This window comes from Myotis yumanensis, unplaced genomic scaffold (genome assembly GCF_028538775.1).
Source record: "Myotis yumanensis isolate MYYU_CA2020_CCGP unplaced genomic scaffold, mMyoYum1.0.hap1 SCAF_2, whole genome shotgun sequence".
Lineage (NCBI taxonomy): Eukaryota > Metazoa > Chordata > Mammalia > Chiroptera > Vespertilionidae > Myotis > Myotis yumanensis.
The window spans coordinates 14,299,480-14,440,719 of record NW_027223753.1 but is presented as its reverse complement, the minus strand read 5'-3'; the positions used below and the strand labels follow the sequence as shown (position 1 = coordinate 14,440,719).

The 141,240-nt window shown below is 49.8% G+C and overlaps 4 protein-coding genes and 1 pseudogene across 8 annotated transcripts in view; 4 read left to right on the top strand and 1 right to left on the bottom strand.

Annotated features, from left to right (window-relative positions):
- The first annotated feature begins 2,960 nt into the window (after positions 1-2,960).
- Positions 2,961-22,120, top strand: E2F2 (E2F transcription factor 2). Its single transcript, XM_070404338.1, has 7 exons — positions 2,961-3,774; positions 9,199-9,304; positions 11,290-11,509; positions 12,337-12,496; positions 13,960-14,073; positions 16,322-16,514; positions 18,721-22,120. The coding sequence occupies exons 1-7, from the start codon at positions 3,523-3,525 to the stop codon at positions 18,972-18,974; spliced, it is 1,299 nt and encodes a 432-aa protein (XP_070260439.1). The 5' UTR covers positions 2,961-3,522; the 3' UTR covers positions 18,975-22,120.
- Positions 22,121-34,111: 11,991 nt separating this feature from the next.
- ASAP3 (ArfGAP with SH3 domain, ankyrin repeat and PH domain 3) lies at positions 34,112-82,747 on the top strand. The gene is given in 27 exon segments (XM_070404330.1): positions 34,112-34,334; positions 58,926-58,998; positions 59,094-59,239; positions 61,540-61,614; positions 62,755-62,804; positions 69,632-69,790; positions 70,044-70,155; positions 70,372-70,457; positions 71,205-71,280; positions 71,457-71,543; positions 71,708-71,817; positions 73,145-73,214; positions 73,528-73,615; positions 74,667-74,715; positions 74,821-75,011; positions 75,098-75,231; positions 75,450-75,544; positions 75,769-75,946; positions 76,853-76,938; positions 77,139-77,254; positions 77,849-77,916; positions 78,007-78,114; positions 78,232-78,427; positions 79,266-79,476; positions 80,445-80,487; positions 80,489-80,536; positions 81,423-82,747. Coding segments are annotated over 27 exon segments (2,859 nt in total). The 5' UTR covers positions 34,112-34,205; the 3' UTR covers positions 81,498-82,747.
- A 3,611-nt stretch (positions 82,748-86,358) lies between these two features.
- Positions 86,359-128,704, top strand: TCEA3 (transcription elongation factor A3). Of its 2 annotated transcripts, XM_070404336.1 has the most exons (11): positions 86,359-86,543; positions 92,127-92,189; positions 92,923-93,028; positions 93,914-94,058; positions 99,848-99,913; positions 115,551-115,717; positions 115,888-115,949; positions 118,578-118,727; positions 123,557-123,703; positions 125,908-125,979; positions 128,342-128,703. In XM_070404336.1, exons 1-11 carry the CDS (start codon positions 86,475-86,477, stop codon positions 128,348-128,350), a joined length of 1,056 nt encoding a protein of 351 aa, XP_070260437.1. In that variant the 5' UTR covers positions 86,359-86,474; the 3' UTR covers positions 128,351-128,703. The 2 variants fall into 2 exon arrangements, with proteins under 2 accessions (XP_070260437.1, XP_070260438.1); XM_070404337.1 differs by lacking the exon at positions 92,127-92,189 and having other exon boundaries at positions 128,342-128,704.
- On the bottom strand, positions 104,115-106,466 carry LOC139002982 (ubiquitin carboxyl-terminal hydrolase 1 pseudogene; annotated as a pseudogene).
- A 5,442-nt stretch (positions 128,705-134,146) lies between the features above and the next one.
- The window catches only part of ZNF436 (zinc finger protein 436), a 10,065-nt gene continuing 2,971 nt past the window's right edge, over positions 134,147-141,240 (top strand). The window contains exons 1-4 of one of the 4 annotated variants that reach the window (XM_070404333.1): positions 134,147-134,516; positions 135,785-135,877; positions 136,813-136,939; positions 141,044-141,240. The exon at positions 141,044-141,240 is cut by the window's right edge and continues 2,971 nt beyond it. In XM_070404333.1, the coding sequence (XP_070260434.1) occupies positions 135,845-135,877; positions 136,813-136,939; positions 141,044-141,240 (357 nt within the window). In that variant the 5' untranslated portion in view covers positions 134,147-134,516; positions 135,785-135,844. Of the gene's footprint in view, positions 134,517-135,455; positions 135,878-136,812; positions 136,940-138,596; positions 138,704-141,043 lie in introns of those variants that run through there. The other 3 variants (XM_070404334.1, XM_070404332.1, XM_070404335.1) reach the window with 3 other exon arrangements.

Below are 141,240 nucleotides of genomic sequence, written 5' to 3'. Positions count from 1 at the left end.
CACCATGACCTGCCCAGTTAGAAATTTATGATCAGATCGCCCTGTGAGGTTACTCTCCATAGAACCCCCCTTTTTTTCATCCACAGGTATGAATGGAAAACTGCAAGTATTTTATTTTTTAAATATTTCTTTTACTTATTTTTTAATATATTTTTATTGATTTCAGAGAGGAAGAGAGAGGGACAGAGAGCTAGAAACATCAATGATGAGAATCATTGATTAGTTGCTTCCTGCACCCCCCCCCCCCCCCAAACACACACACACACGGGATCGAGCCTGCAACCCGGGCATGTGCCCTTGACCGGAATCGAACCCGGGACCCTTCCTTATGAACCAGGCTCTATGCCGAGAGCTTTCCATGCATCGCTTCATGTAGGCCGGCGCTCTATCCACTGAGCCAAACCAGCTAGGGCAAACTGCAAGAATTTTAGTTTGATTCCATGTGAGGGCCTCGTCTGGTTCATCTCACACAAACTTTAGCTAAAACGTAAGTACCCACTATGCATGCACCCCTCTGAGGATTTTATATCCAATACCTTATGGATCCTCACAGTAGATGAAAGTGTCACTTTTGCCATTCCCATTGCAAAGATGAGGAAGTTGAGGTTCAGAGAGGTCTGGCAGTCAGACCAAGAATATAATGCTAGGGGTGAGTAGGGCAGGAATTCAAGTTCAGGGAGACAGACTGCAGATCTGTGCCCCACACCTTGTGCAGGAACCAGTTCCCAGGCAGTGAAACTCTAAAGCCAGCCCCAGCGGGCCGAAACTCAACCGCAGAGAGCTGGCTCTCAGCCCCCTTGCTGGCTCCCTTCTTTGGTCTCAGCCCCACCCTGCCACCCCCATTTCCTTTCCTGGCCCTGGGGCTCTGCCTCTTCCCCAAACCTGCTCTGCTACAATTTCTTCCAGGTTCCCACATCTGTAAAATGGGAATAAAGAGAGTGCCTGTGTCAGAGGGGTGCTGTAAGGATCCGGGGAGATGCCCAAGAGCTGGAGGCCTGGCACACAGTAGGTTCTCATAAATATTAACCGCCACCAATTTATATTTTTTCTGTCTTTAAGATTTTTACCACCACCGTTTACATAGTGTCTCTGAAGGCCTGTGAATTAGGCCGAGAGCGAGAGCATTATCCACATTTGATGGTTGAGAAGTGAAGAAGCAGTTGGTCCAGGGTCACTCAGCCAGAAAGAGTGGGACTTGACTCTGGGCCTCCTGGCCATTCTTTGATGGGAAGATGAGTGAATCATATAGTCAATATTTATTACTCACCTTCTGCCTGCAAAATCAGGCCCTGGGAGCTAAGGGGCATTCAGGGAGCGTTCCCACCTATCCTTTGAGGTTGAAAGTGCAAGAGACTGGTAAAGGGGAGGCAGTCAAGGAAGGCTTCCTGGAGGAGTTGAGGTTTAAGCTGGGCCTTGAAGGACCAGCAGAATATGTAGACTGGAGTAAAGGGGTCTGTGTACTGGAGATGGCAGAGATGTAAACACAGCAGCCACTCCTTCGAGGTTCCTTATGAACCAGGCTCTATGCTGAGAGCTTTCCATGCATCGCTTCATGAAATCTCCCCAGAACCCGACAAAGTGGTTGATACTGGGAATGAGAAAAGCTCGGCTCAGAGAGTTTACAAAACTTGTCTAGGGTCACACAGCTAGTAACGTGATAGGGCCTGGGTTGAAACCCAAGGCTGTCTACTGCAAAGTTTGGGCTCTTCATCATCACACATTATTGCCACCTCGGCCTCACTCTCTGAGGATGAGGACGAGGTATTCAGGCGGGGACGGACTCTGAAGGGCTGTAACATGCCAGGCTCAGACATGCAAAAGTCACACAGCACCAGGCGGGGTCGGCAGCCCTGGAATTCAGCAGCAGCCATTCGATAGCCAGGGTCACTTCTCTGAGCCTCCGCATCTCTAAACTGGAGAGAAGAGGAACATAAATGTATTATCAACGGTGAAGGTTTTGAATGAGGGAGGGAGGCTCTTGTAACAAAAGGATTGTTTAGGAGAAACCTGGAGATATTCAAATATTTACTGAGTGTTGGGCTCTGGGAAGACAGCTGTGAACAAGACAGCTCTGCACTCTGGACCCCCACCCACCCCCACCCATGCCTACAAGGGGCAGGGCACAGCTTGGGAGAGTTGGGGAGGAACCTTTTACTGGAACAAACAAGGGCTCAGGAGCTGGCCTGTCCCGGATTAGACTGCTAGTTCTCAAATCAGCAAATCTCTCCAAGGTACCCCGCCTCTCAGACTATGTCTCCATCTTCACCAGGAAGATCCTCATTCCTCTTCCCAGGATTGCTGGGTTCAATAAAATAAAACAATACAGCCCTGGTCGGTGTGTTCAGTGGTTAGAGCACCGGCCTGCACATCAAGGGCCGTGGGTTCGATTCCAGTCAGGGGCACGTACCAGGGTTGCAGGGTGCAGGAGGCAACCACTAGGCAACCAGTCCACGCGTCTCTCTCCCCATGCCTCCCTCGCTCCCTTCCACTCTCCCTGAAAAGCAATGGAAAAAATACCCTTAGGTGAGGATTAACCAAAAAATAAATTAATAATAATAATAATAACAACAGCAAATACATGCAATTATCTAGCAGGCGCACAATGAATGTTACTATCCCCCTATTAAGAGGTATAACTGTTAGGCTCCGTCCCTCTCCTGCCAAGAAAGAGAACAGATTCCTGGCTTTCATTCTAGTGAGGAAAAGGATAGGCATGCATCCATGCTGGCTGAGCAGCCATGCCACCTAACGAACAGTCCTCCAGCCTGGGTCCTGTGCTGCCGCCTGGGCTCAGGTCAGGACGGTTCCCGCCCCACCCTCAGGGACCCGGGCGCTCCCCCGAGCGCTCCACACCCCGGCCCTCCTTCTTTCCCCCAGGACCGCCCTCCTGGTCTGCGCAGCGGGTGTGGCTGTCCCTTTAAGCAGCAAAACTCCTGCTGCAATCGCCGACCGGGGACCGGTCCTTTCCGGAGGGTGGAGCCTATATTTGTTGCAGCGACCAACGGAAGCGCGGCATTTTCCGCGGGAGATCCGAATTTCGCGGCACGCAGTTTGGCGCTAAAAAAAAAAAGAAGAAAAAAAAAGTGGCGGAGAAAGACGCGGGTGCTGCACAGCGAGGCGAGAGCGAGTCGGTGCCATCGGTCCCCTCCCCGTCCGAGCGCATCGCCTCTCCGCGGAGCCCGCGGGCGCGCCGGAGACCCCTCCCCGGAGCCCGCCGGACCCGGGCGCCGAGGCCCTCCGGGGCGTGGGGCCGTGCCGGGTCGCGGCCGCCCTCGGGGCGGGGCAGCCCCTGGCGCTGCGGCCGCCGCTATCTCCACCGCGGGGCGACCTCCGAGCCGGGATCTCCGAGCGCCGCTCCGCTGGGCCGCGGGCCAGGAGGGGAGGGTCCGGCCTTGCCCCGCCGGCGTCCATTGGCGGCCTCCCCGGGCCTCCGCTCCATGCCCCGGGCCGGGTGAGCCGCCGCAGGCTCCCGAGCGCGCCGGTGCCCGCGGGCGCGCCTGGGGAGGGGGCTCCGCTCTGGCCATGCTGCGAGGGCCCCGCGCCCCGGCCCCGGCCGCTGCGCTGCCCCTGAAGGGGCTGCCCACCTTGAGCCCCACCGAACTGTGGCCGCCTGGCCTCGGCAGCCCCCAGCTCTGCCCGGTCACCACCGCCTACTACACCTCGCTGTACCCGCAGACTGTGACCCCCGCTACGGTGCCCGGCACCTGCCTGGACGCCACCCCCCACGGACCTGAGGGCCAAGCTGTGCGATGCGTGCCGGCTGGCCGGCTGCCGGTAATTCTGGGGACCCCGTGCACCTCTTCCCCCTGTGCTTTCCGGGTGTGGGAAAGGAGGGAGGGAGGGGCGCCTGGGGCCCAGTGTGAGTGAAGCTGGTTGAGTCTGGGGAGGGAGAAGGGGAGCTTTCAGATTCCAGAACCATCCAGGACCCCCCTGGAGAAGAGCCCTTCGTTTTCAGGCGTGGGGTGAAATAACCTCATCCACCGGAATGGAGTGGAATGAGCACGACTGGGGGTGTGGAGACCCAACCCACCATCCCGAGTGCACCCTGTGACCTTGGGGAAGTCCAGGGAGCCAGCTGTGCGTCATTCATTCATTCTTCATTCATTGTTGGGCCCAGAAACCAGTACTGGGCACCTGCTGTTGGGTTGGCACAGAGCTAGGCCTGCGGATGCTGCAGGGACTTTAAAGTGTGTGTGTGTGTGGGGAGGTGGGGGGGCGGTGAGGGGTGGCGGTGGGGGTCTCTCAGGTCCAGTATGGCTTGGAGAGAATCCAAATTTCCCATCCAGCCAACTCCTTCCCCATTATCTACCCTGGGTGCTCCCCCAGGCCCTCTTTTCCCTCCCAGACAGCCAGTAGCAGGTGCAAGTTGGGGGCAGCTCCCTGTTCAGATTGACTATTCCCTCCTCAAGCCCCCAAGCCTGCTGCCAGGGAGGGCCCAAAGTGAGGTGGCATGAGGCACAGGATGTGTTTTGTGGGAGTGGAATTCCTGGATGGAGTCCATGAGAATCTAAACAACCATCCGGTGAGGGTGGAGTGGGAAAAGCCCAAGGGGAATGCGAGGGGGTGGTGGGTGGGGGGACTTGGAGAGCCTGGTTTCTGGTTTTAACTGCCACTAATTCACCGTGTGTCCTTGGACAAGTCCTAGCCCCAGCCTGGGCTTCAGTTTCATTTTCTGGAATATGTGTGTGTGCTAACTCATCTCAGGCCACTTCCAGCTCCAGGTCCTGGGTTTTGGAAGCAGGCCCCAGGGAGGGGGTGTTGTGGGTTGGCTTAGTTGTGAGTGGTGAATACGGTCAGGTACAGGGGTCAGGCCATGCCCTGGAGCAGCGGTTCTCAACCTGTGGGTCGCAACCCCTTTGGCGGTCGAACAACCCTTTCACAGGGGTCGCCTAAGACCATCCTGCATATCAGATATTTACATGACGATTCATAACAGTAGCAACATTACAGTTATGAAGTAGCAATGAAAATAATTTTATGGTTGGGTCACAACATGAGGAACTGTATTTAAAGGGCCAGAAGGTTGAGAACCACTGTCCTAGAGGCATCTGGTCAAACCTGTGCCAGTCAGCAGGCACAGACCCCTCGCCATTGCTGGATGCAGGCAGGGCCCCAGTTCTCTGCTACTGGAATCATGCTTTGCCCATTTTCAAGGCCTTCATCTTCCCAGAGTCCCTTCCTGCCTGCCATGTCCAACGAGGAGGAAGGAGAGCTATTTGCATTTTACAGGCGAAGCAGCCAAGGATAACTAGGGCTGGGTGTCTAGCTTGTGTTCAGCATTTTACAGCCTAAACCAGATTTGAACCCTGTGAAGTAGATGGCATTAGTAGCTCCCCGTCACAGGGGGAAATTGAGGCTCCTGTCCAAGGCCATCCGGGGATGTGTGTGACCCACGGGCAGGTGATCCTCCGCCTTCTCGGAAGACTGCTTTCCCCAGGAAGGGGCCTAGTGGCTGGCCCGGTCTCCTCTGGCCAGCTGCGTACAGGCACCCAGGCGGAGTTTCGGTAACAGCTGTGGTTTTGAACTGCTTCCCTCCCAGAGGAGCCTGAGTGCATCTGTTTGTACCTCCCTCCCAGAGGGGCTCCGTAATCACAGCCAGAAGGGCTCTCTTTCACTGAAAGCCTGCTGTGTGCCAGGCACTGCTCGTCACATTCGTTATCTTGGTCAAGATGCCTGGGATGAGGCCTCAACTGAGCGGAGACGCGAAGTCACCTGTCCAAGTGACAAGCCAGGAGGTGGGAGAGCCTCCTTGCATCCGACCACCCTAAAGGCTGACCAGGCCCAGCACCCCCTCTCCTGTCAGCTCTCAGATGCCTAGTGCCCACAGCCCTGTGGGCAGGCCTTGGCCCCCTGCTTACTCATTTTACCAGGGTGTGACCTGGAGCAGCTCCAAACCCAACCCTGGGTGTGGCCGCTTGCTTTGTGGCCAGGCTGCAAAGTGCAGGGTGAGCAGGATTTGTCAGTGAGCTGCTGTTTAAAGGGAACCTCAGGCACTGCCCAGAGATGGCAACCACGTTCAATGGCGGGATGAAGGCCAGAGCCCAGGACTCTGCGCTCACTGTCCAGTGCTTTTGTCTGTTGCGTCCCTACTCCAGCCAAGCACACTGCATCATCGCCTTTCAGCCCCGAGGGAACCTGGGAAGAGGGTGGGGTTCTGCACTGTTCTCCTTTCCCTTTAATTTCTCGATATTTTCCAAATTTCCTCTGAGAACCGTGAAAGAAAAGGAACATTTTAACGAACAACCCTAGAAGACGGGTCGGAGGAGGAAATAAATGTCGGCTCAGAGAGTCCCAAGCTGGGATCTGGAAGTGAGGCTCTCAAGCAAGGCCTTACACTTGCTCCTACCCGCAGCGTCTAACTTCGGGCTTGGGGCTGAGGAGAGGCCTGGCTCTCCTCCCTGTGTGACCTTGGGCAGGTTGCTTCTCCTCCGCTCCTCCTCGCCTTGCTGGTTGTGTCTAGCGGGCTCTGGCCTGAGAAAGGAGCCTGGTCCTCTGCCTTGGGATTGGCTGGGTGGCCTCTAACCTTAACTAGGCCTTTAAGAAACAGCCCAAAGGGCTGCCCACGAGGGTCCAGGTTGGAGCCAAGCTGGCCGCTGGGCGTGGTTCCAGACTTTTGCTCTTGGCATGTCCCTGTCTTTTCAGCTTACCTCTGAACTTTCCCCCTTCTGCTGCTCCTGGCGCTGTAGTGATAGCACCTCCCCTGCGTGAGCAAAGCACTCACTGAATCCTGAGCAGAGGTTGAGCAGCTTAGCTCCATTTTGCAGGTGGGACTCAAGAAGTCAACTGACTTGGCCAGCTAAGAAGCGGGGTGGGAGGGCTAGATGGGGACCCAGGTGCATCTGACTCCAAGGCTTGTGCTCAGCCTCTCCTTGGACCTCATCCTTCTGGGCTTGTCCTCTGCCACGTGTGTTCTGCAGGCTCAGGCCCACCCATGGCTGACCTTGCCCTGGACAATGCATAACGGTGACATGTCCTCGGGTGAGGGACACTTTGCTGCTTAGGGACTCTGAGAGTGCAGGATAAGGGTGAGAGAAGGGAGAGGACGTGTGTGTGTGTGTGTGTGTGTGTGTGTGTGTGTGTGTAAAAGTGATAGGCAGGCCTTGGCCCAAATTCCAGCAGATTCTGAGGGAATGTGTGTGGGATGGAGCGGAGGCAGCCTAGTGCATGGCTTTGGAATCAGACAGACCTGGGTTCAAGCTCTGGCTCTGCCCTTTGTCTGTGTGACTGTGGGCACATGGCTAACCTCTCTGAGTCTCCACTTCTCTTCCAAGAGAGATTGCCAATACTGATGTTGCAGGACTGGTGAGCACGTGATAGGCCAGCAAGGTACTCTGTTCAAGGTCCTCCCTCCTTCCCATCTGCAGGTAGAGGGGTTCTTCCTGGTATGTTCTGGGACTCAGCAGGGCTGGCCCCTGTCCAGTAGGGGGTAAGGGGGTGGGGGAGGGGGGGATTGTGGCTTGCCCTACCTCTGCCTCAGGGAGAACTCAGCCTGGCTTCCCTTCTCCCTGCCCTTGGCCTTCCTTTTGAGGAATGGATGAAGGATTCTGGGATCAATAACTTTTATCTGGATTGACAAAAGCCCTTGGAGCTCACCAAGTCTCAGTTACTTCAGCCGTAAGATGAGGATTAGTGGTGTTGGGAAGATTGAGTGAGGTGAGGAATGCGGGGGCACTAGAGGCAAGATGAGACCAGAGAAGGTCACCTTCCCTAGAATCTAGGATGTCACTAGCTGGGAGGTTAGAAAAGGAATATTCCGGAGAGACTTAAAGAGGAATGAGCAGGGAGGCATTTGGATTATGTCCAGGTCTGGGTAGGTGTGGAGGAGAGAAACCGAGGAGCGGTGCTCCTCAAACCAATCCAAGAAGACTTCCTGGAGCAGGTGGGGGCGGGAGGGGGGGCACCCCTGAGGGGAGCTTAGAGCTAGAACTGTCATCGCCTCCCACACCTGTCAGCCCAGCTGTGCTCAGCAGCGGTTAGAAGTCTCCACCCTGCCGAGCATGACCCCACCACTAAAGGTTAAAATAGGCCTCTCTGCTCCAACCAGGGTAAGGGTGACTGGGGGCGGGGAGAGGGAGAAAACGGGCTCAGCGACCCCCAGAAGTGTGTGTGGAGAGGCTGAGATTGGGTTTTGGAGAAGGCACTGCATTTCCCGAACATCCACTGTGCGCTGAGCCACAGGCTGAGCACTCTCTCTGCCCCATTTTACGAAGGAGGAAACAGGTCCTAGGTGTGGAGCATTTCTCCATGTCACACGGCTCCCCTGTGAAGGAGCTGGGAGATGCAAGCCCAGGTCTCTGACCCCCGTGTCCCAGTGCCCCAGTGCCCTAGCCCTGCCCCTGCCCAACCCTAACCAGGAGAGAGGCCCCTTCCGGGCCAGTTCAGCTTCTGGGCCTAATGGGGCCGGGTGGCAATGGGGTGTAGAGGAGCAGATGGGTCTGTGGTTTGATTTCCCCAGCAGGTGTTTCCCAAGCTTGGCAGGAACAGGGAGGGGGAGCAGGGGACCTCAGCTGCTTGCCCTTAAGACACAGGGGAAGGATTCATTGTCTGCCCCTCTCCACAAAGAAAGAATGGCAAATGGAGTCTATTCAGGACGCCCTGGGCCCTTGAGCTGGAACCCAAACACGGGGTGGGGGATGTTTGCACTGCTTCCCAATGCGGGCACCTCCCTGGGGTGTGGCACTGATCCAGGAAGTCCCCTGGGCCTGGGTGGATGCCCAGCCCCACCCTGATAAGGGCCAGCTGTGGGGCTGTGATGGGCACCCACTGTGGCTGCACCAGCTGCTTCTGCAGAGGGGGGGTGCTCTCCCCAGGCTGATGTGGTTTAGGCCCCACCCACTCCTTCCTGCATCATCCTCTGTGCGTGGGGGAAGGGGCAGATGTGGAAGTGACCTTGTGGCCTGTTATTAAGGAACTCTGAGCCCTTGGCCAGACTGGCTTTGGTAGGGTCTCAAGTGCCTTGGGCCTCGGAGGATGGGAGTGTTGTGTGCCTCTCAGAAAATAGGACGTCCTTCCCTTGAAAGGTCACTTTTAAGGTCATTGCTATTTCCTTCCCAAGTATAGTGATGTTTCAGCAGGATTGGTGGTAAACTGAGGCAGGAAGTGGCTGCTGGTGGCCTCAGTGCTTTGGCCCCCAGGTTGGGAAAAGACTGAGGAGGAATGATTCTCAAACTCTGCCTCTCCCTCCCATCTCTCTCCAAGGCCAAAAGGAAGCTGGACCTGGAGGGCGTCGGGAGGCCTGCGGTCCTGGAATTCCAGACTCCCAAGGGGAAGCTCATTAGAGTGGATGGCCTCCCCAGCCCGAAAAGTAAGTTGTGCTGATGGGGCATCTGGGGGCAGGCTCAGGAGACAGGGGTGGGGTGGGCAGGGGCAGAGGGCAGCAGCCCTGCCCAAATCATCAGGAGGAATATTTGTAGCACACTTCCTGGTGCAGACAACGGTTTCCTGTGTGTTCTCTCACTGGGTCCTGCCAGGTAGGTAGGATCCCCCCTCTTTTACTGATCAAACAACTTGAGACTCAGAGCTAGAGTGTCTTGCCCAAGGTCACACTGCTGGTACGTGGAGTCTGGACGCCCACCTCGTCTTGTCCTGCTTCTCTCACACTGTACACTGCTCTTGGGTTCTAAACATGACGACCAGCGATTTGTTTGGGAACTTACCATTTTTTGTTTGTATTTCATTCAATCTGACCTTTTCTCAAAGAGAGAATCCAGCTCAGGGAGGAGCAGGGTCTTCGTCCCACCTGCAGACAGAGCGCTAACTAAGGGGGGCTAAGGGGAGTGAAGCTCGGATTAACCCAACCCGGGCCACCTCAGGCTGAGATCCAGAGGAGAGGTTTCCCGCCTCGATATTTGCAGTCAGTGTTCTGGTTAGAGTTGGAGTTTCTGCACCTGTGGTAGAGAGAACACTAATTTGGGGGACAGAAACCTAATGAAGAAGGCATGTGACTGGGTGGGAAGCACGAGGGTCAGGAATTTGGGGGTCCTGGCAGGGCTGTGCCCTGACCTGACTGGCCGCTCCTCTTCTGTGAAACCTTTACAGTTGGCTCATCTGTAAAAGGAGGTACAGCTAGAGCAGGAATAGTAAGAAGGTTTCCTTCCCAATTGATTGGTAGACGTGCCCAGAGCTCTTTCTCAAAGGATCCTACGTGCACCGGTTGAAAAAGCAGCCTGTGTGCCAAACACTTGTCATCTATATGTTAAGGGATTCTAAAGTCTCCTTCTAGAGCAGCGGTTTTCAACCCGTGGGTCGAGACCCCTTTGGGGGTTGAACGACCCTTTCACAGGGGTCGCCTAAGACCATCGGAAAACACATATATTATTACATATTGTTTTTGTGATTAATCACTATGCTTTAATTATGTTCAATTTGTAACAATGAAAATACATCCTGCATATCAGATATTTACATGATGATTCATAACAGTAGCAAAATTACAGTTATGAAGTAGCAATGAAAATAATTTTATGGTTGGGGGTCACCACAACATGCGGAACTGTATTAAAGGGTCGCGGCATTAGGAAGGTTGAGAACCACTGTTCTAGAGGAATCTGAGACTCTCTAAAACTCCGTTTCCTGAACTAGTTTGGACATCCACTTGCTATATGACTTGCAAGTCACTTTATTGCAAAAGTTCTCTTGTGGTTTAAGATGTTGCAGCTGAGATGTGGTGTCTTGTGACATCAGCTTCATTAAGAAAGGGACCTTTTCATGAACCTGCCCCATTCGATATTGTAGGGCTGATTCCTCTCAGATAACCACTGGGCTGCACATAGAAAGAGAAGGCAAGCCTCTAAGAATGTTCTCAAGTCCGAGCTGGTCATTCCCTCCCTACCCTAATTCCAAATTCATGACGTAACTGGCAGGATAGAGTAATAGTGAAGAAGGAAGACTTGGAGCCAGGCTGCCTGGATTTATATCCCAGCTTTGCCACTTTCTAGCCGAGTGAGCTGAGCAAGTGACTTAACCTGTCTGTGCCTCAGTATTCTCATCTATAAAATGGGGATGGTTATACACCAAATTTATGGGGTGTTGTAAGGATTAAATTTGTTGTCTGTGGAAATTGCTTTGAACAGTGATCTACACACAGTAAGCATTTGGTGGTGGTGGTGGTGGTATAGCTGCCTAAGCTGGGGTGGAAAGGCCTCTGAACCAGGTATTAGGACACTTGGTTTCTAGCCTTGACACTGCCCTTACCTGTGAGACCTTGAGCAAATCCCTTTCCCTCTGGCCACTGGAGGGGGCACTCCAGGCAGGCCCTTCCTGAGCAATGACGGCCCCTTTCCTCCTTAGCACCCAAGTCCCCCGGGGAGAAGACTCGGTACGACACATCGCTGGGGCTGCTCACCAAGAAGTTCATTTACCTCCTGAGTGAGTCCAAGGATGGGGTCCTGGACTTGAACTGGGCTGCTGAGGTGCTGGATGTGCAGAAGCGGCGCATCTATGACATCACCAACGTGCTGGAGGGCATCCAGCTGATTCGCAAGAAGGCCAAGAACAACATCCAGTGGGTGTGAGTGCCTGGGCTGGGGCTGGGGGCACCAATGACTGCACGTGCTGGGGGCAGAGCCAGGAGCAACATCCAGTGGGTGTGAATGTCAGGGGTGGGGCTGAGAGCAGCATCCAATGGGCACAAGCGACAGGGGTGGACCAAGAGCAACATCCAATAGGCTTATACGTTGGGGGCGGAGCCAGTGTATCTAAGAGCAGAGTGGAAGAACAGGTATATATGCCGGAGCAATATTAGGAGTGCATGGCAGGCATAGGGTGGAGAATGCTTTCTAGGATGTGTAAAGGCCTCGGAGGACTGCATTCTCTTGAGTCAGGGATCCCAAGATTTCCCTCTTCTCGTTTAGGAAAGTCCCCAGGGACCTGAGAGTTAATAACCCAGACTCCTTCCAGCTCAGAGAGATGAGAACTCCAGGCTCCTCTCCTCACTGCTACAAGGTCTTGAAGAGCAGACCTGCAGCCCCTGGCATGAACCCTAAGAGAACCCAGGCAGGGGGGTCAGGACTGAGGTCATTCTAGCTCCCTGCCATATTCGGGAGGCTGGGGCAAGGGTGGATAGAGTTGAAAGCCCTCCACAAGTGAGGTAATGCCCTGACTTGTTACATTTCCCTAGCCCAACCCTCAAACGTCATGGTTCAATTCCTAGCAGCTCCCTGGGAGCTAGACAGCACTGCTGGTTTGCACAACCTGGAGCACCCTTGTAGACCATGAGAATGGCCTCATCCTGGGGATCTACACCATCTGTACATCTGCAGCTCTGCGCAGCAGTACTCAGGTTGGGGTTCCTGGTTGTGCACTTAGACTGACACTGGGGGGCTGCTCTGTTCCCAGAGGCAGGGGAGCACTTGAAGACCCCACCCGGCCTGGGAAGCAGCAGCAGCTGGGACAGGAGCTGAAGGAGCTGATGAGTATGGAGCAGGCCTTGGACCAGCTCATCCAGAGCTGCTCTCTGAACTTCAAGCACTTGACCGAGGACAAGGCCAACAAGAAATATCCTCTTTGGTTGGGAGAAGGTTGTCAGGGAGCTGGGCCTGTTGCAAGCTCTCATATCTATCCAGAGTTGATACAGTACCTCCCCTGGGGTCTGTCATATCTGCTTTTTCCTTTCTGGGTGGCTTTTCTTCTTGACTCTGTTGAAGTTATTTTCTCATAGTACAGGTAAGACAAGTACATTCTTTAATTCTGCAAAATGGAGGAAAGAAATAATAGCCACCATAACATTTGTTCTTTAAGCATACACAGATTGTGTATTACTTAAATACTAGAGGCCCGGTGCATGAAATTCATGCACTTGGGGGGGGCGGGTGTCCCTCAGCCTGGCCTGCACCCTTTCTCAGTCCGGGAGCCCTTGGGCGATGGAGAGCGGGCCTAAGCCATCAGTCGGACATCCTTATCGCTACCACGGAGGCTGGAGAGGCTCCCGCCACTGCCGTAGCGCTCGCCAGCCATGAGCCCGGCTTCTGGCTGAGCGGTGCTCCCCCTGTGGGAGCACTGACCACCAGGGAGCAGCTCCTGCGTTGAGCATCTGCCCCTGATGGTCAGTGCACGTCATAGCAACCGGTAGTTCCGACTGCCAGTAGATTTGCATATTAGCCTTTTATTATATAGGATAGTGTGTGACTGCTGTGCATAACACTTTATATCCTGCTTTTCTCCCCTTAGTATACTACCATAGACAGTTTTTGTGAGTTACAAATCCTTCCTAACTATGTGGTAGATACACATGAAATTGTTGATACTGAACCATTTTTTATCTACAAAAACAGCAATCTCATGTGGTTTAACCTCATATTTAAAATAGTTTGTTTGAGAATATCCTACTCAGATTACACTCTGGTTTGTTGATAAGGCCTAAAATCGACATGTAGATCTATTCTAGATTTCTGCTCCTATGAAGCAACAAAATGATGAATGCCTTTGTATATAGAACATTGTCCTATTTTTTTTTAAACTTATTTCCCTAGGTCAGATTCCTAGATTTAAAATGATGAGGTCACAGAGTATGGACTTTGCTAGGGCCTTTCATACATTCTCCCCAAATAGTTTCACCATCTAATTGGTTTTTGGATATGGCTTTGTATTTTTGGACAGATGCTAGGCATTGTGAAAATTTTAAATAAATAAGACATCTTCCTTACTGAAAATCAGCAAGACAGGATTATAAAAGGAAGAAAAGACATATCTTCCTGCCTTCTCTAGTTTGAGAGATGAAGCCTGTTATGTAAAACCTGATAAAAGGCAGCGTTAAAAAAAAATGATTTATATCCTCATTTGCTTTCTAAAGGGATCCAAGGTAACTTATGATATTAAAGAACAGGTTACAGTTTGGGGTTATTTCTGGGATTATATAAGAAGTGAGAAAAAAATGTTCAGAGGCTTAGGAGAAGTGGATTGGATCCCTGCCTGGCGGCCTGGGTGTGAATTTTGACTTTCTTGACTCTCCTGCCCCCTACACTGGCCTATGTGACTTACCAGGACATCCGTGCTATCGGCACCTTTAAGGAGCAGACCGTGATCGCTGTCAAGGCCCCTCCGCAGACAAGACTGGAAGTGCCCGACAGGAATGAGGTGAGAGGGGAAGTATTTGGTGGCGAGCAGGGTGAGGAGGGTGCCGGGAAGCTCTGCAGTCTCTGTCCCAGGCACTGCTCAGCCCCAAGCTACCCCAGTCCATGCCGGTACCCACGGCAGGATTGGTGGTCTCTGAACTGGGACAGAAATGACAGAAGCTGGAAAGGGCAACAGATTCTGGCCTGAGAAAAACCTCTGTTTCTGGTTTCTCTCTGCATCCCACCAGCCCCTGTGGTCCTGCACACAGGCACGTGTGCCCACACACAGCAGTGTTAGTGCTCACGGTAATCCTCTCATGCCAACCATGCTGTCTTGGATTAAAGACCAAAATCATTATTTTTTTTTTTAAATTGATTTTAGAGAGAGAGGAAGGGAAAGGGAGGGAGAGAGAAACATCAATGAGAGAGAGAGAAACAATAATCTGCTGCCTCCTGCATGCCCCCATGTGCCCTCACCAAAATCGAACCAGTGACCTCTCAGTGCACCGATGATGCTCAACCAACTGAGCCAGGGGCAGGACCAAAATTCTTGACACTCCCCAGGAGGCCCTCTCTGCTCTGACTCTGCCAACCTCCTCTCGCATGCTGCTCCTCTTCTCTGTCTTTGCTTCAGCCACCCACCTGCCTGCAGTTTCCCCACCACGCTAAGCTCGTCCCCAGTGCAGGACCTTCACACATGCTGTTCCCTCCAGCTGAGGTGCTCTTCCCTCTCTCTGCCTGGTTTACTGCTATTGATCCTACACGTCTCAACTGGAGCATCACTTCCACCAGGAAGCCTTCCCTGATCACCCCCAGACTTCATAACCAATATCTTGGTGTTTACATGACTATGTTCTGCTTCGTCCATTAGAGTATAAACTCCACAAAAGTACGTTCCTCTCATGTGGGTTATTTCTGAGCTATGTAAGGAGTGAGAAACGTCCAACTCAGAGCCTGATTAAGGCTCAAGAAGTAATTTGTTTAATGGAAGAACTTTAAGATAAATAAGGCCCCGCCCACTGTCTCAGCGGAGCTCAGAACCTAGAGGGGACAAGACCCAAGCAAGCAGGGATGCTGTGATTTATAGATGGAAGATGTGCTTTGAGGGCCGGGAGAAAGGAGAGTTGGAGGATGCACCCATCGGTGGTGACAGTTAAACTGGGTCCTAAAGAATGAATAGGATTTTTTTTTAAACATTAATATTTCAAGAAAAACTATTTTAAATATGTTACATGCAATAAACATTAATGAATATTTCAAGAAAAAAGATTTTGAAAGGATTTTGTTTTTAAACTGTCCTATTTACTTACTTACATGTAGTTGTACACAATATTGTGTTAGTTTCAGGTGTATGATATAATGACTCGACAGTGGTATACCTTACAATGTGATCACCACACTAGGTTTAGTAATCACCTGTCAAACTTATCTCAGTGTTATCGAGCAGGATGTTTGCCGGGTGGAGTAGGGGAAGGAGGGTACTGCAGGAATGGCGTGTGTGTAGTCAGCTGCTGCTTTGCTCCTGACCTGCCTGGAGAGCTGAGTGCCTGCAGGAATGGCGGGTGTGTAGTCAGCGGTGGCTTAGGCTGCCGGTATGTGGTGGACAAGAGGCAGGGGTGGGAAAGCCAAGTATCAGGACTCATGGTTACGGGGAACAGAAAGACAAGTCCAACGGGCTTCCGTGCGAGGGGAGAGGGGAAGTAAGTGACAGATCCAGGGGGAGTGTGGATTGCAGGCAAGGCTGGACCCAGGGGCTCACATTATGACTCCAAGTTCACCTCATGCTCCTCCTCTCACTGTGCCATTCTCTCTGCCGACTCAGTTCCCAGGTGGGCTCTCCCCTTGCAGCAGAGATCGTGTTCATGATACCAGATCAGCAAGCCCCGTGCGAAGGGAGCTTCCATTTCTGGGTCCTGGGCCTGATGCTGGGTGGACTGGCCTGAGTCACATGCCATCCTGCACAGTCACCGTCACTTTGCCTTTCTCATCCTGCATCCCAGGCTCGCCCACTGGAGCTGGGGCAGGGTGCTGCCTCCCGCTCCCTACGTGACGAGAGGGGAGGGAGAGTGATTTTCCAAAAAAAATCCAGGCTTTCTCCCTAAAAGGAGAGGCCTGGGGGCCAGGCAGGCAGAAGCAGCAGATGTTGACCACAGGCCTCCGGGCCCAGCTCAGGAGTTGAGCTTGCTCACATGTGTCCGTCCATATATGCTGACCCATGAGTAAGTGTGCAGCTGCCCAGAGCCATGACCTGGCTTCTCTTCCTCCTCCAGGAAAACCTGCAGATATATCTGAAGAGCACGCAGGGGCCCATCGAAGTCTACTTGTGCCCGGAGGAGATGCAGGAACCAGACAGCCCTGCCAAAGAGCCTGTCCCCTCCACGTCCACCCTCAGCCCCACTCCTGACTCTGCCCAGCCCTGCAGCAGCACCAACCCTGGGATCCTGGAACCCACGGCATCCCCAGGTAGGGCCCTCTGTCCAGAGGAACAGAGGGTGGGGAGTGCAGCTGGCCTCGCTTTCCTCTTCCACATCAACATTGGTTGGGTATCGACCTGCCACCCAGCGGCCGGGGTATAGTCCTCCCGCACGTGTGTGCATGCACTCTACACTCTAAAGCACGTGTGCTTTCCCTGTCTCATTGGCAGGCTGAGCCTGCTTCAGGGAAGAGGGGCTTGGGTTTGAATCCCAGCTCCTCCACTTACCAGCCATGTGACCTTGAACAAGTTATTTGACCTCTCTTTGCCTCAATCTCCTCATCTGTAAGTTGGGCTTAGTAATTAATAGTATCTACTTCATGGGTCATCATGAAAATTAAATGAGTTAATATATCTAAAGCACTTAGAACTGTGCCTAGCAATAAAAGATGGCTGTTATTATCATTGTTACTGCCACTGCCACTAGTACTGCTGCTTCTGTGACAGCTACTAACAGCAAAGGCCCCGGCACTCAATGAGCCCACGGTAAATGGAAACTGTAGGTTTTATGAGGAAGGCTCAACACGTTCTTGGGTGAGAATAGCTAAGGTTTATTGAACCACGACTGTACCAGATGCACCCATTCTTACATTATCCTCGCAGCAATTCTTGAGGTAGGTTTTATTATTCCCAGTTTAGAGACAATAAGCTGAGGCAGAGAGGAGTTGTGACTTGCCCCAGGTCTCCCAGCTGGGAGACAACAGAGCTGTGTCTTTGAACCTTAGCCTCCACATTCCTAGCCCAGTGCTGTCTCCACACAGCACAGAACAAATCAGGGCAGGGGATCCTGGCTCAGCCCTGGCTGGGATGTGGACAGAACAGCGAACAGCTGGCTACACTTGGCAGGAAGTAGTAGGAGGCAGCTGCCAGGGAGTAAAGAGGTAGGAGAGGCCCCTGCGGGCTTCCCAGGGAGGGTGGGAGTCCGGAAGGAGTAGAAATGGGAACCTGTGAAGGCCCCGCCATTAGAAGGGTTTTTCCCTTTACTGGGTTCTGGCATCGGGTCAGACTGGCAGGATTCTTCGAGGCCTTGTAGGCCAATGTTCCACTTTCTGTGTTCTTAGCAGCAGAATTTCCTTCAGTAGAACCCTGGTGTTTAAACAAATGCAGAGCTAGAACCGGTCTGATAGAAGAGGTGTGTTTGGGACGATCTACAGAACATAGATTGGATTCCATTTCTTTATTTAACTCAAGGATTGACAAACTATTGCCTGCAGGTCAAATGTAGCTTTTTTTACATGGTTTGTGAGTTAAGAATGGTTTTCCTATTGTTAGATAGTTGTAGGGGGAAAGAAAGTAACTGTGACAGAGACCGTAAGTGTCCTGCAAAGCCTAACATACTACCAGCCCTTTACAGAAGCTTGCTGACCCCTAATCTAACGCAACCCTTCATTTTACATACAAGTAAAACTGAAGCCCAGAGAGGGCCAGTGACTTCCCTAAGGTCACACAGCACGTTGGTGGTAGAACTTGGGCAATAGCCCAGACTCCCAGCTCTACTCTAGTGATCTCTGCTGAGTCCTGGCCTGGCCCCGGGACCAGGGCTTCTCCCTGCACCAGCCATCTGTCCCTCCGGGCACCTCCCAGTGCCTATCTGCAACTCCAGACCTGTGCCCCACCCTGTGCTCCCTCCTGCCTCGTCTGCCTTCTCACTCCACTGTCAACAAGTGCACAGCTGTCCAAAGTTAAAACTACTTTCACCTCAGTTGTCCTCTGAGACCTTGGGCAGAGGTGGGGGACCCTCCGACATAAGCAAGGGCAAGGTTTTCAGCTCAGTTGAACAGATTAACAGCCTGAGGCCCGAAAGGAGCAGTGGGTGGTGGGGCCCGCCCAGAAGCCAGCTCTGGGCCAGGGCCAGGGCCGTGGCTGTCCCTCTCCACATTGGCCACGTGCCCTCTCAGTGTTATCCCTGCTGAAGGAGCAGGAGGAACTTCCTGGACGGTGTACACCTGTGGAGTGTGTGCGAGGAGAGGGGATAGTGCGGAGAAGGAGGGCAGGTGCTGGAGCTGGTGCCGGGAAAGGGAGGGTGTGCTGGGAAAGGGAGGGTGTCCCGGGGCCACGAGGCGTGGGGCAGGGTGGGAGAGAAGAGAAGCGTACACAGTCATCCGGAGAACCGGAGGGCTGTTCTTGTGCTCTGAGGTCTGACCAGAGGCTTCTGGGCCCGAGGGCCAGTCATAACCCTTGTCTATTTGTCTCCAGCGCCATCGCTGACCTCCCAGCAGGTCCTGCTGCCGCCACCGTCCCTTGTCCCTCTGGAGGCCACGGACAGCATGCTGGAGCTGCCGCAGCCCCTTCTGCAGCAGACCGAGGACCAGTTCCTGACCGACAGCTCCCCTCTCATCAGCTTCTCTCCGCCCTTGGACCAAGATGACTACCTATGGGGCCTGGATGGGGGTGAGGGCATCAGCGACCTCTTCGACTCCTATGACTTTGGGGACCTGCTGATTAACTGAGTGACCCTGCCTGGCCCCCAGCCGCTCCGCCACTGTCTCTACCTCCTCACAGGCAGACTGACAGGCCCTCTGTCTGCGCGGGGACCTTGGACAAAGATGCTACCCTTAGGGCACGGGGGTCTCCTCTCCTTCCTGCCCCCCCCCCCCCCGCCCGCGTCCTGCCAGCCGAAGCTGCCGGGGTTTGTGGAGGGTACGGGTGAGGATCGTATCAGGGGTGGGGTCCTGTCCTTCCTAGTGGAAGCTGGGCCTGGGGAGGCCCGTTCAGTCTTCTGACCTCTGACCTCTAATGTGAAGGGGCCACAGATGAGGTGACCAGGTCCAGGGAAAAGCCCTGCCACTGCCTTCTGAGGGGTAATTCGGACCCTCAGTGTATCACAGAGCACTTACTGCCTTTGTATTTATTTCAGGTTGAGTTTTGTTTGTGTGTCTTCCCTGGGTTTTAGCAGGGACATCGTCTGGTTCCAGTAAGACCTCAGACAGGCCAGCACTGTCTGCTGTGCCCGGGCGCCTGGGCTCCCGGCAACGCAGGCCAGCTCCCTGGCCGCCCCGCTGCGTGGGGGCGGGGCCCCTGAGCACCTGTCCAGGCTTCTGGACATCACTGCACTTCGGCTCCTAATTCTAGATGGTTCCAGGGAGCCGTCCCAGCACAGGTGACATGAGCTCCAGTTCAGGAGCCTCCCTCCCTGTGGATTCCCTATTTCCCTGCCTTAGAATGTAAAAGTGACCCGCCAGGGAGACAGCAGGGTGCTCCTGAGGAAGAGGGACAGGATGTGGGGGCAGCGCAGTGGCTGCTGCAGGCCCCTCCTCGTTTTGGCCTCTCGCTGGGACCGGGAGGCAGAGGCCGCACATGGAGGAGAAGGGTGAGATGGAGACAGGGAACCGCCAGCACACACCCCTCTACTGCAGGTGTCCCTCTCCCTTCCCTGGAAGGATTTTGTTTTTTTGTTGTTTTTTTTCTTTGTTTGTTGAAGGGGTGATTCTTTAAGGATCCCCCTTCCCCCAGCTCTCACACAGACCCCCAGGGACAGAGGTGACCAGGGCTGGATGGCATGGTGGCTCCTTTTGTCACCGGAATGCAGAAGGGGTGGTAGAGGGGGGTCTTCGTTGCAACCAGACTTAGCAGCTAATGGGGAGATGGGCTTGTGTTACCTCTTCAGACCTGGGGTTCTGAGGTCTTTATCCCTCACCCTGTCGCCCTACCCCACCTGGGCTGAACCGAGGCTGTGCCTTCTGGAGGGAGGCAGCAGGGGCAGTGGTCTGAGGCCTATACCCCCCACCCTCAGGGAGCTAGGTTTACTTAAGGTCTCAAATGGGTAGCACTTTTTTTTCTTTTAAGTTTGTAGCATTAAGTTGGTTTAAAATATGAATTTGGCTTCCAGGGATGGCTCCTGACCTGGCCGATGGGCATCTGAAGTTTGGGAGGTGGGCTTCTCAGGGGCTGGGGTCCCAGGTGAGCTGATGCCCAGCTGGGGACAGTTGTGCCTTGTCATTTGTAGGTCAGAGGTGCCCAGTTCTAGAATTTTGTAGGATTTACAGAAATGCTTTTGGCCTCCCCGCCTCCACAGGTCCGCTGGGCTCTCATCAGAGGCCTGTTTTGAAGCCCAGTGTGGCAGGGCCACCTTGGCCCTCGCGGGAGAAGGGCGCGCTGCACGGGATCTGGTTTGGGGCATGTGGGGCTGGCGGTGGCGTTGCTGTTCTGCGTTCTATGCTGGGCTGCTGTTCAGCCACTCGCCATCTCTGAGGGCAGGGATGTTGGACTTCCCTGCCTTGGGCTCTGTCTAGAGCTTTCTCCTGGAATTAAACCAGAGAAAAGGAAGGAGAGGCCTGGAGGACCCGCCGGAAATGAGTTTAAGGGTGAAATCTGGCCAGAACTCAGGCTCATTCTCCAGATGCCCAGCCATGGGGTTGGACAGAGGGGCTGCCCCTTGGGTGCATGGCCTGTATTCTGAGCAGCTGCCCTGCCCTCTCCTATGTTGTCCCCTGCCTGGCCCAGCGGCTGGCCCATCAAGGCCAAGCCTCAGGCTCTGGGTAGGATACAGAACCAGAGCCTCTTTCTTACTAAAGACACTTGGAAACCTCCCAAGTTCATTCAAGTGCTTTCAGGACACATTTTGAGGAGTATTTCCTTGAGATGCCAGGTAAACTTTAAAACAAGGCCAGAAGAAAAACCAGGTTATTTCTTTTTTCTTTTTTTAAAATATATTTTATTGATTTTTTTTACAGAGGAAGGGAGAAGGATAGAGAGCTAGAAACATCGATGAGAGAGAAACATTGATCAGCCGCCTCCTGCACACTCCCCACTGGGGATGTGCCCTCAACCAAGGTACATGCCCTTGACCGGAATCGAACCTGGGACCCTTGAGTCCGCAGGCCGATGCTCTATCCACTGAGCCAAACCAGTCAGGGCCAAAACCAGGTTATTTCTAAGGTACGTTATTTCTGCTGGGAAGTTCCCCAGCCCCTAAGTCACCTGTGTCCCCAGGGTATCAAGGTCTCGGGGCTCCAGGGAACCCCATCGTATTAGATTGTTGAGTAGAGTCAGAGACTCTAAGAGATTTCTTCACACAGGGACATGCTCCGTGCCCCTTCTCGCTGGAAGTGTTAGCTAGACCAAAGTGGTTTCCCTTCCCCACTGCAATGCTGTCTGCCCCCCGCGGCTGAGGGGAGGAAGGGGGGCTGGTGAAGCTCTAACGTTGGCCCTAGGATGGTTTGGGCTTTATTTCCTCCCCACGTGTTCTCAGCATCAGTTCTGCACAGGGTTTAGAGTTTTTAGTGAGAGTTTGGATGTCCCCACGTCCGAGCATCGTGTGGCTTAGTGCATTTGAAGTGAAAGCCTTTTGGGGTTGTTTGCAAGTAGCTTTCTGGTTCTCGTCATTATGTCCCGAGGTCCCCACCTCATTGTGGGACCCTGTTCTCCCAGGGGGGCCCTCAGTCACCAGAAGCCCGGCCAGCCTGGGTGCGGGAAGAAGCCTTGTATGCGCCACATGCATCTCGAGGGTGAGCACACCCGAGGGGCCTGTTCTTGGTGCTGGGACCCTAGGGGCCACTTCCCTCCGGCCTGGTTTCGCCCTGGGCCCCACTTTGATGAGGACTGTGTAAACCTCTGTGAATTGTGATCATCGAGCATTAAACAGCAACTCCGGGCGCCTTGGCTCTGTTGTGCTTTCTGAAGGTCGTTACCCGTGTGGGTCGGGTCCTCCCAAGTCGGGCGCGGGGACTGTTCTGACCAAGTGGCTGATTTCTCTCCAGACACAGCCTCCCGTTCCCACACTGGCTTATTCCCATGCCTGAAACCTCAGCGTTAAGACCCTGAAAAGGTGGCAGCACCCAGATCTAAAAAGCGAGCGCCTGCCCTGCTCTGCCCCCACCACCTCTCGCCTGGGCCATTTCAATAGCGTCCTTAATACCCTCTCTGCTACCCACCCCCTATCGCATCCTCCCTAGCAGTGTTTTTGTTTTGTTTTTTGTTAATTCTCACCCGAGGACATTTGTTCCACTGCTTTTTAGACAGAGTGAAAGGGAAGGGGAGAGAGAGAGAGAGAAACAGCGATGTGAGAGAGACACACTGATTGGGTGCCTCCTGCACACACCCCAGTTGGGGTCAGGGATTCAGCCTACAGCCGAGGTCTGTACCCTTGACCAGAATCAAACCCAGGATCCTTGAGTCCGCGGGTCAATGCTCAATCCACTGAGCCAAACCCGCTAGGGCTAGCAGTGGTTTTTACTTTATTTTTCTTCTTATTATTTTTTAAACTTAAAAAAAAATACATTTCCATTGATTTCAGAGAGGAAGGGAGAGACAGAAACATCAATGATGATAGAGAATCACCAATTGGCTGCCTCCTGCATGCCCCCCACTGGGGATTGAGCCCACAACCCACACATGTGCCCCTGACTGGAATCCGGGGACCCTTCAGTCCACAGGCTGTCCTTCTATTCACTGAGCCGGACCGGCCAGGGCTAGCAGTGGTTTTTAAAGCGTGGTCCTCAGACCAGCGTCACCTGGGAACTTAGGCGAAATGCATATTCTCAGGCCCCATTCGAGACCTTCTGAAGAAGAAACTCGGAGTAGGACCCAGAACCTCATCTTAATAAGCCCCCCGGGTGATTCTGATGCAGCCAAAGTTAGAGTACCACGCCCTCTGGTACCCCAGAGAGATCTTTCCAAAACACAGTTCTAGTTGCACCTCTCCCCCACTTAATGGTGGCTCCTCTCTGCCCTGAGGACGAAACCTCCCCCTTGGCTTGGCGTGAGGGCCCATGTACAACCTTACCACTGGCTGACCCTATCTTTCCAGTCCCACTGCCACTCCTTCCCACCACTGGGCCAGACTGAGCATCTTTATTAGCACCTGAAAACAACCTGTTTTCTCTCTTCTGGCCTTTACACCTGCTGGCACTCCGCTTGGCGTGTGCTTCTCTCCATTTCAGCTGAACAGGCTCTTGGTTATTCTTCAAGGTCCCATTGAAGAATCTTTTGTAGTTTTCCTTGACACTCACGTGTAAACCTAAATACTTTGTATATGGAAGGTTACTTATGCTAAGCACTGGGGAGATAGAAGGGAATAAGGTTAGTCCTCATCCTCAGGATGCTCACAGTACACAGACAAAAATATAATTACAAAAATATAATTACAAATATAATTACAGTTGCAGTAATAAACATTATAGGAGTTGAAGAGTCATTAGGGAAGGCTTCCTGGAGGAGGTGATGTCCAAACTATGTTGTAACGGATAAACGGAGTAGCCTGGAGTTGGGCATATGGGGGATCAGAATCCTCCCAAGCAGAGCAATCAATAACTTCCATCCTGTGGTCCAGCAGACAAAGGTGAGTATCATAGAGCACTGCTCGCTGCCCCAACTCTGCCAATTTGGATCTCTTGCCCTAGAAAAGCCCACTGAGTCAAAGAGGTTGACACAGATCCTAAGGGCAGTGGGATGGGGGGGACAAGGTCTGGGGGTCCTGTTTGACCATAGGGATTGACTAATGAGAAGGGTCTGGAACTTGACACCAAGAAGTCAGTTTACATGGAAGGCATGAAGACAATCCCTTCCAGGTAAACAAAGCAAGGTCTAATTGGGGACATTAGCATAGACAAGGGAACATTAAAAATATGCCATTTATTAAGCCTTTTGGGTGGCTAGGCCCAGCACTGTGCTAAGTCCTTTACACATAATCTCATTTAATGTTCACTTAATGAAGTCAGGGCTGTTGCCACTTTATAGGTGAGGAAACACTATTTTAAATATGTTCCCAGGTAGCCCTCACGCTTTGCTGGTGGGAATGTAAAATGGTATAGCTATTTTGGAAAACAGTTTGGCAGTTCCTCAAAAAGATAAACATAAAACTCTCACAGGACCCAGTAATTCCATTCCTAGGTGTCTACTCAAGAGAAATGAGAACATGTCCATGCAAAGACAGGACTTGCACATGAGTGTTCATAGCAGCATTATTCATAATAGCCCTGAACTGGAAAGAGCTAAGTATCCATCAACTGGAGAACAGAGACAAATGCTGGATCCATGCAGTGGGACACTGTTCAGCCATGAAAGGACACACTATGGGTGCTCAAAAACGATATGCTAAGTGAAAGAAGCCAGTCCCCAAAGATAACATCCATTCCATCTGTATGAAGTCCAGAATAGGCAAATCTACGTATAGACAAAAAACAATAAATTAGTGGTTGCCTGAGATTAGAGGTAGCAGTGAGATGAACTATAAATGGGCATGAGGGCTCTTCTCCATAGAGATACAAAAATTTTTCAAAAAACAAAAAACACTAGCAAACCAAATCCAGCCACATAAATAAAAAGAATTAGACCCTAGGGCATTTATCCCAGGAATGTAGAGTTGGTTTAAAATCTGAAAACTAGTTAATGCAAAGAACCATATCAATAGAATAAAAGATGAACCACATGGTTGTCTCAATAGATGCAGAAAAAATATTTAACAAAAATCAACACTCCTTTGTGATAAAACAACAACAACCCTCAACATGATAAAGAGCACCTATGAAAATCCCACAGCTAGCATCATACTTAATTGTGAGATCCCAAATACTCCTACCCCGCCCCCCCCCCGCCCCAGATCAGAAACCAGACAAAGATGTCTACTTCCTCCATTCTGTTCAACATTGTGCTGGAGGTTCTACCCAGGGTGATTAGCAAGAAAATGTACTAAAAGGTATCAGGTGAGAAGGAATGAAAACTAGCTCTATTTGCAGATAACTTGATTTCATATATAGAAAATCCTAAGGAATCCATTAAAATATATAAAACTAATAAATGAGTTCAGTAAGGTTGTAGAATACAAGCTTAGCATACAAAAGTCAGTTGTATTTCTATAGTCTAGCAATAAATAATAAAAATAAAGTTAAGAAGATTTAATTTATAATCCTATATAATAAAAGGGTAATATGCAAATTGAACAACCAGTCGCTATGATGTGCACTGATCACCAGGGGGCAGACGCTCAATGCAGGAACTGCCCCCTGGTGGTCAGTGCACTCCCACAAGGGGAGCACTGCTCAGCCACAAGCCAGGCTGAAGGCTGGCGAGTGCAGCGGCCTGCCTCTGCAGGAGTGCTAAGGATCCTGTGGGGAGCTGGCCTAAGCTGTCAGTCGGACACCCCCCAAGGGCTCCGGGACTGCGAAAGGGCGCAGGCAAGGCTGAGGGACCCCCCACCCCCCCAGGAACCAAGAGATCACCAGTTCAATTCCCAGTCAGGGCACATGCCCAGGTTGCCCACTTGATCTCCAGTAGGGGTGTGCAGGAGGCAGCCGATCAATGATGTTTCTCTCTCATTGATGTTTCTATGTATCTCTCTTCTCTCTCTAAAAAGCAATAAAAACATTAAAATAAATAAAGAATACCTAAATACATAAAATGACATCCCATGTTCATGGATTGAAAGACTTAATAATATTAAGATGCCAATACTCCCCAAATTGATTTACAAATTTAATGCAGTCTTCATCAAAATTTTACTGGCTTCTTTGCAGAAAATTGACAAGCTGGTTCTAAAATTCATATGGAAATCTAAGAACCCAGAATAGCCAAAATAATCTCAAAAAAGAAAAAAACGTTGGAGGACTCAACACATCCGGATTTCAAAGCTTATTACAAAGCTACAGTAGTCAAGACAAAAAGAAGGACAGACATAGATCAAGGGATTAGAACTGAGTGTCCAGAAATAAGCCCTTACATTTACAGTCAATTTTTTTTTTTTTTACAAAGTTCCAAGACAATTCAAAGACAAATATTTTCAATAAATGGTCTGGAACAATTGGATATACATATGCAAAAGAATGAAGTTGGACCCCTAACACAACACAAAATGTGACTCAAAATGGATCAAAGACCTAAATATAAGTACGAAAACTTTAAAACTCTTAGAAAAAAGCATAGGCATAAATGTTCATGGCCTTGGATTAGGCAATGGTTTCTTAGACATGACACCAGGATATTGAAAGCCGGACCTGTCTCCAAAGCTTATCTTCATTAAGCTCGAGAAAAGACTTTAGACCACTTATCATATCCTCTACTTGAGATTGCCTCTGTGTGTGTGTGTGTGTGTGTTCTGTGTTGCTTCCAAGAGATCACTGATCACTAGGCAGGTTATTTTCCCAGCGTGGAGACCAGTGCCCTCTGGTGGCCACTTTGACAAATGCCGAAACTGAAGGAACAATTACCCTTCATTGAGACTGTTAAGGATCATTAAGGACCAGGTTTTATTTTCTTTAATCTGCCCCAAACCTTATTGAATAGATATTATTGTTCTCAGTGAGGCCCAGAGAGGTGAAGTTACTTTCCTAAGGTCACACAGCTGGAAGTGGCGGACAGGACCATGAATAGGTTGAGGCAGTAGGGTGAGGCCAGAGAGTTGCCTCACCTGTCTTATCCTAGTCCCCGCCCTGGTGATGGGACAGGACTGGAATTTGGCCAGCCAAACTCCAAGACTCCTGGTCTTCACCACCAGGTGGCCCAGCCTCCTAATCGGCATTAAGGGGATTCCATTCTGACCTTGGACACTGCCTTTGTGTGTACAATGCTAGATGCTGGGGAAACAAAGACACAGCCCTTTACCCATGAAAAGCATGACTTATGTCATGAAACTGTGAGTTGTGAGAGGACACCTTGCTCCAGGAGCAGCAAAGGAAGCATTGTGTGTGTGTGTGTGTGTGTGTGTGTGTGTGCTGTCCTAAGGGAACAGATCTTAGGGGAGTCTGGAGGCAGTGGCCCAGCCACAGGGAGTCTTCTTCCCCAGGCAGTGCATCCCCTGAGGCAAGCCAGCCGGCACCAGGCAAGCTCCTTGAAGGGGCTGGGGAAACATAGTTGGATAAATGACCATGAACTCAGGATATAGCTGATCTTCTGCCCATTGTGATGACACACATGACTGTTATTGTACTGTGTGGTCACGAGGGATAGAAGGAAAATGCTCACCAGTGTGAAGGTAATTAGCATTCCTTTCACCCAGACACACGGTTTGGCTATTTTAGCTCTTCTCATTTTGCCAGCATTTTACATCACGGCCCAAGTCGGTAATTTTCCCTAAAACCAATTCACAGGTTTTTGTGTTGTTTTTTTAAATATATTTTTATTGATTTCAGAGAGGAAGGGAGAGGGAGAGAGAGATAGAAACATCAATGATGAGAATCATTAATTGGCTGCCTCCTGCACACACCCCCTCCCCCACTGGGGTTCGAGTCTGCAACCCGGGCATGTGCCCTTGACCAGGAATCAAACCGTGACCTCCTGGTTCATAGGTTGACACCCAACCACTGAGCCACGCAGGCCGGGCACAATTCATAGGCTTTTACTGAGCACCCAGTAAAGTGTCCAAACAGAGGGGGAAGGAAATCATAGTGGTAGAGCACTGTGTCATTTATTCAGCACCGTCAAGGTGCACGGCGCTATCCTGAGCCTGTCACTCCTTACATCAGCCTAATGTGGGGGAGGGGGAGGAGTCCTTTTAGGGATGAGAAAGCAGCTCAGAGAGGGCAGGATGTATCCAAAGCCTGCGATGAGAGGCAGAGCCGGGAGAGCCCTAGGCTAGCCTCATGCCAACACCCCAACTTCTGTGCCTGTGGTCCTCAACGTGTGTTCCCTGACCAGCAGCATCAGGATCACCTGGGCACTTGTTAGAAATGCAGATTACCAGGTCCCACTGCAGATCTGAATCTGAAATTCTGGATGTTAGATGCAGCAGCCTGTGTTTTAACAAGCCCTCCAGGTGATTCTATGCAATTCTCAAGGGTGAGAACCATCCTGTATAATAAAAGGCTAATATGCAAATTATCCCCATGGGTGGGAGTTCAACAGATCAGGAGTTAGATGTGCACTGACCACCAGGGAGCAGCATGGATCATGGTGGGTGCCGGCGACGTAGTGCTGGCAGCTAACGGCATTGGAGGCACTGCCAGCCCTGATGGGCCTCAACAAGAGCAGGACCTCGGAGGGATGGTGGAGCAGGTGAACGGGCGGCACCAGGCAAAGGCGGGTGCAAGCGGGGCCCTGATCGCCCCACTGGTCCACAGACAGCGATAAGCGGCAGCGGCGGGAGGCAGGGCCGGTGAGTGGGTGGCACTAGGCCAAGGCAGGTGTGTGCAGGGGCCCCGATTGCCCCATCAGTCGCCCCACAAATGGCGACCAGTGGCGGCGGCGGCAAGGGGTGGGGCCGGCAAGCGGGCAGCACCAGGCCACGGAGGGTGCAAGCGGCGGCCCCCAATCACCCCACTGTTCACCCCACAGATCGGCCCTCATTACTGGCCAGGCCTAGGGAGCCTACCCATGCAGGAATTTCGTGCACCGGGCCTCTGGTAGACCTATGATCGTCCCTGTGCTTCAATTGCCCACAGTCAGATGGGGACCAACTCAAACCAGGACATACACAAATAAGTCCAGTCAAGACATTCTGTAATAGTGCCGGAGGAGGGAGAATCATTCTGAGGGTTCTGAAAGGTTTCATGGAAGAGATAACATCTGAACTTGGCCATGATGAATGGAAGGACTTTAAAGATCGTAAGTGGAAGAAAAAGCCTTTTAGGTAGAGCAGAGGCAAGGGGGCCAGAAAGTGCCTGCTCATAAAAGGCCTTACCTGCCAGGCTGATGGGTCTGGCCTTATCCTGGAGACAATGGGGAGCCATGGTAGGTTTTTGAGCATGGGTGTGCTCATAGCTCAGAGTCCAAGTATGTCACTGCCCAACAGTGTTTTCTTTATTTCTTTCTTTCTCTCTCTCTCTTTCTTCTTTTTAAAAATATTTTTTTATTGATTTCAGAGAGCAAGGGAGAGAAAGATAGAAACATCAACGAGAGAGAATCATTGATCCGCTGCCTCCTGCATGCCCCCTACTGGGGATCGAGCCCACAACCCCAGCATGTGCCCTTGACCAGAATCGAACATGGGACCCTTCAGTCCACAGGCCAACGCTCTATCCATTGAGCAAAACCAGCTAGGGCTCTTTTTTTTTTTTTTTCCTGCTGCAAAAAGGTTTATTGTTTCATTTGGTCCAATGCATGGGAGAGGGCTTCAGGGTGGTTAAAAGATTGGCCAGTAGTTTCGGGAAGAGGCTCAGGTAAAAGCCAGACACCAGGGGAAGCAGAGGGGCCCCCAAAGGCCTCTGGGCTCCAAAGGCTCCTAGCCGTGCTGGAGGTGAGCCTTTCGAAGAGACACTCGCCCAGCCCAGCCTGGGGGCCGGCAGCCTGAGGAGGTGAGTCAGGTGTCCCCCATCTTCTTGATGAGTTTCACCTCCTCACCCAGAAGTGGTTCTCCAGGAAGTCCCAGAGCTGAGGGCCTGCGCGGGTGGAACCAGGGCCGGCAGCTCCACCAGGGCCTGGTCAGGTGCCTCTCCAAGGCCAGGGCGGCTGCCATGGGCCCTGAGTTTTGCCCACTCGTCTTGGGAGGCCTCAGCGCGTCCTGGAGAGAAGGCGGCCGCCTCGCTGGTTTTCAACTTTGAGATGCTCAGCGCCCTCGTGCTTCTTCTCCGCCAACTCGGGGAAGAAGAAGCCCAGAGAGGTAGGTGCGGGAGGCCCGCAGAGGCAGGCTGGCCAGGCGGTTGGCCGAAGCCTCCACCTCGGTGGAGTAATTCTGACGGATTTGGGAGGTCACGGTTGTTCGGCAATAAGGAGTTAAGGTAGAAAAACCCCGGTGTGTTGGCTGGTCCCGGAGATGGTCCCTGTGTCTGTTCCGTCCAAACACTGTTGAAGCAAGAGACAGATCCGGGACTGCCGAGGGAACTGCCCAACAGTGTTTTCTTACCCCCTGTCGTAGGCAGAATAGTGTTCTAATCCCCAGAGCCTGTGAATATGTTATGTCATGTGACAAGGGAAATTAGGATTGCAGATGCAATTAAGGCTGCCAATCAGCTGATCCTGAGATGGGGAGGTCCTAGATTTCCAGATAAGCCCAGGGGAATCACAGGGGTCCTTCCTTATGAGTGAAAGAGGAAGAAGAGGCCGTGTCAGAGTCAGGGAGAGACTTCAAGATGCTATACTGCTAGCTTTGGAGATGGAGGAAGGGGCCAAGGGCCAGGAAGGCACACAGCTATTAGAAATGTAAAAGGCAAGGAAATGGATTCTTGGCTTTAAAGGAACACAACCCCACCAACACCTTGAATGTAGCCCAGTAAGACCCATGTCAGACTTCTGAACTCAGAGCTATAAGACACACCTCCAGAAAACTGTAAGTTTTTTTCCTTCAATAAAAGACAAATAATAACGCCAGTCACCATTTTCTGAGCGCTTTAATCCTCACAATAGCCCCATAAGACAGGCGTTATTATCTGCATTTTCCACATGGGGAAACTGAGGCTTTCCCAAGCTAATAAGGAGCACAGCCAGCATTGAGAGCCAGACCTGTCTCCAAAGCTTGTCTCCACTAGGCTGGAGAAAAGGCTTGAGACCACTCACCACATCCTCCACTGGAGGGCGCCTGGGTGGGCTTCAGCCAAAGGCGCTGGAGGTCTTTCCTGGCTGGAGCAGGGGCAGAGGGTTAGAGGAGCCTGGAGACCCTCCCCCTCTGAGGGAGTCAGTGAAGACAAACTTGAACTTTTCAGTGTTCCTCCCTGGCTTGGGTCTGCTTTCATAGACCAAGACAAACAGAAGCCCAGACACTGGGCACCGGTTCACAGCCAGATTGCCTGTGTTGTCTCCTGATTCCATCAATCACTTGCCAGTAACCTTGGGCAACTTCCTTATGGCTCCCTATCTTAGATTCCTATTCTGTAAAACGGGGATTATAATAGTACCGACCTTAGAGAGAATTCATGAGTTATTGTATGTAATGGGCTTAGAAGAGTGCCGACATAAAGTAACTCTGATAACGGTTATTGTTCTTCTTATTATTTCAAGTTGTGGAATTTTGCGGGTGTGATTAATTTAAAGATCTTTGAGATGGGGATTACCCTGGATTATCCAGGTGGACTCTAAATGTACTAACAAATGTGCTTAGAAGACCGAGGCCGAGGGCGATTTGACCACAGAAAAGAAGGCAGTGTGATGCCTTTGCAAGCCCAAGATGCCCTTGCAGATAGAGGAAGTCGGCCACAGGCCAAAGAATGCAAGGTATGCAGTTCTAGAAGCTGGAAAAGGTTAAGGAAACGGATGCTCCCCTAGAACCTCTGCAGGGAGTGTGGCCTGCTGATAACCTTGATTTCAGTCCTGTAAAATGTTTCAGACTTCTGGCCTCTAGAACCGTAAGAGAATAAATGGGTGTTGTTTTAAGCCACCAAATTTGCAGTAAATTGTTAAAGCAGCAATAGAAAACTAGCACAGAAAACATCAACATTAACGGTGAAAAGGAATCTGGTGGTGTTGGATGAAGCCTGGGCAGAGTGAGAAGAGCCAGGGCTCCAGCTGAGGGCTCCCAATGGCTCCGGCATTTCAGATACATGCAGAGGAAGCACACTCAGAAAAGGTCTCTGAGAAGGAGCCCTCAGAGAGGAGGGAGGACCACCAAGGAAAATGGTTGTCCCAGCCCTAGTCGATTTGGCTCAGTGGATAGGGTGTTGGCCTGCGAACTAAAGGCTCTCAGGTTCAATTCCAGTCAAGAGCACGTATCTCGCCACCAATCGATGGGAGACACGTGTTTCTCTCTGTCTCTCCCCTCCCTTCCACTTTCTCTAAAAATCCATGGGAAGCCCTGGCTGGTTTGGCTCACTGGATGGAGGGTCGGCCTGCGGACAGAAGGGTCCCAGGTTCGATTCTGGTCAAGGGCATGTACCTTGGTTGCAGGCACATCCCCAGTGGGGGGGAGGGGGGGGGTGTGCAGGAGGCAGCTGGTCGATACTTCTCTCTCATCGATGTTTCTAACTCTCTATCCTTCTCCCTTCCTCTCTGTAAAAAATCAATAAAAAATATTTTTAAAAAATAAAATAAAAATCCATGAGAAAATATCCTCGGTCAAGGGAAAGTGTGTTTCAAGAAGGAAGGAGTGGCTAACAGTGCCAGATGCTCCCAGAAATCAAGCAAGAGAAGTAAGTGCCTCTTGTGTTTTAAGAGGAGATCCTAGTTGCCCTCCTACTGGTATTTGGGGTTGAAAACAGACGGGAGCGGGTTGAAAGGTGCCTGAGGGGTGAAGCAGAGTTGTACTTCACAGCACATTTGTCCTGTCTCCACCAGACTGTACATATTTTTTTCAACTTTTAATTCTATTACCCAAGTAGTATATGTCCCTTATAGAAAAGTTAAGATACACAAATTAACCAAAAGAAAAAAAATTTACTCAAAATGTCCTCGGTGGTAATATTTTAGTGTATAACTTTCCAAGTTTTCTTTTTCTACACAAACTATATAATTCTCTCAATCACCTTATAGGATAACATACCCCATTAGGCCATTTTAAGAGGAAGAGATTCCGTCTTAGAGAAGCAAGCAATTTCCTCAGCTGCACACAGCTGGTCAGTAGCAGCACAGGATTGGAACTTAGATCTATCAGACCCCACACCTGGCTGGCTGGCTCAGTGAGCATTGACCTATGAACCAGGAGGTCACGGTTCAATTCCTGGTCAGGGCACATGCCCGCGTTGCCGGCTCCATCTCCAATAGGGGGCATGCAGGAGGCAGCGATCAATGATTCTCTCTCATCATTGATGTTTCTATCTCTCTCTCTCCCCTCCCTTCCTCTCTGAAATCAATTAAAAAATATTTACTAAAAAAAATAGATCTATCAGACTCCAAAGCCAATGTTCTTCACCTCTGTGCTTCCCTGATATTTACCTGGAGTCTTTTCCAGAAGGCTGAGCGTCCAGAATGAAATCAAAGTAGATCTGTATTCCGAACCCCATCGTTATCCACGGAAAGATTTAGGTGGTCTCCAAGAGGAAGAAGCTAGTGGGGAGGAGGGGGGGAGTGGCAGTCTTTAGCCTGGTAGGGCTGGTGAGCGGGGTCAAGGGGTAGAAAGGCACCGGACTAAACCCGGGAAGAAAGAAGGGCGCGGGTGAGCAGGCCAGGTAAAAAGGAGAGGGTTACTGAGCACCGATCGGGTTCACGCACGTGTTAGATTCTTGCTTCGAAACATCATAGACGAGTGGGCATCAGACTTCCCATTTTGCAGAGAAGGAAACAGGTTCCAAGAAGGGATGTAATTTTTCCCAAATCGCAGTTACACTGGGGGGCCTAGCCAAGCAGACCCGGGAGGCGGGGCATGCGGCTGGGGGGGTCCCTGGTGGAGCACGGAATGGGAGGCTGACAACTGGGTGCGGGGAGCAAGGGAGAGGTGGTGTGATTCCGGGTGGAGCGGGACTCGGAGGCAGGCAGGGCTTGGGGGGTGGTGAAGCTGAAGGGGCGAGGCCATGGGGGCTGGGAACGAAGGGAGGAAGGAGAACCAGGGAGCGGTAAGGAAGGGAGCGGAACCTGGAGGTCCGGGGGCGTTAGGAGCTTCAGGGAGGCCGGGGCGGGGCCGAGACAAGGGGCGGGGCTGTGGGGCAAGGGGCGGGGCAGCGAGCCCGGCGCTGGGAGGCCAGGGGGCGGAGCCTAGACGAGGACGGGGCGGGGCCGAGAGGAGGATGGGGTTGGGGACGGGGTGGGGACTCCGGGACCCGAGGTGACTGGACAGTGCGCTGCGAAGGCAGCCGGGGGCGGGGCGGGGCGGCGCGAGGAGTGGAGCGTGCGGAGGCCCTGACGGCGCCCTCGGAGGGCTGTGCGGCCAGCCCAGAGCTGTGAAGTGAGCGCGCCCCGCGCCCGCAGCCCCGGAGCGCCCGCAGCCCCTGAGCTCCCGCCCCGCACCCATCATGCCCGAGCAGCTCAGCGTCGCGGAGTTCCTGGCCGTCACAGTGGAGGACCTCAACTCCCCGGCTGGGGCCGCAGCCTTCGCCGCCAAGATGCCCCGGTGCCGGGGGGCGGCACTGGTGCGGGAGGAGGTGAGGGGGCCGAGGCGGGCGGGGTCCAGGGTCCCGGCAGGGTCTCGCCTTGATGTTCACCGGCGTGACGGCGTGACGGGAGCTGCACCGGCCCGTACCACTCCCCAAAACCTGCCCCCTCCCTAGGTCTGTGAGAACTGGGTGCATCTCAGACATCCGCGTCCTCACGTCGCGTCCTCACCGTCGAGGCCTTGGGGAGGGCCGGAGGGATGGTTTGTGGGTGGGCCTTGAGGTCACCTCGACGACAGGTCACAGGTCGGGGGTCATTCCCTCCGTGCTCTCGGTTACCTGCACCATCGCATGTGCTCGCTAGCCGCCTCACTGCATCTGTTTGGGTTTTCATCTTCGGAGCCCCACGGGTTTGGCCCCAAAGTCACTCCTCTTCTGGGAAGCAGGCCTGCCCGCCTCAGACAAGAACCTTTCCTGGCTGCAGGGAGGCCCCCTCCCCCTGGCTGCTGGCTCTGAGATTTGGCCGGTGTTTGTGGAATGAATGCAAATGAGAAGGCGCCGGGAGCCGGGGTTCACCTTGGCCAGGCTGTTGGCAAGTTTCTAGTCTCCTCCCCCTTCCCCTCTCCTCTTTGTCTTTCCCAGCAAGGCGTCCCGGGCCTTTTCTTTCCCCCTTGCAGGCTGCCCCACCCCATTCCCCTACTCTGTGGAGTTCATTCCTCTTCTGGGACCTGCTGCGCTTTCCCGGGCTTCCCCTGCAGGGAATGTTCTAGGGCAGACACCCTGCCGCTCTGGGCCAGTGCAGGATATGTTTTTGCAGCTCCCTTTCAGAGGGTGCCCTGAATTTGGGTGACATTTGGGACCTCAGCTGTTGCCGTCACCTTCCATCCTTCACCATAAGCACCTACTGTGTGGCTGACACAAAGCTCAGTAGCTTATAATGCTCTGGGTCAGTGTCTTGGGAAGTTTCTTTTCCTTCTCTCCTCTGGCAGGCTGAGCCCCCTTCTCAGAGCCTGTGTCTGTCACTTTGAAGTGGGGTGATAGAGGAGTGCGGAAAGAGCACCAACTGTGGGGGAGGCAGACTGTGTTCAAATTCTGGCTCTGCAGTGTGCCAGCTGTGTGAGCTTGGGCATGTGACCTGATTTGTTTGAGCCCCACTCTGGCATCTGTAAAATGGAGATAATAATATTTACCTACGGGGCTATGGTATTACGTGAGGCAATGTATGTAAGGCATGCGTCTTGATAAGTGGAATCATGACCAGGTTAACTGATGGACCTCTTTACTGAGTGACTAGGTCTCTTGTCCATGTCTTTCACAGAGCCCAGCCTAGTGCTTTGCACATATACTAAGGGTACAAGTTTTAATTAAAATAAGCAGCCAATCTTTGGCCTCCTTCCTTGGGCAGAACCAGTAGCTTAGAGTCCACCGACTATGACTACGACTTGTATTTTACTGGGAGGCTCACAGGGAAACAGCCACAGAGCCTCATCCTGAGGAGAGAGCTTCCTCAAGTTTGTCTTCATAGTCTCATATTTCATGACCTGGAAGAATTCAGTGCCTTTGGCACCCATAGGGCTGTCACAGTTCAGCCTCCTTTTTGGGTTGTTCATTAAAATGTTAAATCAGAGCAGGAGAAGGAACTGTACTGTGAAGCCTTCGCCAGGGACAGAAATGCCCATTTATGCCGGTGCATCTGGCCTTGCCTGGCTTGGTGTGTGTAAGCACTTGTGTGTGTCTGGAGGGGAGAGGGAGCCCTTAAATGGGTCTGGAGGCTGAAGCAGGCTCTGGTTAGGGTTCAGCTTTGCCCCAATTCAGACCCAACAAAACTCGGTCCCTTTTGCCTTTGAGACTTTGATTTGGTGCACGTGAGGTTTGTTTTTACAGGAGAAAGCCTGTGGCACCCAAGCGTTTCTCTGTCACTGCCCCAAATGTTAGAATCTGACCTTTGGATTGGACTTGCCAGAGGTTTCCTGTTTGGTTTTCCAGTTGTGTTTATATTTACACTAGAGGCCTGGTGCACAAAATTCGTGCACTTGGGGGGGGGGGGGCGGTCCCTCAGCCCGGCCTGCGCCCTCTTGCAGTCCGGGAGCCCTCGGGGGATGTCTGACTGCTGGCTTAGGCCTGCTCCCTGCTAAGCCGTCAGTCGAACACCCTTAGCGCTGCTGCGGAGGCGAGAGAGGCTCCCGCCACTGCCACTGCACTTGCCAGCCATGAACCCAGCTTCTGGCTGAGCAGCGCTCCCCCTGTGAGAGCACACTGACCACCAGGGTGCAGCTCCTGCGGTGAGCATCTGCCCCCTGGTGGTCAGTGCGTGTCATAGCGACCGGTCATTCCTCCGTTCGGTCAATTTGCATATTAGCCTTTTATTATATAGGATGTAGTTTGAAGCTAGCATTCCCGCTCTCCTTTTCTGGCATGACTAACCCACCCCCAGGCTTGAAGGGATGTGAATTTGTCTAAATCAAAATGCAACTGATTCTTTTTTTTTTTAATCCTTATTGATGAGAGAGAGAGAGAGAGAGAGAGAGAGAGAGAGAAACATCAATATGAGAGAGAGACATCAATCATTCGATACGCCTTGACAGGGTATCCAATCCAAAATCTGGGTATGTGCCCTGACTTTGGAATTGAACCCATCACCTTTCAGTGTATGGGACAATATTTCAACCAACTGAGCCACACCAGCCAGGGCACAACTGATTCTTAAGTCAAGTCTTCCACTCCCAGTTGGTTTCCTGGGAGTAACTAGGGACTCTGTCCTGGACTTGCAGACCTTTTGTACAGTCCTGCTGAGAAGGACCCTGGGCAGGTCACAGGAATCTAGAATATTAGCCCTGAGGGACCCTTTAAGATAGAGATCACCTAGGGAGGCTCTTATTGGAGATGGGGAAACTGATGTCCCCGAGAGCAAGAGAATTATCCAAGCTCCTTAGCTGAGTAAGGGAAGAATTGGCATGTCTATGCAAATTTCTAACCCCTGGTTCTATTCTCTTCTAAAGATCAACTGCCTGTCCTCCCTATGTAAACTCTCTGAATCGCAGTTATTTTCCCTTAAAATGGGTCTAATCATCCCTCCTTCTCTGGGTTGTTAAAGGTTTTTTTGTTTTTTTTAAAATTTATTTTATTGATTTTTTACAGAGAGGAAGGGAGAGAGACAGAGAGTTAGAAACATCGATGAGAGAGAAACATCGATCAGCTGCCTCCTGCACATCTCCTACTGGGGATGTGCCCACAACCCAGGTACACACCCCCGACTGGAATCGAACCCGGGACCTTTCAGTCCGCAGGCTGACGCTCTATCCACTGAGCCAAACCGGTTTCGGCAGGTTTTTGTCTTTTATTGTGAAACTCTGTACAAAAGTGAGGCAGACTTAAGACAGATCACCATTCTATCAACTACCTTTTCCTGTTCTGGGGCCCCTTTACATCCATCATCTCACTGATATTCACAATAACACAGGTGAAAGTGGGCCCAGGAAGGTTAGCCAGTTGCCTTGTGTCACATAGTGAGTCTGTCTGACTCTAAGGCCTGACCAATTCTCCATGCCATCTCTATGCTAGGCACCAAGGACATTAAGATACTGCTCTTGTTTGCTGGCTGGTTGGGAGAAGTAGCCTATCTTAGAGAGATAAGTAGGAACCCTAGGAATTTGTCCTGAGTGCCCAGAGAAAGGTACAGTCAGTGCCATAGAGGCTGTTAAAGTAGGGCAGGGAGAGAGCAGTGAGGACTGGTGCAATCAGGGAGAGCTTCCTGGAGGAGGTGACACTTCCAGATGGGTATTGAAGGATGGGAAAACTCCATTAAGTGAAGAAGATAAGAGTGAATTTTGAGATTGGCGGGAAGAGAGCATATTCAGGAACTAAGTAAGCCATTTTGACCAGTTCTGAGAATTCATGCTATATCATGCATCTCAAACTACTAGTGAACTTATATCTCCTAGTGCAGTGATGGCGAACCTATGACACGTGTGTCAGAGGTGACATGCGAACTCATTTTTTTGGTTGATTTTTCTTTGTTAAATGGCATTTAAATATATAAAATAAATATCAAAAATATAAGTCTTTGTTTTACTATGGTTGCAAATATTAAAAAATTTCTATATGTGACACGGCACCAGAGTTAAGTTAGGGTTTTTCAAAATGCTGACATGCCGAGCTCAAAAGGTTCGCCATCACTGTCCTAGTGGGTCTCAAATAAAGCAGTTCACCATAAATAGGAGAGCCTTTTAATGAAGTTTTAATTGCACAAAGGACATAATAATTTTTAATTTAAAAATTTAAAAACAGCCCTAATTGGTTTGGCTCAGTGGATAGAGTTTTGGCCCATGAACTGAAGGGTTCCGGGTTCAATTCCGGTCAAGGTCATGTACCTCGGTTGCAGGCTCGATCCCTGGCTCTTGTTGGGGCACATGCGGGAGGCAACCAATCGATGTGTCTCTCTCACATCAATGTTCTCTTTCTCTGTATCTCCCCCCGCCACCCCTTCCATTCTCTCTAAAAATCAATGAAAAAATATCTTTTGTTGAGGATTAACAAAATAATTTTTAAAAACATAACTGAAAAGTGTAAAGTCATCTCTGACCATGTCTCACAATCCCCATACTCTTCCCAGAGGTAATTGCATTGGAACTGTGCATGCTTTCCAATGTGTGTCCTCAGAGAAAATATATTATCAGGGAGAGGATGGTAGGGGGAATATTTGCCTAAATTGGTATCATGTCTTATAATTCACAGTTTTAAATTTTATTAGAGTCAAATTTATCTTTTCTTTTGTGACTTTTGCTTTTTTGTTGTTTTATTGATTTACTGATTGATTTTAGAGAGAGGAAGAGAGAAAGAAAAACATCGATTTGTTGTTCCCCTTATTTATGCATTCATTGGTTGATTTCTGCATGTGCCCTGGTTTTTGTATGAAATCTTGGTGTGTTGGGATGGTGCTCTAACCAATTGAGCTACATGGCCAGGGCCAACTTTTGCTATTTTGAATCTTGTTCAGAAAAGATTTCATTCTTAATTCCTAATATTCTTGTGAAGTTTACCTGCTTTGTCTATATTCATTTTACAAAAACAATAAAAATTATGTAATCTTGCCCTCGCTGGTTGGCTCAGAGGATAGAGTGTCAGCCTGCAGACTGAAAGGTCCCAGGTTCAATTCTGGTCAAGGGCACATGCCTGGGTTGTGGGCTCGGTCCAACATGCAGGAGGCAGCCAATCAATGGTTCCCTCTCATCACTGATGTTTCTATCTCTCCCTTCCTCTCTGAAATCAATAAAAAAAATATATTTTTTAAAAATTACATAATCCTAGAGATGATTTGTAAGAAACATAAACCCTCTCAAGCTTGTTTACATTGAAGATAAATTTGTTTTAAAGATTTGGAGGTGCCTCGTGGGACTGAAGAGCAGTCAGTAAAAATAGACTTCACCAGGGCCTCAGTCGTCAGGAACAAAGGCAGCTGCTTCATCATCCTCTCTGTCTCTTGCCTCTATTTCTTTCTTTTTCTTCAAAATATGTTTTTATTGATTTTTTTAGAGAGAGAGGAAGGGAAAGAGATAGACATAAACATTGATTGGCTGCCTCCTGCATCCCCCTCCCTTCCCCACTGGCCAGGGGATTGAGCCAGCAATCTGGGCATGTGCCCTGACTGGAAATCAAACCGGTGGCCTCTTGGTTCCTGGGTTGCTGCTCAACCACTGAGCTACACCTGCCGGGCTGCCTCTGTTTCTTTCTGCATATCTGAGCAGTGCTTTTGATCGCTTGTCATCACACGGGCCCCAAAGGGCATAACAATCTTCTGGGGAGGACAGGTAGCTTTAGCCCCCACATTCACGTGACCTCACTGGTCCAGCATCTAAAGGTAATCAAGCCAGTCTTGTGTGCCACATCCAAGTTCTTGGCAGAGAGGTTAATGGCCTGGCCTAGTTCTGGATTGGTTCCAGAAGCCGGGTCCCCACCCTGCTTTCATCAACAGAGGTCATGGAGACTTGGGCAGGGTAAACATGGCACAGAGTTCTACACTGGGAAGGGGTGCACTTCTCAGAGAAGAGGGGCAGGGCCTAGAAAGGCCCCCCCGCCCCCCATGTTCATGGCAATTCTGCTTCGTTTGGCACAACCTAGGATCAGGGAGAGGCACTGTGCTCATCCTGTTTTGTGCCCACCTGGTTGTCCAGGTGTAGATGAATCCCCACTTTGGAAAGCTCAAGTGTAAGGGAATTAAAAAGATAGATTGGAGATCTCAGGGGATACAGCACGACTTGGAGGGCCTTGAGTGTCAATAAAGCATTTGGGCTTTTTGTAGAGACCAGTGGATCCAGTCATGTTGGAATGGATGAAACCGGTCCTGCTGAGGGACACAGCAGCCAGCATAGTGCCTGGGGACTGTTCCCGGCCAGGCCCTGTATTAGTCACTGGGTAACACACAGCTCATTAAAGAGATGCAGTCTTTGCTGCATTGGGCTCACAGTGTTCTGGGAAAGACAAGCAGCAAACAGACAAATCAGTAATTGCACGTTGTGACCAGTGGCAGGAAGGCTCATCCTCCCGGTCAAGGCCTTCCTTTAGGTTTGGTCCTGTGTCCTCATCTGTTTGCATCCTAGCCTCTCTCCCCAGGCAATCTCACCCACACCCATAGCTTCAGTCCTCTCTCATCTTTATGTTATTTTTTAAAAAACAATGTTTTTATTGATTTCAGAGAGGAAGGGAGAGGAAGAGAGAGAGAAACATTAATGATGAGAGAGAATCATTGATCGGCTGCCTCCTCCACACCCCCTGTTGGGTGTGATGGTGGTCCCATAAGATTATCATGAAGCTGAAAAATTCCTATTGCCTACTGACATCATAGCTGTTCTGATGTTGTGACACAGTGCATTCGCAATTGCCTACAGTATTCAGTACAATAACATGCTGGATAGGCCTGTAGCCGAGAAGCAGAAGGGTAGACCATATAGCCTAGGTGTGTAGTAGGCTATACCACCTAGGTTTGTGTAAGTGCCCTCTATGGTGTTTGCACAATGACAGAATCATCTAACGACCCATTTCTCAGAATCTATATCCATTGTTAAGTGATACATGACTATAGTAACATCAAGATTTGTTAATGGAGTACATGTGGGAAGTGGTCAAGATGGTTCCCAAATTCCTAATGGGGGAGTGCCTAAGAAGGGGGAACCTGGGAGAGGGACAGGTTTCAGGGAAAGTCAAGAATTCTGTTTGTACATCTTATAAGTACCGCGCGCTAACTGATTGTGCCACTGGAGCTCCGGCCTGTTTGTACATCTTATAGGACTTTGAGACATCCAACTAGAAATGTCAAGAAGGCACTTGGATATATGAGTTTGGAGATCAAAGGAGTGGACCGGAGATACACATTTGAGAGTTGTCAGCATTGAGATACTGAGTTTCAAACTCTGTGTATGAATCACCTGGCACCATTCCCAGAGAGTCCAATTCAGTAGCTGTATCTTACTTGGGCTTCTTATTGCGAGTAACAGAAACCAACCTGAGCTGATTTAAACAGAAAAGGAGTTCATTCAAAGGGAATATTCAGCAGTTTGCAGAATTTCTGGGAAGCTGGAGACTGGGGTAAGGCATCAGGCAGGATCTCAGCCAAAATCACTCCACTGAGCCAGTTTGGCCAGGATGCTGCTACTACACACTAAATGTCACAGCTTGCACTGGCACCATCCCCTGGAGACGGGGCACCTTCACTGCTGTTGCCACCAGCATAAGAATGGGTCTTCCACTCTCTCTGGCTCCTAATTCAAAGTTTGTAGTGAGTGCCTCTTATTGGCCAAGCCTAGCTCATACACCTGTACCCTAGCTGCAAGAGAGGCTGGAAAAGCAAGCATTTGATCTTATTAGCTCTCCTAGGTGGCAAACTCAGCCAAGATTTGTGCAGGAAGTAATTTCCCATAGTGCCAAAAAAAAAAAAAAAGAAGAAGAAGAAGAAAAAGGGGGGTGGGGGGCGGCAAATGTCCTTGGCAGGTTTGCCAGCATGCAGGAGGGTGTCTGGGAATCTGCATTTTAACCAGAACCACAGGAGATGCTCAGGCAGGCAGTCCATGAGCCACATATGCATACATTGAATTAGCTGGTGTTTAAAGCCGTGGGAATGGATGAGATCACCCAGGGAGAGGAATGAAGAGGGCCCAGGCCCAAGCTCCGGGGAGCTCCAGTGTTGAGAGGTTAGGATGGGAAGAGGAGTTGATAAAGGAGACTGAGAAGGAGCTGCCAGTGAGGAAGGAGGGAAATCAAGCGAGTACAGTGCCTCAGAAGCCAGGAGAGGGATGTTGGGATGAGAGAGCTCCCTCACATGCTGCCTACGTGTCCAGAAATAAAATAAGGAAATGACAGACATGACCCCTGGCTTTGACAACAGGGAGGTCATCGATGACCTTAAGAACAGATTTAGCCCTGACCAGTTTGGCTCAGTGGATAGAGCATCGGCCTGCGGACCCATGGGTCCCAGGTTCGATTCCGGTCAAGGGCATGTACCTTGGTTGCGGGCACATCCCCGGTGGGGGGCGTGCAGGAGGCAGCTGATTGATGTTTCTCTCTCATGGATGTTTCTGACTCTCTATCCCTCTCCCTTCCTCTCTGTAAAGGATCAATAAAATATATTAAAAAAAAAAAAAAAGAACAGATTTAGTGCTGTTTTCCCTCCACACCGGCCTGGACTGATTTCAGGAAGGGGCAGATGAGAAGTTCCCCCCCCACATAGGGGAACAGAAACATGGATGGCAATCAGGGACCTGGGCCAAGGGGGTTCTCCAGGATGGACTTGGGACCCAGCTCTGCTGAGCCCAGCCTCTTCCCATACCAGGCTGGCTCTGCACAAGGGCAGAGAGTCTCCCTGGAGTTGTCAGCCTTGAGCTCAGTGTCCCAAAGTCATCCCCCCCCCTCCACCCCTGTCCTCAAATTTCTGTCTTCCGTGCTTAATTCCTTGTCTGGTGTTGAGGTGTTTCTGGCAACGAGATGACATAGGCAGGCTTGGGAACTTGAAGTCAGAGCAAAAGGAAAATGCTTTCCCCCAAAGGCAGACCTCAGAGATACTCAGGGTTCATTTCAGACCACTGCAATAAAGTGAGTTTGGCACTAAAGTGAGCTATAAAATTTTTGCTGGTCTTGGGTCTTGCCTTCAATTTGTAAAAAAAAAAAAGGCAACATCTGTAAAGCACAGTAAAGTGAAGCACGATAAAACATCTGCTTGTCTAGTCCTCAGACAGAGTTATTGTTGGAAGTTTCCTTTGAAGGGCAGTGAGGCCCACGGAGACACAGTGAGTTCCCTGAGACTCAAGGGCAGAACTCGGGGCTGTGTTTGTCCGGGGAGCATTGTGATTGGGCCTCACTGTGGAGGGTATGGGAGGCTGAGCTGGAAACAGCTGCCTTCAGTTCTCTAACTCAGCTGGTTTTTGACCTTGACTGCTTTTAAGAACTTCAGGCTCCACCCAGATCTACTGAATCAAAATCTCCCCCGGGTAAGGCCTGGACAAATAAGCAGTTCAAAAGTTCCCCAGGCAACGCTGAGGAGCAGAGTGAAAACTATTGTGAGCTATTGCTTGCCCACTCAAGGTTAGTAATCCATTGAAATCTATTTATTGAACCCCCTGTGTACAAAGGTGGGAAGGCAGGTTCTGAGGGCATGGATGATTGACATCTGGGAAGGATGTTAATCATCCATGAAAAGATGATCGACAACCCACAGCTTACAGGCTAGTGCAGCCGTGGGCAAACTACGGCCCGCGGGCCGGATCTGCCCGTTTGAAATGAATAAAACTAAAAAAAAAAAAAGACTGTACCCTTTTATGTAATGATGTTTACTTTGAATTTATATTAGTTCACACAAACACTCCATCCATGCTTTTGTTCCGGCCCTCCGGTCCAGTTTAAGAACCCATTGTGGCCCTCGAGTCAAAAAGTTTGCCCACCCCTGGGCTAGTGGCTGAGGTCTGTGGAGACAGTACAGAAATAGACAGACCTGGGTTTGAATTCTTACTGGTTGAATGGCCTCAAGCAAATGACTCAACTTTTCTGAATCTCAGTTTCCCCATCTGTAAATCAGGGGTGATATAGCTGAATCGTATGAGGTTGTTTGAGGGGGTTACAGATCAAGAACCTAGCATATACCTGGCATATAACAGATATTTAATAACTTTTTTAAATCCCCTTTTAGCCCTAACCGTTTTGGCTCAGTGGATAGAGCGTCGGCCTGCAGACTCAAGTGTCCCAGGTTCGATTCTGGTCAAGGGCATGTACCTTGGTTGCAGGCACATACCCAGTAGGGAGTGTGCAGAAGGCAGCTGATCGATGTTTTTAACTCTCTATCCCTCTCCCTTCCTCTGTGTAAAAAATCAATAATATATATATATATATATATATATATATATATATATATATATATATTTTTTAAACCCTTTTACTAAAAACACAAATACACCTGCACATGGATAGTTACAGAGATCAGGAGCCACACAAAGAAAAGGAGGAGATAATTGCAACAGGGATGTGGTAAATACGATGAGTGAGTGTTAAAGTTGTCTGTGCAGCCCTGGCACCAGAGGAAAAAGAGAAATCGTGTTTACCTTGAAGTGTCCAGGAATGAGTAGCTGAATCTAGGCAGGCTCTCTGCCCGAGCTCTCTCCCATCCATTCATTTCTTCATCAAACACTTGTTGAGAGTCTACCCAGTTCTAAGACTTGGCTGGACATCATAATCCCCTGGGTTGCTGTTAGGTAGACTTTCAAAAGTTGAGAAAAATTCACCATTTCAACTATTTTTTAAAAAAATTTTGTTGTTGTTGATTTCAGAGAGGAAGGGAGAGGGAGAGAGAGAGATAGAAGCATCAAAGATGAGAGAGAATCATTGATTGGCTGCCTCCTGCACACACCCTACTGGGGATTGAGCCTGCAATCCAGGCATGTGCCCTGACCGGGAATCAAACCTGTGACCTCCTGGTTTGTAGGTCAATGCTCAACCACTGAGCAACACTGCCCAAGCCATTTAAATTATTTTCAAGTGTTCAGTGGTCTTTATTCAGTGTTGTGCAATCCTTACCACTAATTCCAGAACATTTCCATCACTCCCAAAAGAAAACCTGTGTTCATTACCAGTTACTCCCCACTCCCACTCCCCCAGCCCTGGCAACTTTCTGTCTCTATGGATTTGCCTTATACTGGACATGTCATGTCAATGGAATCCTGCGATATGTGGCCTTTTAAAAATATATATATATTTTTATTGATTTGAGAGGAAGGGAGAGGGAGAGATAGAAACATCAATGATGAGAGAGAATCATTGATCGCTGCCTCCTGCACGCCCCCTACTGGAGATCGAGCCGGCAACGCAGGCATGTGCCCTGATCAGAAATCGAACTTGTGACCTTCTGGTTCATAGGTTGACGCTCAACCACTGAGCTACGCTGGCCGGGCAATATGTGGCCTTTTGTATCTGACTTCTTTCAGTTGGCATGATGTTTTCAGGGTTCTTCCATGTCATCTGGGTTGCTTTAAAAGCAATAAGAACAGGAATGGCAAACACCAGGCAGTGTTGTAAGCATTTCCCATAGATTGATTCATATCATCCCCATCAGGAAACAAAGACACAGAGAGATAAAATAACTTAGTAAACAGGGTTGCCAAATAACATACAGGATGCCCATGCAATATTTGGGGCATATTTATACTAAAAACTTACTCACTGATTATCTGAAATACAAATATAACTGCATGCCCTGTATTTATTTTTGCTAAATCTGACAACTCTACTGGCAGGATTTGGACTTGGGCAGCGCAAAGCACTTGGGAGTGCTTCACCTCACTGCTCTGGTGATGCCTGGCTGCTCCTCCCCCACCCCAGGGACTTTGACTTAACAGGTCTGAAGTGAGATTCTCGCATCCTCACTTTTTAAGTGCTCCAGGCAATTCCACTGGGCAGCCCAGGATGCTGTGAGTCAGGGCCCGGGGAATACAGAGATATCTGCTGGGCAGGGTAGCCACTATGCAGACCTTCCTGTATGCCTAGTACTGGGCTAGGTGCTTAAATGCCTGCTCACATGCCTTTAAGATAGGACTGAATGTTATTATCCCATTTGACAGAAGGGGAAGTGGGGGCTCAGATGAACTAAGTCCCTTTTTTTTTTTTTTTTTTTTTTAAATATATTTTATTGATTTTTTACAGAGAGAAAGGGAGAGAGATAGAGAGCTAGAAACATCGATGAGAGAGAAACATCGATCAGCTGCCTCCTGCACATCTCCCACTGGGGATGTGCCCGCAACCCAGGCACATGCCCTTGACCGGAATCGAACCCGGGACCCTTCAGTCCGCAGGCCGACGCTCCATCCACTGAGCCAAACCGGTTTCGGCTGAACTAAGTCCCTTGTGTCAGGTCACACGGCTAAGAGAACCAGGGTTTGGACCTCAGAACTGTGTGATGTAAAAGCTGGAGTCCTTCCCTCCTGCTGTCTTTTCTGTGTTTCCATGGGCCCTTGCTAATATCCACTCATTCGTTTACTCATGCATTCATTCCACAAACATTTATGGCTGCTCATGTGCCGGTCCCCATGGATGCTGTGGATGCAGAAGCAAATGAGCCGATCCCTGCCATTTTGGTGTTTTTAGAAGTCAGGCATGTGGAGTGAATAAGGGCCAGGAGTGCCCTGATAAAAATGGGCACAGGGTGGCATAAAGGCAGCAGGGTGAGTTCTGGAGGGGTCAGTTCTGTGTGGTAGGGATGGGGGTGACCTGTAAGCTGAGTCAGGAAGGATGGAGCGTGTACTAGGCAGAATGGGATAGGGCTCCCCAGGCCATGGGAGCAACATGAGTAAAGGCCTGGCAAACTGAGGAAATTCCAAAAAGTTGGACAGGCCTGGGCCTTAAGGGATTAGTGACGGATATCAAGTCCAAGTGGGGGGCAGGGAGGGACTCATCCAGGCCTACAAGGGGGCCCAGAGGATGGGAAGTCATGGGACCCTTTGCCACTCTGTCCAGGAGGGCAGGCGGGCTCTCCCCAGGGCTGGGTGGAATTCAGGGCTTGGGGCCAGGCTTGGGTCGGACCAGACTCTTCGGCGGTCTGTCTGAGGAGTTCTTGCTCTCTTAGCTCATCACTGCTGAGCCGTCTCCTGAGGAAAGTCCCAGCCAGGAAACTTGGGTTTGCAGAGGCCTCAGCATATGGTGAGGGTGAGGCTCCCTTCCTGCAACCCCTCTCCGTCCCCTCTTCCCACCACCCTGCAAGGGGCATCTGGTGGGGCTGAGCTGGCAAGACTGGACAGGTTCCCCGGCTGGGGAGAAGTCTGCGGGGGCCCCACCGAGGGGCACATGGGCAGTCTCGGGCTCCACAGTGCAGGAAGGAAAACAGCGAGAGGTGGAGGGATTCTGAAATAATAAATGTGAGAGCTGGCAGGAGCCTTCCACGTTCCCGCCCAACCCCTTAGTTCCAGAGGAGGAGTCGGGCAAGGGAGGGAAGGAGACTTAGCGAGGTCACACCAGAGGCGGGGGCTGGCCTGGGTCCTGGCTTCCAGGCCTTCCATTTGGGCAGGGCTGGTGGTCCTTCCACACGGGTGATGCCAAGGGCAGCTGGAGAGACCCCTGCTCTCTTCTGGCTCCTCCTGACCGGCCCAGCCTGGACTCAGGTGCTGGGTGTGAGGGCTTGTCCACATGAAAACCGCTTGGAGACTTTTACTCCTGAGGGTGGCTGAGGTTGGAGCAGCCTTGCAGGTATGATTAACCTTGACTCTGAGTCCCAGAGCCTTGACCCCGAAGGGTGTTTAGAGTTCATGTTCGTCAGCTCTAAGTTGTACAGATGGAGAAACTGAGGCACGGGAGAAAGAAACTTGCTCAGAGGGGCTAATGGCAGAGGCAGGCCTAAAATTTGGCACCCCTCTTCTCTCACAATGTTTCTGCATTGCCTCTCAAGATGCCCAACATCCACCATTAGACAAAATATGACCTGATTTCATCTTCACAGCTATCCTTACAGAGGTAACTGGGGCTCGGGGAGGGGGGGTGGGCCTCAGGGTTTGCTCTAGCGTGGCAGTGAGAGAGGGCTCCGGAGGCAGAGAGCCCTATGCTTCCGAGAGCTACCTCATGACCTTGAGCCAGAGGCGTAAGCTGCCCCAGCCTCGGTTTCCTCCTCTGTAAAAGGGGGAGGATAATGACTACCTCGCGGGGTTATGGGGAGGAATAAGCGAGGTGCCTGCCCCAAGGTGAGCACTGGGTACGTGGGCGGAGCTTGGATTCCTGTTTGTAAGTGGACTCACCCTGAGAGCTTGGAATCGAGTCCTTCCTGTTGGGTGATGTGCTTTGGGCTGGGCTGGGCTGGGCTGGGCTCTCATCGCCCTGTCATGCCTGGGAGACAAGGGCACCCCCTTTCTCCCACTTCGACAAGAGTCTGCAGCTGAGCCCCAGCGTTGATCTTTGTACCACAAGAATTGATCAGGTCACCCCTCTCGTTTAGAACCTGCAGGAGCTCCGGAGAACTGGGGGGTCAGAGTGAGGGGGTAGCACGTAGAGGTTTTGGTTAAAACCTTGGACTCCAAAGATTAACATCTTGGTTTTGAGTTTAGGTTCCACCACTTGCTGGTTGTGCGAGCCTGGGCACATGCCTCCACTTTCCTCGGCCTCAGTTTCCTCCTCCGTGAAGACTCCTGGGGTTGCTGACAGGGTTCCATGCAATACTATAAAGCGTGTCAAGTACTTAGAAAAAGCCTGGCACGTGGCGGTGATGACACAGAAGCATCTGTGCAGCTGTCTCTGTGAGCATGGCCTCCCAGCCGCACTGCTCGCCATTCCCCCACTGGCCCTGGCTGTTGCCCGAATGTGCTGAGCGCTCCCACCCAGGGACTGGGCAGGGGTGCCTCTCCTCTCAGAGTCATCTTCCCCGTCCTGCTTGGCTTTATCAGTGTCTCCTCAATCTTCAAGGCTCTGCAGCATCACTTCATCCCGGGGTGGGGTGGGCGCCCCTCGTCTGTGCCCCCACACAGGTTCTCTCTCCTGCTCCAGGTTCTCAAGGCCTCTTCAGCCCTTAGCAAGCATTTCCTTGCCTCCTTGTGAGCACCTTCAGGGCAGTGCCCTGACATCCCTCTCTCCCCAGCCCCTGCACATGGTGTGTGTGAACGAGCTCCTACTATGTGCCAGTGTGACTCCGTTAGAGACTTTACTCTCTGCCCTGCTGGGTGGAGAGGAGCCGGTTTGCTGAGTAGAGATGCTGGAGACTATTAAGGGAGTGGAGCTGAGCTGGGATTGCCCAGAGGTGGGATGCTTAGCAAATACTTCTCAGCCCCACCCTTTCCCCTCCTTGCTGGCCACCCAGGAAGGGCCCTGTGGGGCTCCCTGCATTTCTCTGGATCTGGTGATTGGGCCAGTAGGTGAGGAAAAGCAAACTTAGAGCATGACATGAATAGGACATTTCATGTTTGACTTGATTCTCAGTGGGAGGGGGCTGGAGCAGCAGCAACTGTCATTCCCATTTTGCAGGTGCAAATTTGCCTAGAAAGGCTGGGACTCACTCAGGGTCTCAGAGCTAGTAAGGAACTGGGTCTGGAATAGAACCCACGTCTCCTCACTCTACATCCTGCATCCTGTGCTCTTTCTAAGTGCCCTCTTTGTATTTAGGCCGCGGAGCTTATGGCCACCTTTAGCCAGCAGATCAGTCCTAACCCCTTCCCGTCTCCCCTTCCTGTCCCTTGCCCTCCATTGGTCACTGGTCCCCAGCCCTCAGGACGACTTCTCCAAAACCAACTCCCTCCCATCCCATCCTCTGTTGAAAGCCAGGCCCAGACAGCTGCCCATTGACAGGGGCCAGATCACTAAGGTGTCAAGAACCAGTTTCAGGTAATTTAGTGCAGTGGTTCCCAACTTAACCTCTTGCCTTCTTCTATTAAGTTAGCATTGGGAAAATTTCAAACATACACAAAGGTAGACTCACCCAGTTTCAATGACTAATAATTTGCCAATCTTATATTTTCATCTACTATCTCTAACTTTTTTCTGATGATGGAGAATTTAGAATATTTAGAACAGAATAATGAACCCCCACCCCCCGCCACTTACCTGTAACCCAATCCTGCCTTCTCCACATCCCCACCTGCTTCCCTCCCTCTCATCTTATTTTGAAGCAAATTCCAAACATCATATCATTTCATCCTTAAATATTTCAGTGTGAATCTGTAGGCAGTAAGGCCTTCTTTTTTGTTGTTTACATAACTACAATACCATTATTGCACCCCCAAATATTAACAATAATCCCTAAATCATCACTGACCCAGTTTTCAGATTTCCAGCCATGTCATCATTGTTGTAACTTCAAGTTTATTTTCTAGTCAGACCCATGTGTGTCCACTTGTTGATGTATTGTTAAGCCTCTTAAGAGTCCTGCTCCATCGTTTGTGCGCTTGTCTTTTGCGGTCCACGCGTTAAAGAAACTCGGGGGCTTGTCTTGTGGTTTCACGCGGTCCGTGCTTGCTGTTGCATCCCTGTGCAGTGTAACGCGTCTCCATCTCCTGCCTTCCCATAAGTTGGTAGTTGGATGTGGAAATGAGAAACCATGGGTTGGTTTTTTTGCATTCTGCGTATCATTTCATTAAATGTTCTAAGTCTTTTAGTTTGCTTATTACAGTATCATTTTAATTTTCACACTGAACATGTCCATATCACTTAATCTCCTTGTGGACATCAGAGTCAAAGATCAAAAGAGCCAGTGTTCTGCTGCCTCATGGGAGGACCCCTCTTCTTAAAAATTGATTTTAGAGAGAGAAGAGAGAGAGAGAGAGAAACATTGATTGGTTGTCTCCCGAACGCACCCCAACCCCGGAGATGGAACTTGCAACCTGGGCATGTGCCCTAACCGGGAATGGAACTGCAACCTCTCAGTTCCTGGGAGGATGCTCAACCAACTGAGCCACACTGGCCAGTGCAGGACTCCTTTTTAATGTCAAAGTTTCATTGACTTTCCCTCAACAGTTGTCCTAGGGCCCACAGACTGCTAATGAGCAAGGGAGTTACAGTCTAATCGTTTTAGTCCCAGGTCCAAGTGTTATAAGCACTTTACCTATGTGAATTCATTGAATTTCCCCACCTTCTGTCTGTGTGAGCTCAGGCCACTTTCTTTCCCTCTCTGGGCCTCATGAGTTACATCAGCCAGATGGGGAAAAAGCAATGACAACCTCATTGGGATGCTGTGAGTCTTAAAGAGTGGGTGTCAGACTGCTTTACAAACTGTAAAGTCCTGTACAAGATTCGGTATGTATTCCTTTTTAGTGTGTTTGCATATCCAGTGAGACCTGGGGCAAGAAACTCACCTGAGCCTTCGTTTTGCAGCCTGTAAAATGAGGAAGCAGTGTTAGATTATCTCTAATATTCTGTGACTTCATCTCTCAAGGAACAACATCATGGTCCAAAGCAAAGATAAAGGTTTCATCTCCTGTGCCAATTCTAGTGTAATAGGGAGAGCAGTCTTAGCAGAATGAGGAGCAAACCCCAGGGTCAGTGGGAAAAAGACTGTGATTGATTACTGATAGTTGTAATGGCCATGGGATGCCACAAATGTGGTGCCTATGTCTTATAATAGTCCAAAGGAGTGAATATCTAATGGTGGAATTTAATATGCAACTCCCAAGGCCTTAGCTTTAGCAGCTCTGCCCTCCTTGGTGGGTCGCCATAGTAACCACAGCTGGCTCTGCGAGATCACAGGCATGAAGAATGGGTCCTATTGATGAATCCTGATTGGGGAGCGGGGGGCATGCATGTGGCCTTTCCTAGCAGGACAGCTGGGCATGGCCATCGTGCTGCCATCTGTGGACTTTTGCCTGCAGAGAAGACAAACCAGAGAGTCAGAGCAGTGTGTGCACGCGTGTGCGTGTGTGTATATGTGTGAGAGTGTGTGTGCATGTACGTGTGTGTGTGTGTGCGTGTGTGCATGGTTTGGGTGGAGTGGGGCAGTGCCACCAGCTGGAATTCAGGCTTTGTCTAGGACCAGCCAGGCAAGGCTATCAGAAGGCCTCCAATTGGTTTTCCAAGTTCAGACATGTCCCTGAGGCTCTGTGTTTTGCCTGTCTTTGTCCAATGCCTGCCCAGCCTCTTGCGTGGAGCCATGGACGCTTAGCTTTGAGAGAAATCTAAGCATCCCAAATCCAGTGCCTGAATCATTCTCCAGCACCTGAAGTCCTCAAATACTTCAAGTGATGGGAAGCTTGCTCATTCCCAGGGATCATTTATTTTTTTCTTAGGAACTTCTTCCTCTGGTTGAGCTGAAATCTGTTTTTATCTCCCCAACTTCCACCTCACAGCCCTGGGAATCCTCCCCAGGGCCAACCTGTAACAGTGGTGGGGCCCCAGCTACAAATACTCCAAGGGCTATGCTACCAAAGAGAAAACAGATCTGTAGCTTTGCAGCTGGGCCCCACCACTGTTATCAACTTTACTTTCTTTGGATGGGTCTCTCTCCCTCTCTCTCTCTCTCTCTCTCCCTCTCCCCACCCGCCCTCTCTTTCCCCTTCCTCCCTCCCCTAAGTTTGAAAGGATGGTGAGAGAATATGGTAGAGGTGGTGGAGTTGGGGTTCTGGTTCAAAGCAGGTCTAGTCCCAGGATCAAAAAAGCCTTGTCCTCTAACCTTTGTGGGGCAGCTTGTTGGTATGGAAGGAACGTTGGCTGTTGATTGGCCAGGCCTCGATCTAAATTAGGCATCTGCCATTGTTCAGCATTCTGTGACCTGGACATACCTGGTCATGTTCCTTCCCTTGGTAGCTCTATCTCTAAAATTTGAATGATGATGCCTATCTCAAAGGGTGACTGGGAGAGTAACAAGTAACATTCCTGGCACAGAGCCAGCCTCTGGGTGTATAATATCTTGCACTCTGTGGCTGCCCAGTGGCAGAGGTTTCAAGGCCACCGCTCTGTACCTGCGGTTCCCACATCTTGCTGAGCAGGATTATCGGGGGGTGGTGGGGGTGGGGAGAGGTATCTTTAATTAGCTCAAGGAAAGTTAAGAAATTCCTAAACCAAATTGAGTTTAATTTTGAAATAGATAACATTACTAGCTACCAAATTATCCTATATAATAAAAGGGCAATATGCAAATCGACCGAATGGCGCAACTACCGGTCGCTATGACGCGCACTGACCACCAGGGGGTAGAGCCTCAGTGCAGAAGCTGCCCCCTGGTGGTCAGTGCACTCCCACAGGGGGAGTGCTGCTCAGCCACAAGCCAGGTTCATGGCTGACAAGTGCAGTGGCGGTGGTGGGAGCCTCTCCTGCCTCCGCTGCAGGAGGGTGGTAAGGAGCGAGGGGTTGAGGGGTTGAGGGGTCCCGGACTGCGAGAGGGATTTCCGCCTGCCGGACACAGGCTGGGCTGAGGGACACCCTCTCCACTCCCCCCAGTGCAAGGATGTGGTGCACCGGGCCTCTAGTAGTGTTATAAGCACTTTACCTATGTGAATTCATTGAATCTCCCCAACAACCCTATGTAGTAGGAACTATTATTATCCTCATTTTATGAAGAGGGAAATTGAGGCACAGAGAGAACACATAGCAAGTACCTAAGGAGCTAATATTAAAAACCAGGTAGTTTGGGGCCAGCCCCATACTCTTAGCAATGATGATTTACTGCATCTCTGAATTAGACCAGTGATTCCCAAACTTTAGTATGCATCAGACTCACCTGGAAGGCTTGTTAAGACACAGTATTTCTGGGCCCACCGCAGATTTTCTTATTCAGCTAAAGAATTTGCATTTCTAACATATACCCAGGTGATGTTGATGCTGCTGGTTCAGGGACCCCCACTTTGAGAACAACTATTGGGGGTTAAATGGACCCACCTAAATCCAGACCTGATTTTCCCCCCCTCCCTAACCTATTCAGGCTCAGGCATGGGAAATAAGGGCTGATCTCACACAGAGGCAGAAAACAAGCCACAGTAAGAATCATACTCATTCTTTCCAAATGCCTCAAGCTTTGGCACATGTCTGCGATCTCATGTGGGTCTCATAGTAACTCTGTGAGTTAAGTGGAAAATGGATTTTTCCTGCCATGTTATATTATTTTTCTCCCATTTTAAAAAGGAGGAGGTTTGGAGAACTGACTGGGCTATTGTCTTGCGGGAGATTATTTTGGGGAGACTGGGGCTAGCACCTCAGCTTGCGACACACCGCTGCAGACGTTCTGGACACCTCTGTGCCTTTCCCCAAATACCTCCCCATCCCCAGGCTATGATCAGAATCTCCTCCTTAAAAATATTTTTCTTTATAAATAAACTCTTGTAAAAAGCATTTTTCTTTAGCTTAAGTCTTTGCCGATTGTATCAGAGAGAATAAATGATTTATACCCCAGTGTAAACGATTTTCAGGTGTTTTCTTGAGAAGAGGGTGATTAGAATTCTCCCCTCTTGTGCCCCCTTCAGGCACTTGTGTGTTTAGATGTCTGTGAGCCTCTTGAAGGAAGGCCATGCCTGACTGAAAGAGGCACCAATAGATGCCTGTTGGAATGAATGAATGAATGCGCGAACTATGTTAATCTCCTTGCCCGTTTTTTTTAAAAAATTTCTTCCCCCCCCCCCCCCTTTTTTTTTTTGGTGTGTGTATGTGTTTGTTTCCCAGTTGTTTTTTAATGTTTTTCTTTGTTTTTTACTGATTTTTAGAGAGAGAGGAAGGGAGAGAGAGGAAGAGAGAAACATCAGTGTGAGTGCAAAACATCATTTAGCTGCCTTCTGCACACCCCCTACTGGGGCTCGAGCCCAAAATCTTTCCACGCACGCACGGGAAGACGCCCAACCAACTGAACCACAGTGGCTAGGGCTCCTTGCCCATTCTTCCCAGAGCAAGCCTCTCTCCTCTAGCAATCCTACCATTTTACCCAGCGCTCCCTGTGCTGCCTCACAGTACAGTCAGTCTCAGTTTCTTTTCTTCCTGTCCAGTCCTGGAGTCAAGCATCTTAGCTTAAGCCTTAAGCAGTGGTTCTCAACCTTCCTAATGCCGCGACCCTTTAATACAGTTCCTCATGTTGTGGTGACCCCCAATTTCATTGTTACAAATTGAACACAATTAAAGCATAGTGATTAGTCACAAAAACAATATGTAATTATATATGTGTTTTCCGATGGTCTTAGGTGACCCCTGTGAAAGGGTCGTTTGACCCCCAAAGGGGTCGTGACCCACGGGTTGAGAACCGCTGGCTTAAGGGAAGCCTTCCCTGCTCTTCCTGAGCAGACAGGGCTCTGCTTCCCGTGGGCTCCCTGGTTCCTTGTTCATCTAATCACACTGTTTTACCAGTACCTACTTACTTGGCTCTTTCTCAGCCCTTAGATAGTGATGTCCTGAGAGCTGACATTGTGCCTTTTTTTTTATTGTTTAAAGTATTTTTTTTAAATATATATTTTATTGATTTTTTACAGAGAGGAAGGGAGAGGGATAGAGAGTTAGAAACATTGATGAAAGAGAAACATCGATCAGCTGCCTCCTGCACACTCCCTGCTGGGGATGTGCCCGCAACCAAGGTACATGCCCTTGACCGGAATCGAACCTGGGACCCTTGAGTCCACAGGCTGATGCTCTATCCACTGAGCCAAACCAGTTAGGGCTATTGTTTAAAGTATTACAAATAGTAGTACATATGTCTCCTTTTATTCCCCATTGACCTTCCCCTGGCCTCCCCTACGCCCCGGCAAATGCCCTCACCGCACCCCCCCAGTGTCTTGTGTCCATTGTGAGATTGTGCCTTTTACACAGGTTATGAATGCATAGCAGGCACTCAATAACTAGTTCTTTCTGGGAAGCCATTTCCCCATATATGTCTGACAAAGCTATCAAGGGACAGTTTGTGGGTGATTAAGGTGACATCCCCGCCTGTACAGTGATAGAATATTCAACGTAACAGGAGCTGGAAAGTTATCAGAAACCAGGGCAGCCCTTTTCTCCTGCCTTTCGGTGGCAGCTTGGGTCTCATACCTCTTTCTACATATCTGCTTTGCTCTTTTTCCTTTGCACATGGTGGGCAAGGTTTCCCAGCTTAAGCACGTTCAGTCAGTTCGCTAGCTTCCCAGAGCCCAATTCCAAACTCCTTGGAGAGAGAATCGAATTGGCCTACTTTGGTTCAAGTGTCCACCCTGGTCCAGTCAACGCTGGAACAAACAAGGCAGCAAGGGTTCACCTCTAGAGAAGAGGACGGCAGTTTTCAGAGAGTGGATATCGTGGGATGGAAAGATTCCCCAAAAGGCATCTAGAGCATCGACCTAGTAGACCTCTCAGGTCCGTGCCCAGGACTTTGCAAACTGTCATTCATTTAGGTAAACAATGTTGAGCATCTTCTGTGTGCTAGGCATACAGATCTACCTTCTAGAGCAAGTATGTCAAACTCGCAGCCCGCAGGCTGTATATCTTGTTTATTTGGCCCGTGTTAGCCTTTGAGTTTGACATGCCTGTTCTAGAGGGTTTTCTAAATCTCTTTGGAATTTGTTCACATCTTTACCTTGTACTGTCTTTTGGAGTGAAGGCATCGCGCCTTAAGTTGATCACCTCTTAGCTTTCCCTTTTCAAGTTTCAAGGTGGGGATCAAGGGCTTTGGTGGACAAGTGTCTCCCCATCCGGGTCTTTGGGAAGTATAGAGATGTCGTGTCCTTTCTCCTGGGTCTCCCCAGTAAAAAGAGTCTTAGTTCCTTAGCTATTCAATTATGACCCATCTCCCGAAGTCCTTGACTTTCTTTCTTCAGTCCTGTGATGGGTTTCCACTGGCTCCAAACATGAAAGTATCTCAAGTTCATACTCAGGGAGGAGAATATTAGGTTTCTAATCCATATAGGAAAAATATCCAGGATTTGATGGACCTTTTTAGCACCAGCAGCAGCTGCTGATCATGATCATAGGTTCTATTCATTGAGGACACACTCTGCTTAACACCATGTAAACCCTTTATGTGCATGATCGCCTACAAAATAATCCTCATACCAACTCTGAGAGGTGGGCACTGTTTCCTTTCTTTTACATATAGCTGGTCAGGGAGCTCAGAGACAATAGGCAACTTGCCCAAGGTCACACAGCATCTGGACAGTGGAGCTGGGCTTCAAAACCAGACCCCCTCCCTCCAGAGGCTTCCCACATGCCAGAAGCTCCCGAGAACATGCCGCAGGGCCTCTAAGCTCTGCCCCGTGCATGCCCTCTGTGAGCATTGTTTACAGTCCTTGCAGACACCATTCCAACGTGTTTGCTAACTCTTGTCACGTTGCAGTAACTCTTTGGAGATGAAACTCTGATCCCATTTAGTCGCTGGACAAAACAGGTGGGGCTGAGGTCAGGGCGGGGCCGTGGATATAGCACTGTCATGGGGCACCCCTGGAAGCCCAGCCTTGCTGCCTGCCCACTATTTGACTCTGGGCATGGCCCTCCCCTCTCTTGGCCTCAGATTCCTAATCTGTGGCTCTGTGGGCCCTTTGCAACCCTAACATTCCAACTTAACTATATATCTCATGAGGGTTTCATGAGGTTGGCAGCTTCCATGTGGGGTGAGCTCACCTAGAGCATGGGAGGCCGGCTTCTTACCTTATCTTCTGGCCTTCCCCAGTCTGCTAGTTGTCCTACAACCTCTGAACTTGGACATGGCCTGATGTCGTCCCACCAGTTCTCTCCAGTGGGGTGTTGAGTGTGTCCCCTCTGATCTCACTGCCCACCCATGGTATCCCACCTCTGCCTCCTCGTCCTCACATGGCTGATTACTGAGCCAAGGATTTTGGGAACAAGCATTCCCCCATCATGTCTTTTTTAAAATATGTTTTTATTGATTTAAGAGGAAGGGAAAGAGAGATAGAAACAATGATGTGAGAGAATCATTGATCTGCTGCCTCCTGCACGCCCCCTACTGGGGATCAAGCCCCAGACCCTGGCACGTGCCCTTGACCGGAATTGAACACGGGACCCTTCAGTCCACAGGCCAACGCTCTATCCACTGAGCCAAACCAGCCAGGGACCCCATCATGTCTTTCGAGAATGTATAGATGTCCACGTTCTCTCTCTGGTCTTTTGCTAAGCATTTTGTACATATCCATAAAATCATTAATTCCCTCAGCAACTCCTTGAGTCCACAGTATCATCCGTACTTTGCAGATCAGGCGTCCAAGGCTCAGAGAATATAACAGATTTGTCTAGGTTGACACACTAGTTAGTGCCAGAGTTGAGAGTCAAGCCAGGCCTAGCATATCCCACTACACTACACGTCTCAGGATCTCGACGTTCACTCAGCCTGCATTGGAATCGGGGAGAAGCTGCGTTCCTCCTGGAGTGGGGGACTGGTCCATGGTTTTCTGGGTAGAAGAGGGTGATCTGTTTATGTTGAGGGAGGTTGTAACGGAGAAAACTATTTTTTTCCTTATAATATATTTTTATTGATTTCAGAGAGGAAGGGAGAGGGAGAGAGAGATAGAAACATCAGTGATGAGAGAGGATCATTGATTGGCTGCCTCCTGCACGGCCGCTACTGAGGATCGAGCCTACAACCCAGGCATGTGCTCTGACCAGGAATTTAACTGTGATCTCTTGGTTCATAGGTCAAACCACTGAGCACACCAGCCAGGCTGGAAACTCTATATGTTTGTTTGGAGGGTGGGATAATGGAGTCAGGCACCCCTCCCAGCTGGGCATGCCTGAACCTCTGTCCACATTTGCTTCCAGATGCTGGAGGGAGACCAAGCCATCCTGCAGAGAATAAAGAAGGCTGTGCGAGCCATCCACAGCTCTGGCCTTGGTAAGTGAGCTTGCTCGATGCCCAGCCTGGCCAGGCAGCCCCTTCCCCAGCCCCAGCCTGGAGCTAACTCTGAGCTCCCTTCCCTATCTCCACAGGCCATGTGGAGAACGAGGAGCATTACCGAGAGGCCGTGGAATCCTTAGGCAACAGCCACCTGTCCCAAAACAGTCACGAGTTGTCCACCGGCTTCCTGAACTTGGCCGTGTTCACCCGCGAGGTGGCCGCGCTCTTCAAGAACCTGGTGAGGCCCCTAATCCCTCCTCAGGCAGCCCCAGCCCAGGCTCAGGGTAAACCTCGTGGACTAAAGAACCTGGCCAGGAAAGGGTTGGTTTCCACCCTTCTCCCAGGTTGTCACTGACCTCTAGTCTCCCTTGACCTCTGACCCATGACCTGAGATCCGTTTCTAGTTCTGACCTGCCTGCATTCTTCTTCTCTGACGTCTCACCCACATCTTTTCTCTTTGTCTCTCCCCCTTCCTTTCTCTCCACCCTCCTCTATGTCTTCTGTGGTGACTGCCCTGGAGCAGAAGGGGTCTCTCAGTGGGGAAGAGACCCACCGAGGGAGGGCACACTCTGGGGTTCCTGTTTATGCCACCAGCAATCCTCAATCCTCTTTGTCCTCCGCTTTCCCAACCTCAAAGCCTACACCCTGCCTTGCCTCAACAAGCCTCTCAGCTCTGCAGGGGGCCCAGTGGCCTCAGGTTCCTTCCTGAGACTGCCTCCTCCTCTGTCCTTGAGTCCCTGCCTCAAGGCCACCGAGGTACAAGCTCTTCCCGGTGGAGGCCTGATTCTCAGTGTTAGCTTCTTAATCCTGGAGCACAGCTCGGTGGGGTTGGTTGTACTCTTGTCCCCAATTCACAGGCCAGGAAACTAAGACATGAGTTAAGCAATTGCCTGAGGTCAAATAGCTGGATTTGAACCCAGCTTGTCTGGCTCCAGCGTCTGACCACAAGCCTGGCTCTGCCCCCTCCCAGGAAAGCCCCTCGCCCTCCAGGCTTCCTTGGACCTGCTCTAGTGGCTGGAGTCCCACCAGTGCCCTCCAGGGCTTGCAGGGTCACACCTCCCAGAAGCACTTAGTGCAGTGATGGCGAACCTACGACACGCGTGTCAGAGGTGTCACGCGAACTCATTTTTTTTGTTGATTTTTCTTTGTAAAATGGTATTTAAATATATAAAATAAATATCAAAAATATAAGTCTTTGTTTTACTATGGTTGCAAATATCAAAAAATTTCTATATGTGACACAGCACCAGAGTTAAGTTAGGGTTTTTCAAAATGCTGACACGCCGAGCTCAAAAGGTTCACCATCACTGACTTAGTGGTTAAGTACCTGGATCTCGGGCTTAGGCTGGGCCTCGAATCCCTGCTCTGCTGCTCGCTAGGTGTGTGACCCTGGGTGAGTCACTCAGTCGGCCTGAGCCCCAGGTCTCTGCTCCATAAAACCGGGATAGTGATGGCACCCGCCCCACGGAGTTGTAATGGGGATCACATGAGTAAGGGCTCAGTGAGTGTTACCTAATATTGCCATCTGTCATTATATCTCTTTGTGTAGCATGGCCTTGCACACTGGCCTACACACAGAGGCCTTTCTGTGTTTGAGTTGAGCTGAATTAGTGACCTCCTTTGTCTCTACCTCTCTTTCCCTTCTGTCACTCAAGCTGATGTGTGCTGGGGGTCTTGGTCTGAGTAGTGCTGCCATGGTTCCGAAAAGGAGAGATCAGCATAGGCCACAGGCAGGAGTGGTCAGGAAGGCTTCCTGGAGGAGGGGGGCCTGGGCTGTACCGTGAAAGGTGGGCTGAAATATTAGACAGGCCATTGAGGTTGCCAAATAACAGAAACTGAACCCAAACGAGGTTAATTTTTAAAAGGGGAATTCATTGGCCCCTGAAACGGAAAGTCCAGGAGTGCTACTGGCTTTAGGCTCCTCCTTTCTCTTTGATAGTTTCTCCTGTCTCTGTTCAGAGTCATATCTTATTAGGAGAAAGATTGCATCTTTCTTTAGGCTTTCTCCCATGGCAGAAAAGTCCCAGAAGGGATCTGATTGGCTGGCTTGGGTCACGTGCCTGTTCCTGATCCAACCACTCTGGCCCAAAGATGGGGTACTCTCTGGTCAGCTCTGACTCAACTCTTCTCCCCATGTGACCACAGGGGAGACTGGGGCTTAGACTGAGGCCTCCAGTCCCTGCTCTGCTGCTCACTAGGTGTGTGACCCTGGGTGAGTCACTCAATCCGCCTGAGCCCCTGGGCACGACAGGAGGACTTCAGAGAGTCAGAGAGGGAAGGGAGGGTGCTCCTGGCAAGAGGACAGAGATGGGACTGATCGTGGATGTTCCTGGGGCAGTGAGGTGCTGAGGCCGCCTTTAAGGGCTGCAGCTTTTATGGGAAGCCGACTGCACCACCCCCTTCTACCTTCCCATCTTTGCATCTTTCTCTCCCCTGCTTCCTTGACCCCCAGCGATGTCCTTTGCCTCATGATGCTTCCCTGTACTCAAGCCCCTTGGGGCTGGGCAGATGGTCACTCAAGGTCTCTGCTCTTTCCAGGTTCAGAACCTGAACAACATTGTCTCTTTCCCGCTGGACAGTCTGTTGAAGGGGCAACTAAGGGATGGGCGACAGGTGAGTTTCCAGGTGGAGGGGAGGAAGGGTACCCAGAGGTGGTGAGATACTGCAAGACAGGGGTGGGCAGGGGACCACAGGGGAGGCCAAGCAAGGCGGTCCCATTAGAAGTACTGACTCCATATTGCGGATCCTTGGGGGACAGGAGCGCCTGGCTCTGGGGTTAGCCCGGGATGGCCGGCCTGCTGCCTGCCAGGGCCCCATGTGCAATAGTTCATGGAATTCTTACAGCCTTAGGAGGGGGGTCCTGTAGGTACTCTCATCCCCATTTTGCAGTTGAGGAAACACAGGCCCAGGCAACCTGCTTACAGTTCACACAGCCAGTCAGTGGAGGGGCCCGTGTGGGCCCTGGACTCCCGACGCCCAGCCGTGGCTGCTTCTCTGCACCGGCAGCTCCTGGCTTGAGGCAGAGTGGAGCTCCAGAGGGCGGCAATCATCTCCCTGGAAAGGCTGCCCTGGACAGGAGCTGTCCTCCCCGCAGAGGCTTCCCTCCTTGCCCCAGGCTAGACTCCAGATTGGGAACCACCCAAACCAGACAGGCAGCTTTTCACCTGGCTGACTGGGGCACCGAAGCCAGGGCTGTTCTGAGGGTGTGAGCAGCTGGGCCCCGGGCCCGGCAAACTAGGCCAGGGACCAGCCAGGCCACACTGGTTTGCTGTGTGACCTTGGGTAGGAGACCATAGGGGACGCTCTTTAGCTTCTCAGTGCTTCTGTCCTCTACCAAATATCAGGATGATCTACACCAGGCAGGAGAGAATGGTGGGGTAAAGTTGGGGTAGGGGGGGTCTGACCTCCATCCTCCCCACCTTTATCCTCATGGTGATCTCTATCATTTGAGGGCAGACCCCCCAAATCTCCCCACAGCCCGAGCCTGGGCCCACCAAACCCAATTGATTCTTGGCAACTATGGGAAGAGGTCGTGTGGGAGAAGGGGCTCAGCCCTGAGAAATAGGGTCAGTTTCTACTGGGGGTTGGGGGCAGGTTTACAGTCAGGGCTATGGGGGCAGGGGCTGGTTGGAGTATGGCTTGAACAGCATAGAGGAGCACAAAAGTGCAGGGTTCCCCTGAAGGAAGCAAAGTGTACTGTTGATTGCCCACCCCAGGTGCCCCTTTGGGCAAATTGTTCTTTTTAAACCACAGGATTCCAAAAAACATCTGGAGAAGGCGTGGAAGGACTATGAAGCCAAAATGTAAGTGGCTGCAGCCAGTGGTTTGTCCAGGAAAGTGACCTTATGTTGCAACAGGAGGCTGGATTGGGGAAGAACCTAATGCTGCCGGGACATGTCCCCCAAAAGCACATGACATCTTGCTAAAGGCGGTTACGGGAAGTGGGGTGGTTGTGGTGGGGATGGTTTATGAGCAGGCCTCACTGGAGGCTGGGGGTTGAACCACAGACCGCCAAAAGGGAGCTATTGTGAAGGGACCTCGGAATGCTGCTCTCAGAGACCCCGCTGCTCGGTGGTGCCAGGTGTGCAGAGACAGAGAGGAACGACCATTTCCTGAACATCTCCATACACTGATCATTTAACCCTCACAATCACCCAGCCCTGTGAGGGAGATGTTAGTATCCCAATGAGCAGAAAAGGAGTTGCAGGCTCAGAGAGGTTAACTTACTTTCCCAAGACCACACAGCTAGGCAGATCTTGGGTTCGTGTTCCTTGATCCTCTTTCTGTAATACCAAGTGGTATCTATAAACATTTAATTGGAAGAGAGGAGGAAAGGAAGTTGATGTCATACCCTGGCCTCTTGTGAACATCACCAATGACATCATGGGGACAAAAGGAGCCTCGAGGCAGAGTGGAGTTCCAAGGTGACAGAAGGTCATGGTTTGATTCTAGGTCAGGGAACATGCCGGCAGCACAGTAATTTTATCATCTGGTTCCTACATGGTTGAGCATCTACCTAGGAACCAGGAGGACATGGTTCGATTCCCGGTCAGGGCACATGACTGGGTTGCAGACTGGATCCCCAGTAGGAGGTATGCAGAAGGCAGCCGATCAATGATTCTCTCTCATCATTGATGTTTCTATCTCTCTGTCCCTCTCCCTTCCACTCTGAAATCAATATATATATATATATATATATATATATATATATATATATACACACACACACATATTTTAAAAAAGAGTGGGGGAAGGAAGAACTAGCAAAAACTAGAAGGAAAATCTTTAATTCCCAAGGCTGAAGTATTAACATCTTTCTATTTTCTATATATAAAGAAATATTTTTATAAAACTGAGATAATAGTCATACTGTTTTGTAATCTTTTTCGTGCTTAAAAGTGCATCTCTCTACATCATTACATATTCTTATACAGCGTCACTTAAATGGTGCAAGGTGTGCCAACATCTGCATAATCCACAATGTATTTCATCCGCCCCTATCATGGGGGAGGCATCCTTGGAACTAAATCTTTGTTCCCACCCATAATTATTTCTGTAGGTTCGATTCCAAAAAGTAGGTTCTGGAGCTTTATTGTTCCAGCTCCCAGAGCCCTGGAGAGGGACCTCCCTGAGTCTGAATGAAGGTCATGACTGCTCCCTCCACCATCATCTCCATTTACACTCCAGCTGTGGGCGTAGATTCTGTGGTCACATGTGTGGGAGCTATTTTGGGCGTGGCCATCTGCTCTCATTAGAGGTGTGGACACAGGCTATGTTTTTCTTTATAATTTGATGGGGGTCACATGGCTTTTCCTGAGCTGCCTTGACTAGGCCTTAGCCTTTCAGGGCATTGCCTACCAAATGAGAAGAATAAACCCTCCCCTGTTGGCTTTCCCCAAGAAGCTCTGCTTTTACCAGGTTTATATATTGAGTTTGTGTATGAGGTTACACTTAAAGAAAAGATTCTGTGTAATTGATGGGGGAAAGGGCTTGGCTGAGACTATTAGTGAGTTGTCAACAGGGCCTGGTCTAGAACCCAAAGCTTCTTAGTCCAGTGTTCTTCCTGCCATGCTATGTGGTCTCCTGGCTTTGGACGTGCATGTTACATAGGTTGAGCTACATGTCCTGGCACAGGTATCTGTGTATATTTCTTTATATATATGTGTGTGTTTTTATTGATTTTTAGAGAGAGGAAGGGACAGGGATAGAGAGGTAGAAACATTGATAACAGAGAAACATCAGCGATTAGCTGCCTCCTGCACACCCCCCACTGGAGATCGAGCCTGCAACTTGGGTAGGTACCCTGACCAGGAATCGAACCGGTGACCTCTTGGTTTCTGGGTTGACATGCAACCACTGAGCTGCCCTGGTACATTTCTTTTTATGAGTGTTCCAGGTACAGCTAGCTATTGATGAGTAATTCCACCTCATTCTTTTTTTATATATATAATATATTTTTATAGATTTCAGAGAGGAAGGAAGAGGGAAGAGAGATAGAGAATGATGTGAGAGGACATTGATTGGCTGCCTCCTGCACGCCCCCTACTGGGGATCGAGCCCGCAACCCGGGCATGCACCCTTGACCGGAATCAAACCTGGGACCCTTCAGTCCTCAGGCTGACGCTCTATCCATTGAGCCAAAATAGCTAGGGCCCACCTCCTTCTTACAAACCAGTCTAGGCAGCAGCTGGAAGGGCCCAGGGTCCTGATAGCGTCTGTGTGGTACCACCAGCGGTCTCATCCCTGGGTTGTTCATGTAGGAGGAGGGTTCCCCTCTCCAGCTGGGGCCCCTGAGAAAGGCATCCCAGGTCCTGTGCAGGGGCCACGATTGTCTAGGCCAGCGGTTCTCAACCTGTGGGTCGCGACCCCTTTGGGGGTCGAACGATCCTTTCACAGGGGTCGCCTAAGACCATCGAAAAACACGTATATAATTACATATTGTTTTTGTGATTAATCACTATGCTTTAACTATGTTCAACTTGTAACGATGGAAATACATCCTGCATATCAGATATTTACATGACGATTCATAACAGTAGCAAAATGACAGTTATGAAGTAGCCATGAAAATAAGTCTATGGTTGGAGGTCACCACGACATGAGGAACTGTATTAAAGGGTCGCGGCGTTAGGAAGGTTGAGAACCACTGGTCTAGGCTGTTCCACGTGCAGGACTGTTTCCTCATCTGCAAAATGGGGCTAGTGATACCTTACAGGGTTGACGTGGGGATGAGATTAGTGCAGTGCCTATGAAGCACCTGGCCCTGCAGTTCCACAAGTATTTCTTGGCCACCTTTCTGAGCCAGAACCAGGACCAGAATAACACAGCAAGGCGCCGAGAGGCAGGAGCCCAGAGCTCTGCTCCCAGCATTCCCTTGGCCAGCTTGGGGTCTTGGGCACTCACTTCCCTTGCCTGGGTCTCAGCTTCATCATCTGTAAAATAGTCCCTGACCATGATCTATCAAAAAAGACACTGTGGCCCTAACGGGTTTGGCTCAGTGGATAGAGCGTCGGCCTGTGGACTGAAGGGTCCCAGGTTCAATTCCAATCAAGGGCATGTACCTTGGTTTTGGGCACATCCCCAGTGGGATGTGCAGGAGGCCGCTGATTGATGTTTCTCTCTCATCGATGTTTCTAACTCTCTATCCCTTTCCCTTCCTCTCTGTAAAAAATCAATAAAATATATTAAAAATAAAAAAAGACACTGTGACCATCACCAGCTGGGGGAAGGCAGGAAGGAGGGATGGAACAAATCTGAGCACAGTGTTGGGTACCAGCGCCGGCCCAGGGCTCTAGCACCAGGTAGACCTGGGTTCAAATCCTGCTCTACCACTTAGCTGTGACTTACCATCTCGGCCCCTCATCTGTAAAATGGGGGATTGCTTTAGTGCTTAAAAATAATAATTAGTGATAATAGCAGCTAGTAGTTATACTTACGTAAGAGCTGCCTTTGCACCAGACACGTGATGAACCCTTTGCATCTGTTATCAGATGCATTGCCCTTGGCAGGGAGAGGTGCTGTTATTAAAACTTGGTGGGTCCCACTACGTTTTATAAGCAAGGAGAGAGGTGGCTCAGTAAATAGTGAAGCACAGAGTGACAGAGCCATCATCAGCACAGAGGTGGCAGAAAAGGAGGTGGTTTTGTTCAGGTGGAGAGAAGGGTGGTTGGAACAGGCATCACAGGAGAGGGGGTTCAAGGGCAGGCTGGTGGGTGCTTGATCCGTTTTGATCCCCATCTTCCTCCTCCATGACCTCCCCCACCCCCGTAACCTGATCTCCATTTCCTGAATGGTACTGCTGTCATCTCCTTCTCCAGTTACCTCGGTCTTCCTAGTAACTAGCAATTCAGCACTTTTCTTGCTTCTAGAGCAGCGGTTCTCAACCTGTGGGTCGCCACCCCTTTGGGGGTCGAACGACCCTTTCACAGGGGTCGCCTAAGACCATTGGAAAACACATATATAATTACATATTGTTTTTGTGATTAATCACTATGCTTTAATTATGTTCAATTTGTAACAATAAAATTGGGAGTCACCACAACATGAGGAACTGTATTAAAGGGTCGTGGCATTAGGAGGGTTGAGAACCACTGGTCTAGAGAGTGGAAGGGAGGGTGAGAGACAGAGAGAGAGAAACATCGATGTGAGAGAGCCCCAACCAGGGCTGGGGATCTAGCCTGCAACCAAGGTACTTGCCCTTGACCGGAGTCGAGCCCAGGACCCTTCAGTCCGCAGGACTGATCCTCTGTTCACTGAGCCAAACCGGCGAGGGCACAATTCAGCACTTTTCACTCACTAGTTCTTTTTACTCCTCTGCTGCCACTCCATTCAGAGGAAAGAAGAACCATCCTAACATTTGAAATGTTTGTTAACATTGCTGATCCTTTGAGGACGGGGAAGGCCTGGGAGTTGTTATTTTATGAATGGGTGGGGGTGGTGGAATTAAAAGCACTCCCCAGCTATTAGTATGAGGTGTCTCAGGTCATATTAGGCGACTATGTCAGACTTTGTAGGGTAAACCTCTGTAAATTACCAGAGCTGACGCTGAGGGGCAGAGCTATGGTAATTCACAAAGTCGTGTATATTACAGCTTATCTTCATCCTAAGCTAACTAACTCTGTCCTTTAATCTCCACTAGACCCTGTATTTAGAATATTGAATAAACAACTAAAAAAAGTACCCTATACTAAAAAGATGATCTAAAGATTATCACCAATAGTTCTTATTTAGTCAGTATCATTATCGTCATCATAACCCTGCCATTTATTGAAGGTTCGCTGTATGCCAGGGACTATACTAAATGTTTCCCATGTACTCACATCGTCTGAGCACTAGGCAGAATTAGTCTCATTTTTAAAAAATATGTTTTTATTGATTTTAGAGAGAGAGGAAGGGGGAGGGACAGAGAGATGGAAACATCGATGAGAGAGAGACATCGATCAGGTACCTCCTGCATGCCCCCCACTGGGAATCAAGCCCGAGACCCGGGGCATGTGCCCTGACCAGGAATCGAACCAGGAACCTCTTGGTTCATGGGTCAATGCTCAACCACTGAACCACATTGGCCAGGCTAGTCGCATTTTTGAGATGGAGAAACTGAAGCTTAGAAAGATTTATGAAGGTTGAGTAAGTGAGGGAGCTGCCATTCAGATCCAGAATCCACATTTCTAGCCACTGAACTATATGGTGACTTCCTTTCTGTCCATTTACTCTGCAGCAGACATCTTTCCATGCCACCCGATATAGAGCCTCCGCAGCCTTTGTAAGAGCTGCATAGTATTCCTATATAGGGACAGAGCATAATTGATTTAACCACTTCCTGTTGATAGACATTTAGCTTACTTTTCATTTTTCACTATTGAAAAATAAAATAACAGTGTACACTTGAGAGAGTCCCGCCTCTCCCAGCTGCTCTGCCCGCTCAGTCCCCCGCCCTGCTTAGCAAGCTCCAGGCTCATCGTTGCCAACACACTGCAGAGCCAGCCGTGTCTCTCTACTGCTCCATCTTCAGGTCCAAAAAGAAGCATCTGCCCTGATCCAGCTCTTATGCCCCCAACTCCACCACCCTGCCAGGAACTCCCACTTGGAATGAAAAATAACCACTTGTGAGAAAATTTAAATAAAAATTCAAAAGCCTGCATAACCCCACTCTAGAGCAGTGGTTCTCACCCAGGGGTGATTTTGCACCCCCTCCCTCACCCTCAGGGGACATTTCTGGTTGTTACAACTGGGTAGATTGGCATCTAATGGGAGAGGTCATGGATGCTGCTCAGCATCCTACATCCACAGGACCCCACCCCCCAACCCCCACCCCGCAACAAAGAATCATATGGTCAAAATGTCTTTAGTTCCGAGGTTGAGAAATGGCTCCACATACAGATTCTGCATTTCAACAGTGTCCCAGAGGTCTCACCGCAGTAAGGCCTGAAGCTTTATGCCAGAAGGAACCAGTCCAGGCCATCGCTCCCTCGGTTTACAGATGGGAAACTGAGGCCTAGAGGGGCCTATAGACTTCCATGTACTAAGTCTTTTGCATACTTGATCTCATCTGGGTACAGATAAGGGTCCCCATTTTCCAGGTGGGAAGACTGAGTCTCGAAGGAAATAATGCAGCTCGTAATGCAGCCCATGGCTGTCTTTGCTCAGGGCTGGCACCCACTTGAGATGTCTCCTTTATACAGGTTTCGTGGTCACGTGTGCCCAGCCTCCGATATGGAAATACTCTCCTGGCTGGGGGCGGGTGGTCTGATGGGTGTGGCATTTTCGCACAGTCCCCCCCATCCCCAAAGGTGGGGGAAAAACAGACAACCCTTAAGATTTGCAGGGAGAAGGCCCAGTTACTTTCAGTTACAGGGATGGGAAGCCCTTTCTATCTCACTTACAAAGAAAAGAACGAAGGTTTTCTAAGCTTTAAATGGGAAGCTCCATGGCTCAGAAGCTCCAGCCCACTGGGTGCTCCATTCCTTCCAGCAAAGTCAGCGGTGGCCACCCCAATTCCCACCTGGCCCTCATCTGAGCTCATCACCTCCCTGAATAAAAACCCTTAAGTCCTTCCCATTGCTCTTGGGAAAAAGACCAAGAACCTTGACAGGGTCTGAATCAGGCTCTGCATGGTCTGGCCCCTCTTTAGCTCACCTGGAACCACCTCCCTCTCCATCTGGGCTCCTGATCCCTCCTGCCTCCGGCCGTCACATGCTCTGGTCCTCCTACCCAGCCCTAGATATCTCCAAAGCAACTTCTCAGACTTCAGATCCCAGCTCAAACATCAATTCCTGGGCAGCCGGAAAAGGTCGAGTTCCCCACTTTACTCTCCCACCGCTCTCCTCCCGGCTGTGATTTGATTCATGTCTTTCTCCCCCATGAGCCGGTGGGTTCCCCGAACCTGCCTTGTTCACCGCGTACCCCAGCCCTCCCACACTGACGGCACACAGGAGGGCCCCCTCACTCTCCTGTGCCTGCCCGTGGCCGAGAGGAGGATGTAGGGATGGCGGAGCATGAAAGGGGCCCAGAGATGTTCAGGCCTCTCTTTCCTTGCGGCCTAGGGCCAGGCTGGAGAAGGAGAGGGACCGGGCCCGAGTGGCAGGGGGAAGCCACGGGGAGGTCGCCCAGGACACACAGAGGGAGCGGCGCATCTTCCAGCTGCACATGTGCGAGGTAACAGCTGCTCCAGAGCGGGGAGGGTGGGACGTGTCCTCCCGTCTGCCTCTCCTGCACCTCCCAGGGCCCAGGCACAGGCTCAGCTCGGCCCTGGTCAGATGGCCCTTGGGATGTCACCAAGCTTCAGTCATGGCCAAGAGGGGGCCTGCAGGCCCTTGTCCCAAGGATTCAGCTTCTGCTCACGTGGCACATCTTCCCCTCCCCGCCCCCCAGTATCTGCTGAAAGCCGGGGAGAGCCAGATGAAGCAAGGCCCTGACTTCCTGCAGAGCCTCATCAAGTTCTTCCATGCCCAGCACAAGTAGGTTTCTCCCCATGTCCCCAACCCTAGCCCCATGTTCCTCGCCCCTTAACTCGTCAGGCAGCAGAGAACCAGGCCCAGGCCCAGGCCCAGGCCCAGGGTCTGGCAGACCCCCAAGGACTCTGTATGCCTGTACCTTCTTGGTAATGTTTTCACAGCTCTTCTTGGTAATGTTTTCACAGCTCTTCTTTACTGAGCACTCTCCATGAGTCAGGCCCTCAGTACTTGACTCACTTGATCTCACTCAATCCCCTCACGCCCCTGTGAGCAGGTATTGTTATTGTCCCCATTTTACAGATGTGAAAGCGGAGGCTCAGATTTACTAAGCTCACACAGAGAGTAAACTGGGATCTGGACCCAGACATTCTTTTTTTTTTTTTTTTTTTTTTTTAAATATATTTTTATTGATTTCAGAGAGGAAGGGAGAGGGAGATAGAAACATCAATGATGAGAGAGAACCATTGATCGGCTGCCTCCTGCACGCCCCCCATTGGGGATCAAGCCCGCAACCCGGGTATGCGCCCTTGATTGGAGTCGAACCCGGGACCCTTCAGTCCCCAGGCTGACACTCTATGCACTGAGCCAAACCGGCTAGGGCTGATCCCAGACATTCTAACTGCAGAGGGCCTGTTCTTGACCATCAGACTCTACTGCCTGGTGATCCTTGGAGCACCTTCTCCCATACTTCATGTTTCATCTCTCATTTTCATTTCTCTCTGGTCCCTTGTTTGGCTTCACACCTCTTAGCTTTTTCCAAGATGGCTGGAAGGCTGCTCAGAGCCTGTCCCCCTTCATCGAGAAGCTGGCAGCCTCGGTGCATGCGGTAAGTTGGGCCTTACCCTTTGGCATGTGGTCAAGCCCCCTGTCCTTCTGGGAGAATCTGGGTGTGGAAGAGCTGCCCCCTGCCCAGAGAGTGAGGCTCCTGCCCTGCTGCGCTGCTCTGGACTCTGCACCGGGCACATCTGCTGGCTGATGATGGGGTCTTGCCCTCTCCCGTAGCTGCGCCAAGCCCAGGAGGAGGAGCTACAGAAGCTGACCCAGCTCCGGGACTCCCTCCGAGGGACGCTGCAGCTTGACAACAGAGAGGTCAGCCCCTGATGCATCCCAGGAGTGCTTTCCCCCAAGACACACCCTGTGGGAGGTGGGGGGAGGAGGAAGACTTCTCAGAGTGCCCTGAGGTCTCCTTGCAGGAGACCCCTGCAGATGGGGCTCTTCCCACCCTGAGGTCTCCTTTCATGTCTGGGGAGCAGGAGAACATGAGCCGGAAGAACTCAGGAGGTGGCTACAGCATCCACCAGCACCAAGGCAACAAGCAATTTGGGACGGAGAAGGTGGGCTTTCTATACAAGAAAAGTGATGGGTAAGTGACTTGGAGAACTTTAAGTAGCTTGACCAAAGCCACACAGGCAGTAAATGTCAGGGTTGGAGTTACTGACCAAAGGGACTGTTCTTACCATTTGAGGGTTCTTGGACCCTCCACTGTGGCAATGCAAAACCATCACAGTCCTGGGCACGTGAGCTTCTAAAAGCCACGGTTGTTCTTAACTCGAAGAAACATAGCAGCGAACACTGTTTGAGCATTTATGCCCTAGACCAGCGGTTCTCAACCTGTGGGTCGCGACCCCTTTGGCGGTCAAATGACCCTTTCACAGGGGTCGCCTAAGACCATCCTGCATATCAGATATTTGCATTATGATTCATAACAGTAGCAACATTACAGTTATGAAGTAGCAACGAAAATAATTTTATGGTTGGGTCACAACTTGAGGAACTGTATTTAAAGGGCCAGAAGGTTGAGAACCACTGCTAGAGCGTCTCCATGCCCTCATTCTTAACCTCTGCAATATATGGAATATGCCTGGAAATGGAAGTGTTACCTGTGCCTTCCTCCCTGGGTGTAAAAAAGTCAGTCTGGGAAACGCCTAGGCCCTTATGGGAAGTGTTCATGTTACTACTTTCTTTCTTTTTAAACGTTTAATCACCTTTATTTATTTATTTTTTGTTTGTTTTTGTTAATCCTCACCCGAGGATATTTTTCCATCGATTTTTAGAGAGTGGAAGAGAGAGGGAAAGACAGAGAGAAACATCGATGTGAAAGAAACACATCGATTGGTTGCCTCCTGCAGGAGCCCTGACCAGGGCCCGGGCCAGGGAGGACCCTGCAACCAAGGCACATGCCCTTGACCGGAATCAAACCCAGGACCCTTTGGTCCACAGGCTGATACTCTATCCACTGAGCCAAACCGGCCAGGGCCCTGTTACTACTTTCAAATCAGTTTTTATCAGAGAAGAATAACTCTGTTAAACCAATTAATATCTACGGAAGTGTTAAGTAGCTCTAGAGCATGGATTTGCTAATTGTATTTTCAGCGTCTCAATATTCATGTTGCTTTGTGTTTAACCATAATCCACCTGTTGCGGTCAAGAGCCTGTCCCTCCTCTCAGATAAGGTTGGGAGCTGTGTCTTCTCCATCAGAGTAGAAGCTCTCAGAGAGTCAATGTTACACTCCCCCTTTAGAATAAGGATTCCCAGAGAGTGAGGCTGTTTCCCCCATCAGACCGGGAGCTTCTTATGGGCAGAACTGCGTCTCCTCCTGCAGGAGACCTGGGCCAGGACTCTGTTTTTCTGCTACAGGAGACTTAGGTGTGAGCCTTGGGTCATTGTCTCTCTATCCTCTGGATCCTAGAATTCGAAGAGTCTGGCAGAAAAGGAAGTGTGGAGTCAAGTATGGCTGCCTGACCATCTCACACAGCATGGTGAGGCCGGGAGGGGTGCGGTCTCAGAACACCATGGGTCCTTTCTCCCCTCGGTGTTCTAAGCAGACAAGTGTCAAACCCTCCCCTCTGAGACCTGGATCCAGGTTCCTGGACATGCCCTTTGGCGGGAAGGATGGGACCCAAAGCTCCCAGCCTGGTGTTGGCCCACACTCCACGACCTGGAGGTGCTGGGAGAGGGGACACATAAACAGGAACAGGATTATGCCCATTTAACAGGTTTAGTAACGGTGGCCTAAGAGTTTGGGAGACCCAGAGCGTAGCATGTACATCCTCCATCCCCAACTTCCCACAGATAAACCGGCCCCCAGTGAAGCTGACCCTGCTGACGTGCCAAGTGAGGCCAAACCCCGAGGAGAAAAAGTGCTTTGACCTGGTGACTCGTGAGTAGTCCCGCCCCCTTCCCCACACTGCCCCAGGCTCCTCTAAGAAACCTGTCAGCCACCAGGAGGCTGAGCCAGGGCCGTGTCCAGTTCCACATGTTTGTCAAACAGCCACTACTGCAGGCAGAAGACTCCCTAGGCCCAAGCACATTTGAATGGATTTGGAGGGGTAGATTTTGGAATTATTAGTACTTTGGAGCCTTTGGTGCCAGGCTTTCTCGGGGCAGGCATAGGCTGAGAAAAGCCTAGTCTCATCCTTATGGAGCCCTCTCTGGCAGGGGTGTGATTGGGGACCCAGGACTGTAAGAAGAGGGGGTGTGTCCAGAAGAGAGGAGCAGATATAGCACTGTCAAAGATTAAAGAGAGGAAGGCCTGCCCTGCTCTGGGCAATCAGGATGGCTGCTTGGAGGAGGCAGCACTTGACCTTAGCCTTGAAGGACACAGGAGGTAGAGTTTGGGGAGGACATTTCAGGGGACAGGATTGGCATGAGGAAAAGCATAAAAACAGGAGCGTGGGTCTGGCCAGTTTAGCCAGAGTGTGGGGTTCACATAGGCATCATAGGAGATGAGGCCTAGAAATGCCTCTTAAAGGTTTGGATCTTGTTTCCTGGCAGTAGGGAGCCAAGGGTGGTCTTGGGTCAGGGGAGTGGTGTGGTTAGAGCAGAACCTTAGGAAACAACAGTCTGGCAGTTGGTACCGGCTGTCGGGAGCAGAAGAGATGGAGAGCAGGGAGACCAGGTAGGGGGCCGAGGGGCAGGTGGAGTGGTGGCAGTGGGTTCAGAGGAGACTGCCTCTGAGCTGCGTGGGGTCCTGTGCCCTCGAATACCTCCCCTGACCTGGAACCCCAGCTGCACACTGAGAGCTTTGCTGGGATCCTACTTTGGAGGTGATTTCTGAGAAACTGCCCCCTCTGCTGGCCACTGCCATTACCCGCCCACTCCTAGCTTGGCAGAGCCTGGCCTCAGGGACAACAGCTCAGTCTGGATCCAGTGGTTCGGGTGAGGGCTCCCTGGGCCCAGGGAAGGCCAGACATCTCCTCCTCTCCCAACAGACAACAGGACGTACCACTTCCAGGCGGAGGACGAACATGAGTGTGAGGCGTGAGTGCTCCCCCACGACCAGCCTGGGAGTGGGAGCAGGGGAGCCTGGTGGGCAGGACCCCAGGCCAGGGGTGTCATCCCCACGCCCCCATGCACTCTCCGCAGGTGGGTGTCAGTGCTGCAGAACAGCAAGGATGAAGCTTTGAGCAGTGCCTTCCAGGGGGAGCCCAGTGGCATCCTGGGGCCCTGGGGGGCCGCCGGGCTGGACGGGGAGCTCCAGGACCTCACCAAGCTCCTCATCGGCGAGGTGAAGAGCAGGCCCGGAAACGGCCAGTGCTGCGACTGCGGGGCTGCAGGTCCGGCGGTGGGGCCACCCCCAGGAGGGAGGTGGGAGTGGAGGGGAGGGGTCGCACCTCCAGGAACGAGCTGCTCTCCTTCTCAGACCCCACGTGGCTCAGTACCAACCTGGGCGTGCTCACCTGCATCCAGTGTTCCGGCGTCCACCGCGAGCTGGGCGTGCGCTTCTCGCGCATCCAGTCCCTCACCTTGGACCTGCTGTGCCCCTCGGAGTTGTTGGTGAGAGTGGATTCCAGGCGAGGTTTGATCAAGAGGCGGGCTTGGGCACAGTGGCTCAGCCAGAGCTTGGGGGGGCGGCGGCGGGCGGGGGGGGGGGGGGGTTGGGGGGTGCCTGGAGGGGGGGAAGGGAAGGTGACAGTCAGGGCTGGACCTCTGAGGGCTCAGTCCTCCAGGGGGCGCTATCCTAACCACCCCGTCTTACTTTCCTGTGGCTCCAGCTGGCTTTGAACATCGGAAACACGCGCTTCAATGAAGTCATGGAGGCCCAGCTGCCCTCACATGGCGGCCCTAAACCCTCAGCTGACAGTGACATGTAAGGGGACTCTCAAATGGAGGGCGTCCTGGCTGGGGATTCCGCTTCCCCAGCTCCCAAGGTGTCAGAAAGATCTTGGACGGGAAGTCTGGGGAGAGGGGAGCCTCAGGTCTGGGAGAGTCCAGGACAGGTTCTCGGAGATCTGTGTCTCCTGTGGGAGGGCTCCAGGGGTCAGCTGGGTGGGCAGGGCTAACTGAGGTCCTGCATGTGGTTGTCCTTGGCAGGAGTGCCCGCAGGGACTATATCGTGGCCAAGTATGTGGAACACAGGTTTGCCCGGCGGTCCACACCCGAGCCTCAGAGGCTCTGGATGGCCATTTGCAACCAGGACCTCCTGTCTGTGCTGGAGGCCTTCGCTAATGGGCAGGACTTCGGGCAGCTGCTGCCAGGGCCTGAGGGGCAGGTGAGAACCCCCTCCGGGGACCACTTATAACCCACCCGCACGTACATATGCCCCAGGCCTCCAGGACCAGCTGTCACGCCCCTCTGCCCACCTCTGACATCTGCTCAAACCTCACCCATCAGAGGGGTAAAAAGGAAAGAGCACGTGTTCAGTCAAGTAGACCCGAGCTAGAATCCGGGCCCTGTCTTTCCCTAGCTGTGTGGTCCAGAGCTGGTTGCTTAACTTCTCTGAGAAAGAGATGAGAAAATGATAGCACCCACGTTGAAATGAGAATTGTCGTATGAGTAAAGGGCCTACTGCATAATACTAGCATGTGTGCAGTGAATTGTTAGTATCTCTATTTTTCTTGAGTACCTTTAGAAAAGGATAAAGGTGGGTCATATTAGAGCAGGGAAGGCCACTGTATGGCATTTCCAATAACAAACATCATATGAACTGGGGAGTCGGGAGGAGAATAGCAGAGACATTTGAAAGATTAAATCAACAGGAGTTGCTCAACATCAAAAATTGGGTGGCATATCTTTGAGCTGCCTAATACCTCTGTAGGCTGTCCAGCGGGCAGGAAAGTGCCATATGACGGGGAGGTAAGCACCTGGAACAGCCCCTGAGTGACAGCTGGAAACACGAGGCTCGCTGAAGTCCTGGTGGCAGTGAGAGGAACAAAGAGAGGAGCCCAGGGCCAAGAACCAAGTTAGGGAAACATCTTCTATTGGTGGCAAGAGGAGCCAGAGCCACTGAAGGAAGAGATGTCACCCTCCTCTCAAACATGTCCATTCAGTCTCATCTCTCAGGGGTTCTGGCAGCCTCATATCTGGAGGTGTCAGGGGACAGCAGGAATTCAAGGGGGTGATATTGGGGTGGGGGCAGGTGAACCGGAGAAACTCAGAGGAGTGGATGTGTATTCAGGCACCTGGAGAGCTCGCCCTGCACTTGGCTGTCAGAGTCGCCAACCAGGCCTCCCTGCCCCTGGTGGATTTCATCATTCAAAATGGGTGAGAACCTCCTTGCCTGTCTGTCCATGTCCTCACACTGCCCCTGGCCTTGCTCTCCTCCCTCCCCTCCCTCCTCTCCTCTTCCTCTTTTTCCCCCTGACATTGACCCCTCACCTGTCTATTCCTGACCCCTCACCTGTCTATTCCCGACCCCTCATCTATCTATTCCCCTTCCTCCCTCCCTGACCATACCTCCCCAGTGGTCACCTGGATGCCAAGGCTGCTGATGGGAACAGTGCCCTGCACTACGCTGCTCTCTACAACCAACCTGACTGCCTCAAGCTGCTGCTGAAAGGGAGAGCTTCGGTTGGCCCAGGTGGGGCTCGAACACCTCCTCCATAAGACTCCCACCCGTGACTCCCCCTTATGTGGGACCCCCTGCCTTTTTCCCAGACAGGGAGCACTGGCTACGAGCATGGACTACACGGTCCAACTTGGGTCCTAATCCTGGCTTGCCTCTGACCATCTGTGTGACTATGGGGTTTGTCCATTCAGTTCTTGAGCCTCAGTTTCCTCATCTGTAAAATGGAAATAATACCACTGACCTAGTAGGTCTGCTAAGAAGGTAAAATAAAATATTGTTTCTGAAAGTACCTAACCAAACAAATAATGAGTCGCACCTGAATTATAGTGATTATAATAGCCACCATTTACTGCTTAACATGTGCCTGGCAATGTGCCAAGTGCTCTACACATATTAACTCATTTAATTTTCACAACACCTGGTCAGGTAGTTGCAAATATCATACTCATTTTATAGATGAGAAAATTAAGGCCCAAGGTCACTCAGCCAGGAGGTAGCAGAGCCAGGATTCAAACCCAGACAATTTGATTACAGTGGCCCATCTTAACCTCTAAGCTATCAGGTGACTTTGACCCTGACTAAGACTCCTGACTTGACCCCTCACAGTGAATGAGGAAGGAGAAACAGCTCTGGACATAGCCAGGAAGAAGCAACACAAGGAGTGTGAGGAGCTGGTAAGGTCTAGGGAAGGAGGGGTACCCTGACCCTTTCTCTCTCTCCTCTGAGCCCGGACCCTCTGAACTGCCAAGGCTTTGTTTTGGCAGCTGGAACAGGCCAAGGCTGGGACCCTGGCCTTCCCTCTGCACGTGCACTACTCCTGGGGAGTCTCCACAGAGCCCGGCTCTGACAGCGAGGAGGATGAGGAAGAGAAGGTGGGTCCCAGCCCCTGCCTCTCAGACCGTTAGAACCAGATTGGACCTCGTGTGGGGAGGGGCAGGGTGAACTGGAGAAACCAGGCTGTCCTCCCTCCAACACTTCTGTCCCAGCAGCACTGTCCTCTGAAGCCCCCGGCCCAGGTCCACTGGGCCAGTGGGAGGATGGACATCAGCAACAAGACCTATGAGACCATCACCAACCTGGGATCAGCTGCCCCTCAGAGCCAGAGTGAGGATTGCCCCCCACCCTTACCGGTCAAAAACCCTTCTCGGACCACGGTCCAAGGCCGTGCAGGACATACCAGTGGAGGTATGGTTGGCTGCCCAGAAAAATGCTCATTGTGCCATTCATTGAGGGCCTACTGTGTGCAAGGGCACTGAGCTTAGAATACATATGTTAGTCCATATCATCCTCACTATCATCTGATAGTTTGGGGGCTATCATCTCCCCCTTATAAGTACAGGAACAGAGATGTTCAGTAACCTACCCAAGACCCCACAGCTAAGTCCCTTGTGTGGTATTCAAACCCAGGTCTGTTTTATTCCAAATCTGTCAATGTTTCACTTAAATGAAAACAGAAAGACGCATTTATTGAGCCTCTACTATGTCCTGAGGCCTTTGGGGCTACTGAGACACAGTCCAGTGGGGGAGATAAAAACGAATGCAGTCCCTTATAATGTAAGGCACAATGTGCTATGGAATGTAGATCCCGGAAGGACAGGGACTTTGAGTGTTTTGCCGACTATTTCTCCAGCACCTGGCATGGTGCCTGGCTGTTCTCAAGAACTATTTGTTGAATGAATGGACAGGCTTGTTCTGTGAGTTCAGGGAGGGAGAGAGCACGTCCTGTTGGGACTGGAGGGTGGCTTAGGAAGGCTTCCTGGTGGGGATGGCCTCTGAGCTGAGCCTGAGGGATGAGCAGGAGAGCCCAGACTGAGGAGAAGGTATAAGCAGAAGCAAAACCAGCCCTGGCTGTTGTGAATGAATGTTGTGGATGAAGAAGACTGCCGTAGGATGGGGGAGAGTTGAAGGACAGTGCTGTAGAGATAGATGGGGGGTGAGGAATGGGAGATCCTAGAGGCCAAAGACTACTTTGAAATTGAGCAGAATAAGAGATAAATACAGGCTTTATCACTTCTGATTCCAGATCATCCCGAAGTCCCCAGCCTGAGCTCAGAGCCTCCTGGGGCCCCCGAGAGCCAGAACAGTCCAACGTCCTCCTCCTCTAGCCTTACAAGTCCTGTGGAACTTGGGGGTACCAACCAAACCCCACCCAGCTCTGAAGAGGGTCTCTGTGAGCCCCCAGGCACCTCCCGACCCAGCCTGACATCTGGAACCACAGCCCCTGTCAGATTCAGGTTGGTGAGAGCCCAGCTGTGCAACCCAGGAAAGTGTCCTGACCTCTCTGAGCATCCACTTATTTCCCCACCTCTGCACTGTGTCTGCCTGAAAACTGGGATACCTTCCAGCTCTGAGGCCCATGACTAACACAGAAATGCTAGAGCTTAAATGGAGGGTGATTGGACCTCTCGCCCCTTTACACACCTGCTCCTGGGATGTTGATTAAGAATCTGGGACGCAGCCCTAGCCGGTTTGTCTCGGTGGATAGAGCATAGGCCTGTGGACTGGAGGGTCCCAGGTTCGATTCCGGTCAAGAGCACATGCCCCGGGCTGCCGGCTTGACCCCCAGTGGGGGGCGTGCAGGAGGCAGCCAATCAATGATTCTCTCTATCATTGATGTTTCTATTCTCCCTCTTCCTTCTTCTCTGAAATCAATAAAAATATATTTAAAAAAAAAAAAGAATCTGGGACGCAGACTGCTGAAGCTGGAGTGGAGAAAGTGGGAACCTGTGTGGCTTGTTCTAGAGCAGCGGTTCTCAACCTGTGGGTCGCGACCCCTTTGGCAGTCAAACGACCTTTTCACAGGGGTCGCCTAAGACCATCCTGCATATCAGATATTTACATTACGATTCATAACAGTAGCAACATTACCGTTATGAAGTAGCAACGAAAATAATTTTATGGTTGGGTCACAACATGAGGAACTGTATTTGAAGGGCCAGAAGGTTGAGAACCACTGCTCTAGAGGCTGTCGGTGGGGCATTCGCTCTGTCCCTGCCTTCAACCCAGGATCCAGTTCTCTCTTCCTTACAAACTCTCCCAGTTCGGAGTGTGGGGAGTAGACAGGGAAATCGCCAGAGCTCTCTGGAGGCCAGGGGCCTCGTGGACTCTAAGCCCCAGCCTCGCTCCTCACCTGGGCCCTTTCTCTCTGCTCTGGGGGGCTCTCTAGGAAAGGGGGTGACATTGGCCTCTCCCTGCTTTCCAGCTCCGAGAGCACTCGTTCCTATCGGCGGGGGGCGCCAGAACCTGGAAGACTGTCCCTCAGCCACGCAGCCTCCACCCAGAAGGAACATGCTGGTAGGTAGGAGCTCAGGACTGTGGTTGGAGGGGAGATGGCAGAGTACCTGGGGAACAGAGTTGGTCAAGAGTGGGTGTATTGGGGTGAGACACCTCTCCCCAGGATCGGGGTACACAGTTTGGCCATTCCCTGTCCTGGTGCTCCGCCTTCCCCACTCCAGCCCAGGAGGGGTGAAGCTGGGGAGCACCCAGGCCTTGAGGGATGGCAGAGGTGACGAGGCCCAAGCTCCGGCTGCTCCAGGAGAGGATGAGCACAGCTGTCAGCCAGGCTGGTTGCTTCCCTGCAGTTGCAGGATTAGGGTGTCTGTGCACCAGTCCTCGGGTTGCCTGACTCTCCCCTTGTGCAGGAGTCTCCTGGAATCTGCCGAGACTGGCGGCTCCCAGGCATAGGGGATGTGCATATATTTCGTTGCGGAACCTGGGAGTGGCCTAGGACAGGGCCAGTAGCGTTGGGAAGGAAGCCTCCTCTCTTCCTTGTTCCCCTGGGAAGTCCTCGGGGATGGTGTTGGTTTCTGCTGGGGGGTGGAGGAAGGCAGGGGCAGGAGCTGGGTCTCTCTGGGGAATTGTCGTCCTCAGTCCACCAAAGTCGGGTGCCAGATACCAATCTGTGTCCACAACCAGGTATCCATCACTCAGCCTGGTGCTGACGCCTGTTGTGAAGCACATCTGATAATAAGAGCCCCAGCTTTAGAGTGAGGAGACTTGGGCAAGTGGCTTCACTTCTTCAAGCCTCAGTTTCATTGTCTGTAAAATGGGGATACTTTCATCTACCCCCATATTATGATATAATGTCATCCCCATAAGATGTTTGTGAAACTGAGTGAGATAAACAGCTGGCATATAATAAGTGCTTGAAAAATGTCAATTTTCATCCTTCTCTCCCCAGGTTGGCTTCACTGAAGGAGAAGGCTCAAGAACTGGGGTTCTCCCAGCAAGTTCTGTGCTGCTTTTGCAAGACTAGCTCCTTGCTGGCCCTTGCATGCCTGAACCACCCTCATGCTGGACCCCAACGTTCAGACCTAGGACTTGAGGCCACAAGACTAAGGAGCTGAGGTGTTCACTTCCTTGGGTCGTGCTGTCTCTGTCCCTGTGACCCTGTGGCTGGCCTTCATCCCTCCATGGGCCCATGCCCCTGCCAAGGATGCTGGGCCCTTCCATGTTAGGGCTGGTGGTGGTTCTTTCCCCTCTATCTCATTGCTCCCCAGGTTGAGGGAGCCCTGTGGCTGGATCTGAGCGCTCCCAGCTGCTTCAGCTGCAGAATCCTCAGTCCCTCATCAGACCAGGACTGTTTCTTCCGTCAGCCTGAGGCTCCACAAGAGTAGGGCCAGACTGCCTTCATCATTCTCCAGACCAGGGATTCTGCCAGACTAGGGACCATCTCCTCATCCATTCATTAGTATTTCTTCACTGAGTTCTGGCTCTATGTCCAGACCTGTATCAGGTACTACAGACGCCACGTGACTAAGGCAAGGGTCCTGCAGATGTGGTCCCTTGCTGGGAAGCTGGTCCCAAGGGTTGAGCTTGGGAATGGGCCAGGGCAGAAGTTCTGGCACGAGGGGCAGACTGACCATCAGCTGTGTGACTTTGCAGTTGCCTACAGCCCATCCATTCTGGTTGGTCAATGTCCATGCCGTACTTTCAGTTAAGTAGCCTGATTATCACTCCCTTTGAGGGACAGCACAGCCTTCTGGGGGACCTCTACTACATCCCCAGTCAAGAAGCAGACTGCCCCCTCTCCTTCACTTAGCAGGAAAGAAAGGGATGGTCCCAGATGGTGAGTCCTCACTTTTCTCCTCTTTCTCTTGGTCAACTCAGGAGCCTTCCCGTCTCAGGGAAGGAAAGGGTCACAAAAGGAGAAAGGAGAGAGAGAGAGAAATGAAATGGGAGGGCAGAGACTTGACAGTTCTGCTCCCCAGTGCCAGAAATTCCATCCTGACTTTCAGGCCCATATGAGCAAACACCTAAGCCATCACCAGTCTCTAACACCTCAGCTTTAGAGTCGCTGATGAGCCAGGCCAAACGGGAGGCCAGAGGGTGCCAGTGGCCAACACAGCAGCCTGGCCTGGAGGCTGGGCTGTGTGCCCTGGAGACCTGGCTGCTCTGTGACCCACAGGAACAAAGTCATCTGCTGAGCCCCCAGTGCCTGGTTTTGTTCATCTCTGACTTCATCTCTGAATTGTTCTTTCACTTATCTGTAATAAAAAAAAAAAATTTTTTTAGTAAACCCCTGGTGGTTTTGTTTTTGTGATCTGAAGATCAATAGGGAAGGAGAAGGAATCTTAGGACTTGAAATTCTTTCTCTGGGCCCCATAAGGGAGACAGCCTGGTGCAGAGCAGTGGTTTGCAACCAAGGGCAATTTTGCCCCAAGAGCCATTTGGGGATGCAGAGATTTTGTATTGCTCCCAGTGGGATGGTGCTACTGGCACCTAGTGGCTAGGGGTCAGGGATGCTGCTAAACATGCTACAATACACAGGTCATCCCCTCACAGCAATGACTTACCCAGTCCCAAGTGTTAACCGTGCCACGGTTGAGAAACCCTGGTGGGGAGGAAAGACCACTGGACCAGGAGTGAGGACACCTGCAGTTTAGCTCTGCCCCGTTCTTGTCTCCATTTGGTTTCCCCTGAGACAGGTATTTGGGGGCAAGTAGTTTACTTGTGAGGCGATCCCAGGAAGTGAAACAGAAAGGTCAAGAAGCAAAAAGGGTGTGTTACTGAAGTGCTATCACTGTATCTAGGTTACCTTATTGGAGAACCTTTGAGAGACCATATAGATTAGAACATGCCTTCAAGTTGTCCCACTGAGTGAAGAAATCAGTGTTTTTACCACAAACTCTGGTCTCTTATTGGTTGGGCAGGTCCTTACTGGAGGTGTTCATTCCCAGGCTCTTCCAGTCTGCCCCAAGCCCTCAGTCAGAGAGAAGTGGGAAGATGTCAGAGTTTGTCCAGGAATTGCCAGCAGGCAACCTCCAGGGAGGACAGGTAGGCAGAGGGAATATGATGGGTACCAACAGTGTTTGAAACAGTTGAACCTGGGCCTCCCTGGGCCTCAGTCTTCCCATCAGTACAATGAAGGGGTTGGACTCATTTTCTAAGGGTCTTCTGAGTCCTGATAATGTAAGAGTCTTGACTTTTTTAAAAATATATTTTATTGATTTTTTTACAGAGAGGAAGGGAGAGGGATAGAGAGTCAGAAACATCAATGAGAGAGAAACATTGATCAGTTGCCTCCTGCACACCCCCTCCTGGGGATGTGCCTGCAACCAAGGTACAGGCCCTTGACCGGAATCGAACCTGGGACTCCTCGGTCTGCAGGCCGACGCTCTATCCACTGAGCCAAACCGGTCAGGGCTTACTTTTTGTTGTTGTTGTTGTCATACAACTCAGAGTGAGAACTGGTGGAAATTTGAGAAAAATGAAACTTGTTTGTTCTTTTTGTTTTGTTATCAAATGATCTTTAATTAAAATATTTCCTTTGTAGTTCTTAATTAGCTGGGCATTCTACTGCACTACTGTTGACGGCATCTGTGATGTCATGAGGATGGCAGCATTGCAGCCCACATACGAGGCTGGCCTCAGGCCTCTTTAATGGTTCCAGAGAGTTCTCTAGCTAAAGATTGGGGACACATCTGTTGGGCAATGTTGACGATCCCATCAAAAGTGATATTTCCACTGTGCTTCATGTTTTTTGTTTTGTTTTGTTTTTGCTTCTTTCTGTCTCCTGGAGGTTCTTTGAGGGCTTTGATGATCAAGTCAGAGGCAGAAGGTACTACCTCAATACGGGCCTCTCTGTTCTGAATGGTCAGTTTCACTCTAATCCTAAGACCTTTCCAAACACCAGTTGCTTTGGCCAGGTCATCACTGACCTTTTTTGGAGACACACCCAGGAGGCCAATCTTGGGGGCCAGGGAAGGTGTGGCATCACTTCCCCACCCGTGTGTGGTGGAGGCAACTGGTGTCAGATGATCTCTGATTAGGGCAGGTTTCACCTAAGTCTTCTCCAAGCTGAGGCCCGAAAGCACATTTGTTCTTTCTCTTTTTAAAGGCAATCCTTAGGAACTGCAGACAGCTGTCCCTTCAACCTAGAGGAGCTTGCTTGGGGGTTGGCCAAGAGACCTCCCCAAATCCCAAACCATTAGTCTAACCTTCTAGAAGCAGCCTACAATGCTTTATGTGGTCAGGCTCCAACCATCTCTGATTTTCTGTCTCATGTCCCTCTACACTCCTCTCACCTCCGTGTTGTAGCCACACCAATTTTTCAGTTCCTGCAACCCTGACATGCCAGGTACCCTCCCATCCCTAAGCTTTGCACATTTGAAACTCCAGGAGGATTGCTTCGTTCCCCTTTGGATGCCCAGGGCTAGAACCGCCTGGCACATAGTAGGTGCTCGATAAACTGAATGAATCTTTCTTCTCTTATGTGAACACCCTCTTCGTCCTGCCTCCAACTCCCACTCTGCACTTCTGCCCCCAATTTAAATTTTGTTTCTTCAGAGGAGATGACACCCCCCCACCCCTCCAATGTGTCCTTAAGGTATCCTCCCCTGCTTGCTGCCCCTCACCCCAGTTGTGGTAATACAGAATTGGCTCTGTCCTTATTTTTTGAAGGTGTCTCTTGCCCACAGACCCAATTTCAAGCCTGCTGGGACTGGGTCTGTCTTGGTCATTGCTTGAATGCTCCATACATTTGATGAATGAATGAAAAACCTCACCCCTTCCTACCTCTATCCCAGGACACACAGCAACAGTTAGAAGCCATAGGAGTCCACACCACACTGTGCTGGGGCTGGGGTGGGGTTTTCTAAGGTTCTATCAGGAGAGTGTGGGGATTTCACTGAACATTCCAAACCACAACTCCCCACCCTGTACACACAGTGGACCACTTTTCATGCCTCCCCTCCAGGTCCCTAAGCACGACCCTCTCCAGCCGCCCCCCCCCACCCCCCAAGATAACTTTCTGTCCATTAAACTCACTTGTTTAGGAAGAGGCATGGGTCTGCCAGGGACCCTTGGAAAGCCATTCCTCAGAAACACAGATGTGTGCACACTGTGGCGGCACAATTCTGTTTGTTTCCTTCTCTGCACCAAGATGACCCTTCCAGACTCCATCCCTTGGGGGAGGCAGTGCCCTGACCCTGATCAAGGGCACCTGTGCGCCTGGATCAGTATTTCTCAGTTTTGTGCACTTAAGAATCTCCCAGGTCCTCCCTCCTCAGCGCAGTCCTGGGACCGGCAGCACCAGACACATTCCTCCAGGACCTTGTTAGAAAGGCAAACTCTCACCCTTACAAAATAGTCGGAAACGGGGCCTGGATTCGCGTGCGCTCAGGATGTGAGCGAGCACCGCAGGACCGGGCGGAGCTGGCTTTAACGGTCATGCCCTAAAATGTGGTCTGAGCGCACCAGGTCGCCTCCACATGAGCACAGGCACGGAGCTGGGTTCGCGCGCTCTGAACAGTAACGGTGCAGATACCCCGGGGCCCTGAACTCTGGTCGGAGCTCCCGGGCACACGGGCGCCCTTCTCCCCGCGACAGCCCTTTGTGTCCCCGGACAACGGCCTCCCGACTCGCCAGAGAGCCCCCCTCCCCAAACCTCCCATCAGCACCCCCACCCCAGGCCGGGAGGGGCCGGAGGGGAGAGTCCTCTCTCGCAGCCTCGTCCGGCTCGGGAGGCCGGACTGGCCGCCCTGGCAATCTTTGCCCTGACAAGTCCTTGAAATCTATATTTAGTGCACGCCACCCCGCCCCCGCCTCGCAGGCCGGCGGGCGGAGAGGGGGACCCCGCCCCCGCCAGACGTGTGTGTGCGCGTGTGTTTGCGTCCCGCGCGGGCTGCACGCCCTCCTCCTCCTCCTCCTCCTCCTTCTCCTCCGCGCCTCCCGCCCCCGAGGCCCGGCTGCTGCCCCTGCGCCCCTGGTCCGTGGGGCGTCGCGGGCCGACATGGGCCGGGAAGAGGAGCTGCTGAGAATCGCCAAAAAGCTGGAGAAGATGGTAGCCAGGAAGCACACGGTGAGGCTGCAGAGTTTGGGCCACGGCGTCCCACCCCGGGGGCGCAGCCCGGGGGAACCGGGGAGTCCGGGGGACGCGAGCTGGCGGGGCGCGCGGGACTCGGGCCGGAGGGAGGCGCAGCGGGGCAGGGCTCAGCGCCCCGTGGGGACCGCGGGGCACCTCCGAGTGGGCGTGTGCATGGCCCGGGGTGCCCGGGGTGGGCAGAGTTCGGCCCCGAAGACGAGGCTTGTGCATGGACCTCTGGACGCGTGGGATCCAGGGCCCCGGGGTAGCTTGTGCAGGTCCGGGAAGGCGAGGGAAGAGACTGGGACGTGGAAAAGGACCTTCCGAGGCCCGGGACGGACAACGTGTGCACGGCCAAGGCAGTGGAGGCGACGGCGGGGCGGGTGGAGCCCCATCCTGGTGGCCCCCAGAAGCGTCCAGGAAACTTGAGCTCGTGAGGGTGCGGAGCCGCGTCTGCCCCGCACCCGGAGCGGTTCTGGGGGGAGGAGTGAAGGGCCACGGGTCCCGCGACCTCACAGTTTCGGGCGCCGGAGCGGTTCTGTTTGCAGTTTTCCCTTCCCTTGGCCGCGAGGAGGGGCCTGCGCCCGCGGGGCCCAACAGGTGCGGGGCAGCCGCAGCCCTCGGCCCGGGGTGGGGGAGGGCGCCCCTGGAGGCTGGGCTGTGCGCGCCTGGAGCTTGAGGGGAGCCAGGCGGGGCGGCCGGTCCTACCTGCGGATCCCGGGCGCACGGGGCGCCAGCCGGCCGACGTGCAGTTAATGTTTGATCCTTCCCGTGATCTTTGCCTCAGGCTGGCGCCGCGGGGTTGCCCGGCCAGAGCAAACTTGGCCTTCGTGCAGGGAGGATCTGGGCACACCCAGGGAAGGAAAAGGGGGGAGGGTGGCCCTGCGGGCATGCTCCCGCCCCTCGCCCCTCGCCCCCCATCTCCCCTATCCCAGGGCCTTCCTCTCCCCACTATCGTAGCCGTGTGCTGGAGCAGGACTTGCGTTTCCGAGGCCTCTGTGACCCTAGGAACTCGGGGGAAGGGGTGGACCGTCAAAGAGGGTTTAAAGCAGAGAAAAGAGAGGCGTCGCTGGAACGTGGAGGGTCAGGAAGCCCTAGAGTAGACATGAGTGGTAATGAGTTGATGTTAATGCCTCCGTGTCTTCGTCTGTGAGAAGAGCTGAGATTGGCTGTAGCGCGCGGGTGAAGAGGTCTGAAACCCTTCGTAGGACTTGGGACGGTGCCAGCTGGGTGTTAGAAAATGAGACCAGCTTCTGCACAGCCCCAGGAAACAGAAACCTACCGAGTGCGGGCAGCTCTCACGCTGACATCCCAGCCTCCGCCCACCCCCATTCCGGATCTCCCAAAGACAGAGACACAAACTGAGCCACAAGTGGGGGGCGGGGGGGGGGGGGCACTTTTCCAACTGGGGCAGCAGAGCCCAAACCCCGTCTTCTGAGCTAAACTCCACAGAAAGTAGACTGGTTACCCCAGCCCGGCTCCTTGTTGACCCCGGCTTGGGCCAGGAGACTGTGGGCCTCTGCGGGGGTAGGGTGGAGGGTGGGGGACGGGGTGGGGAAGCGTAGGAGACCGCAGAGAAGCAGCTTGGTTGTGAGTAGAGCTCCGGCTGAGAAGGAGGGGACTGGCCCTGGCTTCCCCTCGCTCTTCTATGGCCACAGGCCCACCACCTCCCCTCTCTGGGCCTGGCTTTCCTCTTCTATGCAATGGGAAGAGAAATGGTCCCTTGGAATGTGTTCCTGTGGAAGTATTCAGAGCTCTGCCCAGGAAAGATGCACGTCTGGCCACAGGTTCCCCGGAGCTCAGAGCCAGTCTGCAGCCACGTCTGTGCCTGGGCTTCTCCCAGCGTCTGAGTGGGCACAGAGCTCTGGGCATGTGATCAAGAAGGGTGGGGCTGCTCCAGGAGTGAAAATGGGCCGCCAGGGGTGGTTAGGGAGAGGAGGACACGCTTCCTGAAATAAGACGGATCCTCCACGTTGCCACTCAGGCCCAGGGGGCACTGCCAATTACTGAAGGCCTAGCACGTTAGGGCTTTTGTCAGACAGTGTCAGCGTGCACCCATTGAAACAGCTTCAACATACAAGCGCCAAGTCACAGCTACACAATTACACACAACAATATAGCTACGACCACACAACAATAACTGAACAAGCGACTATGAACATAATTGCATATGAGACATGGTTACTGACCCTGATGTGATAGATACACTGACCGTTATATTTACAGAAAGATACACAGAGACAGTTACACGGGCACACGTGTGCATGCAGACAATAAGCAATACTCAGACATGCAAAACTACAAACTCAACAGCTACGCTTACACATTCAGACGTTATAACCCAGGCATCATTTCACAAATACAAACAAACACGTTGCACTTCAAGCTGCATGCCCACAGCGCCACACCTGGACAGGAGCTATTACACGCCCCACGCATGGGTGCAGAGAGACATACCTGGCAATGCAATACGACATACAGAGACAAGTGTCCAGTGGTGAGATGGAACCGGCTTAACATCGGTGGTTGAGGTTTCAGGAATTTTGCAAGCCTATTGTTAAATAGAGCCATCATTTAAAAAATTAAATTGTGCCCTAGCCGGTTTTGCTCAGTGGATAGAGCGTCGGTGTGCGGACTGAAGGGTCCCGGGTTCAATTCCGGTCAAGGCACATGCCCAGGTTGTGGGCTCTATCCCCAGTAGAGGGCATGCAGGAGACAGCCAATGAATGATTCTCTTTCATCATTAATGTTTCTTTCTCTCCCTCTCCCTTCCTCTCTGAAATTAATAAAAATATATTTTTAAAAAAAATTAAATTGTAAGCTTACAAATAAATAATTTTTTAATAAATTATATTTAAAACAAAGGTAATAAATACTCCAAAATCATCATTTTCTAATTATTTTACTCATTTTACCATCATCTATGGTCTAGAGCAGTGGTTCTCAACCTGTGGGTCGCTACCCCTTTGGGGGTCGAATGACCCTTTCACAGGGGTCGCTTAAGACCATCGGAAAACACATATATAATTACATATTGTTTTTGTGATTAATCACTATGCTTTAATTATGTTCAATTTGTAACGATGAAAATACATCCTGCATATCAGATATTTACATTATGATCCATAACAGTAGCAAAATTACAGTTATGAAGTAGCAACGAAAATAATTTTATGGTTGGGGGTCACCACAACATGAGGAACTGTATTAAAGGGTCGCGGCATTAGGAAGGTTGAGAACCACTGGTCTAGAGGTTATTTGCTTCTGTTACATCACTATGGTGGGAATACTCTATAATGGTGTTACTCACCAATAGCTCCTTCAGTTCAGTGACAGCATGTTGGTAACTTGAGATTGGCCATGGGAGGAGTGTTTACACAGAAATCAGCAAACAATACAAATCATGTTTTTTCCCCCCTTAAGACCTGGTGGTTAAATATTGACCAGCATACCACTGCACTTGCCCATGTTGATATTCCGTGATGATACAGGTCTGGACAGATCTATGTCCATACCTACGCCGATGTATAGTGATTTGAGCCTCAGATGCCTGAGTTTGAATCCCAGCTCTGTTCCTTGTAACTTTGGACAAATTATTTAACCTCTCTGTTTCTTGGATTCCTTTTCTAAGAAAGTGAGATCATCTATAAAAACGAAGATAGTAATAGTACCTACCTCATAGGGTCATTGTAAGAGTTAAACAAGATAATTCACGTAAAACACATAGAACAGTGTCCACACATAGTAAGCCTTTAATTAATGTTGCACACAGAGTTATATGCCCACACGTTTAGATGCACATACAAACCCACAGGCCACACCTCTGAATACAGACTGTGAACCCAAGCTCTCAGGGAGGCTGAGGACTGGCCACCCTTGGCACGTGGTCCAGGAAGCCTGGCAGAGGCATACAGGACCCAGTCAGCTGGTGCTCCCCAGGGAACCAAGCTCAGGGCAGGAGGCCGAGGCTGGCTTCTAGGAAGTGGCTGGGAGGAAGGAGAAAGCTGAAGTGGGCCAGGGGTGGTCCAGGGCCTGGCCGCCAGCAGATTTCCAAATCTGAGTCTCCTTTCTTCTCCTCCCAGTCTCCCCTCCCACCTTCTGCTTTCTGCTAGATTCATTCACGCAGGGAGTCATGGCTGTGTGCGGAACCCTGAGGTCTAAAACGTCCTCTTTACCCAAGAGGAATAAAAGTGTATGTCCACACAAAGACTTGGACCTGGATGTTCCTAGCAGACTTGTTTGTAGTAGCCCCAAACTGGACACTACCAAAAGTCATCAACAGGTGAATGCATAAGCAGATTGTGGTGTATGCACACAATGGAAGCCACCCAGCAGTGAAAAGGAGTGGTTGATATGCACAGCAACATGGATCCATCTCAAGATAATTACGCTGAGTGAAAGAAGCCCGACGAAAGGAGTCTATTACAGTACTCCTGATATACAGCACTTACAAATGCAAGCCCAGCCCTTGCCGGTGTGGCACAGGTTCTTGGATGTCATCTAGTGCACCAGGAAGTTGCTGGTTGGATTCCTGGTCAAGGGCTCATCCCCTGGTTGTGGCCTCCATCCCCAGTAGGGGGCGTGTGGGAGGCAGCCAATCGATGTTGTGCTCTCTCTCTCTCTAAAAATCAATAAACTATCCCTTTTTTAAAAAATTGATTTCAGGGAGGAAGGAAGAGGGAGAGAGAGATAGAAACACCAATGATGAGAGAGAATCGTTGATTGGCTGCCTCCTGCACGATCCACACTAAAGGATCAAGCACACAACCCAGGCGGGTGCCCTGACCGGGAATCAAACCGTGACCTCCGGGTTCATAGGTCAATGCTCAACCACTGAGCCAGGCCAGCTGAGCTAAAAACTATTCCTTTTTTAAAAAATACAAGCCCATCTATCATGACAGAAAACAGAATAGTGGTGGCCTGGGTGTGGGGTTGGGGGTGCAAGGAGGGATGGATTACAAAGGGGAACTAGGAGACTTTGTGGAATGGTGGCTGTGTTCTTATCTTGATTGTGGTGATTGTTTCATGGGTGTATACATGTGTCAAAACTCATCAAGTTGTAGCCTGCGATATGTCCAGTTTATTGTATATCCATTATACCTCGATAAAGCTGTATCGAGGTATAATGGATAGACACACACACACACCTCACTCTGCAGAACTCAACGTAGGAAAGTGAGGAAAGGAGGATACTAAAGCAATAATAATAAGCTGCAAAGTGATTAATTTTAGAGGAAGAGATGGGGAAGGGGAGACCATACCCAGTAGAAAGAACAGGAGAACCAATGGCTTAGGGTCAGGGAAAGTGGATAGGGCTGAAGCCTGGCTCAGAGGGGCTTGAACCCAGCCTGGGTGGTAAGGGTGACGTAGAGAGCTGAACCGGGGAGAATCTTTTCCTTCTCTCTCCTTCTTTCTGTCCCTTGCCTGTCCTCCGACTGCCTGTCTGCCTGTGTCCTGTAGCTGGAACAGTCACCTCCCCAACACCTCCCCTCCTCTTTCCTATCAAGCAAGACCAGATGGTCAGAGAGGGGCCTGGGGCAGAACCCACAGCCTCAGCCCTCACCTTGTGGCCTCCCACAGGAAGGGGCCCTCGACCTTCTGAAGAAGCTGAACAGCTGTCAGATGTCCATCCAGCTACTCCAGGTGGGGTGGGGGTGGAAAGCTTTGGGGACAGTGCTGGGGCGGGGGGGTGGATATCCATCTGGGGGGAAGACCTCTAAGGGTGGGGTCTGGGGGCAATTTCTGAGGAGAGGGCTGGGGGATCTTGAGGTGCTCTGAGGGTGGGGACTGGGCATTTAGATAGGCACAGGAGACCTTCCAAGCACAGGGGGCCCTCTGGGTCTGGGAGAAAGACTGAGGTATTTTCCTTGAATACCCCAATTCCCAAGGCCCTGGGCTTGTGGCATACAAGAGGCCAATGATCCAGTGAAGAGACCCCCCATTTTTTGATCCTCCCTGTGGCCCATATAGCCCCCAAACATTCCCCGATGCTCTTGGCCCTGAAAAAGAATCAGCACAGACCCAAGCTGTAGTAGCCAGGGCTATATCTTAAGGTGAAACTTGAGCTCAAAGATATGCCTCCACCACACCTGGGGACCGGGAATGGGGAGGGGTCCTCCTCAGCCAGACCCTCCCCCCACCACCACCACCACCTCAGCTTTTCACCAAAGCTATCCATCAGTGCAGGGTCTGAGCCTGGGGCACTGGCCCTCACCAAGGATGGCAGGTCAGGGCCTCAGTTATAGGGTCAGGGTTATCTCAGGCACAGGTCAGGCTGAGGGAAGGGGGTGGTTGAACTGGGGCAGGTCTTTTCAGGTAGGGCAGCCAATCCTGTGTGCCCATTCCCAGACCAGTCCCTAACCCTGTTGCTTTTCAGACAACCAGGATTGGAGTCGCCGTTAATGGGGTCCGGAAGTACTGCTCAGACAAAGAGGTGGTGTCTTTGGCCAAAGTCCTCATCAAAAAATGGAAGCGGCTGCTGGGTGAGAGGGGACAGTTTTCTCCCAGCCCCTGTGACAGGACTATGCTTGGCTCATAGCAGGCACTCAGTGTGTGTTTGTTGAATGACTTAATACATGACAGATGGTCTCCAGTGGGGAGGGCCCGTGTTTGTCTACTCAAGTGCGAGATTTATAGATGTGTAAGTTTTCATGTACATGTGTGTATTTCATTTGCCTGTGTGTTTGAACATGTCTATAGAGAGATTTTTTTTAAAAAATATATTTTATTAATTTTTTACAGAGAGGAAGGGAGAGGGATAGAGAGTTAGAAACATCGATGAGAGAGAAACATCGATCAGCTGCCTCCTGCACATCCCCTACTGGGGATGTGCCCGCAACCCAGGCACATGCCCTTGACCGGAATCGAACCTGGGACCCTTCAGTCCGCAGGCCGACACTCTATCCACTGAGCCAAACCGGTTTTGGCAATAGAGAGATATTTGTATAAACATGTGCATAGGTGTGTGTGCAGATGTCTTTCTGTCCCCATGGTGAGAGCGTGGATTTGCACACATATGTGCATATTGTAGGTACATCCTATATAATGGTCGTCACATAACGAAGGACCAAATAATGACTGGATCACGGATCAGCAGGAGGGTGGGGCAGCGAGCTACAAGTGGGCGGTGGAGAGCTGCAGGAGGGGGCAGGGCAGCAAGCTATGAGGCAGGGGGAATGGCTGGAAGGAGGGGGAGGGGACAGGGTGGGGAGCTACAGGAGGGTGGCAGCGAGCTACTGGCGCGAGGATTTGTGCACAGGGCTACTAGTCTGTGTATAAATGTGTGTGTGTTGGGGAATGTGCAGTTGTTCCTGTCCCTGCCCTTTGCTCCTTCCTCCCCAAAGCTACGTTGTTGTTGTTGTTTTCAGACTCTCCTGAGTCCCCCAAAGGAGGAAAAGGAGAGGAAAGAGAAAAAGCCAAGAAGAAAGAAAAAGAACTTGACTGTTCCAACTGGAAGTCAGAGGCAGGCCTTTCTCCACCAAGGACAAAACAAGGAGAAGAGCCCAAAGACAGGTATTTTTTTCTGCGATAGAGAGAAGGGGGCTGACACTTGTCGCGTCCTCTGCCAGCAGTTCTGTTTATATATAACTTCACTTAATCCTCACCACCCGAGGGAGGGCTGTTATTATTATCTCCCCCAGGCCCCCCTCACAAGACCCAGATAGGCTGTCCCTGGCACTGGCCTCATCTAGAAGGATGCAGGGGCAGGGAACGCAGTGTTGCTGACATACTCAGGCCTTTTCTCATCAGCAAGAGTTCTCATAGGGGACAACACCGCATCCAGCTACCCACCCAGGTAACGCCCAAGTGCAGGGAAATGAGACCACAGTGGGTGGGAACTCCCTGACTTCAATGTCCTATGCCCTCAATCGATATCAGTCCTATAAACAAAAGCATAGAATTCCAGCAAGGGCACTGACCAGTTACAAGATTCACCCACTTGGGACCAGCAAAAAGCTGTGGTTTTCCACTAATTACTTATAGTTCATTCATAGCCCTTCCTGTGTAGACATCACTGACCAATCAGGGCTCATTTGTACCGGAAGCAATGTTGCCTAGTAATGCAGCTGATGTTCCAGCTTTGTCAGGGTTGCAGGTAAATGGACTAGGAACTTACTCGCTCATAGAAAAGAAGCATTTTGTTGGCTCTCTATTCAAAATTCCCATTTAGTGATGAGGAGGCCAAAGGCTGGGAAGCAGGACTTTCCGAAGATCACACAGCCATTATGTGACAAAGTGGGATTCCAATCCTCGTCTGTCAGAACCCCAGAGGAATTGCATGATTTTCAGATAGGGCCCAAAAGCCTTATCCAACACAGTAGATAAAAGCCTTCGTAAATGTATAAATAAGACCTACCTTTTTCATATATGACAACACAGATTAATTCCTTTGCGGGGAGGTCCTCTGTTGTTTATAATAGATAAGGGGTGGTACTAGCTAATACTGAGTAGTATCTGATGGCACTAGATCAGTGGTCGGCAAACCGTGGCTCACGAGCCACATGCGGCTCTTTGGCCCCTTGAGTGTGGCTCTTCCACAAAATACCACGTGCGGGCGCGCATGTACAGTGCGATTGAAACTTCGTGGCCCATGCGCAGAAGTCGGTTTTCCGCCTGGGCGAGTCTATTTTGGAGAAGTGGCGTTAGAAGAAGTGGGGGGTGTTGGTCGGTCGGGCGACAGGAGATGCAGCGCAGGCGGGCCTAGGGATACTGCAGTGAAGGGGGAAACGCCAAATATCAACAGTACTTAAACTATATAGGTAGGTTAACCCTTTGCACTCCGAACCATTCTGGACATCGGCTACCAGCTACTCGACGATACTTTGTGGCGGAAACGTGCATTTACAGACCCTCGTATTATTTAGTATAATTTTGGAACCAAGTAACGTATTATAATGATATTGGACTTATATGAATTGGGTGACATCGAGGAATGTATATTTGCAAAAAAAACAATATTTTATTGTTTATAATTTTGTACAGTATGATAAGTTTTGTAACACTCCCCAATATGCATTGCAGGCTGATTAGTGCATGTTTGACAGTAATAAGTGGTTTGACGCCTGCCACCAGGTGTTTTCCTGTTAGAACACACAATGCAGTCCCGTTTTCTTTGTCCCACATCGGGAATATGTAGTTTATTGTTTAATCCGACACAAAACCTGCTGACATTTCTTGTATATATCTTAGTAATTTTACGATATTTTGATTTAATTTCTTGTGCCATTTCAAGATAAAACTTCAGGGAAACATGCATGTCTTAAAAAGTTGCGTTAAAATAACTCAATTCCCCGTAATCACTAATAAACTGCAATGTCCCCTGAGAGGGGACATCCGAGTGATATGCTAGAATTCCGATGTCCCCTGAGAGGGGACAGCGGAGTGCAAAGGGTTAATAACAATGTACCTACCTATATAGTTTAAGTTTAAAAAACTTGGCTCTCAAAAGAAATTTTAATCGTTGTACTGTTGTTATTTGGCTCTGTTGACTAATGAGTTTGCCGACCACTGCACTAGATCATCCTACATAATCCGGACAATACTATCCATGATTTCTCAACATCTTTAATGTACATACCTTTCCTCCCGATATATCCACTATAAGGGAATCATATTAAGAAATTAATCAGATTAAACATAAAGATGATGTGTTCTGTGCATGACATTTAAAAAAATATTTTTTAATTATATTTTTATTGATTTCAGAGAGGAAGAGGGAGGGAGAGAGACATAGAAACAGCAATGATGAGAGAGAATCAATGATTGGCTGCCTCCTGCATGCCCCTACTGGGGATCAAGCTCGCAACCCGGGCATGTGTCTTAACCAGGAATTGAACCGTGACCTCCTGGTTCATAGGTCGATGCTCAACCCCTGAGCCATGCTGGTCAGGCTCCACTCCCTTTTATTTATTTATTTATTTAAAATATATATTTTATTGATTTTTTACAGAGAGGAAGGGAGAGGGATAGAGAGTTAGAAATGTCGATGAGAGAGAAACACTGATCAGCTACCTCCTGCACACTCCCCCCTGGGGATGTGCCTGCAACCAAGGTACATGCCCTTGACTGGAATCGAACCTGGGACCCTTGAGTCCGCAGGCCGACGCTCTATCCACTGAGCCAAACTGGTTAGGGCTCGACTCCCTTTTAGAATGACACATGTTATGTATGTTTGTATGCATGTAGAAAAAGACCTGGAAGGAAAGACATTAAACTTTATAGTTGTTACCTCTGGGGAGGTTTGTTTTTCCACTTTTTTAGTTTTTATATTTATTTCTGTACTGTTTGACTTCACAACTTTCGGCCACAGATATTTGTAGAGCGCCTACTCTGTGCCAGGCACTAGTGTATGTGCTCGGGTGAGTCGGTGAACATGTTAGACTGCGTTCCCCAGAAGCAGACCCTAAGACTTGGATTCGGTGCAGCGGGTTTACTTGGGAAATTATTTCAGGAAATGCAGATAGAGTGAGGAGGTGAGACAGGGAATGGAAGGAAGCCAGCAAGGAATGTGTTAGTAAGCCGGTTACTGCCTTGGGTGACCGGGACTTAAATCCTGTTTGGCCGCTCTGTGTGACAGTGGAGAACACACCTCGGTTGACCCACTTGAGGGCCGAGGCAGGTGGGGAGCATATCCACCCAGCACTCGCAGCCTACTGGCCTGCTGATTCTAACTGGAGCAGAGAACTCCCGTGGGCAGGCTGCACCCAGGGGAGCTTGCAGGAGAAAGCCCTTGTGTCCCAGGACACTGGGAGGATGAGTACCCGAGGGGATATGGACTCAGCAAGGACAGTGTCCACCACAGTGAACAAAACCCACCGAACTCTGCTCTTGTGGAAGTTAGATGTTGGCGGGGGGGGGGGGGGGGGGAGGGGGGGCGGTGACACTCCATATAATAAGAAAATTAGAGATATAAGAACACACAGGACCGGGAAGATGGCGGCATAGGTAAACACCGGAGACTGCCGCCGTGGACAACCACTTCAGACTCTGGGCTACAGATCCGGGCGAGTCTCTAGGGACCCAGACTCAAACGGGAGAAGCGGGACTGTCTGGCTACGGCCCCTCCGAGGTTTGCAGCGGTTGTTGGGACAGAGAGGCAGAGCCCCTGGGGACGGACTGAGAGCGGCCATAGCTGCTCCCTCCCCCCGCCCTGTTGAGCCCGCCCCGCCCAGGCCCTGCGCACAACCATTTGCCGACCGCCTCAGGCAAAGGCTGGACTAGCGCCTCCCCAGAAGACAGACGTTTTCCACAGCTGATTCCTACAGCCAGTCGGCCTGGTGGTCAAATCCCTCTAGTGTTAACTACAACAATTAAGGCTTGGCTAGAACAAGACTGCGCACAGAGACCACAAGGGGGGGCACCAAGAAAGCATATAAGATGCGGAGACAAAAAAACATGACAGAAATGGAAGATATGGAGCTAAGAATCGCAATTTTGAGGGCTTGCCATAAATTTGTGCAGAGCCTCACGAAAACTAATGAGACCCTCGATGCTACGATAAAGAAATTAGAAAGTAAGCATACACGGACTGAAATAAAGAATATTATACCCAATAGCAGACCAGAGGAGCACAAGAATCAAACCAAAGATTCCACAAAAAACACCCAATTGGAAAAGCAAAATGAAAAAAGAATCCGAAAGTGTGAAGATAGTGTAAGGAGCCTCTGGGACAGCTTTAAGCGGTCTAATATCAGAATTATTGGAGTGCCAGAAGATGAGAGACAGCAAGATATTGAAAACCTATTTCAAGAAATAATGGCAGAAAACTTCCCCCACCTGGAGAAAGAAATGGACTTACAGGTCCAAGAAGCGCAGAGAACCCCAAACAAAAGGAATCCAAAGAGGACCACACCAAGACACATCATCATTAAAATGCCAAGAGCAAAAGACAAAGAGAAAATCTTAAAAGCAGCAAGAGAAAGAGGCTCAATTACCTACACGGGAATACCCATACGACTGTCAGCTGATTTCTCAACAGAAACTTTGCAGGCCAGAAGGGAATGGCAAGAAATATTCAAAGTGCTGAATACCAAGAACCTACAACCAAGATTACTTTATCCAGCAAAGCTATCATTCAGAATTGAAGGTCAGATAAAGAGCTTCACAGATAAGGAAAAACTAAAGGAGTTCATCACCGCCAAACCAGTATTATATGAAATGCTGAAAGGTATCCTTTAAGAAGAGGAAGAAGAAGAAAAAGGTAAAGATACAAATTAGGAACAACAAATATGCATCTATCAACAAATGAATCTAAGAATCAAGTGAATAAATAACCTGATGTACAGAATGAACTGGTGATTATAATGAATCAGGGACATAGAAAGGGAATGGACTGACTATTCTTAGGGGAAAAGGGGTGTGGGAGATGCGGGAAGTGACTGGACAAAAATCATGCACCTATGGATGAACTCAGCGGGTGGGGAGTGAGGGTGGAGGGTGGGGTGGGAGCTGGAAGGAGGGGAGTTATGGGGGGAAAAAAGAGGAACAAATGTAATAATCTGAACAATAAAGATTTAATAAAAAAAAAAAAAGAACAAAAAAAAAAAGAAAATTAGAGTCTGTTAGGAGGTGACACCTTTGCTGGAATTAAAAAGAGAGTGAGGTAAGTGAGATAGGGAGTGGGTGTTGCAATTTGCAAACATTAATTTTACAAAACCAATAAAAGGGGAAAGAAAATGCATTCTATATCAAAAAGAATGTAGCTACATGCATTTTTGGAAAATTGGGGGAAATTTCACCTCTAAGCCCATCATCGTAATATAACCACAGTTAGCATTTGGATGTATTGACTTTCAGTCTTCTTTCCCCCGTAGGCATTTCCTGGCAAGACTTGAGGCACAGCATACATTTAACTGTGTGTCCTGCTCTCTCACTTGTCCTTCTAATGCAGCTCTTCAATCTCCAAGGCCCTCGTGCTTCCTCCTCTCCTCTCCTCCCTCTAAGGTGCCTGCAGGGGAGGCTGGAGATGACCTCTCCCGCCTCCTGAGAATAAGCAATCCCAGGAATTCCAGTCTCCATGGATTCCAGCTGGCCACGGCCTGCCTGACAGCAAAGAAGAGCGGGGCCTGCTGAGAATTAGTTATTCGTAATTAGTAACAGATGACATTACACATGTAACATATCTGGCCTCACTGATGGTGGGTAGGTGAGGGTGAGCAGCCCCGTCACCTGGAGCTTCCTCTCCCGCCGTCCTCAGCCCGGCAGGCATGGCTCCGGGATGCGTCCTGCCCGGCTCTGATCTCTCTAGATCAGCACTGACACTGGCCTGGGTGGAGTCTCATCTCTGATATCTCTTCTTTCAGGAGAGACTCTGTGGATTCCAAGTCTTCTTCGGCCACCTCCTCTCCAAAAAGGCCATCGATGGAAAGGTAAGGGAAGCCAGGGACTTCTCCACCCAGAGATCCTATGCAGCTTGTGTCCCTCTCTCTGCTTTAATGTTGGGAGCCTGAGGCAGAGGAAGGAGGAAACCTTCTATGTTATGTTGCCTCTGGAATCTAGGATCCACACAGTAAGACTAAGGGAGGGGGAGGTGGGGGAGGTTGGGGAACTGGATGGAAAAGATGAAGGGTTCAAGAAGTACAGATTGGTAGTCACTAAATAGTCATGGGAATGTAAAATACAGCATAGGACATATAGTCAGTAATATTGTAATAACGGTGTATGGTGCCAGTTGAGCTACTGGAAATAACAGGGGGAACACTTTGTAAAGTATATGATTGTCTAACCATATGCTGTTCACCTGAAACTAATACAAAATAGCGTTGAAGGTAAGCTATAATTGGCCCTAGCCAGTTTGGCTCAGTGGATAGAGCATCGGCCTGCAGACCAAAGGGTCCCAGATTCGATTCCTGTCAAGGGCACGTACCTTGGTTGCAGGCTCCTCCCCGGTCCGGACCCTGGTCAGGGCTCGTGCAGGAGGTAACCAGTCAATGTGTCTCTCTCACAGCGATGTTTCTCTCTGTCTTTCCCTCTCTCTTCCACTCTCCCTAAAAATCAATGAAAAAATATCCTCGGGTGAGGATTAAAAAAAAAAAGCATGTACTAACTAATGATGATTATAAGATTGCTTGCAATAAAGAGAACAGTGTGTTTTTTTAAAAAATATAAGCTGCCAAAACCGGTTTGGCTCAGTGAATAGAGCGTCGGCCTGCGGACTGAAGGGTCCCAGGTTCGATTCCGGTCAAGGGCATGTACCTGGGGTTGCGGGCACATCCCCAGTAGGAGAAGTGCAGGAGGCAGCTGATCGATGCTTCTCTCTCATCGATGTTTCTAGCTCTCTATCTCTCTCCCTTCCTCTCTGTAGAAAATCAATAAAATATATTAAAAAAAAATATATATATAAGCTATAATTGAAAATTTTTTAATAAATAAATATTTTTTTAAAGACTAAGGGGCCCCTGAATGAGAGGTGTGGCTCCTTCATGGTGGCTGACCAGTCACTGTTGCCCCATCACTGGGGAACGTTCTCAAGATGAAGCTGAACCCAGTGAGGACACAGGCCTTGAGAGCCTATACCTGGGGCGGGAACTCTGGTTTGGGGCTGAACTGGTTACGATATCTCCCCAGAGTAGCATATGTCATCAAGTCATTCATTCATCAAATATTTATTGAGGGCCTACTATGTGCCAGGAACTGTTCTAGGTGCCAAGGATACAGCAGTGAACAAAAGAAACAAAGATTACTGCAGCCTCGAGGCCTGTATTCTAAGAGGGGAGACAGAGATGCATTAATAAGTAAGTTATACAACAGATTAGAAGATGGCATGTGCTATGGAAAACAGAGCAAGGTGAGGGGGGTTGGGGAAAAACAGTCATGGGTGGTCAGAAGAGCCCTCATTGAAGACATGACCTTTGCGCAAAACCTTAAGCAGATGAGGGAATTAGCCACACAGATGTTGGGGTCATTCCAAACGCAAGGAGCTGTGAGGTGGCCAGTGGGGCTGAAGCCAATAAGTGAGAGGAGACTTGGAGGAGGAGTGAAACAGGAGCCACTTGAGGGTATTAAGCTTGTAAATTACATGTCCAACCTTATCAGGACCCCTCAGGCTGCTGTGCTGAGAATGGATTGTCAGGGCAGAAGTAGAGAGACCAGGTGTTGGGGTCCAACCCCAACAGGTCCAGGGGTTCCCAAAGGTGTAGACAGAGTCGGCTAAGAAGGAATGACATGGAGACAGTTGATCAGCATAGCAAGGTTCTTCTTGTCAGGGTCTAGCCAGGATCTCCAGCCAGGTTCTGTTTTTTACTGTCTTGTTACATCTGTATTTATACCAGTTGAGTTTAATCCTGTCAATTTCTATTCCAAAGGTTAGGGCGTTTCTTATCTCCATTCCAGGGAGTAAAGATTATGTAGCTTAAGGGTGATTGTTCGTAATTGAGGTGATTAATGACCCGCCTGGCATTTAGTTAAGGGGTTTTATTCCCTCCCTAACTTCAAGGAAAAATCCCTAGCTGGGGAAACAACCTTTCTTGGAGAGGTGACCTTGGTTAAAACACATAGCGCCAAGAAGGTGAGCAAACACATTAAGAACAGTATGCCATATATGTCGGGTCCCTTGAAACATATGCTTTGCAGATGTTTCTTCCCTGCAGCGACTGTGTCAAGCAGCAAGGATGGACTGGCTTCCGGCAAATTTTTTTTTTTTAAACATTTAAAATGTTATTTTATTTTATTTATTTATTTATTTATTTACAATAATTCCTCCCACTTCATTCTTCCAAACCAAGTGGGTTTTTTTTTTTTAATTGCTTAAAGTATTACAAAGGGTATTACATATGTCTCCTTTTTTCCCCCACCCTTGACAATCCCCTGGCCTCCCCTATCCCCCAGTGTCTTATGTCCATTGGTTATGCTTATATGCATGCATATAAGTCCTTCGGTTGATCTCTTATTGCGCCCCCCCCCTTCGGCCCCCCTACCCTCCCTTGGCCTTCCTGCTGCAGTTTGACAGTCTGTTTGAGGCAGCTCTGCCTCTGTATCTATTTTTGTTCATAAGTTTATAATGGTCTTTATTATCCATGAATGAGTGAGATCATGTGGTATTTTTCCTTCATTGGCTGGCTTATTTCACTTAGCATAATGCTCTCCGGTTCCATCCATGCCGTTGCAAATGGTAAGAGTTCCTTCTTTTTTACAGCAGCGTAGTATTCCATCGTGTAGATGTACCACAGTTTTCTAATCCATTCATCTACTGATGGGCACTTAGGCTGTTTCCAGATCTTAGCTATGGTGAATTGTGCTGCTATGAGCATATGGGTGCATATATCCTTTCTGATTGGTGTTTCTGGTTTCTTAGGATATATTCCTAGAAGTGGGATCACAGGGTCAAATGGGAGTTCCATTTTTAGTTTTTTGAGGAACCTCCATACTGCCTTCCATAGTGGCTGCACCAGTCTGCATTCCCACCAGCAGTGCACAAGTGTTCCTTTTTCTCCACATCCTCTCCAGCACTTGTCGTTTGTGGATCTGTTGATGATAGCCATTCTGACAGGTGTGAGATGGTTCCTCATTGTTGTTTTGATTTGCATCTCTCTGATGATTAGTGACTTTGAGCATGTTTTCATATGTCTCTTGGGTTTCTGAATGTCCTCTTTTGAAAGGTGTCTATTTTATTGACCTTATTTTTTTTTTTTAAATATATATTTTATTGATTTTTTACAGAGAGGAAGGGAGAAGGAGAGGGATAGAGAGTTAGAAACATTGATGAGAGAGAAACATCGATCAGCTGCCTCCTGCACACTCCCTACTGGGGATGTGCCTGCAACCAAGGTACATGACCTTGACCAGAATCGAACCTGGGACCCTTTAGTCCGCAGGCTGACGCTCTATCCACTGAGCCAAACCGGTTAGGGCAATTGACCTTATTTTTTAAAAAAGGTAAACTTAAGGTCACACTTCTACGTTTGATATACTATATACAGATTGTGCAGAATAGGACTATGAAGAGATACAAATTAGTTCATGCCCAAAAAGATTTACTAAAGAATCTTCATAAATACATATAAAATTCTTGTGAAGATAGGTCTATCCAGGTTTTCTGAGACACTTTCAAAGCGACCCAAGGCACAAAACGTACACACCATTGTGAACACATACATATTCCAGACTTTGTGCCTCTAATACAGCCCATCAAAGATTTGGCTTCATGACTTATAAAACTAAATGTACTGAAATGATATTCTGCTTCTTGGCTGAAAAACCACAGGACCTATAAACATGTAATGACTCCAAAATATGGAGATACAGATACAAGCACTTTATTTTAAAAAGCGAACACAAAAAAAGGTGTAAATTCAAAAGTGTTTAAATGCTTTTATTTTGGATAATTCAATTAAGAACCTATACAAGTTTTTTCCCAGAGCTAATACATCACTAGTCTCTACTAAGGAAAATGAATTCTAAAAGTTAACATGGTTTTCAGTAATTCAAATTTCACTATACAAAAATCTAGAGACCAATAGTATCCAATAGCTTCAAAAGATAAGCTATTCTTTTTGATGTAATCAACGTTATCAATGTTTGTCGGGGTCTGTTTTTATATATATATACATACACATTAGGAAAATGTACACTCTATAGTTTCTTATAAAATAGCAAATAAGGAGTAGATGTAGGAGATGTAGAAGGGGAAAGAGAATTCAAAAAGTCCTTCTCTTCCATAACTTTTACTTTGGAATCATCCAAAAGCAACCACTTCCCCTCATACTTCTTTAAGCTTTGCACTACATATGAAATTTTGTTCCCGAATCCACCAATGTTGATGCCTGTTTGGTCACTGGATTCCTTGTTCCTATCAGATCCATGGGTCCCATTAGTAATGTTAGTCTCAGAATTTCTATTTTCAGCAAATGCCGTACTGGTACCTTTGTCTGGATTAGCTACTTTGTTGTATAGCTCATAATCTGTTTTGCTCTTTTGTCCTGCAAGAAGTCCTATAGCTTCTACATTTTTTTTGTTCAAAACTTTACTTGGCTGTGTGTTTCCATGGACTCTAATTGACACTTCATCATCGTAATTTTCAGCAATACCCCTTGCTTCCTCCTCATTCCGTGGTTCTGGCTTACTCATTTCACACAACTGGTCAAGCACAAAACTTCCCTCATCTAGTTCTAAACTGTTAAGGTCTGTGACTTTAACAGAAGCAGTGTAGTGCCCACTACTAATTGTAGTGCCACTATGCATCACAACTGCAAATAATCCATAGCTGTCATTGGTTGGCTTTGTACTCCATTCTTCTAGTGACAGTTTGAGAGGTGTCAGTAAAGGAGTGTTGATCTTGGAAAGTCCACCACCATAACAAGCAAACTCCAAGCCACTAGCAGCAAAACACTTCAAATGAATGGTTAAAACTTCAGGCGTTTTGTCAAACAAAACACTTCGTTCAGCTTCAGTATAGTGATGGCAATTTTCACAGAAATACTTATTTTCTCCTGCAAGCCTCTCCACTGAAGCAAATTGTGAAATTGCCCACCTCAGGGTCTTCGTTTCTGTTTTTGGCTCTGGAGAAATTTCAGAACTCTCCTCTACTTTAGAAAGCTCATCTTCTTGTAGTGGCACACTGATGTCTCGAAAATCTTCTCTTCTTTCTGTTAAACTTTCACACTCTAAACAACGAGTTCTGAATACCAGCTGACCTTGAAATAACTTCTCTACAAGCTCAAAACCAATTTGCTCTGTGCCTTTGTTGATGGGCTTAACTTCATCACCATTAGTGGACTTAACATTATTTCCTGGAGATTCAAGTCCACAGCCATTAATTGTGTTATCATTTTCACACTTCCCAGAGTCCTCTTCAAGATCATATTCATTTTCTTTAGATTGTCCTTTGGATCCTTGGTTTATTTTCCCCAGACTACAGAATTTAGAAAGGATGCTGGGTTGCTTAGTTGCAGACTTTAACCAACTTGTTTTAACTTTTGATTTCTTCTGTGAGGGTCTTGCACTCTCATTTTCAGGAATGTGCTTAGTGACTATTTTAGGAGGAATCTCTAATATATCACCTGTAGCTTTTCTTTTTGATCTGGTTTGTCTCTGGTTCTCTTCCAATGACTGGTGTTCCTCGGATACCTTAACTTTTTTCTTCATGTTACCAAATTCAGTGTCACTTTTTCTCTTCCCATTTCCTTTTGGGAGTTTTTCTTTGTAGTCTTCAGTATGCCCCATATGGTCCATCTCTGTGCTATTGACCCCATTAATTGCCTCTCTCTGATTAGGTTTTTCTTCTACCTTGTCAGATAATTCTGCCACATTTTTTACTTCTTCTTTTTCTAGGAGTTGGCATGTTTCTTGAATGTTTCCCAAAATACACTGTAATACTTCCTGTGCATCATGCTGTAGATATCCTTCATACATAGGGTTGAGTTCCCTGAGTGTGTCAAGTAATCGTCTTGGCTGAGTAGCAAGTGCATCAGTGTATTTTTCTGGATTTAAAAGAAAAGTAGCCTGAAGCTGTTCAACTGAAATGATTAAGGACTGTAAACTGCATATTAGTTCATAACTTGCCAAAGAATCTTCTTTACAATTTCCCTTCTCTTTTTGATTGGCTTCATCTTTCAGAGCTTCTTTCTTCCTTGAAATAATATTAAATAAGTGCTTCACTCCAGATTTAAAACCAGGACAAAAATATAATACCTGAAGTATACTATTAAGATAACAAGTATTGCCGAGATTATTTAGCCCCACAAATGGTAACAAGTTTCCTCTCTTCTCATAATTGATAGGTGAGGACTGTGCTGCAGGAACAACTTGATCAATTTCAGATCCTCTATAATGAGAAGAAACCTTTTCTTCATTTTCTTGAGAATCTGTGAAATCCAAGGCTCTCTTAGTTCCCTTTTTCTGAAAAAACATAGAGGAAAGTCTGTTTTTCTTTGATGAACTACCTCTTGAAAGCCCATTACTTTCATTAGGTATGATACCAGCCATTTTTTCTTCAAATACCAAAGAGTTGACAAATACTGATTTATATACGGACGTTATAATCACCAATGATATCTAGGGGTCCCTGTTCGGGCACCAGATGTTGGGGTCCAACCCCAACAGGTCCAGGGAATCCTAAAGGTGTAGACGGAGTCGGCAAAGAAGGAATGACACGGAGACAGCGTTCAGTCGATCAGCATAGAGAGGCTCCTCTTGTCAGGGTCTAGCCAGGATCTCCAGCCAGGTTCTGTGTTTTATTGTCTTGTTACATCTGTATTTATACCAGTTGAGTTTAATCCTATCAATTTCTATTCCAAAGGTTAGGGCGTTTCTTATCTCCATTCCAGGGAGTAAAGATTATGTAGCTTAAGGGTGATTGTTCGTAGTTGAGGTGATTAATGACCCGCCTGGCATTTAGTTAAGGGGTTTTATTCCCTCCCTAACTTCAGGGGAAAATCCCTACCTGGGGAAACAACCTTTCTTGGAGAGGTGACCTTGGTGACAACACATAGCGCCAAGAAGGTAAGCAAACATATTAAGAACAGTATGCCATATACGCCAGGTCCCTTGAAACATATGCTGTGCAGATGTATCTTCCCTGCAGCAAATGTGTCAAGCAGCAAGGATGGACTGGCTTCCGGTAACCAGGAAACAATTTCGATTATTCAGGCAGGACATCACGGTGGCTGAAGTTGGCAGCAGGCAGGGAGAAGGGGTGGACTCCACTCCAGATACATTTTGAAAGCAGAGCTGGTTGGATTTCCTGACAGGTTGGATGTGGGGCACAAGAGAAAAAGTCAGGATGACTCCAAGACTTTTCACCTGAGCACCTATCTGCAAGGATGGAGTTTTCACTAGTTGATAGGGGAGGACTGAGTAAATCAGGCTGTGGCAGGAGATCCAGAGTTCAGGTTTGGATATGCTGGGTTTGAGGGTTATACCAGTCATCCAGGTGGAGAAGTTGCATGAACAGTTAGGTTATTCCAGGCTGGAATTCAGGAAGAAAGTCTGGGCCAGAAATGTAAATTTCAGAGTCAGTGTGTGGCCAGCATTTGAAGCTGGATGAAATCACTACTGAGAGATTGTGGGTAAAGGAATGACTTGTAGTCCAGGAGGGAGGCCAGAGGTCAGAGCAGGAGAAGCATGGCCAAGGGAAGTGACTTGGAGCTGGATTTAAGCAAATGATGAGGGTCCAGTGGCCAGAGTGGATGCTGGGACAACCAGGTGGGACGGTGAGGTTGGCTTCTAGGTCAGTGATGGCGAACCTATGACATGCGTGTCAGAGGTGACACACGAACTCATTTTTTTGGTTGATTTTTCTTTCTTAAATGGCATTTAAATATATAAAATAAATATCAAAAATATAAGTCTTTGTTTTACTATGGTTTCAAATATCAAAAAATTTCTGTATGTGACACGGCACCAGAGTTAAGTTAGCGAAACCGGTTTGGCTCAGTGGATAGAACGTCGGCCTGCGGACTGAAGGGTCCCAGGTTCGATTCCGGTCAAGGGCACGTGCCTGGGTTGCGGGCACATCCCCAGTGGGGGATGTGCAGGAGGCAGCTGATCGATGTTTCTCTCTCATCGATGTTTCTAGCTCTCTATCTCTCTCCCTTCCTCTCTGTAAAAAATCAATAAAATATATTAAAAAAAAAAAAAAAGTTAGGGTTTTTCAAAATGCTGACATGCCGAGCTCAAAAGGTTCGCCATCACTGCTCTAGGTGATTGTGAGTGGGAGACACACAGCTATTTCAGGCCTAAAGTGCAGTAAGACTGCCACTGGAAAGCAAAGAAGCACCACCACAAGGGGTTGTTGAAGGCTTGATGAGGATGAAACAGGCCTGAGCGGTGGACGGGGCTGCTGTCTTGCCCGATTCCAACTGCCAGCTCCAGCTGATGAGTGAAGGCTCTCAGTGCTGCTGGGAGAGGGAGGCTGAGGCTGCATCCTGCCTCGGAGAAGAGAGTGCTGTGGCCCCTTGGCAATGTCTGCCATAGGGAGGCCTGGGAGGCCCCAGGGCCATCCTGACCTTAAACCAGTGGTCCTCGGCGGAGGTTCATTTAGAAATTCATGGGAGCATTTTCGGTTGTCACTGTGACGTGGGAGGGATCTTAGTCAGCTCGGGCGGCTATCACAAATACCATGGACTGCATGGCTTACACAACATTTATTTCTCACATGCTGGAGGCAGGGAAGTTCAAGGTGGCAGCCAATTCAGTCCCTGGTGCAGGCCTTCTTCCTGGCTTGCAGATAGCCACCTTCTTGCTTCTTGCTCTGTCTGCATAGGATCGGGGGAGAGGGGTGCGCTCTTGTCTCTCTTCCTCTTCTTAGAACAGCGGTTCTCAACCTGTGGGTCGCGACCCCTTTGGGGGTCGAACGACCCTTTCACAGGGGTCTCCTAAGACCATCGGAAAACACATATAATTACATATTGTTTTTGCAATTAATCACTATGCTTTAATTATGTTCAGTGAAATTTGTAACAATGAAATTGGGGGTCACCACAACATGAGGAACTGTATTAAAGGATCGCGGCATTAGGAAGGTTGAGAACCACTGTCTTAGAAGGCCTATAATCCCATCATGGGCCCCACCCTCATCTAAACCTGCTTATCTCTCAAAGGCCTCACCTCCAAATACAACCACATTGGTAGTTAGGATTTCAACATATGGATTGGGGGGGGCATGCATATTCTGTCCGTAATGGGAATGGGGAGGGAACACCCCAGCATTTAGTAGGCAGGGGTCAGAGATGCTAAACATCCTGGAATGTGAAGGGCATCCTGCATGGTGAAGGGTTGTCCTGTCCCAAAAGGAAACACTGACCACTCATCCAGTTCTGGGTTTGAGGCTATAAAATGACATTCAACATTAGTGGAGGGATTTATACCTCAGACTCCTCTCCTGACCTTGCCGGTGGCCCTGAAGTCTCCTGGCTCCCTCCTCTCGTGAACTGTTTTCCTGAAGGTCAAACAGAAGGTGTTTATCCTTCCAGCCATTGTGTCATTTCCTGCTGGTTCAGTATTGGGGGCAGGCAACCCCAAGGGCCAGGAGCAAGTCTTGTAAATTCACTTTATCCTCTACCCAGACTGCTTCCTGCACTTTCTCCCTCCCTCTCTCTCCCTCCCTCTCCCTCTCCCTCTCCCTCTCCCTCTCTCTCTCTCCCTCTCCTATACATGCATACATACAAGCATACATCCGGTGTACACATTTGTTGAGCACCTCCTCCACAAGCAACATCCTTCAGGGGTCAAGGGCATGTACACACCCTGGGGACTCCTGGGGACTCTGGCAAAATGGAGAGAGCCTGCCCGTCTATAGGGGGCACCCACTACTCCAGCTGGTTGTTGCTCTATGGACATGCAGACCCACTGTGCCATGTCTTGCAGCTTTTTAAGGGAAACTGGACATCTAGATTTTCATATGAGACTCCCGATTTTAACATTGGCAGCATATTCACCTTTTTCTAAGACACAATAGGGCAGACTAGATGTATGTGTAGCCTTCCAGTTTGTAACCTCCAGGCCAGACAAAGATTTAAACTCGTGATCTCTGCTGTCCTGCAGCTTAGTTACTAGTGTAGAGGCAGACACCAAAATACCTGTTTTTTGAAGATGTAACACACAGTGGGAACACGGGAAGTGTTTCCTTATGACTCTATAAGAAGTCAAAGGAGCCCTGGCCGGTGTGGCTCAGTTGGTTGAGAGTCAACCTGTGCACCGAAGGGTCACTGGTTCAATTCCTAGTAGGGCACGTACCCAGGTTTCAGGTTTAGTTTCTCTCTCCTCTCTCTCTCCCCCCTCCCTCTCACTTCCTCTATCTCTAAAATCAATTTTTAAAAACATATTAAAATATAAGATGTTTTTTAAAAGAAGACTTCATGGAAGAGAGAGTATTTGGGCTGAAAATTGTTATGTGAATGAATAGGATTTTGCCTGGTAGACAGGCTAAGAGAGGCCACCCCAGAGAGAGGGAATGGCGCGTGCAAAGGTGTGGCAGTATGAGTGAGCATGATGCTCTGGGAACGGTAGCTGGAGTACCAGGGAGCAGACCAAGAAGGGCATCACTGTGTCAGGGAAGAAGGCTGCTAGGGCCGGGCCCAGCTGGTTTTCAGGTCCTAGCGGTTCTCAACCTGTGGGTCGCGAACAATGAAAATACATCCTGCATATCAGATATTTACATGACGATTCATAAGAGTAGCAAAATTACAGTTATGCAGTAGCAACGAAAATAATTTTATGGTTGGGGGTCACCACAACATGAGGAACTGTATTAAAGGGTCACAGCATTAGGAAGGTTGAGAACCACAGGTGTTTGGCGGTGCAGTACCTGAAATGCCCTCGAGGTGGCGTGCAAGAGCAGCGAGACAGGTCTCCCGGTGCCTCTGCTCTGACCTGGGGTGGATGGATTTTCTAAGCACTGAATGGTTGGTATCAGACCACAGGCTGGTGCCGACACTGACACATCCGGGAAGCGGAAGGACACTCTGATGAATCCAACCCCCTACCTCCACCCTCTCTGCAATTTGACTCAGTTCCCAGTTCTGTGCATTGAAAGCAAAATGAGCGTGGCTGCCTGAAATGCCAGCCAACCAGCCAGCTCCTCGCCAAGAGGAGGCACGGGGACTGGGAGGCCTTGCCAGGAAGGTGAGGAAAAAACGTCAACAAGCAGCCTGGCCTTGCCCAGGTAAAGGGATTCTGGAAAACTCTGCCTTTTAGAGACACGGTGAGATGTATTGAAAAGCATTTGGGAGGCGGGCAGACCTAGATGTGTAGTGTGACTCTGCCATTTGCTAGTTGGAGGACCGTGGACAAGTCAGTTCATCTGTGAGCCTCAGTCTATTGACCTATAAAATGGGGGTAACTGTGACCCCCCCTTTTCAGGTTATGTGAAAACCAAATGAGGTAGTGAAATGCTTAGCACTGTTCCTACTCCGTGTAAGTGCTCAATAACTACATAATGCTTAGTACTAACACTCATACTTAATGTGGTTACCGATGTCAATTGCCTAATACTTTGTTGCTAGAATTCTCTTAGGTGCTTTAATCCTCTTAACAACTCTATAAGGTGGGTACTATTGTTATCCCCATTTTACATGTGAGGAGACTGAGGCACCGAGAGGAGAAGGTACTCGCCCAAGGTCACATAGCTACAAAGTGGTGTTGTCAGGCCTTGAACCTGGAGTTTGGCTTCGGAGCCTGGGTCCTTAATAAATACACGGCCTCGGTGTATTTACATTCCCTAAATGGCAATGTTATTCTTGTTGCTTGCTATCCTGCCTTCTTCGGAGCACCATCCTCAGGCTCCCCCTTCTGGTTCCCCACTGCTGAGTCCTAGACATCGAGGATGTCGTGATGGGGCACAGGGGTCGATGAGGGGCAACACCAGGAAGAATCTGGAATGCCATCACAGTTGTAGGAGATGGTCCAGGTCATAGTTGTTGACAGACACTGGCTCAGAGAGAGATCCTTCTTGTAGGTCACTGGCCTTCCAAAGAGGACCTGCCCCCCACTCAGCTCATCTCTGCCTAAACCTGTTGAATGCACCTTTCATCTCTCTGTGGCCAGCTCCCTCATCTCATTCTGCATTCATTCATCAACCAAGGTTCACCAAGTACCCACCTAGAGCGCTGTTAAAGGTGCTGGAAGACGGTGGTGAGCCAGCCAATGGGGTTCCTCTACAATGGAACCTGTATTCTGGAGGTGAAAGCAGACAATGTTTATAAACACATAAACAAGTTAATTATAGACTTGGATATGTGCCATGAATGCAAGAAATTAGGTCATGTGCTAGAGAGTTATAGGGCAGAGACAGTCTGCTTGGCTGGGGTGGGCAGGGAAGGAAGCCTCCCTGAGAATGTGATATTTGAGCAGAGGCCTGACTGGTGGGAAAGAACCAGTCATAGGAAAAGCTGGAGGAGGAGCCTCCTAGGAGGAGGGGCCATCTGTGCAAAGGCACTGTGGTGAGAGGACAGCAGTGTTTAGGGAACAGAAAGCAGGAGGGCAGTAGAGGCTTCAGTGAACAGTGAGGGGAGCTCAGCATGAGATCATGTCAGAGGACAGGCAGGGGCCAGATGTGGGGGGACAGGGAAGCCACAATGAGGAGTGTGACTTTATGCTGAAAATAATTGGAAGCCATGAGCCTGGCAGGTGCAGCTCAGTTGGTCGAGCATTGTCCCATGAACCAGGAGGTCGTCAGTTCGATTCCTAGTCAGGGCACATGCCTGGGTTGTGGGCTCAATCCCCAGTAGGGGGTGTGTGGGAAGCAGCTGATCGATGTTTCTCTTTCATTGATGTTTCTATCTCTCTATACTTCTCCCTTCCTCTCTTTCTAAAAAATCAATAGACACATATGAAATATTTTTTAAAATATTGTGGTAAAATATATGTAACAAAATTTTTTAGCATGAGAAAGAAGAGATATTTCATAATTTTAAATGAATTAAGATTTACCAAATATATAAAACAGGTTGTCAATGTGTATTTCAGGTTTTCTGGCTACTGTTATTCATTGAGGTTAATATATATATATATATATATATATATATATATATACTTTAAATATATTTTTATTGATTTCCGAGAGGAAGGAAGAGGGAGAGAGAGCCAGAAACATCAATGATGAGAGAGAATCATTGATTGGCTGCCTCCTGCACGCCCCCCACTGGGGATCGAGCCCGCAACCCGGGCATGTGCCCTCGACCAAAATCGAACCTGGGACCCTTCAGTCCACAAGCCGACGCTCTATCCACCGAGCCAAACCAGCCAGGGCTATATATATTTTTTTAAATATACTTTTATTGATTTCAGAGAGAAAGGGAGAGGGAGATAGAAACATCAATGGTGAGAAAGAATCATTGATTGGCTGCCTCCTGCATGTCCCCAACTAGGGATCGAGCCCACAACCTGGGCATGTGCCCTTAACTGGAATCAAACCTGGGACCCTTCAGTCCACAGGCAGACGCTCTATCCACTGAGCCAAACCGGCTAGGGCTGCTGGCAACTCCTTACTAACAGGAAGACAGGAAGCCATCAGCACAGTTACCACTCATAATTATCAAATGTTTTTTAAAAAGTGTTTCTCGGCCGAAACCGGTTTGGCTCAGTGGATAGAGCGTCGGCCTGCGGACTGAAGGGTCCCAGGTTCGATTCCGGTCAGGGGCATGTACCTGGGTTGTGGGCACATCCCCAGTGGGAGATGTGCAGGAGGCAGCTGATCGATGTTTCTCTCCCATCGATGTTTCTAACTATCTATCTCTCTCCCTTCCTCTCTGTAAAAAATCAATAAAATATATTAAAAAAAAAAAGAAAAAAAAGTGTTTCTCGTTATTAAAGTAGACATATTTCTCGTAGATTTAGAAGACATGTATAAGCAAAAGAAGAAAATGAAAATCTCCTCTCATCCCATCTCAGAGAGATCATTGTTACTAATATGGTGTTCTGGTCTGAATGTTATCTACTCCTCCTTCCTGAAATTCATATGTTGAAGCTCAATGTGACTGAATTTGGAAGTAGGGCCTTTATGGAGGTAATTAAGGTTAAAAGAGGTCATATGGGTGAAGCAGATCCAATAGGAGTAGTGTCCTTATGGGAGGAGATCTGAGAGCTCACTCGCTCTCTCTCCCTGCCATGTAAGGATACAGCGAGAAGGTGGCCATCTACAAGGCAGGAAGGAGAGCCCTCACATGAAACTAAACTGACCAGCACCTTGATCTTGGACTTCCCAGTCCCTGGAACTGTGAGAAATAAATTTCGTTGTTTAAGCCACATAGTTCAGTATTGTATTTTATTATTTATTTATTTATTTATTTATGTGGAGTTTTTTTTAAGCCAAAAACAAAGTGGGATCATTCTTAGGCAGTGTATCATAGGAGTTAAGAGTGGTAGGGTTAGGCCCTGGCTGGTGTGGCTACCTTGGTTGGGCATCGACCCATGCACCCAGAGGTCGCTTGTGCAGTTCTCAATCAGGGCACGTTCAGGCTCGATCCCCAGTAGGGGGCATGCAGGAGGCAGCTCCCTCTCTCTCCCTTGCCCTTCCTCTCTTTCTCTCCAAAATCAATAAAACATGCTTTAAAAAAAAAAAAAAAAAGAGTGTTAGGGTTGGAATCAGACAGGCCTGAGTTCAAATCTCAAGTGATATAACTCTAGGTTTGTTTCCTCCGCTGCAAATGGGGATGCCAACAGTATTTACCTCCTAGGACTACTGTGAGGAGTAAATTAGAAAGTGCTCCTCCAGTGCCTAGCACCGTTCCTGGTACATGGTAAGAGCCGGCGCTCTTAAATGGTGATGCATTCACTAGTCAGTAGACTATAAGCTCCTTGAGGGAGGGAGCTTTTCTGCCTTGTCGGCTTTATCCCTTGTTCTCAGCACAGTACCTGAGAATAGGTGCCTAATTAATATTTATTGAACTATTTATTGAATGAGTGAGTAAATGGTTCAATGAGAGCTGAGAGAGAGGAGCTCTTGCAGTCCCTAATGGATATAGTTTTTGGCATTGTTACACCCTTCTGTAACCAGTAGAGCTCAGTGGGAGGTTAAGAGCCCGGGTACCAGAGTTCAACTGCCCGGGTTTTCATTCTGGTCCTACTGGTTTCCAGATGTGTGACCTGAGTATCATTATTTAAAACGCATCTGTAGCCCAGCCAGTGTGGCTCAGTGGTTGAACATTGACCCATGAACCAAGAGGTCACTGGTTTGATCCCAGGTTTCCAGCTTGATCCCCAGTAGGGGGCGTACAGGAGGCGGCCGATCAATGATTCTCTCTCATTGATGTTTCTATCTCTCCCTCTCCCTTCCTCTCTCTGAAATCAATAAAAACATATTTTATAAACCCACAGAAAACAGTTTGCATGTTAACTTCATACTAGTACTGTAGCTAGTCATGGTTTGAGTTCCGTTGAGTATTAAAAAAAAAAAAAAAGAATAGTATCAACCTCGTGGGGTTATGAGAATTAAATGAGATGATCCATATCAAGTACCTAAAATAGTTCCTACCTCATAGGCTTGTTATGAGATTAAAGGGATCATTGATTGCTCAATAAACGCTTTATTTGCTTCGTATCAGAAAGTCGATTACTGATTGTCATCCTCAGATCAAACAGCAGCAAATCGAAAGCGGAGACCTCCCCCAAAACACCCAGCAGCCCCTCGAGCCCCACCTTTGCCCCCTCCATCTGCCTCCTGGCACCCTGCTACCTCACGGGGGACTCTGTCCGGGACAAGTGTGTGGAGATGCTCTCGGCGGCCTTGAAGGCGGATGGTGAGAAGGCCTGGGCCGGGGATGGGGAGGGAAGGGCTGCCCAGGGGCAGATGAGATGTGGCCTTTCTCAGTGCCATGGGAGGGTTCAGGATGCATTAGTCCTTGGTACAAGCAGGCCTCACTGCCAAGGGCATGCCTGGCTGATGCCTGTGTTCCCCAATCTCTTTTAGATGATCACAAGGACTATGGAGTCAACTGTGACAAGATGGCATCAGAAATTGAAGATCATATCCTTGAGCTTTGCCAAGGCTGTGGGTGCCTGGACCGTCCAGCAGCAGGTCTTCCAAGTACAGGGGACCCAGGACAGTGAGCAGGGAGGGAAAGGACTCCGGACAGCCCCCTGCTCGGCCCCTGAACCGGAGTTCTTGATTCTAGCAAATATTTATTAAGTCTTGCACCTGCCCGCCTCATACCAAGCTGTGTATGAGCAGTACTTCATTCAGTGTTGAGAACAATCTACGAGGTAGGTTTCCTCATCAATCCTGTTTCTCAGGTGAGGGAACTGAGGCTCAGAGAGGTTAAGTCACTTGCCAAAGCTCACACAGCAAATAGTAGTGACATAGTTGAGACTGGAACCCAGAAAGTGTGATGTCAGAACCTGAAGGCTCAGTGTCTGTGCCAGACAGTCTATGTCATAACATGCCTAGTGTGTGACGTCAAGTAGGTGAGTAGACAGAGAAGGACCGCATTTCTCATACTCAGCCCTCCCGCCTCTTCCAACTGCTAAAGATAACAGCTCCCATTTTTTACTCCCCAATATGTTCCAAGCCCTGTGATGGGCAACTGACACTTCCTACCTCTATTAATTTTCACAACAATCTCTGTGAAGCAGGGGCTGTCGTTCCCATTTCTCAGATGAGGAAACAGGCTCAGGAACTACTGATGTCAGAGCTGGACTGAAAACCTTGGTCTTCAGATTCCACATCCTGAGGTCATTCCATAAGGAGGTGACCACCTACCTGTGTGATATGGGCCCATTGCACCAAAAGATTTCCCTCTTGGAGGGGAAAAAATCCCTTGGCGCTGTGCCCCACTGAGTGAATGCTGGGATTTCTTTTACTGGAGACAAAGCTTTGCATGTCCAAGAAGTGTGGAGGGAAGCGGACAGAATCCCCAGGAGAGAGGGCCTCTGGGTGTCACACTGAGGTATGAGTGACCCTTTTGAGTGACCCTCTTGGGCTTTCCCTGGGGAGCCAGCTGGGGTTAGGGAGGGGTGGGGCCAATCTGCAGACAACAAATTTGCCTGCTTCCATCTCCTTCCTGCCTGAGGCCCACACTAATATCCTCCAACACATCTTCTGGGAGTTTCTCTCCACCATCATTTGATTATTGGCCACCCTTGAACTACCCAGCATCTCACCAAATACATACTCATAATTTCTCACTCACTCAGAACACGGAGCATGGGCTTCCTCTTTGTTTTCTCTGGAACAGTCGTCCCTCCAAGCAGGTCCCTTCCCAGTTTGAAACAAAGGTGGGTGATCTAGTACCTCGTTCCGCTGGCCTTTCCTCTGTGTTTTCTTCCTCCTGAATGTCGGTCACTGAAGGAGAGGAGATCAGAGCCACATGGACCGTGTGTCCTCTTCAGAGTGACCCTGGACGAAATAGCAGCTGTGGGGCTCACATGTGCTCCTTTGAGGGGTCAGTGACACCCAGGTCCGCGCTCTGCTCTACCTTGGCCTCCCCTGTGATCTCAGGAAACAGTCGGGAAGGAGCTGGTGGCAGTACTGCCAGCCCTCCTGTCCCCACATGAGCAGATCCACACCTCCAGGCATCCCAAACACAGATTTTTAAACATACGTTGTGGCTTCCAAATGCATTATGGCACAGTCTTTCTTTCTACACTTTTATTGTACAAACAACATTAAAGCAAAAACAGAAATAATACCACCTTCCTTCCCAAGCAAGTCAGCTGTTTCCATTTTTCTACATTCCCCGCAGTCTCTGTCTCGTCTCTGGCTTTACCCAGCAAAGGCCTCATCTTCCTGAGTCTCCTTGGCTTAGGAGACCAGGAACACTCGGCTGTGTTCCCTGAGCCCCTCCAGAGGAGGGAGCGGGAGGCCTGTCTGGGATACAGCATCTGGACAGAGCAGTCACTGTGATCCGTGGCCAGTGGCAACTTCCTGCTGGCCGAGCGGAGAGCATTACCATTAGGAGGGGCTCTGGCATCCAGCCCTGTCTCTGCCGGGAATTTGCCCTGTGACCTTGAGCGAGGGCCTTCATTCTTCCTAAGCCTCAGCTTCCTCATCCATTAATGACCAGCAATTCCCAAAGTCGGTTCCAGGGAATGATGACAGAGAACTGGGGGCACTGGATCAAACAAAGCTCAGCAATTGATTTATTGCAGCATTCTTAGAGCCTGAAACATGTGGCTCCTATCTTGTTTTTCTCTGCCAGCTGGACTCACAACCCTCAGATAATTAGAGGTAACCTTCATCATTATCCTCATAGCAGCCCCTAAATGTTGAGCTCTTGCTATGTCCCAGACACCATGCTAGTGCGTCATGCAGCTTTGATTGCTGAATCCTCATAACAGCCCCGTATTTTATAAATAAGGAAAGTGAGGCACAAAGTGAATCACCTGAGGTCATACAAGAGGCTCAGACAAACCTGGGCTGCCCATTCCCGGAGTCCCGGACACCACAGTGCTTGCTATAACCTTAGAAGCTGTTTCCTGTCCCCGACACATGGCTGACCCCAAATGCCTACTGCAATTCCCTCAAATGCCACAGAAGTGCCCGACCCTGAACAAGTCCAAGGAGAGGAAGAGATGGCCCTGGATCTCCTCAGGCTTCCAGGAGAAGTTCCCCATCCTCCCCTCTATGAGCAGCTGGGCTGGCCCTTAACCATGTCACATATCTACCAGGAGCTCAAGAGCACAGATATGAAGTACCGGAACCGCGTGCGCAGCCGAATCAGCAACCTCAAGGACCCCAGGAACCCTGGCCTGCGGCGGAACGTGCTCAGTGGGGCCATCTCCACCGGCCTCATTGCCAAGATGACAGCAGAGGTAAGGGCCAGGCTGGGGTGGGAGGCCAGGCCCCTCCAGCTTTGTCCAAGTTTGAGAGGCAGTGGCTTGTGACTCCATAAAAGATGAGCCAGGGAGCTCTTACAGTCAGACCATCTCGGACTCCCAGCCTCTCAAGGCTTCTGGACCATCAGGATGGTGGACACGGCTAATACGTATTAGGCACTGTGCTGAGCACTTTAGACACACTGGCCAATTCTATCTTCACCCCCACTAGGGTGGGAGTGTTTATTATCCCCATTTTACAGATGAGGAGGCTGAGGCTCAGAGGAGTTAACAGATTTGCCTATACACACATCTAGAAAATATTCAGGCCAGGAGGCGAGCTGTTGGGTCTCAGAGTTTCAGTCTTCACTGCTTGGTTATCTGCCTCCCTCCTCTGCCTGTAGCCCATTACCGCTCTGGGCCCAAGCCAGAACAGGAGTCTCTGTCTACATGGAGCACAGTCCAAGGTGGGGAGACTGATATACTTACAAGTATGTGTAAAACAGGTGTAAGTGCCATGATAGAGGCATCGTGGGGACTTAGAGGAAGGAAGGATTGCTCCAGCTTAAAAGGGTCAGTAAGGGAAGGAAAAGGGAACAAGCCTGTTTGAGTTTGAATTCTGCCTCTACCACTTAGCTGTGTAATCTTAGGCAAGCCACTTAACCTCTCTGTGCCTCAGTTTTCTCATCTGTAAAATGGAATGATGATAATAATAATAGCTATCTCATAAGCATTAAATGAATTTAGAAGATTAATATATAAAAAGCCCTCCTCAGAATTAGTGTCCGATAGGCCCATTCACCAACCATTTCATGTAACGCTCAGCACAATGCTATGAAAGAGGAAATAGTATCCTGATTTTTAAAAATAGATATTTTTATTGATTTCAGAGAGGAAGGGAGAGAGAAACATCAATGATGAGAGAGAATCATTGATTGGCTGCCTCCTGCACGCTCCCTACTGGGGATCGAGCCCCCAATCTGTGCATGTGCCCTGACTGGGAATCAAACCTGTGACCTCCTGGTTCATAGTTCAATGCTCAACCACTGAGCCACGCTGGCCGGGCTAGTATCCTCATTTTATGGATGAGAAAACTGAGGTCACACACAACTTATAAGTGACAGATGAGGGTGTAAAGATTTCTACACATCCCCAGGTACAAGCGGCTCTTTACTGCCACGGCTAACAGAGGGATTCCCCACAGCCCCTGGAGATGGCACACGAAGCACTAGTCAGGGAAGTGGCCCCGAGAAGGGGAGGGAAAATGCATGACATCTGGAGTCTGGGTGTGTGCCTCAGGGTATCTGGGAATCTGCTGAAACTCTTGGCAAGAGTGGGCCTTTGTGTGTGTGAATATGATGTGTGGTGTGTGTATGTAGTCTATGTGTGTATGGTGTGTGTGGTTAGGGTACATGTGGTATATGTAAGTGGTGTGTGCTTGTTATGTAGTGTGCATGTATGTTTTTCTGAGAAGCTAATAGAGGGAAGCTAACTGACTTCCTCAAATACCCAAAATAAGAAAGATAATACCCCTGGCTTTCAGATAAAATGGGGAACTAGGCCAGTGGACCAGGATTGTCTTTCTGCTTGATTTTAAATATCTGATCTTTTTAGGCAACTAGCAATCTGTGCCCAGGGTTACCACTGCAACTTGGCTTTAGGCACATGCTCCTTCCCTGCAAGGTGTAGCTGTGACCTTTCTGGAAACCCAGCCTTGCGTTTATTCCTCTGTCCCACACCCGTGGCCCTAGGGTCACGCTGCTTCTCCCTGTGTGTGTGTGCTGTGGGATGCTATCGAGAGTCTGTGTTACAGGCCATTCCAGAGCATGTTGGGAAACCGAGCCCATGGGAACCAGGAGCAAGGTTTGGCACAAGTTTGAGCCAAACCCAGCAAGTTCCCAGAAGCTGGAGGTCATAACAGAGTTGAGTGTCCGGATTAGGCCAGAGACAAGCCCCAGAAGTCCCAGCAAAGCAACTGGCCAAGCCAGACACATGGATGAGATCGGGCCCCACCCAAGGGCTGTTCACTAGAACAGGGCAAGAAAATCAGGTGATCAACCCAGGCCCAAAAAGAGGCTGACCAGACCAAGGGGAGCAGGCCAGGAATCTAGCAGGCCCTTGAGAAGGGACTGCCAGGGCCCGCCGCGAGGAACCCCTGCCAACAACTCAGCCAACATGGATGCCAAGGAGATCTTCCTCAGGTCACCTTTTGCTCCAGGCAGGAGGTTTCTGTAAGAAATATAGGGCCATTTTTGCTCCAATAAGAAAAATAACAGCATTGTGTGGGCTGCTTGCAGTGCTGGGCTCAGAGGACAGGCAGGTGCTGTCAGGGAAGGCCTGGGACAGGGGAGGCCCATGTGGATCAATGTCCCTCTCCACGTCCCTGTCTCCCTAACTCCCTTTCTGTGTCTCTTTCCTTGTCCACCTGATTCCCTCATGCCTCCTCTCTTTTCCTCTCCACCCAGACATGTCAAAGAATGGAGTAGAGTCTGAGATACCCATTAGAACTGTTGAGTGGACATACTGTCGGTCCCACAAGGAGGGGGATTTTGTCTGCTCACTGAGTCAGGGCAGAGCTAGGTAAATGGATTTGTGGGTGAGTGGATAGAATATTTTTCTGTTTTTATTCCTTAGGTGGCACACAAGACTGTCTTTCTACAACCTGACCCTCAGCCATGTCTCCCACACTCCTCGCCCTGAGCCCCACTCTATATACCCTTCCCCAAACATGTTATTGATCTTTTTTTTAAGTTTCATTTCCTTAAAAAAATTTATTTTTTTTATTGATTTAAGAGAGGAAGGGGGGGGAGAGAAACATCAATGATGAGAGAGCATCATTGGCTGCCTCCTGCACGCCACACACTGGGGACCGAGCCCACAACCCAGGCATGTGTCCCGACCAGGAATCAAACCTGGACCTCCTGGTTCATAGGTCAAATGTTCAACCATTGAGCCACACTGGCCAGGCTGTCCTCTGAACTTTTGCATGGACTATTCGCTAAGTCTAGAATGTGCCCTGGAAGTTTGTTTATCTTTCAAGATTGGTTAAGGTGTCAGTTTCTTTAATGAGTCTTTCCTACCCCCAAGCAGTTAACCCCACACTAGGGGTGGGGGGCTTTCCCTGCATTTTGTATGCCTTTGTTTTAATACTTCATAGGCTATCTTGCTATCCTGTGTGAATGCTAGGCTACTAGACCAGACTAGCATTACCTGGGGACAGGAACCAAATCTTATCTTGAGGGCTTAGAGGTAGTGGTGTTCTGAAACCAGCTCCAACCAGCTCAGGAGACAGGATTATGTGTAGCTACTCCCAGCTCTGCATTCAGTGACATCCACATTAGTCGCTTGAAATTGGCCTTGATGGAAATATTTACACTATGGAAATTGATAAATACTACAAATCAGCCACCCCTATGGTCAAACCCAGTTTACCAGCACACCAATGCAGTTAGACATTCAATAAATTAGCGTCCCATAGATTTTGAGTGAACAAATGCATTATGCTCTGGGAAATTGCCCCCAAATTAAAATCAGCTGCTTTTTGCTTACCAGTATATGGCCTTGGCTGATGTGCTTTACCCCGTTGTTGGTTAGAACCTATTCCTTGAATTTAACATAGTAGAATTTAAACATTTGTGTGCACCAGAGTAACTTGGGGACACTAGTAGAAATGCATATTCCTGGGCCTGCCCTTCGAGTTTTGGGTTCCTAGGAATCTGCATTTTGACAAGAAGCCCAAGTGGTTATAGCGCAGTGGTCAGCATTAGATTTAGTGGTTACTAAAATATAGGACCTTTGTGCCAGCTCTGCTCTCCATGGTTTAAGGAGTCAGGTTAGAAAGCAACAGTGGAAATGTTGAGCCACTCCCAGATCCCTCACTCATTTTAGCATCAGCCTCTGCCCTCCTCCTTCCCCCACACCAGCCTTCCCTAGGACTCTCTCTGGTTTGAGTGACCCCCTCTCTGTTCTCGTCTGGCAGAGGTTTAAGGGCAGTCAAATGGCCAGGGAGAAGGATAAAGAAAGGAAGGACCTAGACCAGTGGTCGGCAAACTGCGGCTCGAGAGCCACATGCGCTCTTTGGCCCCTTGAGTGTGGCCACGAAGTTTCAATCGCACTGTACGTGCGCGCCCGCACGTGGTATTTTGTGGAAGAGCCACACTCAAGGGGCCGCAGTTTGCCGACCACTGACCTAGACAATGTGGACACTGAGTGTCTGCAGTGAGATGACACAAGACAGGAGAGTCTGGTCTGTAGGAACCTAACGATGTTCTGATGCACTCAAGGTCAGCAGTTGGTGGTGTGAGCCCAGGTGCTTCAGGTCCCGCGTGGGTGGGGACAGCAACAGCAAGTCATGGTGAGACCAGGTCCCCACAGGCAGAATGGGCTGGGCAGTGATCACAGCTCGGGCAGGCCTGGGTCATGTCCAGACTAGACAGATAAGGAGCACATCATAGATCAGGTGGTCCCTGGTCAAATCAGCTCAAGCAGGAAGGTTCAGGCAGGTGCCCAAGGTCCAGGCAGGCAGGGTGAGCACCAGGTCTGAGGAAATGTACCCGAGTGTTGATCCGGGGGCAGAAGCAGTTTGCCTTCTGCTCTCCTGCACACGCCCTTCTGCACTTGCCCACCAGAGCCCCCCAGGTTTGCCCCTCCACCCAATGGAGATGGCCTTTTCCCTGCGGAGGCAGGGCCAGGAGTCCAGGCCTCCCTCCAGCTCCTGGTACTCAATCCAGCAGGTTCCCCTCCTCTGTTCAGGCTCCCTAGACACCAGGTATGGGGCAGGGCCCCTGGGACTCCCGGCCCTGAAGGACAAACTCGTTTCTCTCCAGGAAATGGCCAGTGATGAGCTGCGGGAATTGAGGAACGCCATGACCCAGGAGGCTATCCGTGAGCACCAGATGGCCAAAACGGGCGGCACCACCACTGGCCTCTTCCAGTGCAAGAAATGCAAGAAGAAGAATTGTACCTATAACCAGGTAAGGTGAGGAGGGGGAGGAAGCCACAGGGGCACAGAGATGGAGAACCAGAGAGAGCTCAGGGAAGAGCCAGAGGGGGGAAGAGTTAAAACTCCAGGCTGCAGAGAAAAAGGACAAGTCTTAGTACACCAATATGTACCCATAGCTTCTGTTTTGTTTTTGTTAATCCTCACCCACGGATATTTCTTCCATTGCTTTTTCAGAGATAGTGGAAAGGAGGGAGGGAGGGAGGGAGGGAGAGAGATGAGAGAGAGAGAGAGAGAGAGAGAGAGAAACATCGATGTGAAAGAGACACATTGATTGGTTGCCTCCCACATGAGGGATTGAGCCTGCAACCCAGGTACGTGCCCTTGTCCAGGAATCGAACCCACGACTCTCCGGTGCGCAGGTCAACACTCTAACCACTGAGCAACATCAGCTAAGGTCCTGTGACTTCTAGAAAATGACATTCTGCTTATACAACCACCCAGATTTGTGTCTGTGAGGCGCGGCCAGCATGTTCTGGCTGTACCTGCAGCAAGACTAGGAGGAACCAGGCTCACAGGGCACAGAACTGTAGAGTCACAGATGGCTGGGAGGGAACGTGGCAATATAAAACTCAGCTCTCTCTCACTTTGCACACAGGGAAACTGAGGCCCAGACAGGGAGCAAGCTGTGCAGCTTTGTCCAAGATGGCAAAGATGGTCAGTGACAGAGACAGGAATAAGTCTAGATCTAGACCTTTCTGCCTGCATCACAGCCAACTTTGTGTGCAAACCCTAAGGGTTTTAGCCCCGAGTCCTGAGGATGAAGACCATTGCCCCTGTTTGGGGAGCCACGTAAGGCATGGAGGGCCCTTCTCTGGGAGACTTTAAACCAGAGAACCACCTGCTGTTTCTGGGTGGCACATATGCCCTTAGGGCACCAGTGTTCTTGGATTCTAATTGATACCCAGTCATTCTGGAACTCTATTCACTCCTCCATCTGCTCAGCAAGCAGGTGTATCAGGAGCACCTTGCCTATGGGGATCTGTGGCTACAGCAGAAGTACAGTCAGCCTCGCCATTCCGGAATCGCCCCTCAGAGAACCCAGATTCAGGAATTCCGAGATGTTTGTGCAAGCTCCTGCTCTCCTCCGAGCACTTCTCGTGTGGAGGGTGTGCGTCCTGCGCCTGCCCCCCCCCCCCCCGCCCCCAGAAGTAGACTGCCCATCAGCAACGTTTCTCTGCACAGAGGAGCCCCAGTTGTCTCCTTCCTCCAGGTGCCATTGCTCTCCAGGGATGAGGCGGTGCTAAGCTGCATCCTCCTGGTCACTGCCGGGCTCCCTCATTAGCCCAGGGACTACCTCCCACCTCGTGGACTCCCAGCTGACATCATTCATAGCTGAGTGTCAGCAAAGTAACCACGTGCTATATGTCATGGCCATTTATAGAAAATCAGAACAACAGCCCTAACTGGTTTGGCTCAGTGGATAGAGCATTGACCTGCGGACTGAAGGGTCCCAGGTTCGATTCCAGTCAAGGCCAAGTACCTTGGTTGCAGGCACATCCCCAGTAGGGGGTGTGCAGGAGGAGGCAGCTGATTGATGTTTCTGTCTCATTGATGTTTCTAACTCTATCCCTCTCCCTTCCTCTCTGTAAAAAAAAAACAATAAAATATATTCAAAATGAAAAAGAGAAAATCAGAACAGCAATCTTTAAATCTGGAAATGCCAGGGATTTGCTGTGGGAAACCTGCACCTGATGGTTTGGTTAAGGGGGTAAGAAATTTAAAAAAAAAAAACCATTACATTAAATAGTCCCATGATCTTCAAATCTCTTTTCCTCTCTGGCCTCAGTCCTACCACCTATAAAATAAGGAAAGAACTAAGTAATCCCTAGGGGTGCTTCCAGCTCACCTCATCGGGCATGTTCAGAGGTGAGTCAGGGAATACTTCCTGTAGGAGATGAGTCTTGAGGCAAGAGAAGAGACATCAGTTCAGAAGGATCAACAAGAGTGAAAGTGCAAACATCAGGTTGAGCCAGTGAGATACTGAAAGTGAGCTGATGGACCTGCAAGAGAAGAAAATATACATGAGAGAGTTCTCAGTGAGAAGGGATGGCCAAAGTGGGGTGGGGACAACAGTGCTAAGCTCTGGGACTTGGACCCACTTCTGCAGACAGTGGGAGCTAAGGCAGGTCCTAGAGCAGGGCAGTGACTTCATGAGTGGGCCTCTCTCTGTCTCAGGTGCAGACACGCAGTGCTGATGAACCCATGACTACCTTTGTCTTATGCAATGAGTGCGGCAATCGCTGGAAGGTCTGTATCTTTCTCCCTCCCCCCTCCCCCCATCATCCACAGACCCTGCCCCATATCAGGAGTAATAAACCCACAGCCAAGAAGGGGCCTTGTGCATAGGGGCTTACCGGCCTATGCAGAGTGGATCTGCAGAGCTGGAGATCGTGGTGGGTTGTTATTGGTGAGGCAGGAAGAGAGTGCACAGGCATGTGTGCGTTTTGGAAGGTACCCGGCTGGGATGGGAGCAGCAGCCACATTTCATCAGAGGATGGGCAAGTCCCTCATCTGAGCACAGAGGGAGTCAGTTGCTCCACCCCCCACCACCCAGTTCCACAGAGGAAAACAATAGCACTCTCCACTTGGACCACACTTCTTTACAAAGTGCTTTCACAGATGTTATTTCCTTTGAACCTGGTCACGCCAGGAGTGAGGAAGGCTGAGGTCTGTCGGAGGGGCCTCTCCCGCAGTGCTCCCAGGTCATCCTCCCTTCCCAAGGCAGCTCTGGAAAAGCTACGTTACCCAAGGCTGTCACCTGGGCTGCCCAAGCTCCTACGAAGCCAGAGGTTTTGTTTTCAGACATGAGAGCCAAGCAAAGACTCCTCCATGGTGCTCCCCTCTGCCATGTCTTCTTCCGAAAGAACTCAGTGTGGTCATGTGATTAATGTCGGCCTCCAGAACCACCTGACTCGCACGTGCACTGTGTGATGTCTGGGCCACCAGGCAGGCTGTGGGTTCTCCGTAAGTTCTAAGGTCCTTAGCAAGGAGCCCCAGACCGAGCATGGGACTGGGCGTCAGGAGCCCTGCTTTCCTGTCTCTCCACTCTGCCCTGCTCGCTGTGTGACCCTGAGCATCTTACTCTCTCCCTGGGCAAAAGGATAGTCATGCTTTTCTCCAATGATTGATGCGAAGGAGAGTACATATGCATGCACGCTTTGCAAACAGCTAGGAGAAATGTTCCTTTATACTACTACTTTCACTTTTGAACGAGGAAACTGAGCTACCGAAATGTTTCACAAGCATAAGGTCACACGGTTTGGAGCAAATTCCTGAACGATTGTGTTTCTATAACTTTCCTGAAGGCCTCCGTAGCCCCGGGGCCTCATTAGATCTGCCATATTTTTTAATGGGAAAGTCAGACCATTGTGTATTTTTCCTTCGTTCATCTATTGAGCACCTAGGGGTAGGGCCAGTACAATGGCCTAGTGGTTTAGAGCAGAGGTCCTCAAACTTTTTAAACAGGGGGCCAGTTCACTGTCCCTCAGACATTCCACACATGCGCACTGCGGGCCCGGGACGAGTCGGCTGCTAAGCAGGACAGGCAGCGGCGGCAAAAACACCCGGCGGGCCGGGTAAATGTTTTCGGCGGGCCGCGTGTGGTCCGCGGGCCGTAGTTTGAGGACGCCTGGTTTAGAGTATGGGCCATGGCATCGGGTTCAAATCCTCGTCTTATCACTTTATTACAAAGTGACTGAGCTAAGTGACCTGAACTCTCTAGGCCTGGATTCCCTCCTCTATAAAATGGGTATGTTAACATCTAGCCCACAGAGCTGTTGTGGGGATTAAGGAAGGTAATAACAGGGCCTCTGGTGGCTCAACTTGCCCCTTTTGCCAGGCCCTCCTGTGCAGTGAACAACCCGTACAACCACACAAAAAAGCCCTGGGCACGTGTGTTCCTGGTACCTAGAAACCACCATTCTTGCTATCCCGAGTTTGGATCTCACTAGCATTATGGGAGCTTAGGCAAATGACTTAATAACCCCGCTGAGTTGCTTCTTTACCCGTGAAAATGGGAGTGATGTAGTGCCTACCTCCTAGGGTGACTGTGAGGATGAAATGCGTGAATAACTGTTAACACTGCCTATCCCAGAATTACTAGTCGTGAGTGCCCAGTACATGACAGCTCTTGTCATTGTTACTGCTGAGGAGCAGACGTTCTGCCTGCTGCAAACCCAGCTCCTCCTCCTCTACCCATTAGTCAGAGAGGCTGGGCCCACTAGAGGTGGCAGCGACATGGCTTCTGACCACATTTTCACGGCCAGGTGGAAGGCCTAGAGTCTAATCAAGCGATTGGTGATCATCACAGTGATATTTTGACGATGAGTTGAGAGCACACCACATGTCTGGCATCACATTTCCATTCATTTATTACCCAATATCCTTCTTACATTGGCCGGCATTATGATCCCATTTTACAGATGAGTGATTTGTTCATAGTCACACAGCTAACGATGCCAGAGCTGGGATTTGGACTCTGGTCTGTGTGGCTCCAGACCCTGCCTTCTTTTTCATGTCCCCTCCCCCTTCCCCTGCCTCCTTGGGGGGGGGGGGGGGGGCGGGGGCGCAGGAAAAGCTCTAAAATTCTGTTGCCTTTTTGGTTTTGTAGTTCTGCTGATAGAACTGCCAGCCAGGATTTCAGTGAACAAGTTGAGGAAGAACAAAGAGAAAGCACTAAGCCATCGTAACTGGAGAAAAAAAAATAAAATGTAAAATGAAGAAAAACGCTGAACTCTGAATGGGGTACTAGGGATCAGAGGGAGACGCCTTTCACAAATTAATCCCCGGTTATGAATACTGATTGGCTAATAGAGGGAACCCAATTGGGATACCATGCGAAGAGTCTGTGTTCACAAACCTCTTGTAGAAATCAGAGACTCAGGTGTCAAATCTTTGACGCACTGGCAGACCTTTGCTTTGCGTCCCTTCCCTCACATCCCAACTTCCCAGCCTTTGCTGAATTGAAAAATAAAATAACAGACGGATGCAAGTCTTACCCCACCCCACCCCAGAGTCACACACACACACGAGAACACTCGGCACACGATTTGGCTCAGGCAGCTATGACTCCACACCATGGGGGAGGTCTCTTCCCTGCTCTGCATCTTTTCCCAAACTCTGCTATTCCCTGTTCATAGCTGGCTTTGGGGGCCTTTGAACCAGGGAACAGATCATCTTGAACTGAGTCTTTCTGCCTGAAGAGTACAGTGCTCACCCCCCTCCCCCACCCCCGCCCCAGTTCCATGGCCCCTGGAAGGTGCGGAGCCTCGGAAGCTGCGTAGGCCCTGGCAACGCGTTCCTCACAGCTCCATCTGTGGCCCTCGCTTCGGAGGAAGTCTGCAGGGAGGGTCCTTATCATGCTTCTCCCTCGATGACATCGGCTTGCTTTTTACATCGATGGGAACCTTAGGCAAAGCTGGAATCTTCTGGAAAAGCCTGGGGAGCAGGTCAGGTAGGCCTGTCCTGAGTCTAAGTCTCTGTCCCTGGCCTTGCAGCAGCCCCAGCCTGAGACTCCAGGGCTCTGTGTTTCCTAAAATGACTGACATGCAGGAGCCTGTGAACGCTTGGGCAAGTCACTTCCCCCCTCGGGGCTGTTTTCTTACCTGTGAAAACAGGAGTTGGTACCAGCGCCGACCTCAGGGGGTGACTGAGAGAGGCCGCTGGGTCTCCATCTGCCTTGGTACAGCCTTAGGGCAGCTGTTCTGAGTAACTTCAGCCCAAGTTCTTTATATGCCCTGGGCATCAGCTACTCTGAACTGGTTATCACCTTCCTCCTTCCACCCGCCAAGTGCCTCCTCCTAGATGAAGCCTGGGAATAAACTAGAAACGTACCACCATCTTCAGTTCCAGCAGCCAGTTTCGGGGCGGGTCCTTTGGAAGGCGTGAGAATCCTCTCACAGAAGACACAACATACACAGCCCTCAAATGGCAGGATCAGGACCGAAACCCAGGTCTCCTGCTTCCTGTCATTGTGCTCGATGCAATGAGAGATCCAGGGCCATGCACAATGCTTGGCATATACCTCCCAGGAGTTCCCAGCCTGGAAATAGGCACAGACTTCCATACCAGACGGGATGTGATACATGCCTGAGGTACGATATTCCCTACAGAAGTAAGGAAGGATGTTGCTTAGCTATCCAGGAGCTCCTACACTTTACCATGGGTGGGATTCCCCAGGGACCGTGTCTGGGGTGGGGCCCGAGATTTTTCATTTCCAATAGGCTCCCAGGTGACGCCCACACTGCTGGTCCACACTGAGTGATAAGGGTTGAGATATCCAGATTTTTCTCTGCATTATCGAATCCTCCATCTAAATGTCTAGAAGACAAAGGCGGAACAAAATAGCAACTACTTTTTAATAGCAATTACAATTTAATAATGTCATCGATCAGCTGCCTGGGATCGAACCTGTAACCTGGGCATGTGCCACGACAGAGAACTGACCCAGCAACCTTTAGGTGCAGGGGATGACACCCAACCAACTGAGCCACACTGGCCAGGGCTATTATGCTCTTGGTTGTTTTAAATTGTGAAAGATACATAACATACAACTTACCATCTTAACCATTTTTAAGGGCACATACAGTTCAGTAGAGTTAAGTACATTCACATTGTTGTCCAGCCAATCTCCAGAACTCTTTTCATCCTGCAAAACTGAACCTCTTATGTGTATTAAACAATTCCCCATTTCCCCTTCCCCCGGCCCCTGATAAGCACTATTCTACTGTCTCTATGAATTGTATTATTATACACTTTTCACACACTGAGAAAACCAAGGTTCAGAGTGTAATTTGCTTCCAGGAGACAGAATCTGAACTTGAACCCAGGCCCCTATTCACATCCTGAGCCAATTTGAAATATGGCTTCACCTCACAGCACATGATGCATTTTACTTTCCGGATAGCAATGATGGCCACTGTGAACCAAGACACTCCTCTGTGCTCCTGTTTTTTGCAGCCATTCTCACATTTAATTTTTTTTTATTATTGATTTTAGAGAGAGGGGAAGGGAGAAAGAGACATTGATTTGTTGTTCCACTTTTGTTGTTGTTGCTTTGTTTTTGCTTTATTAATCCTCACCTGAGAATATTTTTTCCATTGACTTTTAGAGAGAGTAGAAGGGAGGGAGACAGGGAGAGAGACACATGATGTGAGAGAGACACATCGATCAGTTGCCTCCTGCACATGTCCCAATTGGGCCGGGGATGGAGCCCTTGACCAGAATGGAACCTGGGACTCTTCAGTCCTCGGGCCAACACTCTAACCACTGAGCCAAACTGGCTAGGGCTATTCCACTTCTTTATGCATTCATTGGTTGCTTCTTTTATGTGTCCCGACCACAGATCAAACCTGCTCTAACCAATTGAGCTACCTGTCGGGCCCTCTCAAATTTAATCACAACAGCCCTGCAGTCATTGTGTGAGGGAGTGTCCTATCTCCCAGCAGTGTCTGGTACAAAATAGACTCAATTAACATGCTTGGTGAGTATGGGCCTATTTGATGCCTTTAAGTAGTCTAAACAAACTAAATAACTTTGTTGTACGTTTTTAATGCAATTGTTTACATTTTTTGACAATGTTGATTCTCTCAGAAAACCAGCTGAAATGCACGAAGGTCATCAAGAGCTTCCCAATCCTCTGCACTCCCCCCTCTTCCTGCAGGGTCCATCTGCTCTTCTCGCCCCAGGCCAGTCCCAGCCGCCCCCCCACCTGCACCTCACCACCAGCTTTTGCTGATCCACAGCCAAAGGCAGAGACAAACAGGCAGTGGGCAAGGGGACATAAGAGACTGTCCCTGCTGTGTTCCCTTCCCCTGCCACTCCACCCCCACACTTTTCCTTCCAGCCATACCCAATCCTGACCATTCTGGAACACCCTCTGTCCTTTCATGCCTCCGTGACTTTGCACATGCTGTTCTTGAAGACGGGAAAGCGCTGTCCCTCCCCTTGTTCGCCACCTCTAAGATTCCTACAGTCTTCGCTAGCCAGCTCAGATGTCATCTCCTCTGTGAAGCCTCCTCCCATGCCCCCCAGCAATGAGTGCACCCCTCTTCTTGGTGCAGACTAGCTAGCTCATCATTCATATACTACAGCAGTTGGACTGAAGTCAGTGTGTCCCCATGTCCCCAACTCCTTTGGCTGTGTTGACGCTTCATCTCTGCTCCTAGCAGGGTCAAGAGAGAAGCCCAGGTTACTTCATTTTTAAAAATATATATATTACTGGTATATTTGAAAATGAAGAAATGACAAAACAAGATCACAAATATTAAGGCATATTTTTCAATGTTTAACACATTAATGCTTCTAATACAAAAAATTACAACATAATTGTGCAGTTCACAAGATAATTATCGATTTATTAAAACATAATAACTTACAGTGCTCCATAGGCACTGTGGTCTATTAATAAGAAACAAACTTAAAGATATACTAGTAGGGTCTTTGATTAAACTGGTCAGTGGATCTGACAACCTGTAAGTCCATCTGGAGATCCTGGACAAATGGTTCTCCTGGACCCTTCCCCCGGTGATAGGCTGTGCTGCTGCCTCTGCACACAGTAGGTGCTCATTGTTTGCTAAGTGATGGGACAAATACAGTTTCCCGAATTGGTTATTGAAAACCCACATACGATATTCCTGAGAAACAATGAAGTCCTGAACAATGAGGCAGGAAGTCACTTCCTCCTCCAGTGACCCAACCCTCAGAGTCCCGCTGAAGGCTGCAACAGGAAGCCCCTCACCCACTTTCTTTCCTCCCCCTGTTCCACTCCCCCCTTCCCCCCCCCGCCCACCGCCCCTACCCCAGGGGCACCAAAAGAAGTCAGCCTTCCATCTCTCAGCCTCTCTCCTCCACCCTCTGGAGGGTCCCAGGTGAAGAAAGAGAAAAGCACTCACAGAAGGAGGCAAGCAGCCAAGCAGGGTTTAGAGCAGCCGTGGGCAAACTACGGCCCGGGGGCCGGATCCGGCCCATTTGAAATGAATAAAACTAAAAAAAAAAAAAAAAAAAAAAAGACCGTACCCTTTTATGTAATGATGTTTACTTTGAATTTATATTAGTTCACACAAACACTCCATCCATGCTTTTGTTCCGGCCCTCCGGTCCAGTTTAAGAACCCGTTGTGGCCCTCGAGTCAAAAAGTTTGCCCACCCCTGGTTTAGAGAGTCGCCCTGCCCCCAGCCAGGCCTAGGAATAAAAGAAACAGCAGAGGACAAAGAAGGGTTTAAAGCACTGGAGCAAGGGGGGAGAAAAGGCCCAAGACAGTTTACAAAGCAATCTGTCAGAGAAGGGATGAAAAGGGAGCCCTGCTGGGCTGAGGGGCTTGGGCGCCCAGCTCACCTCACCTTAGGCCCAGTTAGAAACCTGCAATTACAGTATTCAGCCAAAGAATGAACCCATCTCCCTTGACCCAGAGGTTTTTCCTAAGGGTAAGGCCTTAACTTGCTGGATTCCTGGCAGCTCCAAATATCTCTGCTCTGCTGGGCTCAATTCACCAATTTGTCTGAACCCACCAAACTGGTCCAACTTGGAGTTCCCTCTGGATTTCCAGCAGAAACATTATGTGAGAATAAGGTCACCAGCCGATCCTCACAGCTATGGAGCCACTCTGACTTCCCAGGTTTTCTGAGCCAATGAAAATATGCACAGAAAGTGCTCACTTTCTGGAAGTCTTCCCTGCACCCACAGCTGTCATCTGAGTGCCCACTTTAAGTCATCTCAGTGCTCACCATCACCTTGGGTGTGATTACCCCATTTTACAGAAAGGGAAATGGGCCTGGAAAGATTAAGTGACTTTTCAAAGGATATACAGCCTTGATTTCAACCCAGGTCTGTCTGACCTTGACTGCCTTTCGGGGACCCTCTGTGATTCCATTTTTTTTTTAAACTTTTTTGGTGTGGCGTACCCATAACAATTTTAGGTGGGGTAAGATGGTACAATTTTGTGGTATCTAAAGAATTCCTCGCCGCACAGTTGGGGGTGTGGAGTGGGAGAGTCTGCCTCATGGCTGGGCAGAGTCCTAGTTCTTTTCAGACACTTGAGTAATTTAACCATAAATAACTGGGCAGTGGGAACAGGACACTCACTAATAAAAGCATAGCCTGGAGTCATGTTCGAGGAAAAAAATTCAAGTCACTCGGTGGGTAGATGTATCTGCAAAACAAAAGAAAAGCCCCTTTCCTAGCGCAGGCAGAGAAGTCTCCTTACAGTTAGAGACAACAGGCTTCTGGGCACATGGCCAAGGTTCTGGGGATATTTATAACTTGAAGAGGGTGGGAGTCCCTAATAAGCTGCTATATTCTTTTTCCATCACTTCCCTCTCCAAGGCTACAGCGAGCTCGGAGCGCTTCTCCACGCAGAATGCCTGCTTTTCCTCGTGCTGGGCTTCCATTGTCTAGTTTTCTCATCCTGGCTGGGGAAAGGGAAGGGGGCCAGTCCTTCCGTTCGGAAGAAATCCAGCTGCATGCAGCCTAGCTGCTGCTGGTGTTTCTTGGCCAGCTCCTGTGGTCTCTGAGGGACCTGCCTGTGAGCCTGTGGTTTCTGAGCTGCCTGAGCGTCTGAGGTCTCGGAATCTGTGCGAGTCTTTGGGATCTCTGGGCTTTGCCTGCAAGCCTGCGGATTCGAGATCTACCTGCAGGTCTGAGATAATCCGTAATCTGCCAGTCGTGATTTCTAGAACCTTCCCGAACGCCTGAAGTCTCCAAAGAACGCTGCCTGCGGATTTGGAATCTGTTTGGGGCCTCGCGGATCTTGGAGCCGGCGGTCTAGTGGATCTTTCGCGGGCCAGGAGGTAAGTCTGCTCGTTCTCAGCTCGGGTTTTCGGCTTCCTATCTTCAGCGATCAGAGACTGCTAGCATGTGGAGGGCCCGCCCGGCTCAGGCCCTCAGGGGCCGGTCCGTGTCAAAGGCGGCCAGGAAACCTTTGAGCAGAGCAGCCCTCGGAAAGATAAGGTCGGTTCTGCCCAGCGCTGGGGCCTGGCTCGCTCCCTTTACACGCCCTATCCCCCACATTCGCTCAGCGTTTTGGCTTCCCGCTCTGCCAGCCACAACTCTGCCCGCCCCTCAGGGGCGCCCTCTTTGGAAGGACGCAGTCAGACTCCCCTATAGGGTTAATAGCGATGGAGCTTGGACATCGCCTGTCCCAGCCTCCGACCACACTCGCTAGCTCCCCCGGCGACGCGGGGCCTCTTGGAAGTTGTAGTCTGTGTAGCAGGGTGCGAAGGCCGCAGGCGCTGCTGGGACATGTAGTGCGTGGGCGGAGCTCAAAGTTCCAGCGAGGCCTCTGAATCTTCCCCGGGGAGTGGGCGGCCGCCTCTTTCCTCTCAGGCACGGCTGTCAAATGAGTGTTAATCCGAGCGGAACCCAACACAGGCCAGCACCTAAATTAGGCCAGACGTCGCAATTAAGGTCCGATCCAAGAAAAGCTGCTATGGACGTGAGGAGAAGCAGGACAACTTCCCTTGCTTCATTGGGCTGTTGTCTCCGACAGAAGAAAGCAGAAGATACTCTGTCCTGAGTAGGAGAACGCGGTCCTTCCTTCACCCTTTTGTTCTTTTCCCTCCTTGGCTTTTGGCCCCTGAGTGACCAGAATGGAACTCAAACTCCCGGCAGGCCGCAGGGGCAGGCGCAGGCGCGATGGAGGTGTCCAGCCTTGTTACAAGAGGCGGGCCTAGTGTTCGGCTTGTAATTGGTAGAGCGTTTTTCGAGCTTCGCTCGCTGATTGGCTGAGGCAGCTGCCGGAAAGGCCTCATCCTGGAGATGGAAGAGCGGAGGCGTTCTGTGGGCTGGGCTGAGAGCCGCCTCCCGGAGACTGCAGCGGCTTGAGACCGGGCGGGAGGGACCGAGCCAGGGAGCTGTCCTGTCCTGCGAAATCCCGGCACTGCCTCCACCCCGTGGTGGCGGAGACACGGAGGGCGGGTCGCGCTCGAGGGTCAAGGAGGAGAGTGACCCTGCCCGGGTCCAGGGCCCTCCCTAGCCGCCTGGCGGCCAGAACTCCAGCCCTGGGGAGTGGGCAGGGCCTGTGTTCTGTGCCTCACGCCTTGCTTTTCGCCTCCTTTAGTGCTGTCTGCTAGCTGCTTTTCCTGCTCTTTCTCCTGGGAGGCGAATCCTTGAGCCCGAGATGGCAGCCACCCTGCTCATGGCTGGGTCCCAGGTAAGCCGGGAGTGGCTTCGCGGCCCCTGCCTCTGCTTATCCACCTGGTCCCGGCGTTTCTTTGCAAATCCCTGTGGGAAATTCCCTGGAAATAGTAATTAGCTCGCTTCGGTATTGTGCCTCCAGGAACCCAGACCGGTTTAGCCACAAACAAGCATTTATTGAACACCTGCTGTATGCCTTTAAATGCCGGGGAGACAAAAGGTGGATGGATGAAACGGGCTCTCCCGCCTGCTCACAATCTATAGGGAGACAGATGCATCCGGTTAACCGTGATACAACGTGATAAGAGCTCCATTTGCCGTAGGGACAAAGTGCTTGGTGTGAGAAGGAAGGCGTGGGAGTGATGAATTCTATCTGAGGGGTCCGAGGGAGGAGTGGGGCCAAGCAGAGGGATGGGGGGGGGCACCGAAGAATAGTTGGTACTGGAACAGGACCTAAAAGAATAGTAGGATACCTGGAGGAGGAGGGCCAGCGCTTACATTCATAACTTATTTTGCTCCTTCCATTCTTTTTATTTCTTAAAAACCGTTGTCACTTAACTATTTGTCAGTGGTTTTCCTTATCTGGAATAAAAAAAGAATAATAGGATTTTTCTGGTTTGAGAAAGATATTCCAGGAAAAGAGGAACATTGTGAGTAAAGTTGTGGTGCCATGTAGGTGCTAGATGTGTTCTGAGCAAAGTACAGCTAGAGAATACGATTCCAGTGTGGGGCAGGGTTGTCTGGCCATTGGACCAGAGCAATTAGCTTGTAAATTGCTCTCTTCTTTACTCTATCTCTTTTTAGCTTGTTCATTTCTTCTTTGGACTCTATAAATCAGATTTAATACCCTTTGCCTCCTCAATAATTCTAGCCATGTCTATAATTTCAAGGAGAAAAACTGGTACCAATCTATGAGATGTCAAGTAATGAGGAAGCATTGTGTGATTTCAGGCACCGGTGACATTTGAAGATATGGCCATGTACCTCACTCGGGAAGAATGGAGACCTCTGGACCCTACGCAAAGGGACCTTTACAGGGATGTTATGCAGGAGAATTATGGGAATGTTGTCTCATTAGGTAAGTAAGGATTCTCTACCATTCTTCACCCCACGTTTTTGAGACTAGCTCTTTGAATACAACCTAGTTGTTTGATTTAAAAAAAATACGTTTTATTGATTTCAGAGAGGAAGGGAGAGGGAGAGAAACATCAATGATGAGAGAGAATCATTGATTGGCTGCCTCCTGCATGCCCCCTACTGGGGACTGAGACCCCAACCCAGGGCATGTGCCCTTGACTGGAATCGAACCTTCAGTCTGCAGGCCAATGCTCTATCCACTGAGCCAAACAAACTAGGGCAAGTTGTTTGATTTTTAAAGCGCTTAATTGGATATTGACTTGAGTCCTCAGACAAATGAGTGGGAACATCAGAGTCATATTGTCTATTTTTAAAATTTTATTTATTGATTTTAGAGAGAGAGAGGAAGGAAGAGAGAAACAGAGAAACATCAATTTGTTGTTCCATTTATTTGTGCATTCATTGGTTGATTCTTGTATGTACCCTGACCAGATATCAAACCCGCAACCTTGGCATATCAGAAGATGAGGGGGTTCTGACCTGGATTAATGGGAGGGCAAAAGCCACCTTTCTGTGTTTGTTTTGGCTTCGGAGCATTAGCTTTGCCTTAGGTCCTTCATCTGAAGTAAGTGCTTGTCTAGAGATGTTTCAGAGTTGATCATAGATTTTGACTATGTCAAATGTTCCAGGAAAATCCTGAACTAAATTAGATCACAAATTATATTATTGAGGAAAGCTAATTTTTTTAAATTATATTTTTATTGATTTCAGAGAGGAAGGGAGTGGGAGAGAGAGATAGAAATATCAATGATGAGAGAGAATCATTGATCGGTTGCCTCCTGCAAGTCCTATGCTGGGGATTGAGACCACAACCTGAGCATGTGCCCTGACTGGGGATCGAACCATGACCTTCTGGTTCATAGGTTGATGCTCAACCACTGAGCCACCCCGGGTGGGCAAGAAAGCTATTTTTTTTTGATGGTCTGCAAACCTGTCTTTTTAAAATACACATGTTTTTATTTATTTTTTTTAGAGAGAGAGGAAAGGAGAGGGATAGAGATTACTACTGAGCCACACTGGCCAAAACCTGCCTTTTCTCTTAGATATCCTTTGGTCTGAGTGTAACCAGAACAAACAGTATATTCTTGAGCTGGATAGCCTTTAGACCAGTGGTCCTCAACCTTCTGGCCCTTTAAATAAAGTTCCTCATGTTGTGACCCAACCATAAAATTATTTTCGTTGCTACTTCATAACTGTAATGTTGCTATTGTTATGAATTGTAATGTAAATATCTGATATGCAGGATGGTCTTAGGCGACCCCTGTGAAAAGGTCGTTCGACCGCCAAAGGGGTTGCGACCACAGGTTGAGAACCGCTGCTTTAGACTCATGTTGTCTTCTGTTTAGACTCAACAGAAGTCAGCAACCATGTATGGTTCACTAGGTCATCTGCCACTCATTGAGGACTAATTTTTTATCCCTATAGCCTTTTCCAGAGAAAAGGCAAATAGATGGGGTTTTCTTCTTATTTTTTTTTTAATCATCACCCAAGGATATGCTTTTTTCATTGATGAGAGAGAGAGAGAGAGAGAGAGAGAGAGAGAGAGAAACATCAGTGTGTGAGAGAGAAATTGATTGGTTGCCTCCTGTTTGCACCAGGACCAAGGACTGAACTCAAAACCTAGGTATGTGCCCTGACCAGGAATCAAACCCAGGACCCTTCAGTGAACGGGACAGTGTTCTAATCACCGGTCACACTGGCCAGGGTGAGACGTTTTCTTTTTATCTGGCCTTTCTCTGATACCCAAAGTTTCTTGGGTCCTTCCTTTAGGAAGCGACTAGAAATTATTTACCCAGATCTATTGCAGTCTGTTATCCAAATATTCCATTTAACGCAACAAAAATAAGAAATGAGACTCTCAAAGAAATATGAATCTGTATGTCTAAGTTGAGTCCAAGGAACACTTAGGGATGGAAACATGGAAGCACACACACACAAAAAAATTATTTGCCCAAATAAGTGGGTTAAATAATGTTAACAAGGTCTCTTTACCTCAAGACTCTTTAGAGCCTTTATTATGTTATCAGGCAATGTGAATTTCTGAGATGTTGCATGCATCATTTACCAAAGTAATTTATCCTTGGGACCCTTTTCTCTCAGCATACCTACCTCTTTCTGAAGAATGTACTAAGAAATGCAACTTGGAAAATGCAGTGTCTGGTAGAAAGTTTTTTTTTGTACACAGTGGTTATATATTTTGATTCTCATTTGAAGACTATGCTTAGTCAATGCCAGGAATGTTCAAAGCTAGGCATCTTTTTTGTGTTCTCCAATCTTCCCACCCATTTTCAATAAAAGGCCCTTAGAAAGTAGCATTTGGCAGTCACTTTTTCTGTCAACTAAGATTTGAAAGAAATAGATAAAAATTCATTTTATCCATGCTAACCCAGTAGGTTCTTAGTAAATTTATATAATGGTAATGATGAAGGCTTGGTTAGTTAAGAACAAGCACATATACATACATACATGCATTCACATACAAAATATCTAGGTTCTTGGCTCTTAGAGATTCTAATTTAGAGTCTCTTATATTCTCTCTTTCCAGTATTCTCTTTTTTTGAAAAACACACACATATTTATTGATTTCAGAGAGGAAGGGACGGATAGATAGGAACATCAATGATGAGAGAGAATCATGATTGGCTCTTCCTGCATGCCTCCTACTGGGGATCGAGCCTACAACTTGGGCCTGGGCCCTGACAGGGAATCGAATCGTGACCTCCTTGTTCATAGATGGATGCTCAACCACTGAGCCCACTGGCCAGGCTGGTTTTCTCCTTTTGAGAAACCAGGAATATATACAGTTTTTATAAAGAACCATTAACTGTATTGATACAGAGTATGAACTTTTATCAGACAGACCTGAATTTGAATCCTACAGAGAGAAAGGGAGAGGGATAGAGTTAGAAACATCCATGAGAGAGAAACATCAGTCAGCTGCCTCCTGCACACCCCCTACTGGGGATGTGCCCTCAACCAAGGTACATGCCCTTGACTGGAATTGAACTTGGGACCCTTCAGTCTGTAGGCCGATGCTCTATCCACTGAGCCAAACCAGTTAGGGCCCACAGCAGTTTCAGATGTACAGCAAAGTAGCCAAAAAACCATGCACTCTACAGAGTGGTCCTTTCGCTGACCCAAGCACCCACTGGCCGCCTACCCAGTTATCTGGACATTACTGACTATATTCCCCATGCTGCAATTCGGATCTCTGTGGTGATTCTGCAACTATCAGTTTATACTGCTTAATCCCCTCCTCACCTTTTTCTTTTTCTTTTTATATATTTTTATTGATTTCAGAGAGGATGGGAGAGGGAGCGAGATAGAAACATCAATGATGAGAGAGAATCTTTGATCGGCTGCCTGCTCCACACCTTCACAGGGGATTGAGTCCACAACCCAGGCATGTGCCCTTGACCGCAATTGAACCTGTGACTCATCAGTCTGCAGGCTGACACTCTATCCACTGACCCAAACTGGCTAGGGCCCCTCCTCACTTTTTCACCTAGTCTCCCAAACCCTCTCCCCTCTGACAGCTGTCAGTCTGTTCTCTGTATCTATGAGTATGGCCTTTTGTTTTTAGTTTTTATTTAAAAATTTTTTTTAATGAGTATGACCTTTTGGAAGTCATTTCTCTCAGCCTTAGGCTTCTTTCTTTCTTTCTTTTAATATATTTTTATTGATTTTAGAGAGGAAGGGAGAGGGATAGAGAGAGAGGTAGAAACATCAATGATGAGAGAGAATCATCGATTGGCTGCCTCCTGCATGCCCCCTACTGGGGATTGAGCCCACTACCCAGGCATGTGCCCTTGGCTGGAATCGAACCTGGGACCCTTCAGTCCCCAGGTTGATGCTCTATCCACTGAGCTAAATCAGCTAGGGTATAGGTTTCTTATTTATAAAGTGGAAATCATAATTCCTGATTCAGGGCAGTTGAGGTACTAATTCATGTAAAGAACTTAACATAATGCCTGGCACATACTGGTAGTAGGTGATTCTTTGTGTTTTTACCAGTATTATTATTATTATTTACTCTTTATTACAGATTTTGAGATCAGGAGTGAGAATGAGGTGAATCCAAAGCAAGAGATTAGTGAAGATGTAGAACTTGGGACTGCATCTGAAAGACCTGTTGGGAGTACAGAGGAAAATCCTGAAAGTGAAGAGGCCTTTGAAAGCAGGGATAGATCAGAAAGACAGTGGGGAGATTTAACAGCAGAAGAGTGGGTCAGCTATCCTCTC

What these genes read in the sequence shown, in the direction of transcription:
- E2F2 (XM_070404338.1), top strand. Translation starts at nt 3,523, where the DNA reads ATGCTGCGAGGGCCCCGCGCCCCGGCCCCGGCCGCTGCGCTGCCCCTG. An exon ending in TGCCGGCTGGCCGGCTGCCG is followed by an intron (nt 3,775 to 9,198) that starts GTAATTCTGGGG and finishes TCTCTCTCCAAG; the next exon opens with GCCAAAAGGAAGCTGGACCT. An exon ending in AAGAACAACATCCAGTGGGT is followed by an intron (nt 11,510 to 12,336) that starts GTGAGTGCCTGG and finishes CTCTGTTCCCAG; the next exon opens with AGGCAGGGGAGCACTTGAAG.
- TCEA3 (XM_070404336.1), top strand. Translation starts at nt 86,475, where the DNA reads ATGGGCCGGGAAGAGGAGCTGCTGAGAATCGCCAAAAAGCTGGAGAAG. An exon ending in TGGTAGCCAGGAAGCACACG is followed by an intron (nt 86,544 to 92,126) that starts GTGAGGCTGCAG and finishes GGCCTCCCACAG; the next exon opens with GAAGGGGCCCTCGACCTTCT. An exon ending in AAAATGGAAGCGGCTGCTGG is followed by an intron (nt 93,029 to 93,913) that starts GTGAGAGGGGAC and finishes TGTTGTTTTCAG; the next exon opens with ACTCTCCTGAGTCCCCCAAA.